At 37.5% G+C, this 113,434-nt stretch overlaps 4 protein-coding genes across 10 annotated transcripts in view; 3 read left to right on the forward strand and 1 right to left on the reverse strand.

The window, feature by feature from the left end:
• The window catches only part of mms22l (MMS22-like, DNA repair protein), a 62,863-nt gene extending 58,777 nt beyond the window's left edge, over positions 1-4,086 (forward strand). For 3 of the 4 annotated variants that reach the window (XM_015355475.2, XM_015355489.2, XM_015355478.2), the window contains exons 21-25: positions 1-17; positions 677-843; positions 1,478-1,574; positions 2,349-2,516; positions 3,447-4,086. The exon at positions 1-17 is cut by the window's left edge and continues 195 nt beyond it. In XM_015355475.2, coding sequence (XP_015210961.2) covers positions 1-17; positions 677-843; positions 1,478-1,574; positions 2,349-2,516; positions 3,447-3,522 — 525 coding nt within the window. In that variant the 3' untranslated portion in view covers positions 3,523-4,086. The remainder of the gene's footprint in view (positions 18-676; positions 844-1,477; positions 1,575-2,348; positions 2,517-3,446) is intronic. The other variant, XM_015355496.2, reaches the window with a different exon arrangement.
• Positions 4,087-14,669: 10,583 nt separating this feature from the next.
• Positions 14,670-93,313, reverse strand: klhl32 (kelch-like family member 32). Of its 3 annotated transcripts, XM_006626275.3 has the most exons (11): positions 93,116-93,313; positions 79,933-80,033; positions 76,736-76,916; positions 58,163-58,270; positions 49,640-49,738; positions 40,622-40,837; positions 27,861-28,587; positions 23,589-23,647; positions 19,654-19,846; positions 18,218-18,312; positions 14,670-16,274 (listed from the first exon to the last, which is right to left on the reverse strand). In XM_006626275.3, the coding sequence occupies exons 2-11, from the start codon at positions 79,953-79,955 to the stop codon at positions 16,113-16,115; spliced, it is 1,863 nt and encodes a 620-aa protein (XP_006626338.2). In that variant the 5' UTR covers positions 79,956-80,033; positions 93,116-93,313; the 3' UTR covers positions 14,670-16,112. The 3 variants fall into 3 exon arrangements, with proteins under 3 accessions (XP_006626338.2, XP_015210902.1, XP_015210906.2); XM_015355416.2 differs by lacking the exon at positions 76,736-76,916; XM_015355420.2 differs by lacking the exon at positions 18,218-18,312 and having other exon boundaries at positions 16,190-16,274.
• Positions 93,314-98,870: 5,557 nt separating this feature from the next.
• On the forward strand, positions 98,871-102,527 carry calhm6 (calcium homeostasis modulator family member 6). The gene is made up of 2 exons (XM_006626317.3): positions 98,871-99,494; positions 101,539-102,527. The coding sequence occupies exons 1-2, from the start codon at positions 98,955-98,957 to the stop codon at positions 101,956-101,958; spliced, it is 960 nt and encodes a 319-aa protein (XP_006626380.2). The 5' UTR covers positions 98,871-98,954; the 3' UTR covers positions 101,959-102,527.
• A 5,345-nt stretch (positions 102,528-107,872) lies between these two features.
• On the forward strand, positions 107,873-112,651 carry LOC102685173 (calcium homeostasis modulator protein 5-like). Of its 2 annotated transcripts, none has more exons than XM_015355444.2 (2): positions 107,873-108,640; positions 111,455-111,735. In XM_015355444.2, exons 1-2 carry the CDS (start codon positions 108,098-108,100, stop codon positions 111,668-111,670), a joined length of 759 nt encoding a protein of 252 aa, XP_015210930.1. In that variant the 5' UTR covers positions 107,873-108,097; the 3' UTR covers positions 111,671-111,735. The 2 variants fall into 2 exon arrangements, with proteins under 2 accessions (XP_015210930.1, XP_006626343.2); XM_006626280.3 differs by lacking the exon at positions 111,455-111,735 and adding an exon at positions 111,758-112,651 and having other exon boundaries at positions 107,900-108,640.
• Positions 112,652-113,434: the final 783 nt, after the last annotated feature.

Raw genomic sequence — 113,434 nt, forward strand, 5'->3', positions numbered from 1 at the left:
GTTCTCCAGGTTACAGTGTAAGAGCAAGTCTCTCAGGACTTTCCTAATCTACAGCATGAGATTGAATTCATTTCCCACATTTTCAACATATTCGGTTTGAGTGTGCCTGTGGGTGCCATTTGCAAAAGGGGTTAAGGGTTCAAAAGAGTAGAAATTGGATTTTTTTTATGTTTCAGAGTTTGAACAGCTTAGTTATGTAGTTATGTTTCTTCTTAAGAAATGTTGCAAAAGAGAAGAGGCCATTCAGCCCATCTAAGCCCTTTTTGGAGGTTAATTTAATACAAGGATCTCATCCCCCACCCCACCATTTCTTGAAAGATGTCAGGATATCAGCTTCATTAACATGGCTGGGTAGCTTGTTCCTGACTCCCACAACCCTTTGGTTAACGAAATGCCTTCTTTTTGGTTCAAGTTTCACTGTTCATCAAAAGAAATCTGTTGTGTTGACTTTGTCAGTGCCTTTGGGGATTCCCTTAAGCTCCAGAACGTACCTGGGTGCTCTTCTCTGGACTGGTAAGGGTTCAGAGGGAGCAACTAGGGGAGATATACAGTACATGGGCAAAAGCCGCTTTCCTGCACTTCAAAGCAGAAATACCTTTGATGTTATCAGAGAAACCTCTTTCTGTCTGTGGCCAGTGTTGTGGATTTGTCAGTAATTTGTTTTGGCACCTTTCAGTGACAGTTACATGCAGTTCAAAGGCCATGCACCCCCAACGCGTTTGGCGTCTGTGCTGTCGCTCCTCCACGAGGTGCTGAGAAGAGCCAAGGACAGCGACCCGGCTTTCTACACTGGCCCCCTGCCAGCAGTGCTCAAGTGCTTGGTTCTGGTGAATGAGCCCCAAGGTGAGAGTCCCTGTGAAGATTGCCATGTAGGATTCTGCTTCCATGTCAGGTGCGCTGGAAGCGGCACACCTCTGTTGCTGTGTGCAATTTATGCTGCTGTGGTCTTTAGGGGGGAGTCTTTAGTTAGTACTCTGAATAGGATCATTTTCATTCAATGCGGTTTCTATTTTTTAAAACCTAAAAAATGATTGTGGACAACAAAGCGTTTTCTTTCCAGATCTGTGCAGAAACTCATGCTGTCATAGAGCAGGCAGGAGCTGAATCCGTAGTTCCGTAAAAGATTGTAATTAACCGCCTGAAGAATAGATGCTCTTCTGTGCTCTGTAACATAAAAGTAGATTTGGCCAGTTTGTACTGAATTGCCCAGTCTTTCAACCATCCTAAAACCTGCCAATAATAGTTGTTATCCTAAATCGTAGCTTGTTTGTAGTTTAGATGCCAAACACGCATATCATAATGAATGTTAGGTTTGTGCTCTTTATATCTAGTCCAGTGCAAAATAAAAAATAAAGAACTGTAGTGCAGTAGAGTGATAGGAGGCCAATTGTTTTTTTTTTAAAGTGTTACACTGTCTCTACCAGTGTCTTCAGTACTGTGTGTAATCTTGCTGCCATTGTTTCCGTTCCATGTTCAGTGAAAAAGCTGAGCACAGACACACTGCAGCTTGTGGTTGAGAGTTGCCATGCAGCTGCAGCAGAGCGGCCCTGCTCCCAGCTGATTGCTGTTTTAAGGTAAGAACCATCAATTCTAGAGTAGTTCAAATGTATTCACCTACCTTGTCATTTGGAAAGGTACCTTGTTGAATTGAAATTGTTTGTTGTCTAGCAGTAATTCTCAAAATCATGACGTGCCATGGCATCGTCTTGGTCTCAGGGCTATATTCTACTTGGCTTGTGCTTAGTGTGACCTTTTCGTCCACAAGGAGCATGGCTCCATCATTCTTTGCTTTGAAGAGACGTGGAACAGGTCAGATGGACATGTTTTTGACATGGGTATTCCTGCAGTAATAACAATTATCGATATAAGGAAATATAAGGCAATTATACAACATTAGGAAAAAAGTTTTTCTTTTTGATTTTCAAGTCAAGGAAGCTTTGTTTTTTTTACACTTTTGATTAGATGACATTTTGCCTTCGAATTATAATGCATTTCAGTTCCATTTGTTATATGACTGGTGATTTCAGTTATAAACTGGACCTTTGCATTTTTATTCGGTTGAACAATTTGTGTTCATCAGGCTTTTACATTGCACATGGTATTGGTTCTTTTGTAGAAAATTGAACTTGGTTTAATTTTTTCATTGTTGTTTATTAAAATAAAAGTTTTGATTTGCTGTTCAGCTCTGTAGCAGTGTGAACCTCCTTTCTATCATGTTCAGAAATACCCATACCCTAATTAAGTGTTTATAATTAATCAATAGAAAAGGTTGTATGAGTAAAACATATGAATTGACTGGAGATCAATGCACAAAACCATAACTGATGGATGCAATCTTTGTTTTTCAGGCAATTTATTGAGGAGCATATGTGGGTGTATGACCAGCAAGTGTTCAGTATCCTAGAGACTGTGGCAGTTCTGGACCAGCCTGTGGTTGTCAGCCTTATACCTACCATGTCTCTCTGTCTCAGGAACTCAGAACATAAGAGAGGTCTGGGCAAGAACACTGCACAGAGGTAGGAGACCACATTCATTCTACTTACACCTTATCCATTAGCACTGCCTCATAAACTGCTCAGTTGAAACGTTATGCTAATCAAAGCTGTACAGGCGACTGGGATTCTAGTCCCCAGGGTTACCTGTCCAGTCTGTCATACCTGATTGTTAACAACAGTCCACTATCTGTCCCTCTGCTCCTCCACCGTGCTGGAAAAACAACTGGAAATCTTAAAGAAAATAAGTACACAGACCAGCAAATTGAATACAGTGGCTGGATGCATAGTGAATAGCTCACAAAATATAAAAACGACTACATGAGAATGCCCTGGAGGAAAAAGACAAGAAGTAATAATTGTGTCATTTGTGTGCTATTACTGTTAAGTGCTCTTTTTTCTCTTTAAATTATTTTTCTTGATGTTTCAGCTTAGATTTAACTCTTTAGGCTTCTCCTCTGATGTACTCTAGCATGCCCGTTAATATTAGCCTAAGCAAGAAGGTGGTTCTTTGTAATCCTTAAAAAAATCAAACAATTTCTAATAACTGATTAAAAAAAAGTTATCTTGCTATGATATGTTCTGAAAACAAGATATTGGTCATAGTGTGTAAGTTTAGAATCCAAGCTTCCATAGATATGTATGTATATCACTTTCGGAAGTGTTCGGTTTCATGCAGATCCCAAATGAGATTTCTGTTTTTTTTAAAACAATTTTCAGAATCGCAGCATTTATTCTTCAACATGGTTTGAAAAGTTCTGAACTTTTTAATATGTAAGTTCCTTTTAAACACATGAACACTAATCAGTATCACACAGTGTTTTCTGTGTATTTCCCAGGACTGCATCACATCTAGAATGTTAACTAATCCAAAGGTGGCCATTCCACTGTCTCACTTGCTTTTACCAGGATTCTGAAAAGCGTTCTGATTATTATTGTCTCGCTGTCTCCCAGAAGTGCCTACAGGAAGCTGCTGTCTCACCTTGGGGAAAGTGGTCAAGCCGAGATTGTCAGCTTTGATAATGACTGACAGCATCATCGATCATTTGAAGCCAACAGTACAAGACAGTCCAGGACCCATTCTTCTGACTTGCATTGTACATTTCTGTTTTGTTATTTAAAAAAAATCTCACTACGTTTTTAACAATAGGATTATGAAATATTAAGCACAATTGCAGCACTGGAAATTTCTAACCTGCAGGAAAGACTACAAAAATGTAGACTGTAGGTGGAATTTTAGGTCCAAAGGCATATGCATTATGTCCTTCTGAGACTTGCGCTGGTAAAATAAGTCATATTTTATATATTTCATTTAAAAGACCTCGAATTCCTTTCTTTGTGATTGTCAGATTGAGTTATTCTGGCATATATTGCATTGTTTGTGAATTAATGTTCATTTTGAATTAAGTTATTTTTCCTACTTAGATGTGTTGCCTAACTTGTCTATTTAAAACTAGGGCTGGATGGAGACAGACATTGTAAATACCGTATTCCGAAAACCAGCAAACAACAGTATGAGAAAAATATTAGATATGGATGAAGAATTGGAATGAGGTGTAAAAGCATAATAAAATTTCAAAACCCTGGGGCAAAATGGCATGCTCAGTCTCTACTGTTGGAAAGAAAAGGCTCAGAGGAGATACAGCTATGAACATATGCAAATGTTTAGACGTCCGCTAACACGGGGCCTTCCGTGTAAACAGGGAATACCCTGAGAATCTCAAATCAAGCTGCCTTATAAATTATGTATTCTCTGAGCCTGGTTTGATTCTTGTGAAATCTGATTACAGCAATTTCTTAGATTTATTGGAGAACACGGTAAGACTAAATTTAGAAGTGCAGTATAAATTTCTCTCTAACTAGCACAAAAGTGCTAGGACTTTACTGTTTGAATACATACTTTAGATGCACAATTAAAGGGTTTCATAATGCGAACAGGCCTTCTGAGTGGGAAGTATCCATGGGTTGCCTGCCTGTGACTGAAGCTGTAATGGCTCGTAACCATCTGTAACCAGGTGCCAGTCTGGCCTTTGTCTTGAGTGACAGAGGCTGAAATTCTTGAACTGGTGGAGTGCAGGGCGGCTCAGCTCCAGCAGGGTGGGTGGACTAAAGATGCAGTGTGGCCTCAACTTGCTGTACAACTGGGAGCTTGCTGTGTTGTTGGTGATCTTACCTGCAATCACTGGTTATTCTGCTGAAAACACTGCATGATCCCAGCATGAGGAATGATGGAAGGCTCTTCCAACCGTATTTGGACAGCAGTCTCTCTCACCCCCCACTGTGTGTACTGGGATGAGGTGTTGTAGTGGCAAAACTGATTCAGTTAAAATTTGCTAAAAGTGGTTAGACTGGTAAGCCTATTCAGCAGGCAGACATGCAAAGGAACAACAAGACGTCTGAACACTACATGGAAAAAAAAGGGCTGAAAAGGGCTCTGTAACCGACTGAAATGTTGTTGTTTTTTCCTTTTCAGGTAAAATTAGCAAATTTTAAAAGGGATAGGGCATAAAAATAAAAAAATGAATGCAGTTGGAAATGAGAGATTAAATGTTCCTCAAAATTCGTGCTACAGTAAACATCTGTTTCTATGACAAAAATGTGAAGGACCATGTGGTTACCACAGCTAATACACAGCGCCACCTAGTGGCACACAAGAGTTAGTCCTCCAATCTACATTTAATTTCCACATGATATCATGTTTTAACTATGCATTTCTTTAATGTATGTATCAACCACCCATAATTATTAGCTATTTATAGCATGTCATCATAATACATTATTGAAATACAAAAATCCTAAAAGTAATCATTACAGTTCTGCATGAATAAAGAGTAAATGTGTCCTCCTAAATTGCACGTGCAGCTATACAGTGCTGTTAGTGAGGGATGCTCCTCTCCTGCACTCAACACTGAGCCTCCAGCTCAGGCCAGTGTAGTCTGAGAGGGGTCTGCCCACACTTCCTCCTACTCCCGTGTGCAGATCCACACTTCGGAGCTCGATTGCGATTGAGAAATGAAAAACGCACATTTGGTTAATAAAAATAACTGATCATTCTAAACTTATACAAAAGAGAAAGATTAAAATTTATGGTTATGACATTTTATTTAGTAATTGTCAAAGCACACTCAAACTCACACATAGTGATGTGATGTCGTTTGTAATGTAATTTTTAATGTCTTCATTATGTCATCTGTTGTGCAATTTGTCATGTAAGGAACCATACAATAACCATTTTATTGTACACAGGTACATACGACAATAAACGTGGGCTTGAACCAATTTTCCTAAACTATCATAAAACATTTGCATCGATCTAGAGCATAAGCTGTAAACGGTTTAATTTTAAAATGTTATTTTTAGCACTTGTTGCCCTTCAAAGTAAAGGCTGTTCATGATACCCTACAGTGTCGGAAAAGAACATCCAGTTTACAGTACCTGGAAGCATAAATGCATTCACCTTAACCTGCCTGCTCTTTATAAAATGTTATTTAAATACAGTCAAAGCTGGTGTACTTCTGCTTGTGAATGAAGAGGGAGTGCACTGTTCAAAGACAAGAAGCACTTTTTTCACAAAATAGTGAATAGTACTTTGATAATATAAGTGATTTTTTATTGTTCTCATTTTTATGGATTTACTTTTGTAATTAGAGCCTTCTTTTGGACTAAAGAAAAGACATTGTTATTTAAATATTGGGTGAAGTGGAAAAATCATAATCACTTAGTATTCAAGAAAGTGAAGGGGTAATTAGTTCCTGTCTTTATTTGACAAGAAAGGAGTCGCAATTACATAAGTATGTTTTTTTTTTTTCAAAAAGCTCTCATGTTTACAGTTTCTGCCTGTTAGAGAGACAATATGGCACATGGACTCCAGTTGCTCGGGCTTTGTTTTCTCTCTTACTTCCTTCCTGGAAGCTGATGCCTTGGGTCAAATTGGCATTTCATGCACATAAAGGCTGTCTTTTATATTAACCCTTGAGTTCAATATGGATAATTTCTTATTCAATGTCCCGCAACACCTAGATCCGTGTTGAGAGTTTTATTGTTTTCCCATTTTTGATCTTTTAGGGTTAGTCATATCATAAGATATGAAAATAAAATGGCAACAGGAATCGCATGATATCACACTTTTGCTTTATTTCAAAGAGAATAATAACTGTGCAGCATTATGAAATTAGGAATATCATGAGATGGCAAGAGAGTTTTGTTTATATATTGCTATGTTGAGATGTTATGATAACTTGGAATTGCTGGACGTGTGCCTTAAATGGTTTGACTTTTATGTGCCATTCATGTTTTTTCTCTTTTTAAATGTATGGAGTGATTGTAAGAGCAATTAATTTATTTCAAGTCTTCAAGTTTATAACTTCTGTTAGCGGATGACGTTCGATGTTATTTAACATTCTGAGCAATGTCAAAGGGGTCATCTGTATAAGAAGGCATTCTAAAGCATGTACACCTGATTCCATTGTCCAATTTTGAAGTGGAAGTATTATGGAAAAATGTCATTCCTGAAAGAAGGAAAGACTTCTTTTCGCAAAGAGTTGTGGGGGTGTGGAGCTCCCTACAAAGTCCTATTTTTTTCTTGTTTCCAATTAAATAGCCATTAATGCATGTATAATGATTTCTGTCCAAAGGTTCCCATAATATATAAAATTTTATCGTGTGAATAAATTTAGCTGGTTAAATAATGCTGCATTATTTACCAGTTTTATGTAACTCTTTATCCCCTAAGCATAAATTTAGTCCTCCCTCAACTGACATGAATAAAATAATAATAAACAATAATAAAATTGAATGCATTTTTTAAATATAAATGAATTTTTCTTCACCCTGGAAGGTTAGGAACAATTTATTAGTCTTAAATTGGCATACCAATATTTTCCCCAAAGCTTAGAAAATAGAATTTAATCAAGATTAGTTTTAAAGTTTTATTTTTTTCAAGTTCTGTTTGTGATGTATTTTATAGGCCAGTTAAAATATTTTACATTGTACAGTTTCTTGAAATATATATAATGTTATACAAACCAATAGATCATGTATGTAACCTTGCAACTGTATTCAAACTCTTGCACAATTTTCCCATTTTGTTGCCTTAAAGCTTGCAGTTAGGACAATTTGAGGTAGCAATGAGTATGTTTTACAGACGCAGCCTACTCCATACATTGAGTGCAAAAAAGTACATACATGTTATGAACGAAAAATGAAAAAGTCATGACTACAGAAATATTCAATCCCTTTGCGGTGGCACACCTGAATCAATCTAGGCACACAAACAATTACCTAAATGAGCCGCACAGCAACTTCAATGCTCTTTGTCTGTGTGTAATAGTGGTTCACATGATTTCAGAATAAACAAACATGCCATAAAGACCAGGGAGCTTTCACAGCAACTCAGAGATAAAGTTGTATAAAGGCAGAAATTAGGAGATGGCTATAAAAAACATTTTAAAGACCCATAATATCTGGTTCTCTTGAGCATAATGAATTTGAATATAATGAACTGGAAGGCACCTAGACACTGCCATGAACAGGCCGTCTGTCCAAACTGAGCAGCTGGGCAAGGAGGAAAGTGGTTAGGGATGCTACAGTGAAGCCAACAGTGACTTTGCAATGGTTATAGTGTTCAGTGGCTAAGATGGTGGGGGGGGGGATTTCAAACAGTCAACAAGATCCAGGTTACTCCACAAAAGGAGCTTGTAAGAAACTGACAACAAAACATCTCAAATTCTCACAGGGTTTGCAAGAAAGCACTTACCAGATACTGCAAAATGTGACAAAAGGCTTTTTTTCAATTAAGACTTAAATTGGAGGTTGCTGGTAGTAAATTGGAAGTTGCTAAATGCAGATGCAGTGCAGTCGTTCATCACTCAGTCAACACCATCCCTGCTGTCTAGAATGGCAGTGTAATTCTGCTTTGCATCAAAAGGAAGCTGTTCAAGACTGATAGGAACGGAAGTATTGGCAAGTCATCGAGAAGAATCTGCTTCAGGCCTGAAACTGGGACAAAAATTCACCTTTCAAGAGCACAGTGATCGAAACTTAGAGTGGCTTAAGAATAAGAAACTGAATGTCTTTCAGTGGCCCAGTCAAGGTCCTTACTTGAAATCTGTTCAAGGACTTGAAAACTGCAGTTCCTCAAGAACCTTAATAGAGCTTGAGCAAATCTGCCAAGAAGAATGAGCAAGAATTTACACCAAGCCAAGGTACGAAGCTGGTAGAGACGTACTGTATGAGCAAAATGACTTGTGGCTGCAATTGCTGCCAAATGTGCTTCTACCAAACATTGAGTTCATGGATCTGAAAATTTATTCAATCAAGAGATTTCAGTTTTTTCTTTTTAGTGTTTGCTCACATTTTACTGCAACACGTCTTCAGTCTTCAGTTTGAGCACTCAGCTTTTCGAATAAAACAGTTTGATAAGATGTATTTTTGAACATCTTTTGGCGACTTCACAAAATCTGACACACGCAGGGAGCTGGCACAGTGATGCAGTGGTTAGCACTGCTGCCGCGCAGCGCTGGGGTCCTCAGTTTGATCCCTGGGGTGTTTTCTGTCTGGAGTTTGTATGTTTCTGTGTTTGCATGGGTTTCCTCCAGGTATTCCAGTTTCCTTCCGCAATCTAAACACATGCTGGTAGGTTAACTGACGTCTCTGAAATGGGCCTGGTGTGTGTGCATGTGGACTAGTATCCCATCCTGGGTGTATCCCACCTTGCCCCCAGTGTTTCCTGAGGCTCCAGACCACTGTGACACTGAATCACATCCGTGGTTATTGAAAGTGATGGGATGTTAAGGAAGCCTAAGAGAGGAAACCCATGCAAGTGGACTGCGTTGGAATTTTTACAGCTCTTGATTTAAATATACTCGCAATTCTTGAAAGCAACGCTGGTGAAGACCTTAAATGCTCTTTTATTACTGACAAATGGTTAGAATTGTTTAGAAAGGAATTTCTATTTTAAACACGCAGAGCAAACTTAGAAAAGCCTGTTTTTTCACAGATAATTCTCAGTAATATGCTTTTGGCTCACTGTTTGAAATAGTGTTAAATGTGTTTGGTATATATTAATGTTAAGAAACACCCAAAGTATAGGTTCACATTATAAATATTAATTTTGAAGTGGATTTCAAGATTATTTGCAGTGTAATTGCACTGACTTTTCTGAAGCAAAAGCTAATGCCTTCAACAAGAGCTTTTTATCTGATAAACATAAAATTTAGAATTAGTTTTTAAATGTAACAGACAATAGTTTTTTTCTGAAAAACTTAATACATTTTTTTTGCTTCAGTAAATGCTGAGTGTGAGTTCCTGATAATTATTACCAGTTAGAACAATCTCAACATTACTTAATACTCCTTGTGTAAAATATTAATCTATTCAATAAACCTAGCCATTATAACTGCACTTAATGCAGTCAGTGAAAGCCTCTTTAGGCCAGTTATTAACTGAGAACATGAATCTTTTCATTATGAAAGCAGTGTATTGAACCTAGAGAGCAACCACATGGCTTTGTAAGGCTCCAGCACCTGGGAGGCCTGTTCCTTGTCTCTGGAGAGAGACTGCATCTAAAGCCTTTTTTTCCGCAGTCTCCATAGTGGTAGGCGTATCTATGCAGTTCCAGCCTCTGTGATTACAATAGAGACATTATTTGTATCTCTTTGTTAATGATACCACCTTTTCAAATGAATTTCATCATAGTGCATCCATCTTTCCATGCTTCAGTGAAAGAAAGGTCTGTTTAAATACTGCTTTCAAGTTCTTTCTAAACAGGTTGTTGGTTAAAATAAGTATTCAAGGGCGAGGTCTGTACAACTAATTTGTCTAGTGTTTACTTGAGCTATTAAGAAATTTACCGGTTTTGTTACCAAACCAACTTCAAAACTCAATGTGCCTTATATGAAGGATGGGTCTGTGTGTGTCATGGATACAAAACTGAAACCAGTCTTTACCTTCCTGTTTTCCTTATATTCATTACTAAAATGTATGATTTCATTTTCTTCCATTTTCTTTTCAAACTAGTGCTTGTCCTGGCAAGCGACAGGCACAAGGCAGGTACTGGAGCAGAAGCCAGTCCATCGCAGGACACACTCACTCACATCAGGGCCATGATTCCTAGAAGCCAATTTATCTACCAGTATATCTTTTGACTGTGGGAAGAAACCTAGTTCCTGCCAACATCTGGAAAAAATATGCTTAGTTAATAAATCTTCTAGTAATTAAAATGTTTTGTTCCATTATCCATGTCGGTGTTACAGCAGTTTAATAGTGCCGAAAAATTTATCAAAATAATACAACTGGAACAACTTCATAAAGTTATTATCAGGATAGTACCATACTTATGTAGCAGGTGCACTGACATTTAAGCCAAAAGCTCTTGGTCAATTCATTATGCTGATTAACATTTGATTAACCGCTGTTAATTTAATAAACAAGGTACTTTAGAGATTATTTGGGACCAAAATCACAGGACCCTCTAGTCCTCACGGGCCAGAGTTCTCACTTGGTTAATTCATCATCAATTTACAGGTGTTCTCAGTCTTTAGAAACAGGTGACCTAGAAAACTGTACAGTGACTCTCCAGGACTAACATTAAAGTCACACCCACTGTACTCTGCCCATAAATGTTGTGCACAAGATATAGGTAAGTGAACGGTTCCCACTTCCCACCAAGTCCTGCATTTTTTATTATAATTATTAAACATTTGTTTCTGTACCTTTGTGTGCACAATTCACAGTGTTGAAATACTGTATATTAACTCACCAGATCCTCCAATCTCTGTGGTTAAGGCTCAGACCTGCTCTTTCCTTTTCTGGTGCTTCGTTTCAATTCTTCACTCTTGCTAGTGATATTATAATTTCATTTTAATTTTCCTAGATTTGCATTTTCTGAGTGTCCATGTCTCCCTCAGACTATTTCTAAGGGCCTTAATTTTGATAGAAGCCGAACGTGTCCAGAAGTATTGATGTGTTAATCAAGGAAGGCAACTTGCCATCCACTTCTTCAGAAATCCCTCCACATCTAGAGTACAGCACATTATCCACATAATGAGCCCCCTTCTGTAGGCTACATGGCCGATCTTCTAGCTCACAAGTTTGGGGAAGACGTCCCTGTGGTCACAACCTCTTGAAGTAATGGCTATTGTTCCCATATCTACTGGGAACATTAGGTTTCTATTTGTAGCACAAACCTCTTGAAGAGAACAGGGATTATGAGTTTGAATGTTGGAAACAAGAGCAGTCCGAAGTCTAGAAAATGGATATCGGTGCCACGTACCGATACTGCACATGCTAGACCAAGGCTATCACACAGAGCATTATTCATTGTTGTTGAGTTGTTATGGAATGTGTGTTATGCTGTTGTGGTTATTTGTTATTGCAGCTTTAATGAACTGAAATATAATGAAGCGTTTTTACCCACTGTCAATCATGTCACATGTTGCTGAATTCCAATTAACTTTTTTTTATACAAAACTCTAGCAAAACTTAATACTGTTGCTTTCTCCCAAGCTCTGTATGAGATTTAAGATGAGTCTTTTTCAGTGATGGTTTCTTCCTTGCCCCTTGTCCATACAGATTAGTTTTGTAGAGGGATTTGGTCAATGGTATAGTGTCAGTGTGTGAATTCAGACTCCAGCCTCAGACACGGAACTTAGCAAATCTTTCAATATTACTGACACATCTTTCAATGTGTCACTGCAGCTTCCCTAACCAATACCCTGCTTTCCTGGCTGGACACCATTAAGGTCATTCCCAGGCAGTGCCCCTACATGGCCCATTCCAGCTCACATTGATCAGCAGTGTCTCCTTCCCTGTGTTTCTCTGTCAAAGCTCCTGGTCATTCCTATGTAGTATAGCACGATGTGAGCTGTGCTTTGATGTTCAGTATCAAACTGAGGGAACTTTACAAAGATTGATGCATTCATTCTGAAATAAGGTTTGATTACACACAGCGACCATTTCACTAATTTTGTGATCTGTTAGACTAATCTTTTGAACTCATAAAGTGTACAGCCAAGGGGGTTGAATATTTGCGAATGATCTAATTTTCTGAATCATTTACATACAATACTGTCAGAATTGATTTAGCTTTATCAGAATTCATACTAAATATAAAGTCGTACTTGAAAATATCTTGATTGCAAGGTCATATATCAACAAAATATGGAAATTGCAGGGAGATGAATACTTTTTTAAGGTGCTATAAATTGTTTAGTATATGATGTATGTTTTAGCATTAGCGGTACTTCTTTCTCATTGATTTCCCCATGGAAATGCAGGGCAGATCGGGACTAGTGTTTCCCAGGATCAGGGACCCTGCTTTGTAATTGCATTAGCTGTTATGTGACTGGTTTTGAAATTGGAGAATCTGTTATTTCCATGCAGAAATGAAGCTGTGCAAACAATGGGAGAGAATGGTCATGATTCCCTCTCAAAATAAGTGCTTTTAATACAAAACAGTTATCCGCCAACTTACGAGTGACCATGTAAGCAAATGTTTTTTTTTTTATCAACAAGGCAGAATTTTGCCCTCTGAGGGGGGGGGGGGGGGAGTATTTCAGCTCTTGTAATTTACCCACCAAATCAGCAAGGATTCCAGATGGTCATGAAATTAAGTTTGAGTATTTCCATGATATCAAACCTTTGTATTTCTCTCCTTTGGAGAGACGGCTCCATGCCATGGCCCAAGTCTATTTTAGAAGGATGTTTCATCACTGAAAAGTTGTGGTGGTGCCTTAAATGTGCCAGTCTGTGCTATATATACAGCTAGATAAAATGGGTATCACAATATTAAATACTTGTTTCCATGTCAAAGAGTAGCCTAGCTCTTATTCTAAGTGCCTTGAAATCAGGTCAATATAAATAAAAGAAAAAACATTATTTTAACTTTTTCAAAATGACTGGATGTGAAGTAAACAGTGTTTAATAAAAAGTCATTTGATGTTTTCCTGTCGGAGAAAAGAGTATTGAAATACATCAATCAAAAATGGCACAAAGTGATGAAGTAGTGATGTAGTGGTGCAGCTGGTTCTGGCACGTACAGTGCCTGCATCATTCCTGCCACAGCCTTTATTCCCTTAGGGGACACATTTGGACACACACTATGCTTTGGAAAATTCACATGCCTGAAACAAATCTATATTGGAGTTTATGGAGGGCTTAAACAGGGGGCACTGATGGGGCCCCATCTCACAGAAGCATCCACCCATAACTGGACCTTGGAGTAAACAAAGAAACACTCAGGTCACCTTTATGCTTTGGGGTTTTTAATAAGGAATAGTCCTTAAGCACCTTTATGCTTTTCCTTACTTTCAATATGATTTCACTCTCTGTACATTTTACACTGCTGTTCCACCCAAAAGTAAACTTTTGTAAAAGCACTTACTGTTCAACTGTACATGTTATTGTACTACCAAAAACAAACACTGTAAACCTAGCTCTTCAAACCCCCTCCAGAATTAGCAGGTATCTGATAAGGAGTTTGTACATAAGGGTGCCTGGCTCTTGAAAGCTAAATTCTGTCATTTATAAAGTACCACTGGAGAGGAGAAGTGGGTCTCTTGTTGAAACACTGCCACCAGTGTGTCTAAAGAGTCTGTGCCTCTTTTATGCTGCACCATGTATCAGATAAACCACTCAGCTAGGGTTCTCATTACTTCACAGTCACGGTTACGAATCCAAGGTTATCTCTGTAATCATGATACTGATGTAATATTGTTTTAGAAAGAGCAAACTGAGGCTTAACTTGCTGGAGGAAAATGTTTATTTCTGAATGGATTCCTCTTGCCAAAACCATTTTGTTTTTTTATACGTTTTTGAAAATTTGTGTAGTATTTTGAATAGGATATAGGAACATGTTTGTTAACATTACCTGTATTTAATTGATATAAAACCACTACACATCAATCTCATTAAAAACCTTCCTTTCCCAGCTGGACTGCTTTGCACATGACACATACAAAAACAATTGCAGTGTTCTCAAATCTGCAGATATCCTTTTAACTAACTGAAATTTAATCCTATTCCCTTTGTATTGAATGTGACTTCATGTCTTTCCTTTTTCATACAGCTCTTGTCCTGGTCCATAATTCACTAATTCTAATTCATTCTTTCATTAAATTAAGTTTAGAACAGTTCACAAAAAAAAAGATTAGCCAATTGTAATATTACTACACAAAAGAGTTTGACAAAATTGCTTTTATTTCATATTTTCTCTGTAAAACTGCACACCTGATTGCTTCGGTTACATAAGGTTATGATTTTAGTCTTGTTATCCTTTACTTAGCTTTGTTGCAATTAGCAAACTCTCACTAAAGATTTTTTTTCTGCAATGGGTCATAAATGCCTAGTAGCAACAGCGATATTTGTTTTCTAGTATAACACACCTGACCAGAAAGTAATGAGCCCTTCAAAGGCAGTGCTTAGTGAAAAAAATAATTATTTCCATAACATTAACTGTAAACAAGCTGTTGGAGTTACAGAAGGGAACAACATACTTTTGGCCAAGATTTGTTTTGCCGTAGAAGCATGTAGAAACACAATTCCAGAAGTAAATGTATTGTCACACATGAAATAATGTCTCATTACAGGAGTTCTTTCTATTAGTATTCAATTTATAGGCAGAACTTGGCTGTTGTTACAGTAAGCATTTCTGTAATTACTTTTACAAATATCAATGGACCTCCTCAAAGAATACAATAAATATAAATATATTAACATAATGCATATTTGTCTACCTAAACTGCTTGGAAATTAAAACACCTTTTTTTTTTGCTTTGGTTAACAAAAGCATTCGTAAAACCATGATGTGGTGATGGGAAAACGTCACTCGGAAATGCATAGCCAACTATCTGAATTGGCTGTTTAATATGATTATGCAAATTTTCTGCAGATTTTAAGTATAACTGTTTTGATTCTTCTTGTGGAAACTAACTTAAATTTCTGAGGTGCAAAATTAGCGGAAACTACAATAGCAATCTGCCAAAATGATTGAAATAAGGAATCTGCAATTCATTTGGATTATTTTACATAAAATTCAAGAATTCAACTTTGCTCAAATTCTTCTTGGACTATTAAGAAGAGTAGTACTAAGTCAAAAATCCCAAGGAAACTGACGTTCACACTGAGAGCGTTCATGGCAGGAAAAGAAGACTATGGCAAAACTTCAGTGTTTTATAATCTCAGGTTACATAAAAAAAAATCAATTGCATAAAATCTGGCAGAGGCTATAAATCAACCCTAAAAATGCTATTCACAACTGAGAAGGAACTACACTTAACAAGCACTGAAATACCCCCCTATCCCAGTACAGTTAGAAACGTATTCTTTTTTGTCAGCCTTGATGAATGTAAATGACTTCATGGGAACAGTCAGATAAATTCATGTTGCACCACTCTTATCACAGAGCTATTTGGTCACACTGTATGTACTGCATGTTTGCAATATGAGCCAAGAGCATCGCCTTCTGCGGATCACACTCAATCGTAAACACCCCCCATTTAGTGCGTCTTTTAAAACCGCACCGGCCTTTGAAGAGGCGACATTCGGCTGTTGGGAGCTTTATTGTGCGTCGTTTCCATGAAGGATCTTGTGGGCTTCAGATGTTGCCATTGTCTATGGCCACAGCTATACAGTACCAATCCTGTGGTGAGGCACTTGTAGGGTCTGGAGGTTGGGGCATGTGAAGTATGGTGCTGGGAGGAAGCACGTGGCTATTCCATTGGAAGCAAATGGAAGAGTGGGTCCATAGAAAACTTCTTCTTTCCCTTCAGTACTGACATCAAGGACCTACAGAGTAAGAGATGCATTTAGGATGGTTTATCTGCCATATACTGTATATGCACAGGGGTAAATACCTGAGTGAAGCACAGATAAAGGAAGATGTACTGTAAAGTCAGTAACTTAAGTCTGTACAGCTGGCATTGCAGTGAAGGAGTTCATGCGGACAGGATGGTTTCTAAATGTTGCAGTCACAACATTATGAATTAAAGCCTTGTGATGAACATTCAAATCTAAGTGACTCATCATTTATAAAAGTAAAAAGATATGCATCTTTATATAAATATAAGATTGTATAATATACATACAGTATGCCTAAAAAGAGATCTAAAAAAATAGTATGTGTTTTTATGAGATAGAAGAATACATTTCTTTTTGTTTTTAATGTATTGCAGTGGAATACGTTTTGGCTAGTGTAACAGGGACTAAACTGACAGAAAATAAACAAACAGAAAATGCAGCGTGTGCAATAATTTAATAAATTTTACGAGCTTTCTTAATTTAAAAAACTTTCCATTGTGATTTATACACTTTAATTTAGTTTCTTACGGAATTATCTTTCAAATACATCAGCAAAATTGGTAAATAACAGAATATTTAAACAAAAAAATGCATAATTTGTTAAAAGGATCCAAGCTGCACAGAGATCTTTTTGTATGTTGGGTCAAATGTCTTCATAACATGGTTCGATTTATTTAGATGAAGGAATTTAATAATAAAAATAAATTGTTTTGCTGAAACATTACTTCTAGATAAGAGAAATAACGTTTTAAAATGGGAAAATGAAATAGTCATGAGATTAATCACAAATCTAAATCGACTGAACAATCATTTCTTTTACACACAAGACTTTCAAGAGCTGAATTACTTTCTTTCTCAGTTATTTAAATGATACACATATCATGTAATAGGGAAACTATTTCTAAAAAAAACAGTAAATATTTAAATAAATATTGTTCTATCTATACCTAAGCAAAGGTAATCTGGATAATTTCTGATAGAGGACCGAATAATCTAAATTGTTTGTTTTTGTTGACCAAATAAAAGATAAAACGTAAAATATATTTTAATGTTTTTTAACAGGCTTTGTCTTCTTAACAGTAAATAATTAGTGAAATTGAGGTGTTTTTTTCTTTGCTTTACAGATATGCACTGATACAACAGTTTAGATTTTGTGGTGGTACACCTGAGAATCAACCCTTCAGCACAAATGGACTGTACAGTATATACTACTTATGACACTGAAAAAAATATAACTGTATAAAAAATTTATTTGATTTTCAGCAGTTAATTTTATCTTAACTGCTCCATGTCAAGCACATTCTATACTGCAACATGCCACGGGGAAAACTGACACTAGCAAAAAAGACTGAGGAGAATATTAATTAATGTGTATGGACCGACTGACTAGTGCTAATTGGCAGTGGGGTTGTCATGGTGCTTTTAGATCTCTGGTAAATAGCCTCTCATATATGCAACGCATTAAATAATTCAAACCAAAGGTGTTATTCTTCTCTTTTGATTCCCCTGGGACGTAGCATGGCCCCACTTCAGGGCTGTTTACTTCTCCCCTTCTTGAAGGGTTTTTAAATTGCTGTGAACGTGGTGAGTCTTTTATCACAAGGCACCAATACACTCCTTTTTACATAAACTCCTTTTCGCCCATAAACACCACCTTGCTGTTTGTAAAAGCCACATCATGCACTGAATCCTGCCTAATAAACAGGTATTTTAAAATTTCAACATTTTTTCTTTTGGAAATATTGTCCTCCAAATAACACAAAATGACTCTTGTAACTACAGGATTGCTCTCCGCTAAATTATCATAATCTCCACATGCTGCACACCTATAATGTACAACCTTGAAACTCTAAAAGAAAAATGTCAGTGGATGTTCCTGAATTAAATGAGGCCTAATGTGTTTCTGACCTGGCATGTTGAGGTTTACTAACCTGGATACATGCTAATGGCTCATTTGTCCATATAGAATATCCTCCAACAAGATATATTCTTCCATAGTGGACTGCTACTCCAGACTCATTTTGCCCTTCAAAGTATAAAACACCAGGTGATAAATTCCACTTTAATGTGATAACACATTTCATACAAACATTTGTTGAGGATGTGTTCCTCCTAGTATAAAATGCATAACTGTGATGTATACTTGTGGAATATGTACCATCTATAATATTATTGATGTGAAAAGGCATAAAAGATTACTTTAGAATGAGATCGCAGGAACTGAGAAATCTAATGTACCGTATGTCACATTACATGCACAAATAGGATTCTGAAAGCAGTTAGTCTTTTCAGTCCCCTGTTTCAACTCTTAGTTGTTGAGTTGCATGAAACAGGTCTTTCATCAGCACAGTGAACAAAAAGGAAAAAACAGCTTTGGCAAGAAAGTCCTTCCAGAAGCCTGCAATTGTTCCCAGTCATTTTACCACAATCCAGATTCGTTTTTGTTGGTTCAGCTGGGAGAATACTATTGTAAAAGCATAAGAAGAATTTAAACTACCCCTCCTGAAATCCTGCAGGAACAATATTAAAGGATATTATAGCAGGTCTCCCTTTACAGTGTATACTGAACAAACAAATAAGTGCTGAGTGCTGAAGATCAATACATCGTATTCATCATACTGATCATAATTACACCCAACAAACTTAATCAGATTGTTTGACCAAACTGGGGAAAATGAGGTCTGCCCTTGCCAGACTTTCAGCAGGAGCCACTTTGTTAAAGAGGTAAATAAATCCATCATCATTGCTTCTCGATGATCTATGTCTGAAAAATAGTGCAAACTGACAACCTCGGGTAAGGGCTGCAGCTTGAAAATTTACTAGAAGACCTTCTGAGACTTTGTACTTCAAAAACTCTCATTTTCATACTTTGCAGTGTGTCTGACAGAAATTTATTGTATTTATTTTATACAAGTTGCAAATGTTCATGCAAATTATCATGCAGGCTTCCTCCCTGAATACTTGACCAATGAAACATTGGTGGTAAAAAAAAAATCTTTTAGGAAACCTCTGCTTCATCTGCTGCCACAGAAGCATCAGCTGTTGATTTTTATTAATGAAATCTGATAAGACCTCTGGGTGGTGATATGATGTGATGGGAATAAAGCACCACATAACAATAAAACTCGAATATCAAAAACCAAAGCCTCTGCTGCGAACATTGACGTGAAGCTCAAAGACAAAGAATCCATTTTAAAGCTTCAGAAATGTGTTTTGTATAACTGTTTGGAAATAGTACATTAATAATGACTTAGGGGTTCAGAGTTCATCGTAGGCTGTAGAGTTACAAACCTCCTGCTGTGCAGTACAGAACATTCCTTGGGTCGCATTCTCTCTTATTACATGTTACTGACAGTTTCAGACCTACCTGTAAGCAAACTAAAGGTGCAGCGCGTCCACTGATCCATGTCAATGTCATAACAGTCTATGTGTCGGACCAAAATCCGATCGTTATTGTAGTCTAAATCGTTTCCCCCAAGTACATACAGCTTCCTGTGGACAGCTGCCATGACATGGTACACTCTCCTCTGCAGCATGGGACTGCGCCCAATCCATTTGTTCTGCAGTTTAAGAAAAAAAAGGAAGAATTAAAAAGGACATCAATCCAGTTCTCACCTAGAGAGGCAGTGGAATACTGTAGGTAATAAAATAGGGAATGTTCCAGACAGCTGTCGCATTTAAAACTCCAAGCCACCTACCTGCAGCACATATGCAAATGATCAGTAACCCACATCACAAATACCGTGATCTTCTAGAGGGTAATGTGTACAGTATCCACTTTATTTTCTGTTAAAACAGGATCATTATAACGTTTCGACTGTTTAAAGAATGGTTAAAGAATTTAGAGATATTTTAAGGACATCTATAGCTATGTTTGAAGAAGTGTACAGTATTCTACAATAAATGGACGTTGGTTTAATAATTATAATATTGTTTCTTTAGACACATGTTGTTTATACCTTCGCTAGAATATCATAATTATCATTATTATGCCATATTAGGTATTTTTAAAAATGCGACTTGGGTTTGTAACACTTTAAGTGGAGACTCTAAATATTTTAGGATTTAGAAACTTGATTTTTTAATGAAAAACACTTGTTGTTTTAGAATTTTTATTAAAAAACTGGTCAAAACTTTAACAAAAACAAAAAGGTTGTGTTTGATTGTGTAGGAAAATCTCTAAATTTATTTTCTTGATCCATATACTGTACATCTCTGGCAAAGCATGGCTGGTGTTAATAATTTGCAGTTCTCCCATTCTTCACGTCTCCCTAACACAAGAGAGTAACTTTGCTGAAAATCAAAACCAGTGAATTCTCTTCTTGGGACATCCAAAACATGCGGCCTTGTTACTAGAATTGTTACGGTACTAGCCAGCACGTAGCGCACTGCCATGAATAAGATGAAAGTATTGTCCAATTATCTTCCCTGCACTATGCATGGTTCCAGAATTAGCAGGTGTTCTTTAAAATTCTGGGCATTTACATTATATACAGTATAGTTGCATTATAGTCTCTATCTTTTCTAGAGACTGAAAGATAACTTTCCAAATGTTTTGCATCAAGACAAGTTTTGCTCTACTATTTTTAATGAAAAAAAAACAATTCAAAGTGAAGACAACAAATTTGCACAAAGCTATTACTTTCCTATCTTCTTCACGTATCTCTCAGCTGTTTTCACATTCATCTAGAAAATATAAAAATGCATTTTGCACTGAAAGCAAATAGCTTTAAAAGCCAATGTATTCATTCTGTGCTACTGGCTTGATACAATTTTTTGTTCTGAATATTTTGTCTTGTTTTTTACACTGCACTTCAAAAATAAGATCAATCTAGGAAAATATTTGAAAACTTTCTGCAAGTTCCAGACAACAAAATTCACATGCTCTTTGAAAAGTCAAATGAAAGATCATCTGCTAAAACTGAGATAATCATTTTTCAGGGATATAATGTAAAGAGATTATGGATTGCTCCTTTGACTGCCAGCAAAGCCTTAAAAGTATTAATGTGGCAAATGATGTTCATGATCAACGTATTTAAATAAAATTACATTACAAAACAATACCTCAGTGCCGTAGTTTGTACATCACAACCTTATTCTAATAATTCTAAACGTTTTGAAATCACAAAAAAAATCTTTGAAATCTGTCTGTCTCTCGCTCTTCCAAAACGATTTAATTATTTATATCGCCATATTAAACTTTGTAATGTTTGTGTAGTAAGAATTAATTTCTGGGTTAGCTGCTAAGTCCCCTGACAGAAGCTAGTAGACACCATCTGCTTGTCGGCGCCTGAGATGGGTCCCCTGATTCTATCTCCACTTCCTGTCACTGCAAGGACTGCCAGGTGAGCCATCACGCGCCACATCGGCAATGAAACGCTGGGGCCTGGAGGGGTCACTCCTAATAAACCACTGTTTGAATACTAATCAGCCGCGGGGAAGCGGAGGTCACTGCTGCCTGCTTGTTAGCAGGTAGCTGTGTGCTCTGCAGCAGATGGCAGGCATTATCGGGGCTACACACACACACACACACACACACACACACACACACACACACACACACAGAGCAGGAAAAACAAAACAACGCAATCCAGGCTCAGCAGCGGCAGGCAAGTGATTGGGATTCTGCACCAGACCCGGCAGATGGAATGTTTGCCCGCTCGCTTGTTTAAACAGTGTAGGGTCTGCGCAGAGCACACAGCTTTCAGACAGAGAGAAGAGGGAGAGGAGAGCAGAGCGCTCCTTCGGGCTCTCCACACCTCCTTCAGATCACGGCCTGTCCCCTCCCTGCTCATCAGTTCAGATCTCTGAATTTAGCCACCTCTCTTTGACGGGTGTTTTGTCATTTCACAATTGATTACAGTTCACGAGACGCAGCACATGCGAAATTAAACAGCAGAAAAACGTGATGTACATATTGTACTATATACAATGTTTTTAAGGAAGGGTACTTGAGGCTGATAGGGTCTGCCATCTATTTTCAAGGAGCTGTACCAGCGTTAAAAATAATAATTTTTTGTACAGTACTGAATTCAGTGAATAAGATGGGACCCTACAACCCCCGTCTCCATCCCTATCAGCCTTGCCACTGAAATCACAGACACTGAGATCAGAGAAATTCACAGGACAAGGTGTTTATTGCAGTCAGCTTTACATGTGCTGCGGAGAACGCTTCAGTCAATCCAAACCATAAATGATGCTCACAAGCATCCTCGATTGCCAAAAAGATGCTTCCCAAATGACAATATTTAAGACTAAATATTTTTTTTAAATCATTTGGATGCGGTCAACTAGCTTATACAAAAATGGCAAATGTTAAAATAATGCAACCTAAGAATCTTCCAGCCACTGCCAGCCACTGTAGACCTAAACTCAAAAGATGCTGTACCTGAAGATTAATAGCAACCTGGGGTTGTCTTTGAAGTCAGAGGGACAGCAGGACAGTCAACACTCCTTTTGAAAGCATGTGGGTCATACAGTATATACCATAGTGTGCTCTAGGAGAGGTGTAGAAAAGGCACCAGGTACAGCATGAGAGCACCTATGACATGGCCAGACGTTACAGTAGCTTCATTTGGAACTGCCAGTATGTGGTTGCATGTATAATATTTGCAAAAATGTTTAGAGAACCCGAGCAACCATCCAGCTTGTCCAAATCTCTATCTAATATAAAGGGTAGCCCTATCATTTGGAACGACCAATAATTCGGTTTTAGTGCTACAGTACAACCCTTGTGCCAGGGTTAAGGGATGCAGACACAGAAGCTTTCCTTTGCTGGTGGCACTGTTTTGTGTCAAACCAAATATATTTTCTCAAGCCAAACCTTAAGCCTACCCAACTCCAGTGGCTCTTCAACAGCATTGCTACAATGTGTGGAATATTTATTTCACAGTGGGCTAATGATATGCTCACTGCCATAAGGTTATAGACCTCAGCCTTGGTGCCAAACATCTGTTGGAATGGGTTGAGCTACTTTGGAGCCTGAGGATCTGTTTTTATTCATAAACCTGTAAGTGTGTAGTAAGTATAAATCATTGGACCTAGCTCTGAAAATACTTTCAGTTATTTCCAAAGAGAATGAGAGGTGTTTTACAGTATGTAATATTTAGTCCTAAGAGGAGATGAAAAAATAGCATAATTCACATATTTACTGGTTTGTGTATACCTGTGTGTCTACAGTCTGTATGCAATTGCATGGCCTGTGTGGCTTCAAGATTTCAATAAAGAACTTCTGTAAAGAAAAAGGCTTTAAACTCAATAAGTTTCATGAAAAGACTATAATTGCTGGAGAGTAATACGCACCTGGACGGGGTCGTACACCATCAATCTGTTCTGGTATTGAGCTGTGTTTGTTACACCACCTGCAACCAAGGACAACTGCAATCAGAGCAACATACACAAGAGTGAGACCACTTAAGACAAATCATATTCCAAAACCTGCACTGCATTAGTGGCAGCTAACTCCAAATTTTCATCCAAATGGAAAAGCATATTCTTAAATTACAACTACATCGGCTTCATTTAAGAAATATTTTGTGCTGTTTTTATTTATTAATTAAAACATTACCATATGTTAAATGTTATTCAGAACTTCATGTAACATCTTATTCTGTTGAAATTTAAGACATCAAGTTGCCTTTGTTATACTATTGTAAGAAAGGACAATATTTACTATGAATTTAGAAAAAGTGTCGATTTTATGATTTAATGTTTTGCTGTGTAGATCAGTTAGAATACATAAACATGCAATAAAAAATTTTTTTCAGTCATGCAACATACAGAATATTGGCATATTTAGTCCATTTCATTGCTTTTTGTTACTACGATTTCACAGATGCCTAGCAAATAACATGCTTCTGATGAGGTCTTCTACTTAACATGTATTACGATATTGAATGTCATTATAAAAGGAATCATATTCGTAGAAAGGTGATTTATTTTTGTGACATACTATGAAAAAGCAGATCTTCTTCTGTTATTTTACATAAATAGGCCTACAGTTTTTGTTTGCTTATCTCATAATAAATACAGAGGGTGGCACTGGAGTCTTGAGACATGGATGAATTCTCCTGTATCTTGCAGTGCACTGCATGTTGTATGTACTCACTGTCCTTTAATGTTTCAAGTCTTACAGAATAAGAAGCTGGGGATTTGCATACAGATTTGACTGGTCTTAAACTGATAACATATTAATATTGATTACTGTATTCTTTAATTTCTGCAAGACCAAAGTACCCTTGCCTGTAGCGCTTCTTTCAGCTTTGAAAGTCATCAAGCTGATTTGTCTGCGTTTAGGTTATGATACCACATGCTGGCACACTGTCCCTTGCAATCAAAGCAACTGCTTAGATTTGGTGGCTTCTCTAACAAGTATATTATATAGATTGACAATTTTGATTCGCCACCCCAGGGAGCTAATCTGCATTTTAAGAGCTTTCTGTGCAAGCAACTGTCATTAAAGCACCCTATCCTTCCAAACACTTTCATTTTTCTACTTCGTTTTTTTCCACTTTAAAACTTCAGCTATGATTCATACAATGGTTTAAGGCTTATTTAGGGATATATCCTAAGTGAATACACAGTATATATTATCCATCCATCCATTTTCTAACCACTTTATCTAATAGAGGGTCAAGGGCGAGACCACAGCCTATCCCAGAGAGCAACTGGCAAAAGATGGGTACATACAGAAACAAACACCACACCAGGACCAATAGTTCCAGAAGGCAATTCCTCTACCAGTATGTGTCCATAGAATTACATTAATTAATTCAATTAAAGAACCAGGTGGGTGGGACCAAACTGAAGGAAAGTCCCAAGGTCCCATGCAAGAGGCAGGCTATTGTGAGTTCAATAATGAGGAAATTTGGTAATGTTGCAAAACAGGTACAAGGGAAGATACGGCCACACTCCAATACACCCTGCTGGCAAAAAGAAGGATTGCAAACAGCCAGTAATTATAGGAAATTAATCCATTACTTTTGGGCTGCTAACACGATGTTTTATTTATTCTTTTATAGTTGTTTTACTTAATTACAGTATTTCAATTTTTTGTTTTCTTATTAAGAATCAGTTATTCACTCTAATACCGAAGGTCAAAATGCCAACACAACTAAATATATGTGCTGTATACAATATGCGTGACTAATTATTTAATGATTTACATACAGTACAGTGCATATGGACATACACAGTCACGTGGCCTTCACATAACTAAATCCACAACATATTTAAAAATGATACTGTGCTCACTATAAATTAAATACAGTGAGACAGGATTTCCTAGACAGTATGTATTCTCATTTATTCTATATTCTGTTTTTTTGGCAGGTTGTTTACAAGCTCTGACTTCCTCTGGTCTGTATGCCTCTAATGCCTAACTAGCTATCTTTTGATTCTGGTTTATTTAAATATCTGGTGATGTCAAATCTCGATGTCTTTCAGAGTGTGGCAAAGTTTTTAAATTTGCAACTATCAACCTTGGTCTTTTTCTGTAAATGCTATTTTTCCTCCAAACCTACAATAAACATATAATTTTGCAAGAATTCTAGAGTGTTCACACTGAGTGCCAGTAGAAAAACACAGGGTGCAAGATCAGAACAGATCTATAAGAATGTTGCAATCAATCTGGGCAATCTATCTAATCAAACAGCATGTAATCTAAGACCTGCTTAGCTAAAAACTATTCCGAATAAATCCTTGGACAGCAACCCCTAACATTGAACAATACAGACAATTGTGTATTGCTCATGTCTTTCACTGGGATTTATTTAGAACTTACACACGATGTTTCAACTTTGTTTTATTTAACTTAAGGCTCATAACCGAAAAAATCACTCAATCAATCAATCAATCACGCTTTTGAAATGCTGTAAGTTTAAAATAAAGTCCACTGCTGAACTAATGTCACTGTAAGAAAACTATCAGGCATCTCCCTAGAAGCTAGAGTGGAAATCTAAAGTATGGAAAAAGATACACATTATCTGAAAATAATGACGGAGAAATTATCACCATTAACATAATCGTTATCACCACATTTTCTCTCTGAGAAATGAAGAGACACAATAAAACACAATCACATGATAAAAGGATGTTTTCTTGTTAAGGAGGAAAGATCACACACCACATTATTTAAAAATAATGGTGGTCAAACCGTTACCCCTGACTGTGGTACTCTATTAGATGATACACTACACTAAGTCTGTTTACGCAATGTTTAGGTACTATCAAACACAGGAAGCTCCAGTCCGAGCTACTGACTGGCTATGGGTTTACCAGAGATGTGAGAGATCTCCTCAAATCCTCCAAGTTCTCCAATTCTTTCAAGCTGTGCTGCCAATCTACTCCATATTTCTTCCACGTGTGAACTAAGCTTAATTTAGCGCCAGGACCCTGGAGATGAAGGCCATAGAAGGATCGAGTCACTTTTGTTTAGAAGGCGTATTTAATTCTGTATGCATGACGAGATCAAAAACAACATGTTGACGGAAGCCTACAAATGCAGCGTGTCTGTGGTACTACCATGCTTCATTTGTTATACTATACTAATTGATTTTAATTATATGACAGGTGTATCTTACTGCTTCATTTAATTCTATGGGGAGCGCCAACTGCTCCATTGATTTGCACTGGGATTTCAAATTATGTTATCCCACAATGACATAACCCAAGAGGGAAAAACAAGTAACTACTGTCAGACTTTAAGACTACTTTAAGTGAAAATAACATGCCTCTTTCTGCCTTTTTATTATTTAAATTTGAGCAGTGGCATATCTCATTTTTGATTGTATTATAAGTACAAATTAAAATGTGGTTCCAAGGTTAAAAAATATGGATAGTTGCTACAGTCCCAAAGCAAGACTAATTGCACAATACCTGTTCGGCATTTAACAAGAATCAGAACAGGCAGCACCCGGCTTCTTCTGTAAAGACCCAGAACAATATCACTTCCTTGTCCTTGCGCAGCAATATCATCATCTTAGACTACAGCACTAGATTATCACAAACAAAACCTTCCGATTTTTTATAGAAAATACATTTAACTGAACAAGAATTTCACATTTTCATTACAGCTAAACTGGTGAACGATAATACAAATGACTACAGTGCGAAATGTAGTGCAACGAAAGATGAAATAAAAAAACACCTTAAGAAGGAGCAAATGGCTGTTGAATATTTATTCGACATCACTTGTTGTCATGCGAAGAGTTTGGCTTTCAAAAACCACTATATTCTGTTGGATAATCACATAAGCTGAAACTTTAAAACAAATTTTAATGAATCATATTTGAACACCAGGGGAAAACAATTTTGGAGCGATTTGTGTTTTCTGTTCTTCCTGATTTTCATGCCAGTTATTTGTGAACATTTCAAATTTAAAACTTCACACATTCTGCCCAGTAACTCGCTGAGAATAAAATGGCAATCACATTGACTTGACTTTGTGAAATGTAAAACCTATTGGAAAGCCCATAGTGGAATTTGCAGACAGGAAAAGGATAACAGTATAGAAAAAAATGATCTTGGCAACAAACAGAAACTTGAATAGAACTGCAAAAAGTGGGGTTTTTTTACCTGATATCCAGAGCAAACCATCTGCTACACATCCCGCGTGACAAGACAGCGATCTGTCAAAGGACTGTACAAAAGTCCATTTGTTCCTTTTAGGGCAGTACCTCTCGACAGTGGGCAACACCTGTCTGAGTTCATTCCTGCCTCCTACTGCATAGAGGTATTGATCTAAAGCTCCCAGCACAAAGTGCTCGCGGCAGTTCTTCATGGGAGCGATCTCTGCCCACTTGTTGCCCCTGGGGTCGTAGCGGCAGGCAGTCCTGACGGCACAGGTGCGGCCTGTGGCATGCTCCACCTCTCCCCCTGCGACGAAGAGGAAGTCTCCCATGACCGCCACACAGTGGTGGCTCCTGCCCACTGGCATGGGGGCCAGCTCGCTCCAGTTCGACACGCCGGCGAGGTGAACGTGCTCCTGGTCTACGGGATTGAAAAACCGCAGCTCCTTGACCTTGCAGATCTCCCTCTTCTTCCCCCCCACGATGTAGAGTGTTTCCGACTGGAAGCGAGGTTTGGTTCGTAAAGTCTGCCAGATCGGCTGTGCATAGGTGCTTCGGTGGTACTCCAAGGCCTCATTGATCAGAGATGTGGCTGTTTCGCTGGCCTGGACCAGAGGGTGGGACTTGGCGACAGTGTGGAGGGAGTTCATGTCCATAAGGCCGTAACGTACATACTGTAAGAGCTCCTCCATGTACTGGTAACGGGAGTCGTGCTCCAGCCACCTCACCGCGAGCTGTACCAGAACATCAACAGTAAGAGTTACCATTCATTGCAATGGAACAAAATCACACTAACACAGGGCATCACTGGGCAAACATTTACAGGCATATTTAAAATAGAAGTATGGCTAAATCTACAAAATGTATTAAGATCAGTCGATCATTACATTGTTAATGGAAAATAAGAAACACCTTGAGAATATTGTGCTTCAGCTTCAAGAAAACTATCAAAATCTCAAAACAGTGTCAAATATTCCATTGTTGCCAGAAAATTGATTAGAAGTGTTTTAGTTTTATATTAGACAAAAACACCTATCATTATCGCCTGTTGTCGTATCAATTTAGGAGAGTTTCTTCTTCTATAGTTTATGAAGGGTCCTGGGTGACAGCAAATGAACTCCTAACACCTGCTAGCTTGAAATTTCTATTGATTCTCCTTGAGCCAGATCCGAACGGAACTTTCAATGGAATGAGTTAAAGTGACAAAGGAGAGAGGAACAAAGCGAAATTAATTGGACTTGAGAGCTATTTCAGGTTGTTTAGCTTGGGGAAACACTTGCACGGAAGACTGATCAATCTGTGCTAACATAGCTGAAAATAAATTATACTATTATCAGGGAAACAAAGTGAGTTTTAAAACATCCAACTCCAAAGCAAGGCTGATGTGGTGTGAACTTCTAAAATGACTTGATGGTCATGCAGGTTGGTTTAGACACTAAGGTACTGTATAAGTTAAAAGAACTTGCATAGTTAAAGAAGACATGTAAGAGGTTACAGTTTCTTGAAGTCAGCAATCCATGTTAAGAATTGAATGGTTAAAAGTATACACTTTTATAAAAAAAAAATGCAGGGATTTTTTTTTTCCAAGCATGGTTAACCATTTCTGTTACCATGTGAAATAACTAGGTTTTAATGAGGTTACTGGGATGCTGTGACATGAAATTCTGTAAAATGCCAGTGCCAGCATAAGTTATAAATATTTTTCCTCAGAATTATGCCTTTAAATGTACAGTAGTAAAATGTGTTCTTGCACATACAATATCCTGACTTCATAAAGCTGTATCTGAAAATTTAAATTTAATAAAGGTTAAATCAAGCAGGCTATGGTTCCTTTAAAGGTATTTTAGAGATAGACAGATTGATTGATATTAGCATGATAATTCACCTCAAACAGCCCAGTTCTGAGAGAGAAGATCACAAATCTGTTTCACTCTTTCACAAATCAAGCATAATAGTTTCCTTTACAGGACCCTGCAATTATTTCATATTATTGTAGAACAATACAACACCTTTAAAGCTAGAAACATTGAGGATGTGCCTGCCAGGATTAAAATGTAAGATGTGCTTTTTGAACATAATGCTTTTCCATTTTGAGTGTTTAACCAATTATATTGAAAATCACGTATGAACAACAGATAACAGTTAGGAATATATTTGAATGACTTTGCTGATGCTTCCAGTTCACACAGGTGGTTATCCAAATCTCTAGTTTTTCATTCTTTTAATTAATTCTGAATTCTGAATTCTGAATTCTGAATTCTGAATTCTGAATTCAGAATTAATTTATGAAGGAGGTAACCTTTTAAAGAAAATCCAAACTTCCATTGTAATTTTCCTTTTTTGAATATCTTAAACACTGTTTTATTTAAAATAAAATATAAAATAATCTGGAACATTTAAATTCCAGATTATTGGGATAATATTCTAAAAAAAGACCTAAGATTTTCACAGTTGTATTTATGTCCCCTTAATACTGTCAGGTTTAAATATTTAATTAACACTCATAGAAAAATCTGTAAATTATTTGTTTCTACTGTGTAGCTGTACAGTATGACATAATGTAATAACTGGTGATAACATACAGTGTACTGCTTTGGGTTTCAGGGGAATGCATGACAACAGATTGACAAAAAGAGTTAATGTGCTACTTTTTTTTTTTGCTGGCTACACTACAATTCCCAGAATTCTATATGTAAGAGAAGAAGCCAGAGAGTCTAAGCCATTTAGCCACCTTTTTTATTATACATTATTACTGAATGTATATTTCATATAGGGTTATTTGAACCAAATGGTACTATGAGAGTATCACAGATTGACTTTCAAAAAATTCAAAGACAAAAAGACAAAACAACATTAAAATGCATTATTTCCATCTGTCCGTTTATTTCTGTGCTATTTTACTCATTTGAGACTCAGATGTACAAGTACATCTTATTGTAGCTGCAATATACAAGCAGCTTCACTATCAAAATACAACTTTTATTTTAAAATACCCTGAGAACTGTCCTCTAGCTTTTGTTTTCTATTTTCTGTTTCTGGCCATTTTTTTCTTCTTTAGTTTACACTCAACTTCGTTCAATTTTTTTTAACATCAGTAGCAACTACAAAAGGAAGATTTAAAAAAGCTACCAAGAACCACAGCATCGGTAGGAGCTTTCAGAATAATTACATCACGTGTGATTTGCAAAAACCTGTGCTGAGAGATAAAGACCCTGTACCACATTATTTCAGATGGCTTTGTATTCACTCCAACCCCCACTCCCCAAAAAAGAAAAAAAAATCCACTTTTGGAATACAGTGTGATTAAGAGGAAAAAAGGCTGAGAATGCTACTTTGTTAGTTGGCTGTGAAGGTCACATAGCATAAAAGAACTTCCTCAGGGCAGAGAATAAATTAAATCCCAAAGAAAAAAAGAAAATGTGATTTCCAGAGTGTGAGTCTCAAACTCTAAATGACAATGATTGACAGCTAAACTATATCCGTGCAATATCGGAGACCGCACGTTCTCATTTACCTCAGCATTGCCAGCTAGCGCCCATTAAACATCCGTCTGATGCCCAAATTAACCTTCTCTGCAAACTGAAGGAGGCACAAACTATCATAATCAACCTTTCATTATCACAGCAGCGTCTAGTTAAAGGGTCAGAATAATTGTGCCATCAGAGCCCTGATTGTTTTCAATCAACAGACGGCCAGAGTGACAGCTTGGTGATTGAACAGTTTGATGAAACCACACTAGGCCTAATCAGGGGAGATGAAAGGGAGGCATGATTGGTGCAAATGAACAGTCATGCCTCTCCTCTTCTTTCACAATCTGAAATTACCCTTAAATTTTGCTTTCTTCCCTTACGAGTGCATTTGGAGAGAAGGTTTGATTTGTTATGAGTTATGACAGCACTGTGTTAGGAAACACAGGTAGGATGACTTCAGTGTGGGCATGTGAGAGAACAAAATAACTGGGAGGGTATACAGAAATGTATTGCAGGAAGAAAAATCACAAAATGTTCTTTTTGTAACCTTCTAAACACCAAGAGAATGCAGGGGTATACTTCTTTAGGACTATCTTTTGCAAATCGTTGTTCAAGACGACTCATATCAACTAGTAAATATATATACTGTATACTGTATATGATTTAAAATATTTTCTATACTTCTTTCAAATTCAATCCATAAATTCTGAAATCCTTTTACATTTCTGAAATTACAGAAGCACTCAATTTGGAATAGATAAAAAAACAAAGAAAATAGATGTACAAAACATGTACTAAAAATCAATCCAAAGCAAAAAAAAAAAACATAGTAGGATTCAGCTGTGTATTTTAATTGTTTTATTTTTTACTTTTAGATACTTAAATACTTAAAATACTTTTTTATTGCTTTTGAAGAGCTCTTTTTCATATCTTTGGTATTATTTTTCTTTCTTTTTTTATACTAACAATTTTAGTATAAAATGTATTTTGGTAAATGTTCTACTCTTCAGCTGGGTGTTCATTAGAATATATTATTTTGTAGCAGCCTTTTAGTTTTTGCTACAAAAATAGATCTGCAAACAGATTGGCATCAGGGAACATCTTGGGTGGTGTACAAATAGTAAACAATAAAAATGACAATTGAAACAGTCTACAGTACAAATATATATAATTTCTTACATCAATTATACATCCATATCTTTTTTGTGTAACATTGATTCAGTAGTTTTCTTTTTAAATTTCAACTTTGCAAAGTAATGCATACATACTGTACTATTCATATTTTTCTTCTTTTTTCTTGACATTTTTTTATAATGGGTTTCTGTGGAAAACATACATATTTTTTCTGCAGCTTGTTCAAACCTCAATGTACAGCAGTGTGTAAAAGAGAAGTGCTTATTTGTAAAGACTAATTATTTTTAATTATAAAAAACAAGTACAAAACAGAAACTGGGTCTTGGCCTGTAGAAATTAAACAAAACAACCCTTCACCACTGAGTCACTCAGCTTCCCACTAAACCCATTCTGAAATAACAAGAAGTGTTTCATATGACTTAAAATATACTTCTTCAATACAGCTTCAAGCACTAATGAATTGCTGTGTAAAATCGCATTTTCAACCATTCAGTGTCATATATTATACCCCCTAAAGCAAATCTTATTTAACTTTCTAATTAATGCAAGCTATTTTAATAGAAGTAGGGTAATCCATTCTGAGCCTTGCTTAATGTGTGGATACATCAGCTTGTAACAACAAGCCAGGTCACTAGAGCTATTTATACTCTTTCACTGTGCATTTCAAGGAAGCAGCACAAGAGAGAAAAAGGCATGACTCCTGATGATGTGAATTCTCCTTTGTGCATTGGTGAGAGAACACTATAAGAAAGACCAGACTCACCAGCCTCATGAAATCAGAGACAAAAAAACCTTACTTTGCCCAATACTTTAAAGGTATTTATCTGGCCACATACTGTAAATATAGCATAGTTACTAGATTAAAGATACATTTTTATTAAAATATGCTAATTTATAGTTTAAGGGAACGGGGTGATCTTTGTTAGTTTTAATAGAATTATAAAACGTGTTTTATCACAACATTAGAAAACCAAAATTTATAAAAAGGCTATACAGTTCACTGTTCCACTCTCCTGCTACACTGCTTTCTCTATTATGAAGCAATGACCCAGACAATCACTTCACAATTAAGACGACACTAACACACAGAATTCTACTGATGTTTTACACTGGCACCCCAGACTACACTTTATTATTTTTGTTGTTAAGTTAAATCATTTACATCTTAATAGATATGGAAATATAATTCCAACAAGGGTGATGTCAGATACTCCGCCGAATCAGGAAAACAATTACAAATAACAAAAAATAATCAAATTTTGTCAATCAGAATGTCTCTGCATACTTTCTGCAGTCTAAAGGATCCCAGTAAAACAGCATACTATTTCAAAGTCTGGCAGAGCTCAAAATATCAATGCTGTGTCCCATATACTAAATTAAATAATTCAAGGCAGTATGTTGGGAAAATAACAAATAAAAACACACACTTTGCTTTTAAAGATGAGCCGGGTCCACACTTCCGAACCATCCTCATTCGTGGCAATCACCTGCACCAGAACACACATTGAGACTCGCTACTATTTCTGAAGTCTCTGCCTTGTGCTCAAGTGAGTCGTATAGTCTTATTTAATAGAAGTTCATGAGGAGGTCTCACTCTAATCTTGTACTTCCGCTCATTCATTTAATGGATGGAGTCATTTCTGTGAATCCAACTCAGCACAATTAGTTTGGCATTTGTTTGTGATTCAAGCCTTTGATTACAAACATAGAAAATGTTAAATGTCTTGAAAAGGACCTTAAAATGTTAATGGTTTAAAATTCTGTAGTCATGACACTGTTATTCCTAACTGAGCATTGTATTTATTAATTTGTATTTATTTTTTAAAATGTATTATGTGGACATCTTGAGACTTTTTCATTCGTACACACACAAAGGAAACTCTTAGTTTCCAGTGTAATCTGTCATTCAGCCCTGACAGTCCATCTACAGTAAAACCTGACATGAGCATCTTCATACATTCACTTAAGGGACCCTCCTGCTGCCAAACTGAAACGCTTTCACATGTGAGCCAGTTCTTTTGACTATTTTGAACACAGAACCCGTGCAATGGACAGATACTGGGCACGAAACAACAAGCCCACCCTCTTCAGCAGAGAGCTCCAATCGGGGTGCAGCAGAGCCGGGCTCCTTTGTGTCAGCAGCTGCAGCACCCATCTGTCAGAGCACAGACGATGATGCACTTCCCAGCAATATACAGTACCACTTAAAGCGTCTATGTTACTTAGTCCTTCCCAGTTCTTAGCTTCTGTGAAAGAACATCACGGTCATAAACTGACAGGAAAGACTTGTCCTGCTGTAGTGTGGGTGGTAGTAATCAGACAGTTGTAATATACAGTATGTTTGCTCTTTGCAAAGTATAGAGTAAATTAAAGGAGTAAAATCATCTTTCATGCACACTAAAGGGCTGCCTTCCCCACTTTCAATGAATGTTTAATTGTGAACTGTAGCATTGAAAATAAAATCAAGACATCAAAACAAACAAAATAGTAATCTGTCCTCCTAGTCTGAACTAAAGCCAAACTGTTCTTTATCCAGATATCCTCATTTTTTGTTGAGAGCAGGGGCTTTTGCTCATGAGCCTTGCTCCAAATACAAAGGGGAACTTGCCACAGGAATTGATTTTGTTCTTTTTTCATACCGGTAAGCTTTACATATTCTCAAGAAGGGTCACTTTTTATCTCTCTATTTTTTAAACTCCTGTTGTGTGTGTGTGTGTGTGTTGTTTTTTTTTTTGTAGGGATGAGGACTGGGCAAAGTCAATGAGCACTTTATTAAAGAGAGGCAGGCTTGGTAATGAGCAATTCAGGAGTTTAATGAGATTTTGTAGATCTGTCTCTAGCCTGTCCATCAAGTTTCTGTTCTGTAAAGCGCCCCGACACTAATCCTCCACCCGCCCAATCTTCACCTAGAGCTGGATATTAGATTTTTTCATGGTATATTGCATTAACAGTATAACCTCAGCAGAAATCCAGGCAACTTAACTGCACTCGAGGCATTACAGGCAGGATGATTTGATTTCTTCAGCACTGTAGTACAAGCATAAAGGCATTTTCTCAACTAGCGAAAGAAGATCCTTGTAGCTCTAAAACATCTACTCATGGGCCTTTATTAAATATTTGTCTCATATCTCTAAATCTTAGGGTTAACTATTTGAGAAAAATAATTTTAGAAGCTTTCAAATAACAAGGTTTTCCCACTGTAATCGAGGGCTTATAACCATTAACTTCTTGAAGATAAAATACTTCATCTAATTCTTTTCATGTCAACACAGTAAAAACATATAGATATCGTGTGTTTATTTGCTGAGGGTAGTTAAAGATGTATAACCTAATACTTAATGAACTAAATCAATTAAAAATACTGATCATAATAATAATCTATGTTTTATTTATATATTATTATATATAAATAATTTAATAAAATACACCTAATAAATCCACAAAAAAGGGTGTTTTATTCTACCCTGCAATCCCCCATCCCTTATTCTTCGAATGAATAAATCATTCGGGTGGGGGAGGTGTATACAGCACAGTGGTAATGAATGGTTTCAACGTGCTTGGCTACAATAGGGTTGTATTCAACACCTATCTTGAAAACACCTTACTACAGCCAAAATTAAGACATTATTAAGTATTACCACTATCACTGCTGTTATAGGCTATGTCATCTATAGTCTTTTAGAAAATTAACAGTCTCAGGGAAAAAGGAAAGTCATTAGACGCATTTAAATCATCAGCAATTTATTTTGCAGTTAGAATTCTAAATTATGGCGTTGCGTAAGTGTATATTAAATCCTGGTTGCTGCTCTGAAATGTAAAATTGTGAAACAATCAGCATTTTTTCTCCTCTGATAAATTGTGTTAAAAGTAATTTCTAAATACATATGGAACATTACACAAATGTAACACTGTAAATATAATAATCTGCCTTCTGAGGTCTAGCAAGTGTAACTCTCCCTTCCTTTGAGCTCTGGCTCAATTAATTTACCGACCCCTGGGAGAATTCTCCTTCCAACCAGAGCACAAAACAGTCTTAATGCTCCTGTTCCATTGTGCATTTTAAATGCAGCAGGTTGCTGTGACTGATGATGGAATAAAACTACCAGTCAAGTAAGTGTAATGAGTGGTCCCACCAGTGAAGGGAACAATTGCTACCTTTATTTATTTATTTTTTTACTGGCTGAAATAGTACTGTGTTTTTTATAGAGTCTATTTTATCCAAGCCAAAGAAAATAGCACAGGATAGGAAAATTCCCTTAATATCCTAACTGATCCCAGTTTCAATACTGAGTGACTTGCACAGCATCCTGCCTGCCGTCAGAAAGCACTGCTCTAGTGTCAAAGCAAGCCCCGACAGATGGAAGCCCAGATTCAAACATCCTCCCCAACCACAAGAAATTCCCAACGCATCAATTGATGGTGTCTTTCTATTTGCCAGAGGCTTCTGGCAACATCAAAGTATTGGTTTTAGGAAATTATGATTGGCAAGTGGATCGAAGTCTTGACTTCAGCTGGGTCTGGGTCTGCTGACGTGTCTCAGGTGTTTGATAATACAAAGTAGCACACTGCAACACAAAATGAGCTGTAGCCTTGAACTAGGCTATATACAGTTTACGTATAATCTCGTCATTGATTTTTTATTACCATCAAAATAACATAAACTTTCATCTACAAAATGCTAAAACCTTTAGAGGGACAAAAAATGCATTCATGTTCTGCATATTTTCTAACACTACCAATCATTATAACTATTAAGATGAGAGCTACAAAAGTACCAGGATGCAAACTCAAATTTACAAAATTAAAAAAAAAATCTAAGAAAGTCTGGGGATGTGTTTGCCAACAAGCCGTACAGAGCTCATATAAAACTCCTATTAAGCATATAAAATCAACTATATATGAGACGATAATCCTTTGTGTGAATAATCTGTCTTTATTTTACACAGTTAAACTAACATATTTTAGTAAGAAAGAATAACCATCTCTTTACTCCTAAACACCTAATAAATGCTTTCATGAATGAGCTGAAAACCCTGAACAAGTGCAGAGGACTACTGTAATATAACTCAGCCTTGGAAAAAAGCCTGCTTTTCACCTTGTCAGGTAATCCTGCTTAAAGCCACAATGACCCCAGTAAAAATATTGGTATGGGTCACGTGACTGTTCACCATAGACCCTACAAAGAGAATTTCAAAATGCCACCCCTTACATAGCAGTAGAAGGCGTTAAAGCTTTGAAGAAAATGAATTGACCTGAAGGGACCAGTCGATAAGTAATTAGTAATGAACAAGGCTCAGATGCTATCTGTACCTCTTGCGGGAACTTAACAGCTTCACTTTATGCTGGAGCCATTCTCCTGAACATAGTAATCCTGTAAAGGGGGGTACCCATTCTATCTACTCTGAAAAAAAGCATTCTTAGCAACAGCCTCAGACCCCTGCCCAGTCAATTAGGGACAGAAACCTCACACCGAGCAGTGCGGACCTGTCATGAGTTTGCCTAAAACAGGCATTAAACTGACCAAATTGCTTAGCGGCTAGTGGATTGAGAGGTCATGCCTCTGATCCCCAGATGGGGCTGCCCCAGTCTAGACTTTCGACTGACACAAAAGGCCTCCAGGGACTGTTTGCCCTTCTGTCTGACGCACAGATAAATTTCAAAACGATTACAAAGAGAAAATGCCCCGAGGATCTCAGTCAGCTGTTCAGTGTCTGATCTCTTGCAGAAGGGACGATACATGCTGCCAGCGATAAAAATGGCTCAAAGTATGCATACATTAGGCTTTCTCTGTGGGCCCCCTTTGCCACTACACGTACGGTGTGTTATTGTGTGATTAAGACGTCTACAGGGACTCATAGACATTGCATTTGTTGTACATTCTTGATACCTAAAGATAAAGCAAATACAACTTCATGACCCAGCAGAAAAATCAATGAGAACTGCTGCCTGAAAGGTGTAGAAAATTATTGTAATTAGGAACATTACCGTAAGAAGGATATGCTTACACAAGAATGAGATACCCAAGGATGGATACTTTAGGTTCTATATACAGGAGAAGGTAAAAGTATATTTTATTGTAAATTATTTCAAGTACTGGGTTCTAATTTATAAAATGAAAGAAAAATGAAATCTTGCTTTTAGTCAAGATGCTTTGGGGCTGTAAGTGCAATCGGTGTTAGCTTCAAACTGAGTTAACAAGTAAATGTGCTTAAATAAAAAAAATCCCTACAACTGTTTGTTCTTAAATTATGATGAATGACAATTAATGATCCTTCACCATGAGATCTATCTTTATTCACATCACTTGGCTATCCGTGCACTGCATCCCATCATATCTCATATTAATGTGCTTCATCGTGCAGGATGTTTAGAAGGGAGGTGAAAAAAACATGTTTTGATCATTGGACATATGCCGTGCTGTTGATGAATCTGAAACCAAGGTTATGCCTCTTTCTAGTACCTTTTAACTACAGCGCATACGCATATTCAAAACAACAATGCTATCTGAACAGTCGGAATAAAGAAACTGTCTTTAAGCTGTGTGTAGGAAATAAAAAGAAAGAGAACAGTTCATGCTAGATGGCTCCCTATTAGCACATCAATGGTGTCAGTTCAGGGCTCGATGGGCTTCTGCGCTTTGCCACACTTATTTACATCCTTTTGTCTTCCTCTGCCTGCACTTTGAAAGGATCTCTCCGGCGGATCAGTCACACACCGGGGCACACAACGGCTGAGGCTGGGCGTGCCGAGGCTCCCCTTCCTGAGCGGCCGGTGGGAAAGGAGCCAGCTCGGGCCGCCTGGCGGGACCGGGCTGTCGGAGAACCCCTCCGCCGGCTCCGGCCCCTGACCTGAACCTGGCTTTGTCGGGCACTGATCTCCGCAGCGCAGGGTCAGAACCTTCAGAGGTTGGCGTGTTGAACCACAGCGGGCGTCTTTGTTCTGCATTTTGTTTCATATGCTAATGAGGGCCTGCTCAGCAGAGAACTGGGAAGCATGAAAAGCAGCTCTGCAAATATAGCTGCCGAAAGATAAAGTGAGGGGAAAGCCCCACTTTGCATTCCATGGCTGACTATAGCTTTAAAGGCACTGTCCAGGCACCCCGACTTGAGAAGAAACTAGGTGTCAAGGGATTGGGGATCCAGAGTAAATATCAGGTTTAGGGTAGCACACAATCTGTGATTCATCTATGAAAATAAAACACATTTCACACAATAGTAAGAAACTATAAAGCCTGAACATTCAATTCAATTTCCTAGGTATAATTTGCATTAGTATCATGAAAAATATTCTCATTGTACTGTATATTAGACCAATATTTGCTTTACAGAGAAATCTAAACCAGAATTTCTTTTAACTATAATATTTGACATGGGACATGTATAAGCTAATATTGTTGCAATGTGTTGGCTTTGTTTTACATACTAACATGTACCTACATATAATACAATTTGTCACATATGATCAAATTGAATCATGTAATTTGTCATATCTTCCCAGCACAGCTCTAAGGTTGGGGTGAAAAGAAAGAAACGGTCATGTCATCTGTGCTGGTATGCACAGAGATGGTCACATTCATGAGCCCAGACCCTGGCCTGTTTGACATTTTAGGGTAGGTGATACTGAGTGAGGGTCTGCTCAGCTGCACTGTGACCTAATGACATGTCACACTCAATCTGCCATCAAATGTTTTACACGAAAGGGCATAGAATTATGTATACATTTAAACATTAAATGAAGACTTGTACATACACTGATGCAAGCAACCAAAAGGGTCATATCAACTAGGTTCCATATGTTTTCTACAGGAGGTCTGGATAAGTGATATACTAGGAGCACATATCACATGAGAAAACCTCACAGTGCTGTCAGTGGTCAAATGTAGACCAAAGGGGAGAATGTCCAAACAAATATTCCTTTCAAGGAGCACAGTCTTCATCCGAGGAGAAAGAAATCAGGGGACAAAGAAAGACCAGAATGCTGGAGTGTCAGATAGTGTCAAGAGCAGCATAATCAACACATGAGAAACCATGGATGGATTAATAAACAAACACACCGCTAGATACATGCTGATATGAAAAAATCCATCAAACGGCCAAAAAGACATGGTTTCGATACAGCAGAACTCGGCAGCAGACATCTGGTAGCACTGACATCTGCTCGTTACCTGCCAGATCTGCTCCTCGCTGAGCGAGGTGAGTCGGTCACTCTTCAGAACCTCCCGCAGGAGCTTGTAGGGAAGCAGCAGGACCTCCTCCTCATGGGACCTCAGCAGCTCGGACAGGTGCCTCACCAGGAAGCCCACCACCGCCTCCTCCAGTGGCGTCAGGTTGAACAGGTCGGCCAGCTTGTACAGGTCCAGGTAATTGAAACTGTTCAGCTCCTGGAGCCAAACACAAAGCACATCGGCCAGCAGGGTTACCAGCAGGTATAGAGAGAGACGGTGCTATACAAGGCAGGCGCTGGGGAAAGGAAGGCATTAATACAAACAGTCAAGACCCACTTTGTATTCAAACTGACAATAAATACACATAGAGGCTTGCTAGTAAATTTTTAACTCTAGGGACAAATACTGTAATTATACATTCCTTTGTATAAAATATATTTAGTAAATACCAAGTACAGTATACTAAAATACTGTATATGCAAGTCCTAAAAATATGAGTAATTGCATCAGCATCTACATCTAAAACAAAATGCATTGCAAGGTTCAGTGAACATTTGAAAGAACAAAGGTCGTTTTTTTGCGTCGTTTCTGTAGATACTGGAGATTTAAAAAGAGAATGCAAAACACCCAGACAAGTAAAGTTAACAACAAAAATAATGCCTGTGGTTTTATTAGGCATTACTATATACTATATACAAGGAACAAAAAACAAATGTTTTGTTAAAAACCCTCTTCACTTAACAGAACTGATTGTAAATGTAATGAAGAAAATGTTTCAGGCTGCATTGAACAGAAAGTTCTTTTAGAGGAAGGCAAGTACAATTTAAATTGAATAGCAAAAAACTGATCTTACCTCGTATTTTACGATTACAAACCAATGATTACCATGTCATGTAACTGCATGCATGAAAAGGTAGAAATTATGTTAGGCAGCAGAATGATTTTAAAGCACAACAGTGCCAAGTTGTATCTTACAGTGATGTATTATTAGAAAAATAAATCAAGATTCAAGCCATCTATTTTTTCTACACTGAACCTTAACCTTCAAAATTTAATAAGATTTTTTCTCAGGTATTTTTTTCTTCGTAGTATATTTTAATGTTCAAAGCCATCTCTTTAATACTCTTTTTTAGTTTTGCATTCGACATATAAATATGCCCATTTCTTTGACCCTGCTTAAGTAAAAAAAGGACAGATATCTGAATAGCACAAAATTGGATTATATTGAAAGATTAACAGCAATTCTGTTATTAAGTAGGATTTGTTATTCTATGTATTTTACTGTTGATATTTTTAAAAGTGAATGTTTACTCCAATCCATTCATGAGAGGCAGAGCACAACAGCAACAGCAATCAATGAAAAATAAAAAATAATCAGTAAAGAAAAGCCCCTAGTCTGTTTGGGAGCTTCTCTTAGCTCAGACCCATAGCTCTGAAGAGGAAGCAATTACATGACCTCCTATTCCACCCTTTGTTTCAATATGAAACACTCTTGATATCAAAATTGCCCAGACTAGAAATACTGAGATATTTGACTGCTGTTCTATATCACTTCATCTACACAAATATCAGTTTACAATGACAATAGTATCCAAACTTCAGTAAATTAAGGGGCAGGAAGACTTCTGTATGCTTCATGTTATTTAGTTTTCATTCTTTTCTTTCAGTATTGAGTTTCTACAGAAAATACAGAAAGTAAATACAATGGATGTGCACTACAGAATTACATAGTGTAATGAATAGCATTTTCTGCTTAGCTGTTTGTATTTTTTAACTTCAAATGACTGGGTTTCCAAATAAACAGGATAAAGCACAAGCTAATAAGAACAAAGAAAAATGCCACAGAACGGAATAAAAAAGATAACTATCCTGTTAGTCAGGCAGAGGATTTTGTTTAGGAAGTGACACTGATAAGCCTTGAATTAAAATATTGCCACAGTTAAACTGGAGCTGTTCACTGTATGTTAACCCGCCATCTTTTAGGATGCATTCCTCATGCACAGGAAAGTGCTGAACTAATGCTGTTTAAGAACAAATTAATGTGCACAGATAAAATACACCTCCAGCAGTGAGATAATAATTTCCCTTTACAGTATCATTATTGGACATGCTCCTTGTTTAATAAGATGTATTTAATTCATAACCTAATGAGTGATACATAAAGAAATGGAGATGAACCCTGCAATTACTTTCATGTGAGTGTGTCACCTTATTTGTGAAACCTGGGTGTAATCTGCATTCAATAAGAACAAATGACCAATTTTGCAATGCAGAGTGATAAATGGCCTTCACCACTACCAGCAAAGCTAAGAATCAGCTGCCAGTGAATGCTTTTTTTTGTAATCTGCTTTAAAATTACACCATACATTAGATAGTGTTAGGCAAATAAAGGTAATTTACAGCTGATTAAACCAGCGGTCTCTATTATTAAACCAAATTTATCATCTGAGCTAGAGGAGCGACCTGAGGTATTGAATGAAAACAGTGGAATGCTGCCATCTGCTGTTGATGTGTGCTCATTGTTTTATTTTAGGGTAATAAAACAGCTACTGTACAGTACGTGCTCTTTTAACTTGTGACTTACATTAAGTTACCACTATGTTTACAGTTTTCTTATCTGTTATCTGTGCTTTATATACTTTATATTAAATTTTGGACCTGTCTTAAAATAGAAACCAGCTGCTTAACAAATGCTTCTTATTGCTTTCCCTGTTGTCAAGAACTGGATTTGCTATTTGTAATTGACAGCTGGATCAAATTTTACAGTTAAGTAAAATGTACTTTCAGTCCTAACAGCGATTGAAATTATCAAATATCTAATGCTGTTGCATTACTCTCCTGTGGATAGTAAGATACAGAGATTTATGTACTTCACCAGAATTGTCTTTTTGTTCATTCTAGTCAATAAGCGAAATTACGTTTTTACGTCTTTAATTTATAATAATTAATAATAATTGCTTACACTTATATAGCGCTTTTCTGGACACTCCACTCAAAGCGCTTTACAGGTAATGGGGACTCCCCTCCACCACCACCAATGTGCAGCATCCACCTGGATGATGCGACGGCAGCCATAGTGCGCCAGAACGCTCACCACACATCAGCTATCAGTGGGGAGGAGAGCAGAGTAATGAAGCCAATTCATAGAGGGGGATTATTAGGAGGCCATGATTAGTAAGGGCCAATTGGAAATTTGGCCAGGACACCGGGGTACACCCCTACTCTTTTCGAGAAGAGCCCTGGGATTTTTAATGACCACAGAGAGTCAGGACCTCGGTTTTACGTCTCATCCGAAGGACGGCGCCTGTTTACAGTATAGTGTCCCCATCACTATACTGGGGCATTAGGACCCACATGGACCACAGGGTGAGCGCCCCCTGCTGGCCCCACTAACACCTCTTCCAGCAGCAACCTTAGTTTTTCCCAGGAGGTCTCCCATCCAGGTACTGACCAGGCTCACACCTGCTTAGCTTCAGTGGGTTGCCAGTTGTGAGTTGCAGGGTGATATGGCTGCTGGCTGCTGGCTGCTGGCTGTCTTTAACACCGTTAACGCGCTTTGTTTAACTTTTTAAAAGGCGTATGCCCAAGTGCATATTTTCAATGCTTCAGATTCAGGTCTATTTTTTTTAATTTCGAAAATTTTAGAATTTTGTTACAAAAATGGATCCGCCTGATTTGAAACGGATAAGTTGTCTTTCACACCATAGCGCGCAGCAGGGAAGGGACGAGGAAGTGTAGGCAGACACGCCTACCTTCAAGACACTCCCGTTTCACATCTCCCAGGAAGCACAGCCCCGCAGGGGTGCCTCCGCACACACGGGAGGAGGGGCGTATCCTTCACAAACAGCGCCGCAGGTCCGTACGTGCCTTGGAGGATAGGGCGAGTAAGCCCTCCTCAGCCAATACAGCACTGCTGCTCTGGGAATCCAGGTCATAGTCGGTTAGTGACATGATCTAGGATCGAAACCGTGGTTATGGCTCAGGCGAGAGCCGTAGACCACGGTTGATCAGTTGAGCCACACGGAAGGTTTTATGTTTTAACATAAACTGCACAATGGATATTAGACATTTAGGACAGAGAATAGAAAACTATACTCGGGGTTCATTCACGAAACAGGTTGACAGAGTTTTGGTATCACAATAAGTACCAAACAAGCAAGATATGCCAAATCATTTTACGATACAGTTCATAGCATTTATGTTTACTATACAAATAAGGTAAATGTTGTAATATGCAGTATGGAGCATGTAAAAATTGTGAACAACTAAAATAATTTTTGTACGTTTTTTACAAGACGACTGAATGCACAGAAGCAAAAAATCACAGTTTTGTGTACTGGATTAATGAGAATGATGCACTTTATGATTCAAATTGACTTGAGATGACTGCCTCACAACAAAAGATTCATTTTTAAGACTTTTTTCGTGGTTGGTTATCCATTATTTTCAAAATTGTTCCACAACGTTTTTTTCTAAAAACAATATACGTTTTTAATTAATTATATGAGTGTTATCTACTTCTCTTTAGACTACAGAGACAGCATCATGTGTTATCAGTGCTAAAAACTCATACCATATCCAATTTGTGCAGAGAACTGACTTCAGATCAAACAGCACTAGGTATTGGCAAAAACCGACACAGAAAGTACATTGAGGCGCTCGCTCTATTGGTCAGGGGTCCTGGTGTTATGTTAGTACAGTGCAATTGTATAATATATTACTTGCACCGTGATGACATTTTTCCCCAAATGTATTTTATTTTCCTTTCAGGATTAAACTTTAAACTTCAGATGTACAGTACACTACTTCACTCAATCATTTTAGCAATGGTGAAAGGAAATGGAAAAAAAATCCACCAATTTCTGTTTCTTCCAGTGCCAAAGAAGCATGTTATAGAGGCTGCTTCGAATTAGGATTAGGATTTAGAAAACACAAATGACACAAATGAACTGACTTCTTATCTACTAAATTAATTAAATGATGTCATCAAAGTCTGAGATGTATATAATATAAGAAGTAAATTATATGATGAAGGAAACAGATAGGATCACCCAAGAGGAATATTTTAGTCTCAATAGTGAAACACAGGCACAGGGTCTATGGAGGTGAAATTTAAGTGAATTAATAATGCAATTTAATAATTTCTGTGAACCTGTGGAAAAAGTGTAATTTTAAGGAAAAGTGGACTTAACTGATAATGATCAGGCACATGTAAGAAGCTATGTCCAGTTTTCATGAGAAGAGAATAAAAATATGTTGTGTTATTTGTTTATGTTTACTGTTTGTACTGTATATTTATTGCTCCTGTAGGGGTTTGATCACGGATGCTTACAGACTCCAAGCACACAAAGCACCACTCCCTGGACAGCCAATACCATATCCCCACCTCACCTTAAGGCTGGTTGACTGCACAGCAGAGTTTTACACCTCCCTGTTTCATAATGTATATTCCTGTTCCACATCCTTCCTCTAGAGGGCGCTCCTACCCTTTTCTGTTATGATTAGGATCTATTATTTCCTGGTGTGTCTTGTTCGTATTTTGGTTAAAAGCATAGCGTCTCCGCAGTTCCGGGCTCAGCACTGGAAGACGTCTGAAGGCCCGCCTATCCATGGTGCTCAGGAGAAGCCTGAGGGCAAGGCCTTTTCCCCAGGCGTCCTGACCTTCTGAGGCCGGGGCTCGGAGTGCTTGGTCCCGTTAAGGTTTTGTGATCCCAGTCTCAGTTCCCCTTCCCGGGGATTTTAATGGTCCTCGTCCCAGAATGATCTCCCGGCCTCTGGACAACGGACTGCACCCTGATAACCCCTTTTTGGACCCCTCTGGACTTGATTGCCTCCCCCCTGTCTGTCAACCCATCCTGACCCTGCAGTATCTTCCCCTGATGTCCTTCTCCAGACCCTTCCGGATTATACCGTCACACATAGGGTCTTTAACTACGCACTACACGGGAGTCAGAACCGGCTCCCGTAACAATTCCTACGTAACTGAAATTTTAGTTAAAGCTATTAATCACAAATGGTTGTTATCAGATTGTCTGTGAAGTACTTTAACATTCATTCTTCAACTGGATTAATGACCTAAAAAAAGATAATTCAGGATTTCCTGTTGTAATTATGATAAGTATGTGTCATGGAATATAAAAGGTAATATGTGTTTAGCAATATAAATGTGAGTACTGTACATATGTACACAGTGTGTTGTTTTATATGAGGCATTTTAAAGTGTACGTTATCACCAGTGTAATTGAAGGAACCAATGTGTTAGATTGTTTTTGCATTGCTCAACAAAAGCTCTCAGGGCTCCACAAAAGCTTTCATTGCTCAGAGAAGCTGATAGGTAAGTCTGTATAACAATATGAAACTGTTAAGGTCTGTTTAAATTGAAGCTACTGTTTTGTTTTTGGTGATCACAATTTTATGCACGATTTTCAGAAATTGCATTCTAACATCAAATATTTGATATTTACGAATAACATTTATTCATAAAGTGCCTTTCCAAAACCAAGGATTATACAGTTATAAAAATACATTAAAAAGTAAAAGAAACAAAGAAATGAGAACATACAGCATAAACTTTAAGACAGTCAAACATAGGACCTAGTAAAAAGGTCAGTTTGAAGTTTAGATCTGAAAAGAGTCAAAGAATATCTCAAAGAGTCAAAGGAAGGGCATTCCATAACAATGGAGCAGTGGCAGGAAAAGAACAGTCTCAGAAAGTCCAAGATTAGTCCGGGGTACAGTAAGCAAAGGACCAGCCTCAACTGAATGGAGCCTATGGGAGGGAATGTAAACATGAGTTATCTATAGTTATAAACAGTTTAGATATGTATGATGGAGCCAGATGATTTAACGCCTTAAAAGTCAGTTACAAGATCTTACACTGAATATGTGACTTTATAGGCATCCAATGTAGTGATTGAAGTGTAGGAGTGATGTGCTTCCAGTGTCTGGTGGGAGTTAGAAGTCTAGCTGCAGATTCTTGAACATTTGCAACTTACTGAGAAGAGTGTTTGGGAGCCCATAGAGGAAAGAGTAGGAGAAATGAAGCCTTGATGTTATAAACGTGCGAATCAAGACCTCGGCATCGGACATAAATAGAAATTGCCTAATGTGGGCAATATTTCCCAGGTGTAAAAAGATGTCAAATTTTTCACATGGGGCTCAAAAGACAGGGGAAGTTCAAGTGTGACTCCCATATTTCTGACTATGGCTGAAGTGTGAATGGGAAGCATTCAACTACTGTATTACTGTGAAGCTCTCCAGCTTTTCCAGCTGACATTTGTTACCAATCAGTAAAAGTTCTTGTCACTATTTAGCTTTAGGAAGTTTTATGTCAACCAGAGCTTCATGTCACACAGAGAAGACATAAGTGACAGAGGAGGAAGATCAGAGGGGGGAAAAGGTATTAGCCTACATCTGAGTATCATCTGCATAACAATGAAACTGAAGAGTTTGTATACAAGTTTGTATATAATCTGACCGAGACAAAGCATATAAATAATAAAAAGCAATGGGCCCAAGACTGAAGCATGAGGCACACCTTGATTGACTGGGGCCATGGGGGATTTTTGAAGACCAAGGAAAAACATCATGCTGCCTGCCAGTCAGATATGAGTAGAAAAAGCTAAAAAAAAACGTACCATTGACAGACAATAATGTTTGCAAGCATTTGAGTAACAATGAATGTTTTACTGTATCAAAAACCATACTAGGATCAGGGAGCATAAGAACACTTACAGCCCCAGTGTCTGACACAATAAATAAATCTTTCATAACCCTGACAAGAACAGTCTCAGTTATGATTAGAGTGAAAAGCAGAGTTTATAATTCTCCATATTTTCACTGTTCTCAGTGTTCTCCCAAAAACTATTTTCTTGATTGTGTATTGTTCATTTTTGTTGTTTTGCAACCTCCTTTCAAATGCAATTAGCATTTTGTCTTCACTAAATTTAAATGCAGTTAATATTTCTCATTATCCTCTAACATTGGGATGTTGTTGGCATTAACTCTACTAATACAGTATATAACATCATATTCCGGTTACTGTACACTATTTAGGTCCCAGTTCTGTTAAAAAGAATATTGTTGGAGCATCTCGTTCAACAAGCATAAAAAAAATGCGCAAAGATATACACCGACCCCTTGCTACATGAATGCTCAATTCAAGAATTTTTGCTATAATAAAACTTGTATTTTTAAAATCTGTTTATCACCGTATGAAGCCATTTTTGCTCGTCATAGGTCTTTCCCTGGTTATCTCACTGTGATTTTAAGATTTGTATTATATTCCACATATAATGGCAAGTGCTTTTGTCAGGGTTTGGTGTGCTTTTTTCTCCACTTTGTGTCTATGTTCTTCCTTTAATCAAGGTCTCCAAGCTTTCCATGTGCAAGCAGTATGGCAGGTGACAATCAATGAATGACATAGTTCATCAATTACCACATAGTTAGTGGTGACACATTAGACTGTGTGGGGGTACTGAACAGGCTGATCTGGACCTGAAACAAGGGTGTCAAGGATGTCGGAAAGGACGAACTGTGGAATGACAGGAGAGCGAAAAGACCCTACGCGTAGCGGCGAGACGGGGGTTAGCCGGGCTCAGCTGTTCAGGAAATGCCGTATAGAAACCTATCCCCTCAGGTAGCGGACGTGGGGCGACCTGGTGCTAGGCGGGTCTCAGGACAGCCGAACGTCAATGCTGAGCCAGTAGCAGAGCAGAAGCAGGAAATAAATAGGCTACACAACAAGACGCACCAGAAAGACAAGAATAATCACAGGGAACTAGGAACAGGAGGAAAGTAGAGTGCTCTCTAGGTGTACTGGGCATGACAAAGGGGAAAGAGAAGAAGCACAGGGTACAAAGGAAGAAGGGATAATGCTCTGTGACACATGGACAACTGCATGCAGTCACTTCCTTAACTAAGACCCAATTTAGGTTTACCTATCTCCCATGATCACCTGGACACTCCTGTCCCTCATTCAAGCCCTGGAGTAGCTATAAGAACATGCCTTTTGCCTACCTGAATGAGATACTGAGAGCACAGGCTGAGGAGCTCCAGCAGCTGAAGATGACTTCCTGCTGCCAGTACATCTTGAATGATACCTGGCTCCAACAATATCTAAAAAAGAAGAAAAAAGAAATTGATATTTATAGTGGCATACTGTAGTAATTATATTGATATTCATAGTACTTGGTTTGTACTTTATACTTGGACCCTAACTAATAATAATTTGGTTAGGTAAGATGTTTACCAGCTTCTATACAAAGAGCTCCATATTCAGGAGCATTTATCACAGCACAGAGTCTTCTATCTCAGCACAGCATCTGCAGGATCCCGTCTTCACGATATGTGTCACTTGTTCTTGTGTTCTCTTCCTAGTTCAGCGATCGACTTGTATAGGCTGGAGCAGGGGGCACAGGTGTTATGTGCTCTAGTGAATGCCAGTATCAAACATTGTTTGGCTGGCACTTCGAGAAAAGTAAAGAATCATCTTGCAAGAGTAATCTTGCACAGACTCTGTCTTCGTGGCATCACAAGATATTGATTTTGAAATAAGGTGCAAAATTGGTTGTATTTTATAAATATCCATCAAGTTTTCAAAAAAAATATATCAGACTTTTAATATAATATAATTTTTATATCAGACTTCTAATTCCTAAATTTGGAAGTAATGCTAACACAATAATGAGATCTATTCCTGCCTCATATTTTTTATTGTTGTGACAGACAATAGTTTATTAAACAAGTGACCAAATGGCCACAATTTTGCAACACATCACAGCATTGATTTCATTACATTTTCACTGATATGCTTGGAGATATCGGAACATTTAGTGAACACCAATTCACCAATTCACTGATTTCCATGAGACATAAATAGGCAGACATTCAGTGGGTTTTTCAGCCTCATCTGTGCTACATGCACAAAAAAGTGTTTTATCCACCAACCATTACCTCTAAACCCTTGTCTCAATTGGCACATTAACCACATTTGATGCACATGCACCAACAATCCTATCTCTTGTGAGGTCACATTCAGCCTTCTTTCCCATAGAATATCACAGGGATCTATATTTACACAATGATAAATATTCTGATATACAGTAGTTCTATTTTAGACTAATGTGCAGATGATACCAAGACAAGAGGATCAGCAAAGTGTAGAAGTGACAAAGGGGATTCAAAAGAGATTAAATTGAAGAGTAGGCACACAGTTGGCAGAGGACATTGCATATTACCGTACATTAAGTAACCTTTAAAGGTGACCTTAAGTAACATTTATCCAGAAAAGACAAAATAACCATTAGGGCCACACAAGACCTCTCTGAAGTGGCCACACTACGTTTGGAGATCTTTGCAGTTGTAAAGTCCCGAGTTGCAGAGTTTCAGAAAGTGCAAGTCCAGTTGCATGATTTAGAGTGCTTCCAACTATCCACCAGTGGGAGGTCTGTTTCTTAGGCAGAACTGGGCTTCGGAAAGACTAATAGGTGACTGGTCCAGGAAGACCATCTTAATATAATAAGGCATAGATTCAAGTCAGTTAGTGGCAATGTACTGTAATTAATTGCAATCAAAGTTGATGTCCAGGGTAGTTTCCTTTAAATAATTATATCTGACATTCAGGAACTTTGTGTTGGTGAGGAGATCCCAGAGATTTATGTTACAATTGATTACACTAATAGCGATTCTCGCTGCAGTAAAATCTCCAGTCCAGAATTAGAACAAACTCCTGTAACAGCATCACAAGCAGCAGATAAGCCTGTAACACATGGTGATATAAATACTCTTACCCTTTTATTGAAATGAGGAACAGAGCATGTAGCCTGAAAAGTAGCCTGCCAAGACTGCGTAACAACATGGAGAGTACTCAGAGTAAGTAGTATGACGGAAAGAATAGAGGAGAGTCCGGTACTGTAGCTTTCATAGATGTGAGGGTACTGTCTAACAGATAGGACTGAAAGTGGACTTGAAAGTCTGAGATGGATTTTCAGACTTTTCTGTAAAGCAAAAAATAGATGTGTGAAACCAACTAGAAAACCAGATAGATGTAGTGGTGAGAGAACTGAAGTATAGCTTCTGCTGGCGCAGAGTTAAGGACTACAGCATTCTTTTTTTGGAGGAGCAATGGCCCTGTCTGTGAAGTTGGCTCCCCTACAAATAGTGTCTCACAAATCTTTTGTGTGTGCCAGTTTCTGCTATAGACACCAGCAATTGGGGGTTCTTTGGTTTCTCATATTTTAAGTATTGTTTTTTCTTGGAAAGTTTATTCCCATTGTTTTGTATTGTACTCAATGTCTCTGAGTCATTCACTTACTCTTATTCAAGTCAATAATACTTCACTCAACAAATCAAACTCATTTCAGTAATTCTGTGATGCTGTTTCCTTCAGGTGAATTGCTGATCTGAACAAATCTTTCGAATAGATTCAATAAACAACATCCAAGCTCTAGTAGGCTGATTTTTTTCACTTTCAAAAAATCATGTTCAAGGCACCAATAACCAACTCTTTGACCGGATACAGAAAAATACTTTTCTAGTTCCACCAATCAAAATACAGTATATTATAATATGAAGCTTTAAAACAAGAACAGGCAAACTACGAGTCTAGGGGCACAGTCTAGCTGCTTGTGAGATATTTTCAGCCATCCCATGCCAGCTATTTTGAGTTTTAACAGTTTTTCAAATACATCATTGCTAAAAACAGAAAATAGCATCTGTCAGTTCAGTTTAAGAAAGTCGTTACTGCAAGAATTGAAACTGAGAACAATTTTTTCTGGAACTGCAAAGCAAACTGTGCATGTGATTTAACTGTGGAAATCTTAGCATGTCTGAATGAACTAACAATGTTAATTGAATGAACATCTATAACGTTATTTTTTTGAGTCTGTGAAGTCAAATTAGTGCAGTTTTCAAATAAAATGTAGGATAAAGTGTTTGCTCATTTTCCAAGATGCAGATACAGACCTTTGGAAAAGTATTCAGATCCTTGTACAGGTTTCACATTTTCTTGCTTTAAAGCTTGCAGTCATGAGACAATGAAGTAAAAATAAATATTTTTCTATACTGTATACTGTACAACATACTCCACACATTTAAAAAAAGTAAATAGTCAAAGCACAGTGTCAAAGCAATACTAGAGTGGCTTAAGAATAAGAAAGATAATGTTCTTAAATAAACCTGAGAGAGCCTGAGCGAATCTGCCTAGATACAGTACATGGGCACAGATTGCACCAGCTGTTAATATACAATACTTTTAGCCTTAGAAATCTTCAATCATTCAAATGTTTAACGGTAAGAATGGCTTTAATACAGTATTTTAGTACACTGTTATAATACAATATTTATAATAAAAAATATATATTAGCATATTTTAATCTCTTATTTTCTAAATTGATTAATGTTTCTATTCTAAATCTGCTCATCCTATTGAGGGTTGCAGCGAGAGTGAAATTAACCATGAGATTGCTTGTACATGAGGCTGCTGTACAATTTCCATGTCCACATTTGGCCCACTGGCCTAAAGGTTTTCCTTCCCCAGCTCTACATAACAGTGAAAATCATACGTATCGAGTCACTGAAGTAAAATTTCTGTATATTGAACATTTTATTTGTTGAAAAAGAAAATAAGTCATAGGAACACCCCCAAACTACCACTTGTGATTACAGTTTTAACTTGGCAAAGCATCTCCAAGGAATATTTCAATAGTCTGGTGATGTTGATGGGTTGCAGACTTGAAGCAGATTGCATGTAACCAAATATGAACTTAATGTTAATTTAATTTGTTCCAATACTTATCCTCCCCTGAAATAGGGGGTCGGCTGGCAACAAATGACAATGTTTTAACATGGCTTAACACGTATGCAAAATAATACCCAGAAACAAAAGCTGAAATTCTGTACCTGTTCTATCCTTGATATTTGATTTATTTGAAATGCATGCAACTTTCATGAGAACACAGCTAAAATACCTTTCACAGTATAGTGTCAGAAGCAACCCCCACACAGCCACTTCTTGTAACTATAGCAAAAGTTACTACACAGCTGTTCACTCCATAGATGCACAGTCTGGCAATACAGTATCGTAATGGTACCCAGCCTTATGCACAAGGATGTTAATGCCCCTTTGTTTAAATATCTGTATTGAAAATACCTATTTATTGAAAAGAAATATTAATTTTACATTATTTAATATGCAAGACCAAGTGATAAAAGTAAAAATGCTTCTGTTAAAACTTTACAATTGTGCATTATTGAATCACAATGTTAAATGGCAATGGCATGAATATGAGTTGGCAGTGGAAAAACTAAAGGATCTGATGTATAAAACACCACCACAGTATTTGTAAGTTACAAACACGCCACTAGGTGTCACGCACGTTTCAAACCAAATGAAACCCTTTCTTTATAAATTTTCCCACAGTGTTTATTAAGTAAATACAATTCTATACCTTACAGTCCACTGAAGAATCATTTTTTCCTGCATTATAATGTAATGTCATGTACAGTATGTCATTGGCAAGGAAATCTTCACTGACAATTAACAGGACTGGTAGATATTGAAACGTTTAAAATGAGGGACAGAATATTAATCAATTTATCTCCAAGAATTTTTTCAGACAAAACTAATTTAAAATAAAGGTTTTAAAAATGCCAAAGTTCAACTCCTAATAAAGATGATCATTAAACCAATTAATCTTAACTTTCATCATTTCAATCAAATCTTTGCACTCTGGAGCCACTGAAGTACAATGCCCATGTTGCGCATTGACGTGTGACGGCTCTTCTGAGCCAGCAACAGTTCATATGGAGAAGTGAGAAATGACTTCATCAACTGAATTAAAGAGGAAAATTAGGGAGAAGCAATTGTGTAAACCCAGAGCATAATTTAGCCAGAAACTGAAGTTATCACCCCTACTCTTGAGTACAGTGCCATGTTTAGTGGCCAAGCAATGAGGGCCTCTTTTTAACATCTCAGTCAGAGGATGGATGGGATGTTTCACCTAGCAGTCTTCATATGGTCCTTGCTTATATATTTTTTGTATCTGAGATTCTCATATTGTCTTTTTTAATGCAATAACTGTTGTTATAAAAATGCTAATTTATCTTGAATGTATACCCATGCTTAAGATATTTGGTAAAAAAAAACATTTGTTTTGACAGTTACTGACTATCATTTGAAGATGTATTTCCAATGAGTATAGGGACAATTATTGTATATGACGCATGCACAGATTTTCCTACTACATATATATAGATTGTTGGCTCAATCTTTATGATCAATCCCTATGTCAAAGTATATAAATATTTGTGTTACTGAAACCTAATTGAAATTTCCTGGTAACAGTTATGGTAAAGAAAAACATAATTTATTCATAAACACTACACAACGTGATAAAACTACATGCATGAAAACCATATACCAAAATAAAATTTTACAGACCAGGTCCACTGTTATATAGTAGCAGCAGAAGAGTAGCAGAAAGTCCTTGTCAATTCTAGTCCTTCCAATTTTCACCATTATTCTCTCAGCCTGGAGATCTGCTCTTATCTGCTCTTTAGACTAAATGTAAATCTTATTATATTGCCAGTGATGTCATTTATTCAAATAATCATAATTGTAGATAATGCATGCTGTTATATAGTGTTGTACAGTGTTTATGAACCACTCTACAACACAAGATAACAACATGGTAACAATGAGTTACCATGTTGTTTTTTAGCCTACCTTTTTTTAGCCTACCTAAAGTAAAGTGTTTCTAGGTGAGATAAAAAATGTTTTTTGTATTCAATTGTTACAAACGAGAGGGGTAATGTGTGATTAGTCAAAGTCATGCACTAATTGTCATAATTAAGGGGTGTAAATACATTTAAAATAAGGTGAAAAGTAAAAAATCATATCCCGACACCAGCTGCCTAGCAAGTAGTTTTCTAAAAGTTAAATAATAAAATACCTCACTAGTTAGGGACAGCTGGTTATGGGCATGGGTCTTCTTTGGTCCTCGGACAGAAAAAGAACAGCCAATAACTTAGAAGCCACAAATATATTTTTCTTTACAAAGAGTGATAAAGACAAACACATTAACTATTGTTTACAAAAATTTCCAAGTACCAGGGCCCTCTGCCCTCATCAGAACCAAAACTTGGTCACCTGGGTCTCTCAATCATAACAGATTCCAAAAGAGTCCGTAAGAGACAAATTCAGTATTAGGGAGTTCAAGCCATTATAATACAAAAGGAACCACTCTGGACAAATTTGCTCCCTAAACTAAAGCCAGACTGGAAGGAAACCTATACTCAATAAATGTATCAAAATAAAGCAAAGAGGGGTTTCTCTTGCCTGGTGGTTACCACAAAGAGGAAATAAACATTTACACAATTCTAAGAATACTGTCCATTTACGTCGCATTAGAATTCTATTACCTGGTTAGTTTTTGTCCTCCTGGGATATGCATCAGATTGCTGGAAGTCTGGTTCTTAAAAGGTAGTGCCCATTCACACAGTGAAGCAGCTTTTTATTGGTTAAAAGAGAGAGTTAAAATGGCTAAATGTCTGGTTTGCTGAGTTAGTCTCCTGCTGTAGTTTGGTCACTATTTTGTATGAGATTTCTTTCCATTACTAGGGAATTTCTCTAGAATGTAAATCTCTAAGATTATTGATACTTTTTACTTATCACTACTTCACAGGTTTCCCTATTGAACTAAGTGGTCACGAGAATGCTTAGCCACTATATAATAATCGAAATTGGTATTATTATTATTATTATTATTATTATTATTATTATTATTATTATTATTATTATTCTTATTATTATTATCTCCGTGACACATTATAATGTTTTTAAGTGTTTATCCAATAATAAAATACCAGTAAACACCTAAAATGCCTCTCATATTAACTTGATGTTACCGAATTCTCAGCAGATAAAACCTTGACAATGTCACAGTATCGGGATATGTAAAGGTTCGATACTGAAGAGCAGAGAAGTATTTTGTTACCATGGCAGAACGTAATCTCACTACTCTACTGTTTGAGATCACATCAATGAAAGGATAAAGGAAAAGCAAACATAGAAAAGTGAAACCCCTTGCCTCCAGGCTATGACGTACAGTATAATGCAAGAGGAGTGGTCCACTGTAATGTAATTGACAGGCCTGTGAATGTGCTGGGACAAAAGCATGTGTTGCAAAGGAATCAGATTTGTCAGCTAACAGATACAGATCCTCAAACCCAAGATGTCTGATTGTCAAGTGCAGGCATAGAATGTCTTTCTCAGTCAAGAAGGGAGGTGTAAAGGTCAGAACAGTCAGGCAGAAGGAAGGCATCAATTACTTCTAACAAGTAAGGACTAGCAGTTCAGGGTTTGTTTTGCCAGACAGATTGTAACACAGTATACACAGACAGACAAATTGCTCATTTTGTGGAAAACACAAATGGACTCGCAGCTCAATGCTGACCTAGATAAGACTCTGCCTTTGTCTATATTCTGTTAGGAATAACTTTATGGACAAAAAAATGGTCATTTATTTGCAACACTGGCACATCTTCCCATAACCCGCTGAAACTGCAAGCAGGGACAAGGGAAAGGTCTTCTTATTTAAAGCCATTAGCTACAAGGGCGAAGAGGGTTGAAAAACATCAGTATTTTTAAATAAACTTACAATGTAGCACTTAACATGATCAAGAGTGTACAGCATGAATGTACCGCTCTTGCTTGCAATCATTTCAACTGCTCCCTTTGTGTCTAATCTTAATTCTTACACTTTATACTTATTCTCTGGACACTCCACTCAAAGCACTTTACAGGTAATGGGGACTCCCTGCCACCACTACCAATGTGTGCCAGTATGCTCATTACACATCAGCCTTAGTGGGGGAGAACAGTGTGATGAAGCCACTTTATAGATGGGGATTATTAGGAGGCCATGATTGGTAAAGGCCAATGGGAAATTTGGCCAGGACGCTGGGGCAACACACTGTTTTCGAGAACACCCTGGGATTTTTATTGACCGCAAAGAGTCAGGACCTCGGTTTAACATTTCATCCAAAGGACAGCGCCTTTTTACAGTATAGCGTCTCTGTCACTATACTGGGGCATTAGGACCCATACAGACCATAGGGTGAGCATCCCCTACTGGTCACACTAACACCTCTTCCAGAAGCAACCTGTTTTTCCCAGGAGGTCTCGCATCCAGGTACTGGCCAGGCTCACACCTGCTTAACTTCAGTGGGTTACCAATCGTAAGTTGCAGGGTGATATAGTTGTAAAACACTCAAAGTCAGCAGTCTTTCTTCTACTAAGAAAGGAGATAAACAAATAAAAATATAAAAGAAAGACCTCCCTTCCAATGAGCTTTTAGAAGTGACTTAGTTCTGTTATGTTCTGCATTTCTGCTTAGTTTGTGACATCGACTCAGAAAAACTATGAAATTGCACATAGCATAGAAAACCTTTCACACACATTTATGTTACCAGAACAGTTGCATGATGTTACAACAGTATTGTTTTAGACAGTAGTTTCCCATGTAAGGAAATCCTACTTACCTGTCCTGTATATGCAAAATCCAGGGCCTGCTTCAGTCCTACACTAGTAACACCGTGCAGATTCACTTCATCAGCTTCACTCTCCACCATACACAGACTGAACATCGCCTAAAAGAATTAAAAAGGGCATTTATGGTTCAAGTACATGTTTGTTATGTTTTTCAAAACAAATACTTATTAAACATGACATAAAAACACCAAAACATTTTAGTGAAATGAACAGATTGCTCCAGGAATCTGTGCTTAAATCAAACTTTGTTTAGCATACTCAACACAACACAGCCTTATGTGTATACTAAAACAAACATGTACACAGTATATACTAAGCATCAAAAGAAACAATCATTCTATTTTATATAGCATTTTGGATCTTGGTTAAAGTGTTTTTGAGATTATTTTGTATTTATACATGACTGACTGTGGAAAACTCAGTTTTGCTGTACTGCAAGCAATGAATCATCTCATTAGGGAGACAGTTGATTGGGCATTGGTGACTAGGTGATTTACCTTAATGATGGTCACATCTGGTGAAATTCAAGCAAAAGAAATACAGAAAAGAACCTTCTTATCAGTAGAACAAAACCTTCAAGCCATCATCAGTATGTTAGAGCAGAACCTGAGGTGGATTCACCAGCAGTACAGCGAAGTCCTGTTTATTGATGAAGCAAGGTTTCATGCAGACCACCCTGATGAATGTCAGCAGTGGTGCAGATGTGTAGAACAATATGTTAACCGGTAAGCACAACGGACTACTTGATGTTAAGGTCCCATTGTGATTGGACAAGCAAGAGTTACTATTCCCTCCAGAAGTCCAATTGTAATGATTGATTAAGTCCTTACTTGTTGCCCTTCCTTGTTGCCCTGAACTGATAACATTTCAGCTGGACAATGCAAGTCTTGTCATGTAAAAACAGCTTTCTTACAAGATTAGAACATGACTTTTTATGCACAGCAGACTTGAGCTCCATTTAACATTTGTGGGATGAGCTAGGATGAATTGAGGACTAAAGTGCGATGAAGCAGAACGCAAACACAAGTGAACAGACACATGCTTGTTGTAAAAGCTCCTTCTGTATAAGTGGAACGGGGCAGAATCCATAATACAGCACCTTCAACCTAGTCCAAAGTATATACTGTAGACATACAATCTGTATTATTTCAAATGGTGTCCACACACATTGCTAGCCTACAGTGGAGAGAAAAAGTTTGTGAATCTCCTAGGTTGATCTGTATTTTTGTACATTTTAGTCCTAAATATAATTCAATTTTTATTGAAGTCTTAATAAAATCTTAGGATACATAATTAAATGTGTAATTTAAAGATATAAGACATACATGGATTATCTAATGAACAAAATGATCTAACAGTAAAATATTTACATGTGAAAAAGTCTCTGAACCCTTAGATTCAGTAACTTGTGGCACCTCCTTCAGCAGCAATGACTTCAACTAGATGTGTTTTCCTGCAAATGTTTTAGGCATTTGTTCCATTATTCCTTACAGTGCTGTGACATTTGAGGATTTCCTTGCATGAACAGCTCGTTTCAGATCATGCCAAAACATTTCAATGGGATTAAGGTCTGGGCTTTGACTTGGCCAATCATAAATGTGAAACTTCCTTCTTCAGCCATTCTGTTGTAGATTTGCTTGTGTCTTTAGGGTCATTGTCTTGGTGCATGACCTACTTTGGCCTCAGCTTCTGCTGATGAATAGACGGTCTGACATTCTTCTCCAAAATTTTGCTGATGTAACCCTGACTTCATGGCTCTATTAATGCTAGCAAGCTGTCTAGATCCCGAGGTACCAGAGCAGCCCCAAACTACAGTACTCCCACCACCAGGTTTGATGGTCGTGATGGGTTTTTCTGATTGAAGACAGTGATTGGATTCAAATTTGTTGGAGTTATATTATTTATTTCATCTGTCTATCACAATTGTGTGTTTTTAATGCAAACAGAACTTAATGTAATTACTACAGTAGTTGCGTAACAAATTTATAGTCACTTCAGCATAAATAAAAGTGGCCGATCTCCCGCTGGGATCATTTTGAATAAAACCATGTGCACAAATAGTTTTTCTGATTAACCCACACAGCACATTTCTGTCTCTCCGACACTTTACTTCATTCTCTTCTGTTCAGATACTGTGGCAATGTTGAAAACAATATATATTTTTAAAAATTATTCTGACTTCCATGACAGTTTTCTTTACTTAGTCTTGGTCCTTGCGGTATCTTATCTTAAAATTCACTGAAGTCCTTTTTAACCGGTTCTTGTCCCTTTTAATCATCTTATAAAGTCCATCCTTTTTCGTCAAAGATTTTTTAGAATTTTTATAAAGTGTAAAATGTTTTATTATACTGTACAGTATATGCAGTATAATATCCATCCATCCATTTTCTTACTGCTTTATCCAATCTGGGGTCACGGGAGAGCCGGAGCTTATTCTTGCAAACAATGGGTACAAGGCAGGATACACCTTGGTCTAATGCCCTGTTAGACCATTACAGGCCAAACAGAGACACAGACACATGCAACACCAGGGCCAGTTTTGCCAGAAGCCAATTAACCTACCAGCATGTCTTTGGACTGTGGGAGGAAACTGAAGCACCGAGAGGAACATGAACATGACAACAAAGATAACACCCCAGGAATTCAACCCTTTGCCACAGCACCGTGAGGCACCAATGTTTGTTTTGGATTCTATTTGAACAATTTCAAAATATACCTCTAAAAAAGCCGAATTGCGTTATGATCACATTATAATTGCAGTAAAGCATAAAATATAGACATTTAGTTCAAATATTTATAAGATATCGTTGATAGCACTGGTGACAAGGGAAAGCTTAAGATATTAATATTATTTTATACAAGTTAGTCAGAAACATACACCTCCTACCTTTATTAAAACGCTTAGGTTATATCAAACTGAATGTTACTAAATGAACTATTATATTGATAGAAAGTAATTGTACATGTACGGTACATTTGCTATTCACTTAACTGCATATATAAGGTTGGGATTCAAAGCCAACAAACTCTTATGGTATTCAGCAGGCAATTTCTTTGCAGTGGTCATAATTAAAACAGTTATGGCTGAATGAACTGAGACTAAATCTTCACGTTGAAGCACCAGTACTTACCGTATCTGACAGAGTTAAGAAGTCAGTAAAAAAAGGATTTCTTGGTAAGAAGGTTCAGTCACATGCTTTTTGAGACAACACTTGGATAGATTAAAAGTGATTAAATCTGACAGCAAATCTCCCGTGGTTTAATAGGATGTTTAATTTAAAAAACAACAACGTTAATGTCAACTGTTTATTCCTGCGGCTAATTAAGCAATGCAAGTACTGGCTGCCTAATCTAGCATGCAATCATAATTGGAACTTGGTTTATCATGATAACATGACAGTGGGTGCCTTTTTTGTGCACTTTGGAATCGCTGTAGTCATGTGTTTTCAAGTCTCGGTTCAGATCCAGCCGACACAAGAGGAGAATGAGACACGGGCAGGCTCTTCCAAGGCACCCGCCTAGGAGTCACTTGCAGTTTAGCATGACACAGTCTGCACAGCTTCACACAGGAGGGCCAGGAGTGTCCCGCACTGACATCGCTGTGAACCTCCAGGGGTTCACCCACCCCAATCAGCACAATTGTAGCCAGCTGCTTGGAGAACCCGAGTCACGGTTGACTAGTGCGCAGTGACCAAGGTTCGAATCCACAGCTCCTGCACGACAGAGCTCAATCTGCACTCCGCCCAGCACCTTCATTGGCTGAGTTCAGCCTTCTGCAATGGCATGAGTGACAGAAAGCACAGTACCATCTAGCTGCTTTTAACAAGCCTCCAGACAAAGTAACAACTGTTAGATTGAATTAGTGTTAACAAAGGAGCTGTTTACAGGAGGTTGTTCAGTTTTAGATGGCTAAGACGTTTTGTGGCACACTGAATTTGATATGCAACCTCATTTATTCACACAAACTCAAATGCCCATCCTATTCATATTACAGTTAGTACCTAAGTGTCGTGTTTCAAAAATACACATATGAAGTGTCACAGTAAATGCAGTAAAAAGGATTATATCTTTTGACAACAACATGTTTTATCTCAATTGGAACTATGGGAAACCTTAACCCAAGACAGCACTCTGATCTGAACTCTGACAGACATACTGTATGTCACACAACAAAAAAAAACCTTGGAGATCAGATTTACTTGTCGTGGATAACAAAATGTTTTTTCTGTAAGCCGTGTGACTTCCCTATTTTGTCAGTCAAATCGTTTTTGTATTGAAGACAGAAGCTAGAAGGCAAGGGGATAGAACCTAAATAGTTAAAAAGTAAAATAGCAAAAAAGTAAATAATAAGTTAAATAGCATTTCGGATGGACATCCATTACAGAGTAATGCAGAGTAAAATTAAAATTCATAATACTTAAGGACTTATACTTCAACTCACTTTGCCTTTTAAGCAATATGCTCACTGTAAAACAATGAATTACATGTATGATATAGGAGTTCCATGTACAGCATTGTGCCTTGCAATATAAAACATCCAGAAAATTAAAAGGGTCTGTATTAAATATATATGTGTGCATCAAAGGGATCTAAAACCATTCAAGCATGCTACTTTTTTGCACAAAAAGAATTATACAGACAGGGGGAATTCCAAAAGGATAAAAGGCTTATGTCACATTCAGTTTAATTTTTTAGAAGCTAAAAAAACCTTTTTACTGTCTGAGAATTTTTTTCAGCCCAAGTTAACAACAGGTGGCTTCATGGGATTTTTCTTTCTTACAACAATTTTGAATTATTCGGGATTCCTTTTTTGCTCCTTTTACTGTACTTAAAATTAAATAAGCAGATTCTTTTCAAAACAAAACTTTATCTCAAGAAGCAGATCATTAAACTATTTGTAAAATTTTCTGTAACAATTTGAGATCTCCAAATAATTATTAGATGTCAATTTATTTAAAAACTACAACTTATTTATTAAGAGATTTAAGGGTGTGCTTCTTTCTCCCTGTCATCTTGAATTGCAGAACTGATCTAAAGGGCTGATTATTCAGACAGAAAGGAATGATCAATTCACATGTAATAACCAGAAAAGTCATTTTTAACCTCAGGGTCATCTGTCTGCCTCTAACTAGATGCAAGTTACATTCTATACCAGAACAGAATCTAAACCAATTATCACCAATCGTGCCAATTTTTTTACAGCCCACAGTGACATTTGCTTTGCTTGCCACATATGATTAATTCCTGATCAACCCATGAAATGACAGCATTTATATACTGTATAAGATACTGTACATACAGAATTGGCTTCAAATTCTTCAAGAAAACACAATAGAAATGTTTTACTGTCATCTTACTGCAAACAACACTCTTGTAACACTTGTTTTATGTTTTGAGCTTCTTGCCAGTTTGAGAAGTCGAGGTTTATATCTGACTGAGTGTTTATTATTGTTATAATGTTTAAAATGTAATCTTTTTATTTACAAGTTTACATCAGGCTCTACATGAACATGACTAATATTAAATTTACATTTCTAAAACTGTACCATTTGCTTTTCTTGTATACATGTTAAAGCAATCAAAACCTTCTCATTAACCTTCTCATTAACACCTCAATGGTATAACAAGCAATTCAGAAGATCAAAAGAAAAAAATCTGATACGTAAGCATGCATTATTGTTTTGCAACAACATGTGATCCATGAGTGCAATTGTATGAAAAGTCAGTGTTTTGTATATAGAAGAATATCACTGTATACAATGAATAGTGTAAACCAAAGGGTGAATAATTTATATTCCAACATAATAATTACACATAGCAACGCTAATTTTCAGTGAGCTTTTTTAGTATGACCAGCTCATTTTGAGAAGATCAATACATTTTCAAAGAAATAATTAATGCTAATGCTGATATTCCTCATCTTATATTCTTAGCAACCCCTTGAATTGCACTTCCACTGTGGTGTCATATGAAATGCTGAATGTATGTAACCATGCTTGAAATGGAAATAAATGCCACCCTACTTGGTTTTCAACAAGGTAAAGTAAATTTCTCTCATGGAAATATTCATCTTGTCTGCTTTGTGGAAAAAATACAGTGGCAGCTATCTAGTCTATCTAAGTCTATCTCCAAAAAAGGAGATTAAACAAGTGTGTTAATCTAACTAAGTGTTAATCTAACTAAGCCTCTTCCTACAGTATGTGGTTAAGTACAAAAATTACTTTGTCAGCAAATTACATTAGAATTATCCTGCATTTTCTGACTACAACACATTTAACTCTTCCCTATATGGTTGTGAAAAATAGATGTATTGGCAATCAAAATTAAACCCAGGAAATCTTATCAATTTAATCAAATAAAGGGAGAAAAAGGAGACATACAGTTTTCCAATAAGAGGCCATTGGGCTCTACTACAGTAGCTTGTTTGGTTTTAAGTAGCTAAGAAGATCTTACACTGTTGTAGCAGCAATGCTTATTATTAAGACCGAATTAAGTGTTGCTGTGCTTTTCCCAGTATGGCCCATCTCTCTCATTTCTGTGGTCCAAGCCATAGAGGAGCTATTCATGTTTGTACACCGTTTTAGGGATGTTTGTCCTCCTGATAAGGAACAGTTCCCACGATCGGGATGCCACCAGCTACAGTATCATGATAGATGCCCACTCTTCGTCCTGGTTTCTAGTGAGACCCTAAGCACATCTGGATTGTGGTCCTACAGTCAGAGGTCATGGTCAGTCATTCCTCAAATTGACCAACCAATCAGGAACCTGCAGGATATGGGGACCCCAACTGTTTGGCAACCTTTTGACCAATCACCAACAATACCGTATGTCCTCCAGTTAAAAGGCATTGCACAGAGCTCTGAGATTCCTCCTCCGTTCACTCTCGCGCTCCATCAGACTTGCTTGAACAACTTGGCTGTCTGACAATCACGTGACTGCCAGTGCTGTTGTCTGAGTGTTGGTAACTTTTTTCCAAGTTCCGAGTCAGAGAGAGACCGTACGTATAGACAGAATTCTGCCCGGGGTCAAGCCTGCAGCAAGACTGCGTGAACTGCTAGCAACCACCGTTGTATCCATTTGATCACCGGAGCAATACGGTTGGACTTTTGTCGACATACGAATACTGTTATTCGTAGAGGTAGCCGCTACGCCGGGAGCAAACCAAGTTTCTCCCCCCAAAGAGTGACTTGCTCTGACTACGCAGTCACCTCTGTGCACAGACTTCTACTCGCCCAGCTCGACACTAACTAGCAGGTCCCTGGAGAGTAACAACGGTCCAGCATGAAGCTGACAGAGGAACACTCTCTCTCCTTCTCCCCACGACTCCGAACTGCACCAGGGCTGGTGGGACATCGAGCCAGAAGACCACTGAGTGGATACCGCTTCGACAGAGCCTGTCAGCTGTTTCTTCACTGTCCTTGCCGGGAGATACGAAGCCATATACTGTATGAATATAAATTCAATATAAGATAAGATCACTTTATTGGCCATATACAATTTCTTGAATTAGAAACTGGTCTTTTTGCATACCCCAACTTGCTCTCCATGAGACACACAGACAGGGAGAGAAGCTTGGGGTCGGAACACCCTGGAGTAGTTGGGGTTAAGGGGGTTGCTCAGGGGCCCAGCGTAGTAGGATTCCTCTGTCGGCCGGGGGATACAAACTCATCCACAGAGCCACCGCACCACCCCCAATTCTACATTACCGACCTTGAGAATTCATTTGCTATTTCAACACAGGTTGATATCAATTTAATTCATATAAGTTATGTATTTACCTATAAGTATCTAATGTAGAATCTGTATTAATGAGACTGATTAATGAGATAGTATAGCCGAATGGTATACGAAATGCATATTCCTTGCCTTGTACTGTATCTCTTCGTGATTGTGATATATTCTGTATCTTGGTAACTCTCACAATAAGATCTTCTGTCTGTATCCAGGCAGACTGTCATATGTTTTATATGCACAATCTTATGTATTAATTAGTGTATTTTGTGTATTTGAACCCATGTGGGTATTGCTGATTATTCTGACGATTGAATCCTAATAGCCAAAGAACCACCACATGAATTACTGTTACAATTAGTAAATTTTCCCAGTAAATTCACCAAACTACACATGATGGTACAATATATGCCTCAATAAAGTGGTTAGGTAGCGTAATCCAGACTCCCAGAATGCTTGTGTAAATACAGATGTTTCCTGTTCTAAGTTTTAAACACCTTTGTTTCTACATGGGTGCTCTGGTCTGTTTGCACTGACGATTCTGAGTACATCCCCTACCTTAACCTTGTGAGTGGTTTTGAGAATTGTGAATACCTGAAGCACAGTAATCATGCTATCAACCCTCCTTCTTGCCGTGTACTTAATCGGCTCACCGGGAGTGTTTATTAATAGTTGCAAACCCCTGTCTTCATGGCAACTAGGGAACTGGATAAACACAAAGAAAGGAATCCTCTGAGGTCATACTTATTGAGCTTGATTTATTTGAGTTAGTCAGTCTCACAGACTGTGACTGGCTAAGTTATGTTTACGAAAAGGAATATTATTGGATTATTTATGGATATAGCCAGCTATCAACAGGAAACTAAAAATGTCAAATGAGCCAAATTTTCAATATTTTTACAGAACAAAACGTAAATTTCTGTTCTATGAGTCTCCTTCTAGGAGGAAAGATATAATAAGAAAAATTGTGTAACATCAGAGTTTTATTTATATATGAAAACGTTGTGAGGTTTGTTTGACAAAGTGTGCTAAAATATGCCCATCAAAACTCTTTTATAAAACATTACAAACGTGTTCCATGCTCACCCATTTCACCCAGAATATAGATTATTATGCTTGTCATTAACTTAATTGATATAGTGTAGTAGGGAAAATTTTAATGTGTACTTGTGCTTTTAAATTGTAGAAATTGAACGTGAAAATATGCTTAATTAACTGATTCCACACTAGTTTATGCACTTAGTTCATGCATACTGTACTAGTGTAGCAGAGTGCAGCAGCTGCAGCAGGGTCTCATAACTTTCAGTCAAAAAAAAACTCTCCGTACCACATGGTACACCGACATGTCTGCTACTGTAGATCCAGCTTGATCCTTCTCCCCTATCATTGAGAATAACCTAAACAATCCTAGATACCTGTTCTCCACCATCGCTCAAATTCTAAGGCTTAACTGCGCCACTACATTACCTGCCTCATTCCAACTTTGCTTAACACTTTTTTAGAGTTGTTTACAACCAAGATTGATCAGAATAGGCATCACATTTTTTCCACCATGCTTACTACTACCACACCTTCTCCCTGCATGCCTGTTTTTAGCAGTTCTCCTCTTTCTTGTTTCTCTTAACTTGAAACTGTGTGCCTTAATAAATTGGTATCGCGTATTATTCTCATCACCTGTGTATCACCTGATCCCATTCTTTCTGTTTTATTTCGATCTTGTTTTCCAGCCCTCTGCCCTACTGTCCTCCGCATAATAAATGAGTCCTTGATTACTGGAGCAACATCCTTTAAAATGGCTTCAGTTACACCTGTGCCTAAAAAAACAAACATGGCTTTGGACAACCTAAAACATGTCTGTCCTATAGCTAACTTGCCTTTTTTTGTGGAAATTTTAGAACATGTTGTTGTAATATAATTAAACAATTACCTCAGACAATTACATAGCACAGAACTGCCCTAGTTAAGTTACTATCTTCTTATGTCAGCTAATTCCAGTTATCTATCTATCCTTATTGTCTAAGACCTACTGCTGCTTTTGACACTGTTAATGATTACATTTTACTCTCCCATCTCAAAACTGTATTTGGGGTTTCTGACATGCTTTTAAATGGTTCAGCCCTTATCGAACTCATTGCTGACACTTTGTTTCTCTTGAGGGTTTTTACTTCTAAAGTTGGGTTTGTTAAGTCTGGTGCTTCCATTATACGTGTTCCTACTTCAGATGCTGTATGTCCACGCTAAACCTGATACAGAAGTAGTTGTCTCTGTACACTCTAATTGCATCTATGGCATAACCTGGGGGACACAAAATGTCCTTTAATGAAACTGCGACAAGACTGAGGTCATGCTATTTGGCACCTCCCATCGACTATGTAAAGCCAATGCAGTAACCCTATCTGTGGATGGCAGTGTGCTTGAATTTCAATCAAAACTGAAGAACGTGGGGGTCATATTCGATCCTGACTTGACATTTAACCCTCATGTGTAGTATAGTCTAAAAAACATCATTCTTCCATTTCAAGGCTCGCCCTGTGTTGTCTATGACTGTCACATAAACTGTTACATTCAAGAAATTAATATTAGCTTTTATGATATTAAAATGAATGATAAGTGCAATATTCTATTTTATTAACAGTCATAATTTGGGTAATTTCATCCACGTATAATGTAACAAAATTATAATCATATAGTAACTTCTTGAGAGGAAAGAAAGCCAGCTTCTGAACAATACCTTTCTTTAGAAACCGTGATCCAGACTATCCAGTTCTACTGTAACTTCTGAAAAAACAATGAAATCACTGTCTGAAACTCTTGTGACTCAGTTTAATTACACATGGTTGATCGCTTTTTCTTTTTATAGCACAGACAGGATTATAAACTAAAAAACTATCAGGCAGTTAATTAATATAACACCAAAGGTCACACTCAGCAGACCCCATCACCTGCAATAACCAAAACAACAGAAATACTAGAAACCACGGAGCACTAAATGATCCAATTTGATTAAGAAATAGTTGTCTGTCTAACTTAAACATAAATGCATATAAGTACAGTATGTTACTCTATGGCCTTATCAATGTGTCACAGAAAACTGTGTGTTTTAACAACACAAAGAAGCTTTACAGCTCCAAAGTTCCCTACATGGCACTACAGTAGCACTGCACACTCAGACAGATTTCTGGTCAATGACTTTCTCTCTGCTATGGTAGATGTCACAAAAAGACAGAGTAAAATGAGGGCCCCCACCACTTAAAGTGTGAATCTAGAAGTTCAGGTATGACACTGCTACAACAACCATAATAAAAAGGAAGTGTACTGTACATCATTGGCAAGGAATGATGTTCATTTTTATTTTAAAAGTAAAGCAAGCAAAACTGTTTGGCGTAATGTGTGAATCTGCCTTCTCTCACATTAACTTAATTTTACAATGTACATGTACAGTAGATAGCAAGGCATCATGGTAGTGCAGTGGTTAGCACTGCTGCCTCACAGCACTGGGGCTGTGGGTTCAGTTCCTGGGGCAGTTTGTATGTTCTACCCCTATTTGTATGGGTTTCCTCTAAGTGCTCTGGTTTTCTCCCACAGTCCAAAGACACTGGTAGCTTATGCACAAATTCGCCCTGGTGTGTGTTTGCACGTCTGTGTCTGCGTGAGGCCAGCGATGGACAGGAGTTCCGTCAAGGGTGTATCCTGCCTTTGCTCATCGTGTGCCAGGATGGGCTCCAGCTCCCCCATGATCCCGTATTGGCACTGGATTAAGCAGTTAGAAAATGGATGGATGGACGGATGTAAGTAAAAATTCCTGCCCAGACTTCCTGCTTTAAGTTACATGGCTGAATCAAATTCACTGAACCTCTTTGTTCTCCTTTATTCTCCTTTGCTTCATATCCCAGCACCTTTTCTATCTCCTTCACACGGAAAGAAGGCTCATCATCTGAAACTTGTTCTTTAGGTCTATCTTTCGGTATGAAATCAAACATTCTTTGTTGCATTGCAGTCTGAGACAGCTCACCTCTTGAATCTCTATAACAGTGCTGCCTGCTAAGGACTTGGAATTGTCCGTCAGAATGATCCGTGCTCTCTCAATGATTGTGAAATACAGCTCTGCACTCAGTTGGTGTGACAGCTAAAGTAAATTCCAATGCTCCAGTCTGTCTAATAAACTCAATCTCAGATGTAAAACACTGTACATTACAAACGAAAAGTGTCAGCCTCCTTTGGAAGAAGGATTTTATGACCTTACAGTAAGTGGCAGGTTTAGAAATGGTGCTTTTCTCTGAATATTAGGATAAAGTCTGAGAAAAACCCCGTGGACTGAAGCATTCTTGCCAATGACACAGGGGGAGATTAAAGTTGCCCTTTAAGCACCTTCATAAGCAACGTTTAAAACCTTTAGGACTAAAATGTGAAAGACTTGTCGTCGGATGTATAACTGCACTGTAAAAGCGGGAAAGGCACTTTTTTCATAATGAACAAACATTCAAGTACTTGACCCTTGAAACATATCATATGACCCTAATCTAAGCAAAATGATAATCTTGTTGGTCTCATGGTGTTTATAAAAATTAGGAAAAAATAAACCCACTATTTGTTTTATTTTGTTAAAACGTTTGTTAATTGTGCATTGTTTTCCAAGCTGAGTTTTAAATCTTCATAATTTAAGTTTTGATGGTATTTCCAGCAGGGCCACCATGTCGTTTCAGGGTGTCACTGGAGGGCAAGGACCTGCCACCAACCGGTCGCTATCCACGTGTTAATAAGGAGATCACACCGTGAATCTGACAAAACCCCTGATATTATGTTATCCAAGTTGTGTAAATTATTTCCACTGGACACCATCATAAACTGTTCTCACTCAAATTAAAAGCATTACCGTGAACAAACTCTGGTTAACCGTAACTGCTTGAAATAACAGAATTAAAAACCTGCCAATTCCAATTAACGAGGTTAAAGTTAGACCTTTGAGAAACAGCTGTGTCATAGGAATTCAGAAATGCTGAATGCCATCTGTTAGCTGGACTATGAGGGTCAAGGGTATATTTTGCGTTGTGCCCAATTTGTGCTCCAACTTCCCCAGCGGCACTATACTGGATAAAGTACTTTAGAAAATGGGTGGTAGATAGCAAACTATTTCAAGATCGTTGAAATAAAGGTACTGTATACATATGTTTTTTTAAGGATTAGAAAATATCTATAAGTACAAAAGTACCCTTGTATACCTTTATAAAACTACAGGCTAGATGTAGCCTGGAATGTTTTTCATTACATAGAAGTGGCTGTCAACAAAGAAATTGTTGGCCACCCCTGGGTTAAGGGAATACTGTTTGTAAAAATTGTTTTCTTACTGAATAAGCTGTAGTTTGGCATACTGTAAGTATCTTCATATATGGTAAAATAAAATAAAAAAGATATTCATAAGAAGGTGCCATAATTCTGTCAAAGTAGACAGGCCAGCACTGCCCATCTAGTTATTGAACATATTGTAATGTAAAATATTACAGCTATATATAGTCAGGTTACAACTTACACTGTAATATACAGTAGATCTAACATATGGAATAAATAGAAATAAATCAAATCTTTCCAGACTAACCACACGATTATTAAATTACACATTTTTTATTGCTGTTGTTCTGGTTTTGCATGCGGGGAACAAACAAATCCTTTTATTCTGCTTATGCGAAGACCAATGTTTTTAGAAATGGAATTTACTCATGCCTAAAACACAATCAATCAAATCTGTTTTCACAAAGCAGCACAGTGTCCCATTACTTTTTTAAACATCCAGCTGCTTGTTATTCAAATTGCTTCAGTAACTTAATAGGCTGGTCTGTTTCCAGTTTGGATTGCAAAATCAAATTATAAACAATCTGTCACTGGCAAAGAAGCCATGAAGTCTGCAACAATTTTGTTTCGTGACAGTCGTTTTACAAACTGTTGCTTTTTAACTAGTTCAGCATCACAATGCGCTGGGCAGGACCCTACTGTATGCAGATGTATAATCCTGAAGTAGTGAAACGGACACGGGGAGGAGATGACTAGGAACTGGGAAGGTTGACAAACAGGGGGGCGTGACGACTGAGCACTGGTGCCCGGGAGGGACGTGGCCCAGGTGTACAAGTCCAAGGGAGTCCAAAGGGAAATCCAGGGTGTAGTCCAGAGCCAGGTAATCCAAACGAGACAAGACAAGACAAGGTTTATGTAACGAACAGTTCTTTCCGGACCCTATGCGGACGACACAATCCGAAGAAGTGGGGAAACACTGGGAAAACGTCATGCAGGAATACGGGGCTGAAAACAGGGGGGCGTGTCCAAAGTGCGCTGGTGCATGGGGAAGGTGTGGCCGAGGCAAACAATCCAAGAGAGTAATCCTTAGAGGGTATCAAAAAACACAAGAGTAAGTCCAAAGCCAGGAGATCCATCAAAACAAGGAATTAAAAACCATGAACCGGGTCCTAACCGGCGGACTAGGAACAGGAACAGGAACAGGAACAGGAACAGGAACAGGAACAGGAACAGGAACAGGAACAGGAACAGGAACAGGAACAGAGGTTAAACCATTTACGGGACCAGGCGCTTCAGGTCCCGGACTCGCATGGTGCGGAAACCAGATGCAGAGCCAGGATGAGCGTCAGCGCCTGGCTTTTAAGGTGGGCTGGGAATAGGGATCAGGTGCACAGAATTAAATCTAAAGTGAAAGGGCTGGAGCACCCTTAAGGAGGGGGGACTATAATCGTGACAGTTTAAAAACCAGAACGGGATCCGGTGCAGAGACAGGGAATAAAAATGGGTTAACAGGGCCAGGCACTCCGAGCCCCGGACCCAGATGGTCAGGACGCCGTGGTGAAGCCTATGCCGTCGGGTCACTCCAGGCCCCGCTGCTAGGCGGGCTTCCGGGTGTCCATCTTCCACTGCTGAGCCCAGAATAGTAAGAGCGTCTGGCTCAAATAAGGAGGGGAAAGATAGGAGGCAGGTGCACAAAATCAACAACAAAGTGAAAGAGCCGGAGCGCCCTTAAGAGGAGGGATTACGATCGTGACAGTTCAGGACCCCCACACAATGAGCATTTTATGTTTCGTGTATTTTATAAAAACATTCTGGCTTTCAGAAGAGCCTTAAAATAAAATGTAACACAATGCTCCTCACACATACAGTAGCATCCCTGAGTGTTTTTATAATGATAATATAGCAGGATCAACAAATTTATACAAGAGTTTTTGAACAGTTAACTTAAATCTAGGGCTTAAATGACACGCCCCTACCAGGAAGGATGTTTTGGACCTCAGGGACATAACAGCAGAAAACTCTAGAGCTGCAGATTTACTAAGCTCTTCCAACATTCTTCTGTGGCGAGCTAGATTTAGCAGGAAACGTGGGATAGTTTAGAAATGAATTACAATACTGCATCAGACGAAGACCAGTATGAGGAGAAAGGATGAGGATTTAATGTCCATCAGCACCCTGTCTGTCATTAAGTTCTGAGAAAACGATTTGCAGAAATCAAGGCTGCAAATAAGGAAACAATGAGCTAATATGGCCCATAGCAAATATTAGAGAAGTGCACCTTGTATAGTACTTTAAACCAAGTAATTCAATAGTTTTAAACACGACTTACAAAGATGCTTTAAAGGATTTTAAACTGTTATACTATAAGAGAAATAAAAGAAAGAAAGAAATACAATAATTTACCGAATACAAATAATTTGCATATAGGGTGGTAGTATACTTGTTTTGAACTGTACTTATACAGTATACTGTGCATGCTGTATGCAAAAAGCAAAGATCTGGCACTCCAAGTCATGTTTCCATATTGTGATGAAGGTCAGAGATGGTATGATTGTTCATGGGAATCTGCCTCCGGTATTAAATTATCACAGCACCAAGGATCATGTCAAACTTTCGGAGTTTCAGGCACTGCATTGTGACACATGCCTAATGCTTCAATAAATATGATTTTGAAAAAGAAGTGATAAAATGAAAAGATGGTACTTTTATTGTATTTTAACCTTTTAATGAAATACTCTATCCTGTATGGTGTCAGACCTGCGCTTAATAACATGGATCAATTAGTACATTCCAGCGGCCACAGTTCTGCTAGACATGCGAAAATCTCATGTTCACTTTTTTGTGTTAATCAGTACTTCTGAAAAAAATTAAAAACACACCGTTTTTGGCTAAAATGGAAATATTCTGCACAGCAGTAGCAAGACCAGCCCACAGCACCCAAACAATCAGTATGGATGATTTTACAAAAACATTTAGCTGATAAATGACAAATAAAGACATACAGTAGCAGAAATGTCTTATACCATTTACAAATAACAGTTTACTACAGCAAACTAGAATTTTAAAGCAGTTTATTAAGTCATATTGTCTTGTATGGAACGAATCTGGCGGTGAATATGCACTATGAGAGCAGGCAGTGTCATGGTAATGTGTGCAGTGTACAGTAAACGTGTGGATATTGTAATTGTTGTCATGATTGTAGTCCCTCCCCCTTAAGGGCGCTCCGGCCTTTTCACTTCCGTGTTGATTTCATGCACCTGCTCCCTGTTCCTGCCTCCCTATAAGAGCCAGACGCCCACTCTGTTCCGGGCTCTGCATTGGTTCCCGTACCAAGCGAGTCCGGGATCTGGAGCGTCCGGTCCTGTTCCCCCCCTTTTCCCCCCGACCCTCTACCGGATCCCGCTCTGGTTTTTAATCCTGTTTGTCTTCGTCTAGGATGGACCGCCCGGCTTTGGACTTTTTGCCTCCTCTTGGATTTCCCATTGAACACTGTTTTGGATTGTTTGCCTCGGACTCACCCCCCTGAACACCTGTGCACCATGGACACTTTCATTCTGACTCCTGCATGCCTTTTTCCCATTGTTTTCCTCACTCATCCCCGGATTGTGTTGTCTGCATAGGGTCCGGAAAGAACGCTTTTATGTAAAAAGGCAGACAGATGTGATTCTTGTCAGTTACACTTAAGTAGAAGCAAGCATTCTCATTGATTCACATTATTTCTCTGAAGACACTGTAGCTTTAAATACATTAATGCCTCTATCTTTAGAGACTTAACCATCATTTTTACCTGTTTAATAGTCTTGAATATGAACCTTTTTGAATGAAAGTTTGCAGAAGTCCTAACGATCATTACACAGCATAAGTATTTGCAGAGTTTAGTATTTAAGTGTGTCTAAAATTCTGATCAGTTGTTTCCTGACATCCACACTTTGCATCCTTAATACCAACTAGCTGGAATGTCTGGTCAAGACAGCCCTAACTCTTTGCTTAAACAACTATTTCTGATTGTCCTAAACAATTCCTTTTTAGTTCTCAATTATGAGCGTGAAATAGTCCCCAAGGTGGACCCTATTTACTGTATGTGCCTTAGGATTTCATATATCTGGGCAAAATCTCCTCTCAGTCTCTTTCATTTAAAACTGGTTTAGTTCCCTTACCTGAGACCTGAGACCTGAGACCAGGAATTGTTCTTGTTGCTCCTCTTTGAGCTCTTTCTAAGGTTACAATATCATTTTTGTAGTATGGTGACCAAAACGAAACTTTTTTAATCGAGTTCTTACTAAGGCATTGTTAAGTTTTCCTGGATTTAAACTCCACATGTTTTGCTATAAGCCCAGGCATTTACAGAAATTTGCTTTCTTCTTGTTTCTTCACATTGCCTTGTTTAGTACATAAAGGAATTTGCAAAAACAACCAAATCCCATTCATGTATTCATTCATACTTTCCAGACTCCTGGAAGTCATCCCACCCATTTTCCTCCATTTCTGCCACCAGTAAAGTCTGGCAGTGTCATGATTTCCAAACCTATCTTCCAAACCCACAGTTTCCAATTTCACCTCTAATGGCCATGATCATGCTGATCTCTCTGTCTGCATTCTCACTGAGGGGTTTCGGAACTCCTAGTGCAGAAAAACATCCGAAATCTAAATTATCCTTAAACTAGGATCACACCTTTCCCCTTCTCTCAACAACATTTCCATGTAATCCTCTGTATTCATTTGCAGGTTTTGACTTCCCACCTCTCTTCACCTGCCTTGACTTCACATCACCTGAGTGTCGATACTACTTCTTTCCTGCTCCTGCTTCCTCTCCACTCCCATCTTTTGTTCTCCCATGCTTTATCAACTGCCAGTTTTCCTCTCTCCCTCACACCCAAAGAAGGCTCCACAGAAGTCTCTTTTCATTTCTTTTCAGCATGGAATAAACCTTTAGTTGTTCCTGCACATGCTGACACAGCTACCCAGTTGAAGTGTCAAGATTCTGGGGCACAGGCAAACTCTGGGGATGCCACACCTGTGCAATGGTGACACTTCCTATAACAGCAGTCCTCGGTCACCCTGTTCTCATTCCACTCTGGTCTGAAGCCACCTGCGCACCTGCTCAAGGTGGGCACAGGCAGACGACAAAAAGAGCATGTGCTTGTACAATAATCAGCCTTTACAAGTAAAATAAAAGCAAAACACCCTTAAGCTTTCAACAGCTTCAGGATTCCTGCCACAGGAATTAAAAATGTCTACTTCTGACAGCAAACCTGAGTAAAAATAATCTTTGGCCCCTAGTGCCGTCAAGAAACAGGTTCAAGGAGGAAAGCCAAAAATCACTGAACAGGTTAAACAATGATAAAAAGAGAACCAACCATGTTCTCGGGTTTACTAAGCTAGTTCCAGGTTAATAGTGACATAATAGTACAGTATACAGTTATGTGATTGGAGACTGGTAAGAACTGATCACCACTGAGGTCCAAACAAAAGGTCTGACACTTCACTGACATTTACTGTACCCCTACGCATCTCATCTGGAGAGTGAAGGAAGCCCGCAGACTTACTCTGAAATAGTCACTGCAGGCAGCGAGAACTGCCTTGTGGGCATGAAATTTCTGTTCCCCGGCAACCAAAGTGACATCACACAGTATTCCATCATTTCTCTGCTGGTTCAGGGCAGCGAGAACTGCATCCTGGTGAGACTTGGATAGACATAGCCTTTGACCTGTCAGCATCTCTTGAATGCTGGATGAAAAGAGAAAGAAAGAAAGGTTTACTTAAAGAGCATTTTAAATAGGTGAAGCTACAAGATGAAATAAGGAAGGTAGCAAAAATGTGTATCTCACTGACGACAGGTTAAAATACTATGTAACCCCCTGGCTTCTGTCTCTGATGTGTCCATTCTTCCCATATTTACAGACCACCTGGCTCTGACAACCCACATGCCAGATTAAGAACGAAGCTATGGAAATCTCCACACTACATGTATCACAGCTAAATCCTCCTAACTAAGGTGAAAAGAGAATGGGCATACTGAGGACTGAAACAGCAGTTTTGTCTGCTGCATTGGACATTCTTTCCAAACCCATTCATGCTGAATGAACAAATCCTCTCGTGGAAGACAATCTGCGTTTAATACAAGTATTGAGAAAAAGTAGCATTTTTACAATTTTTTGAAGAATTACGAAGAATATAAGTATAAGGCCCTAAAATAAATGTATCTTTATACTATAGCTATGTACAGACAGACGTCTTTTAATATATAGTCAAAATTGTTCATAATTTCCTATTTAATTATTACTTCAAATAATTACTCATAATTACTCCAATTATTACACACCAGGAGATTTCATGTTATATAAGATGCTGAGAAAATGATTGTCAACCACCAGTGTAATTATGGGAATTACAAAATTTTAGCACAAGAGAAAAGATATCCTTTTCTTTGATAACCAGAAAGGTTTATTCTGTTTACCAATTCAATGTTTCTTGAAATTCAATTGTTAATGAATTAGAAAAAATAATAATTAAGAATCAGTATATATGAAATAATAAGTTCAGGTGAGTAGCTGCGTAGGCTGCAACGGAACAAGTAATAGGTTTATTCCATGCCGATAAGAGAAGAAAGAAAACACAACGTTTCGGCCGTGGAGCCTTCTTCAGGTGTTGAACACCTAAAAAAGGACTGGGTTTGGCCAGCTCTGTCCAATATAATCGTCAAAAGTTTTGTGAGTTTAATTCTCAACCATGCAGATCAGTGGAAATACATCATGCCACAATCCAAAGAGATATCAGAGGACCTTTGAAAAAAGAGTAATTGATGCTCATCAGTCTGGAGAGACTTGCAAAACCATTTATAAACATTTTGGCCTTCATCCATTCATTGTCAAAAACTCTACAAACAGAAAGGGAAAATAGTCAAGACCACAGTGGCTCTATGCAGGGCTAGTTGTCCTGTCAATGTCTTGAAGAGCAACACAGAAAAAAAATCAGGAAGTCATTAAGAAATATAGAATAACTTCTAATGATCTGCAAGCTTCTCTCTCAGCAGCCAATGTCAGTGCCCGTGCCTCAGTCATCAGGAAATGTCTGAAAGGAATGGTTTTCATTGGAGGATAGCCAGAAAGAAATCATTACTCTCTAAAAAGGACATTCCTGCCTGTCTCAACCTCATCAACAAGCACCTGGATGATCCACAGGAACACTGGGAGAATGTTTTTTCTGGACAGGTGCATCAAAAGTTGAACATTTTGGCCATAATGAGAAACACTGTATGGCAAAACCTAATCACTGTCTTCCAACAGAAGAAAATCATCCTGAACATCAAGCACAGTGATAGGTATTGTATGGTTTGGAGCTGCTTTGCTGCTTCAGGACCCGAATGGCTTGTCATCAATGCAGAACTATGAATTCAGTGTTTTATCAGCAAATTCTGAAGGAGAATGTCAGGCCATTTATTTGTCAACTTTAGCTGAGCCGAAAGTAGGTCATGCAGCAAGACATTAATCCTAAACATACAACCAGATCTACAAAAAAATGTCTGAAGAAATTCTGTATTTTGGATTGGCCAAGGCAATGTCTGGACATAATAAATATCCTTTGGAATGTTATGGCAGGAACGGATGTGAGCTGCTCATGTAAGGAAACCCTTAAAAAGCACTGACATGAATTGATTCTGGAATTAATTAAGGAAAGAAAAATGGGTCAAAGTGTCTAAACAACAATGTGAGAGACTTGTAAACAGTTACAGGAAATATCTAATTGAAAGCATTGCTGCTCAAACACGTACCACCAGTTCCTGAATCTAAGGATTCACATACCTAGATACATGAGGATGATTACTGTTGAACTGATTTAATACTGTATTTCAAATTCATTTTATGCCTTTGTGATCTATAAACCCGTACATTTTAAACATATAAGAGAACATGGACCAACCTAGGGGATTCACAAACTTTTTCTCAGCATAGTATATTGTATTCAGATATCTTTTTTTCTTTTTTTCTTGCCGTTCAGTTTTATGTGAACTACAACAACGTAAAAGATATTCAAACTTTTAACAAATGTAAGATTAAAGATTTAAGCCAGTATTACATTCTGTTGGCTTACCGTGCCTGTTCAGAACCTGACAACACAGATTTTTATATAATTAGTTTCCAAAAAACGAGATACAAGTCCTCTGAAGTTACATGTTCTTTTTAAGCACAGCTGCTTTTTTATTTTATGTGACATAATTGTCTCCAGGTCAGGTGAAATGCATTTTGTAGCAGCTCATTCTGCAACATGGCCTGCATATTTCCATCTGAGCAGATTGTACTGTAAAACTGATCTAATCGCTCACAACACAAAGGTACTGCACAAAACAGCCACTGCACACAGGGGAACAAAGAGAAAAAATGTATTCACATAATGAAATAATAACAAAATTCTAACATTACATTGCATTCAAAACCACACCTTCAATTACACTACCTTATTACCGAAAAAAAATATGATCAGCTTCAAACATAAGTAATCTGGAAAACAACAGATTTGCAGATAAATAACCAAAAAGGCAAATAACTTACTGTTACCTCCTACATCTACTTATGTGCAGTGCAGCAAATCCTACAATGCATCTTTACCATTCAGGGTCACAGAAGGGAGATCTATTTGCAGCAAAACCTTCCACCTCCTATCTCACTGCCTGCTTGACTAATGGTTTAATTAGATACAAGATGAATGAGGATTACATCACTCATGCAGGTCCATGCTACAGTACCTAAGACAGATTTCAGACGGCATGTTCCTGTCTGATGTCAGCAGAGGAGGGATTCAGAATCCTTTTCGTGGACGACGTCCTTGCTTAGTGAGTATAGCAGCCTGTGAAAGAGATAGGTGAATAAATGAGCATTGTTGAAATCTCTTCATGAGAGCACAGTTACTCTTGTCTTGTTGTATATACCGCAAGCTGTTTGTTCACCAAGATACTACTGTTTTCTTTAACCTTTACAGGCTTCTGTTTTTTTTTAATTCATTAATAAAGAGTATACATCTACGTTTAGTTATTTTTTTAGAAAGATTAATGCACAGGATATCTTGTTAATCATGTATAGCTTCTAGTTATTGTTCAATCAGAATTAGCCTGGAACAGGATATCGAGCAGTATTGCAGAAGCTTATATTTATATTCTTTACAATATAACAGGTTTATTTTGTTCACACTGGCTTACCGAATTTACAACAAAGACAGTATGACTACGATCAATTACATCTGTAAATAGGCATGAGCTAGTAAATTTCAAATCACATTTCTCCGAGAGTCACCTATACCTTTGTCTAGAAAATAAAGGAGTAAAATATATTAATCCATCATAAATCATTTTAAAATAATGTAAGTGTAGTAACTATAAATTGTGTCTACTACTCAGAGCTATCGGTGTGCATACTGAATTAACACTGTAATTATTTTGGAAACTAAGATTTTTCTCAAGTACTATGTCAAACATTGCAAACAACAATGCATCTCACTCAGTGGTACCCTAAAAATAAGAAAACTATAAATGTTTCGTAAACATTATTTAATTCACTGACAAACACAAACAAATAGTGTATTAGATGTTACAATTGCAAAAACCTTTCTTTTTTATCATCTGAAATTTAAAAAACATGTTTTGGAAACTGAAAAGAATCACTTTTTGTGCATGACCATTTAGAAGTGTGAGACATTTTGCAGTTCATTTCGCACAAGCAATCTGAGAATGAGTATTTAAGTTATCCATTTGTTAGACTTTGTTTGGAACTAGAAACTTACTTACAGTACATGCTTTATTATTAAGACAGAAAATGTTTCACTGCAATATAAATCAGGGAGAACAGCTTATTGTAACACAGTGATACTCCTGACCTTTCTATAAACAAATAGGATGATATTGAACAAAAATGTTTAACTGCATCCTAATAAACAGGTTCAGAACAAAGATTGATTAATTTTGTTAGAGTATAAAAATGCAAAAATCATGAATACTTTAATGTACTGTAATTTCACACAATAACAACTGTGATGTAGGACTAGGCTTTAACTCTTTGAACTGTTTTTCACTGGTCACATTGCCAAGACTGAGAACACAGATGCACAACGGGGCAAAAGAAAATTCTTTAACCCTGTGATTAGATACACACTCAAGCCATTCCAACAGCACTGTTTCATTTATCTCAGCAAGGCCACTTTCATGGTGTTGTTTTCAGCACACAGAGGAGGGGTTATGCAACCTAGAAGTCTTAAATTCTTTGTCTATTTCCCTACGGGTTAACTAGTATCATAAAAGGCAGACTAGATACTAGACCACACCAGCTAAATAAACAACAGTGGGTGCTCTGCAGATATCAGGCATCCTTAAATATTAACAATGTTGTTCATATAACAACATGAATATTCAGTAGTCAGCATGGTATCACAACCCTGGAAATCCACATATTGTACATCCAGTGTTCCAGCCTTGTTCTTACTCTTGTGATTGGATATATTTGATTCATTCTGACATTTGTATTTTGAAAATGGGAATTACAAAGTGCTATACTATGTTAATTCACTGTATAATTTATGGGATCTGTAGAGTACAATCTACACTGTACAACTGCTAGAACATCTGGTTGTATTTTCACTACTTTTTTCTTACAAAAGGTTCACCGCTGCACTCAGTTTTAATCTGTTTAAAACTTATATACTATATCAACCACCATAAAATTACAAAGAATACCCTTCACAAACAATAAACCTTGCACTCAAGCTTATGGTTCCCTATGGTTTCTGAAAACATTTTTCAAAGTTTATTTATAGAGAAATTAAACGTATATTTATATTTATCGAGAAAATTTGATTAAAGATCCCTTGGTATTATTAAACCTGGTGTCCTGGTTATATTTCATTCTGGGCTTTAACAGTTTGACCTACTGTATTTAAATTTCAGTGTGTTAAGTTATTTCTCTTTACCACCTACTGTTGTTTGCTGTGCAGTTTGGTTTCTTGTGCAGAATGGCTGCCATACTGTATGTCACCCAGGTGGAAGGTGGTTACTTCAGTTTTAGGTGAAGTGGGTCACCTTGTATACTGTATGTATAATTTGGGATGTTACGTGTACAAATGTAAGGTGTTATTCTTATATTATCCATACATTTTCTAACTGCTTTTTCCAATTCAGAGTTGAAGGGAAGCTGGAGCCCATTGCGGCAAGTAAGGGACAACTGGGAAAGGTACATCCTGGATGGGACGTCCGTCCACCGCAGGGCACAGACACTCACACCAGGGCCAGTTTTCCCAGTAGCCAATTAACCCACTAGTATGTCTTTGGACTATAAGAGGAAACCAGAGGTGTAATATTATTACAATGCAAAATGCATCTAATACTGTATGTACTTGTAGTCAAAACATTTATAATTGCATAATCCTTAGCACGCAACACATTATGCAGTTTGCTCACCATCATGGTGGCAGTGTGATTCCAAATTGAACAATCCAGACTCCCCAGACACGTCATTGATATATACAGAAGGAATATTCTCGCACTACCTTGGCCACAATTCCTCAGGACTTATCACCACTAGGACACATTTGACACATGCTTGGCAGACATCATTGATGGCCAAAACAGAAAGCACAGATCACAACTCTCTCAAAGGAACAGCATGGCATTCCTAACAGAAGCTGCATGAAGTCATTCAAGCCATGAATCACTGCTGCCTTTCTAACTGTGGACTAACCCATTACTGATGTGATGTGAAAAATGTCTCCCCACAGGAATCCTGTGTTACCCATGTCACTGGTACTGTGCTTGTATATGGTTTAAGGCTTCAAAATACTATTTGTAATGAAGTCTACAACAAGTTAATGAGGTGGAAATATCTTTCCTCATTCTACTGACTACGAAAGGAAGAAAATAGTAGTCAGTGTGGCACTCTCACCAAGCAAAGCTGTTTTCTGCAAAATCATTGGTGCTTTGTGCCATATGAACTGTAAATAAAAAAGAACATTAGTTTACTTGTGCACACATTCTTTTGTTCCTCTGAAAGTGAAAAATAGCATCAGGACCTGATTATTATTGGTCTTAAGTATTTTATATCCCTGGAAAACACTGAAGGGTTCAACTTCAGTCTGATACATGTTATTAGTTTCTTCATTAGACAATTCCTGAACAAATTATTCAACATACTTCCTTTTCATTCCCTAAAATTAATTATTATTTTTAAAATATAGTTTAAACTAAACATTTCTCTTTACATTCCTTTTGGCTTGTGTATTTCTAAGTGAGCATCTTCATATTTATGGCTCACACTTGCAACTTTTTAATTTCATTTGTTTCTGTTTGTTCCTGTTACATGAAAATATTTTACTTTCTTCACTTTTTTCCTTAATATCCCATTACAATATTTGCAACACTGTTTCTGAGACCAATTTTCTTAATTTTCTCCATATCTGTATCAAAATTCTCTATTAGTTTTACTTCATTTTACTTAAACCTGATTATGTTCTGTAATGGACTGCTCTTCTAATGTGTAAGATGAGCTATAGGCTGTCCTTGTAGAAGTCATTACTCTCTTATAACTAGTATGCTATGTGTCCAGCCAAATTACTGTAGCAGGTAGCTGACCTACAACCTTAGTGAGGTAGCCTATGCCCCAATGTAGCACTAGCTCTAGTGGCTACAGCTCTACTGAGCTATAAAAAAGGGGCAGACTTTGAAATTCCAAAAGGTTCAAACACCTCATAAAAGGGAAATATGCACTTTCCTACAAACAGATCTACAAAGATGTTCTATACCAGATTAAATAAGTCACTGTGCTTTCTGAAATAGCTCTTAATGTTTATCCTGTTTTATGAAATCACAGCACTCTGTGTAGGATGTTTCAGAGGATTATGATTTTGTATCTTGTCAGATTCTATGCATTAAAGAGCTAATCTAGTTTTTCATCAGTTGTTTTCCAAAAAATGTGTTTTATAACATTGGAAATCTATATCCTTAAGTAATTAAAAAGGTGACAATATTAAAACTCTTGATGTTTAAGTGTGCCTGTCCACAGTGTCAGAAAACAGAAACAGCATTTTAATGAAATCTCACTAGTGCACTGTACAATTCTAATACCCATTGTTTTATTTTTGTAACCATCTTAATAATGTGATTTGATTTTATACCTCTTTAATTGGACACATTGTCCTTCTCATAAGTTACTTTCTCATCTTCAAGCTCATATCCTATGTTGTATTTATGGTTAATGGTTTTGCTAACTGCATGTAATACACTGCACTTGTGTATATTAAGTCATCTGCCAGGTGTTTGCCTAACCCAGTCTTCAGGTTTATCTTAATCTTTTTCAATTTTGATCCTTCTACCATGTTTAGTAATCCTCCTATTTTGATATTGTGTGTGAACTAGTTTACAAACTATACCAGAATCTAGATCACTGATCTCAAATCGACATTTCATACAAGATAAATCTAAAAAGAAAGAAATCAATAAAAAATGACAGTACATGATGTGGCAGTGTTCACAAGTACATGCAATATGTCACTAAGCAAAGATTTAATCATACTGTATAACTGAAAATCCCCTCAATTACAGTGAATATTAAAGTCAATAGTTTCAGCCTACTCTGTATATTTTTTACCATATTTTTGTCTTTGTTTTTTTTTCACTTTTTGGTGGCATTTAACTTGTTTAACCCTTAAAAAACATTCAGTGGAAAATTCAACTTTGCATTAAAAATATTCAACTAAAAATGTGCATACATCACTTGTAATTAAAAGAAATGGACATCATTGAAATATGGTGAATACTTTTTCAAGACAATGTACTGTACTTACAGACCTTAACTTGTTCCCACTTTCTTTTGTTCAGTAGGTGTTGTAGGTTTCCGCAGGAGACGCAGTTAACAGAAAGCCTGATATATATAAAAACGGAGTAGGGCCAAGGACAGAACTTTGAGAGGTTACCTCTCAGCAACTGTCAAATGTTACACACTGTATACGTTTTTATAAAGGATAAGAGATCACTTCGTTGGCCATATGCAATTTCTAGTATTTGGAATTTGTCTTTTCGCATACCCCAACTTGTTCTCCATGAGACACACAGACAGGGAGAGAAGCATGGGGTCAGAGTGCAGGGTCAGCCATTTTACGGCACCCCTGGAGCAGCTTGGGTTAAGGGCCTTGCTCAGGGGCCCAACAGAGTAGGATTCCCCTGCCGGCCGCAGGATACAAACTGGCAAGCTTCTAGTCACAGGCACAGATCCTTAGCCACAGAGCCACCGCAACACCCCAAAGTCTCCTGGTCACCCACTTTTCACGGCTGGCTCTATGGTCACCCCCCAGTGTCGCCTGGTCCCCCGCCGGGGAGCGGTACCCCGGGCCTCGCTCCCTCGCTGTGGGTAGGGTGGGGCATACCCCACTCCCGTGGGTCACCAGGAGCGAGCGGGGCATCCGGGCCACCACCGGACCTCACTAGGTCGGAAAGCACAACAAAAGATTGGATCGAGGGGTGACTTTCAATAGATTCCAGCGAGGTGGCTGTCTCACGACAGTTTTGTATTTCTCTGGGTGCTCTGGTTTCTTCCCACCCCCAAAGACAAGCTAGTTAGTTTCATTAGTGTCCCTCTGTGCATGATGTGCAGTATGTATGTAACTTGTGATGGACTGGTGTCCTGTCCAGAACGCAGTCCTGTCCCCTATATTTCCAGGACGGGTTCTCTGCTCCTACTATACTTAGTACAACCATCCACAGTCTTCTCTGTGTATTGTATATGTGTTTTATCCTGTGTATTTTTTATTTATTGTTGTTGTCATTCTGTACGGGGCTTTGAGAAGCCACCTTTAAAGGTGCTATATAAAATAAAGTTTATTATTATTATTATTATTATTATTATTATTATTATTATTATTATTATTATTATTATCATGGCCTTTACCGAAAACAAGCAGATGTCTGATGACAAACGGATTAATGGATGGTTATCATGTGGCTAATACGTCATTTCTTTTTATGTTGCTGTGGAACTCTGTAGCATAGACTTTATCACCCTCAGAAGGTGCTGTGGGAGACACTGAATTATGATGATGTCACAGTATTTAGAAGATTTCTACACTGTAATTATTGCCCTTTTGTTGGGAGTTACCTTCCCAAATCAAACTTTTCTCACTGTGCACTGGATAAATCTTTGTTTTGTCCAACGGGGAGGTTTAACCTTCTGTGATTTTATTATTGACCTGACCCACCCTGTGGAAATCAGTAACCTTCTGCCTGAGACATTTTGCAGTTCACTGACTCTACTGATGATGATATTGACTACATCGCTTATCTATGCAGCCTCCTTTCACACTAAGCAGATGTCAAGGTGACACCCCAAAATGTCTAAAATCTTCCAGAAGTTTTTAATAACTCCCAAATTACCACAAAGCTGCACAGTAGTACATTTACAGCATTTATTTTCAACATTTTTAAGACATGAATAAATTTGAAAATCATGTGTTGAATGCAAATTTGTTAAAAATTAATCATCAAACGTTTTGTGGTCTCAGGATTGCTATGATGCACCTTCTCTGAAGAAGCATCTTGATTTTATTTCAACTTCATGTAGCAGTTTTCATCACTGCCAAGAATCCTCTTTATCTTAATCTGAATCTCAGTCTGCTTGATTTATAGTTGCCTATACTGAGACTGGGAAGCTACATGTGTGAGCTGCTGAGGAATAATAAAGGTTATCTATCTGCAATTTCTACAGTTAACTGTGCTCCTTTTAAAATACAGAAGTATTGTCACAAGAAACACCAAAAGTCCTGAAGAACACAATGTGAATTTCTAGCAAATAGTCTTAGATTCTACAGGATAGAACAACCTCCCTTCTGTCATGCCTCTTTATAGTAATGTTAAACTGAAAATGAAATGTTTCATAATTACCTTCTGCAACTTGGATTTCCTGCACTATTCAGTGGAATAAATTACTTTCAGACATGATTCCCATATATTGTCTCCTCTGTCCACATGACAAATAATTTTAAGGTGTAGTAGTATTCAGAATGAAAAAGAAGTCTTAATCAGAAGCAAAGCTGATTTTATGGTACGAGGAGTAAGGTATTACTAAACATTTTTGTTCAAGTGTTGATCAAAGTGTTTTTGTATAAAAGAGCTGGGGGCATTTCTGAACTGAATCAAAATGTGGAGGTCAGTTCCAGTTTGGTGAAGTGTGAAATCTGTAATGAAATGGAATTCAGAACACTCTCAAAAGTCTTGAATTGGTTATTGAACTGCCCTTGTTTTGGTTCACAACTATCAATTCCACTTCAATTCACTAAACAACTCACATTTTCCGCTAAACTGTTGCTTTAATAAATCTGAGGAATAATCACAAGAGCCCAATGTTCAAAATTATAAAATTGGGGCCCTCGTCTTTAACATTTCTTCACAGTAACAAAGCCTTTCTCATCCCCATTACCTTCATTAACAGTGTGGAACATTAAAAAGAACTGGTAAGAAACAGGAAGTGAGTGACAAGTGTAAGGCCAAGAGGAACAGGAAGAATTGTCCCTCTGTGCAAGGTACTTATCTCCAGATTACAAGCAGACAGGCAGGTGTGCTGAGCCAGGGCCCAGCTTGTAGTGGAAACTAAGAATTCTTATGGGCAGGTGGACATGACTGATGACACATCAGTCTCCCGCCTCAACAGCAGGCATACCTGTAGTTCTCAGCTCTCCTGATATGCGTGAGGGGGGATTCCTGCTTACTGCACAGAGTTGGTCTTTCCATCCCGATGAGCTGGCAGATGCTACCTCTCAAGTACAGCAGGAGAGACCTGAGAGGGAGGAGGATGGTGGAGGTGGTGCATTTCAAATGGGTGTCACCGTGAAGTGCAGGAGGAGCGATGGTGGCAGCTAAATGTGCACATGGACTCTAATCTCGGCTCTTTTCCACAGCTGATTCTTTGAAGAGTGTGTGATTTGTTTAGGGAAAAAAGGGAACACTCTTTTACGTCTACTTGCCTTGGATGTTTTTACAAGCATGAGGTTCTTTTTTTTCTTCTATGGGGGATTCTGATTTTGTATTTACCACTTTTTAATGTTAGAGGCCTGCCGAATATAACTAAATGTATTTCTGTTCCTTTATACATAAAACTTTTCTCTTTGTTTTTAAAATGACAAGTTTACAATTGAATGGACCAGTAATGGTCTTTATGCAGGGGAGTACGTTCTTAAGAAGTACAGTAGCATTATTGTTGGGAAACAAGAAGACTGCAGCATAGGCAGTGCAGAGAATGGTAATTTTTACAGATCTTGATTATTTATACAGTATACTGTATGTGTACATGTAACCCTTCTCCTGGACAGGTGGGATTCAGGCATTGGGATTCATCTACATTGACTAAAGGAAGAAAGCATGGGAAACTGAAGAAACTCCGACTTTAGGAGATGTATATTTAACTACCCCTGACTTGACTATTAGCAGTGAACTGCAGTAATGCTAGGAGGATAAGATTTGTGTTTACAATTAAGAGCGAAGCTCACAGATAAATGATACCATCTGTTTATTCAGGTGCAGAGGAAATCATGTTTTTTATGGATGAGGAGAAAGGATGGTGAGGTGGTTAGTGATGAGCAGGGTATGTTGGACATTTTCTCAGAATAGGAGGACTTGTTTTATGCAAGGGTGATAGATGAAGATCTAAGCAACATTGCTTAACTTTAGGAAGGATTTGGAGACAAATCCATCTACAGTATCAGTGTTGTTAACTGACTTAGAGTTTTTGGGTTTTTTGGTTTGGAAATTGCCAGGGATGGATGGCCTGCATACAGAATTTTCTGTAGAATATTCTGGGACCTCCTGTCAGAAACTGGGCTAGGTGGTATAGGTATAATGAGAGATATTAAGGTATTAAGGTCTAAAGGTATTATAACATCTTCAATGTGAAAAATGGTTCTTTCCCTCTTATATAAAAATGGGAAGCATCTGAACTGAGGAATTAGAGGTATTTAACTTTTCTGTGATTAATTTTAAATTATTATTAAATATATTACTCAGGATATCACCAATAGGTTGATCCTGATCAGTTGTCTGGAGTTTCTCATCTATAGTTATACTGGAATCTCCTGTATACTTGACTATAAGTTAAAAGTGTCATCTTAGCAAAATCGTGATGTTAGCAGAAAGTTGTCCTTGCAACTTCTAATAACTGCTCATAACGGACACAAGCAGCAATTATGCAACAGTACTGGAGAAGGCAAATTAGATATTACAGTCAACCAGTTATGGATATAACGTCCATAATGACAGAGGCATTGCTTTTGCATAGTGCTTTATCCCAGAGGATCACAAAATATTTATATAAAGGTGGGAATCCACTTCATTCTCCACTAAAATGCTGCAACAACCTGCTGAGAAATCCACAGAATCCACGCTCGGTAATTTCCGTCAGCGGTTTTATTTTTTCGATTTTAACAAAGATTTTGAACTGTTTATATTCATAAAATCTAATTTGATTCAAAGAACGAAATGACCGTGATAAAAAAGTCGTTAACTGTAAAAGAGTGAGTACTAAAGGTATTTCCCGCATATCATTGACTAGTAAATTTAGAAATATTACGTTTTTTCGGAAGTCACGCGGAAATAATCGCAGCTGATTGGTTCAGAACTAGTGTACCTTGACTTTCATCGATACGGGTATTCCCAATGACCCATTGAACATGTGCTGTTTTTTCTAGTTTTTCTGATTCTACTGTAACTCTAGTAGGGAAGAACTTCTAGTCTTGTTTTTAAATGTTTTTATTTCCATTACTACCATGAGACATGCTTTGATTTTTTTTATTTTTTGCAAGCAAGATTGTCTTAAGCCGTTTAAGTCAATATACTGACAATATACAAAGGCAATATATGTCTTATCTCAGCAATGTTTTAAACAGGTATTGAGGATTCTTTGAAGTTTAAGATGAAATAGCCAAGGGAAATCGAACATGCTAAATATGTTTCATAAGGTTTACTCATTGTTAACTTTAGTAATTGTAAAGAAAAAATGTTACAACTTACAAGCACCTGTCATATTTTGAATTTTACATTGTTATATTGCTAAGCAAAGTTAACCTCCAATACCTTGTGAAAAAAAATTAATCATTTATTTATGATTGACAAAAATCTGCATGTTGTTAAGTTGTTCTGTTACACTATTCAGTGTTATTTCTAGTTCTTTGGTTCCAATAAAACAACAAAACAACATCATTTTCATTACTTTATTTTCTATACAACTCAATATGCTTTACTAATCATGAAATCAAACTATGAGAGAGTCTCCATATATAAACATGAAAAATAGTTTGTGGTATACCACAGTATGTATCGCAGTACATTTTCCAGAGGGTTACCCAACCCTAATCAGCACCACTGCTCTCCAAACAAAATATCTCCAAGAGTCAAGCTTGGTTTAATGTCTCTTCCAGAACAGCCCACTCAGCCAACTTTGTGTTCTACATCCTTAATTTAAAGGCTTTGGTGCAATCCCAAAGTGAACAGTTGCTGCCATTATACATGTGATGGATACACCTTTGGTTGCAATGGTTGAAGCTCTGCACAAAGTAGATTAATGGCATAGGCCCTGCTGTGCAATCACATGAATTTCCTCAGTAGAAACAGCATAGATTATACCACATACAGAAGGCTGTCCACAAAAGCAAGGTTTTTACAGCATATAAAATACACTTTTCAAAAATCATATGCATTCAGACAAAGGTAACATGGTAATGTTCTAAAAATGGCAGTAGGAAACATTTTGATTATTGTTTTTAACAATTTCAAAGCTATGAAATTGCAAACTCCATCGAATACAGTAGTTGCAAAAACAATGCCAAGCTTGATTTTTGTAGCCTGAAAACATGTACAGTACATAAGCATTGCTGTTCTGTTGATACCTTAAAAATATATTTTATATATAGATTTGGAAAACAATAGATTAAAAGCTCTAGTCAAGTTAAAAAAACTGCCCACAACAATTCCATGTAACAAATATAAGAATTCAAGCATTATGTACAACAGAAATTACTATCTCTGAACACAGCATACCTGTTTCTACAACCGGAATGTGCCCAGAGCTGTGGTCTTTGACCTTTGGTATCATTTTATTTGATTTTTGAGGGGCAGTCACTGTACCAGCCTGCAGTATGTTTAGTGTCATCAGACAGCAGACTGCTGTCAGCCCATGTTTGCTTACTCTAAGTATTCGAGTGAACTAGAACAACAACACAAACAAACACTGACAAACCGCCTCCTTTCAACAGATTCTGAAAGAACAAAAAATAATAAGGTAGCAAACAAGCCAAAAAAAAACAGCATATGTTAAATCATTTACAACTATGGTATTTCAAAATGTACAGCTGCACAAGATCAATCACCTGCTAATAATCTAATGAACTGTTTCCTACAGTGGAAACACCAACTGACTGAAAACCTGAACCAAAGTGAAACTACTGAATGACACTCTCTTTGCAAAAACAGATTTAGAGTGAAACATCTGGATAAATTGGATTTATAATAAAACACAAAATACACAGTTCAGAACAATGCCAAGCATACTGTACACCTAGATCTTATTATTTCAGAAGCTTGTTGCAATACAATGTAGTTCTTTTTACAGTACAAGTGTTATTGTTCAATTAATATATGGTTTTCAGACTGCTGATTTTTGAAATACTGATAGTGTTAATATAGTTTAGCGTGTGGCATAACAAAATCAGGTTATACATTTATACACCTGAAGAAGGCTCCACAGCCAAAATGTGTTTTCTTTCTTCACTTTTCAGCATGGAATAAACCTTTTACTTGTTCCTATACATTTCTAAATGATGGCAATGCAAATATCAATATAAAAACTACAGAACACTATAGCACTCTGCCCAGAACAAGCCAATCACAGCAACTGCGGGACACCCTTATCGCAGGAGTATTCAGCTCACTCCTGTAACAGGCATTGTCTCCTGTAAACTCGGATGGTACTGATCATGGTCAGACATAACAAAACATTAAAATACTTAATCTTTCCATAAAACATTGTAAAGGTGAGTGCAGGGGTGCTTTTTGCTATTAGTAGAGTTATTGTTAGTCAAAATATAGAACATGCTAAAAAACGTAGTATAAACTGCACAGAATGAAAATCAGAATCCCAAGCACAAAGTGAATAGAACGTCTATGTATATACATCTGTATATACAGTAGTATGGAAAGAGTTATTCATCTGTCGATCATCGATTCTTTTATCAAATTTTATTCACGATCATAAATCACTGTAATTAACGTCGTTAAGTACATTATACCAGCATTTGCGAGGAAAAGGTCACCAAATTGCCACTAAATAATATTTTGCTGGAAACAATCTTTTTAAAAACCTGATTTTATATTTCAGCGTGATTTCAGCGCGTGATTTAAAGACCAAAATAATGTAGACTATCACGTTTTTTTAAAATAATCTAAAAGGTACAGTACGTTCCGTTCTTGAATAATATTTCCTTATTAGAATAAATAAAATACTTCTGTCCTTTTGATTAGCGCATCGCTGATTATAAATAGAATGCACATTTATCAATAAGCGTATTTCACACTGATAACATGGTATTGCCTAGGTTACGGTCTTCTGCAGCGAGCTGTACGGCTCAAAATGATTCGACTGCGTGTTCCCTACACTTCTGAACCTAAGGTGCTGTCCAAGGTTTCTTAGCAACAGGGCAGCTCAGACACGGATAAGGCAGCTAAAAATGTATTCTAAAATAATTCAAGTTCAGCCCTTCGCTAACTACATTTTTACTAAACTTGACTGCATCTTCTAGATGTCTCTCTGACCTTGAATGCCTTATACTGCCTGAGTCAATAACAGCAACTGTATCTTACTCACATTCACCTTCTCATATTCACGCCAGCAGCAAACTGTCCTGCAGGATTTACCTACCTCATAAAGGTTGTTGAATTGTCCTTAATGTTTTCGTTCCTTTCTAAAGAAAATGACTCTTGTCATTTGATCGTCTGCATTTCTTCCGGTAATGATACTCATAAGCAAGGCAGAAGGTACCGGGCAAAGCGTTATTTCTATGACAGTGGTGTCTAATCCAGTTTACGTTTACATTGTATTGATTACTGTCAGATCCAAACTCCGCCTCCATGCTTTGGTCACGTGCAAGTCTCCAAGTAGGATACAGCTCCATCTAACGTTGACTCTTTGAAAACATACAGTACATGGACATGTCGAAGTTGCTGTGCGATATACAGTACAAGTATACTCTACTAAAGATAAATATTTTGAGCGGGTAGTTAAGTGGCTTTGTCTGGAGTGAAGTCGGTAGGTTGTCAATGGCTTCATCTTAATCCACGTTAACTTCCACCTTTAATTTTAAAGGACACCAAATTCCCTATACAAAATATTATCTTTATTAGCATTCTGCGTAGCATATATTTGAAGTACAGTACATAACAGTGTCCTTTGGACTACATCTAGATGTATTTACAACCACGTAATGTTAAGACTTTAATTTTGACTTCAATGAGTTTTGTTTCTTTTATTAATCTTTCTTCATGTCCTGCCTAGTTAATTTCAGTTCTCAAGTTTTATTCCCGTTGAGCATATACAAGAGAACCCAGTAAATCCATGTTTCAGATTCTGCTGCTCAAGGTCTTTTTTATCGAATTCCCGTGAAAACAGCATTTACTTTATATATGGTACTTCCTTACTTCATTCCTTTTCATCCGCTTTCCCATAGTATCATCGTTACCCGTGTGTCATTGTATCAAATAATAATTATAGCGTGAAAAACACTGAATCGTGCAGGACATGTAGTAGAATAAACAAGAAAGGAGGGTTAAAAGGAAACATGGGGATGATTTAAACATATTCCATAATGCCGTCTCGTATTCCCTTCTCTTTTGATCAAACTCCAGTTGTCTGGTGATTGCACTCAGGCCTGAGTTTGCTGGAAACACTTAAGATTTGACTTGATCTGAAGGAGAAAGTTTGGAAGTACGAGGATACATACTGTACGAGCCTCCGCTACATAATGTTCATTCGATTATTAAATTATAATGATGATTAGATTGGATAAAAAATGATGACTATTTGAAAATACCTAAACTGTTTGCACCAATAACCCCACTGTAAAACTCTTGGGTTTTACTATAACAGATACAGTTTTTGGACTCCAAAATCACAAAAAGAGTCAAAGTAGTCAATGACAATTATCAATATGAATAGCAGTCAGAGATTTACAATGACAATCTTATAGCAGCAGATTTCCAATGTCCTTTTGTATTTGTTGAAGTCACAGAAATAAATAGAATCATAAAAAGATTCAGAATTAAATTACCTCTAAAAGCAGTCATTTGTCCCGGTAATACAGTATTGACCTGGCAGACACACAAACATGAATTAGCATTCTGGTGACTAAACATGAATCTGACATTTCAAAAACTATTAACCTGTAGTAAAAAATAGCAGGGAATACTGTGACAAAGTAACTATTATATCTATAAATTGTTAAGGGGTTATCTAACATTCCATATATGGATTTTTATTGATCTTTTAAATTGTTCAAATATTGCTTGCTTAATAGTCCAAGGAATCTTACATGTACAGTATTTGTTATGTCCCAATGAGCTCCAGCACTGCTGCATTAGCTCCACCAATTGCCAATGCGCATTCTGCACATGCTGGAGACTCACTGGGGCCATCCTCAACAAGATCAGGCTGGGCCTATCAGGCCAATTAGGGAACATCGCACAGTATTTAAGCCATGAGGAATCATTCCTCAGGGCCTAGACATTGAGTCACTAACCTTTGTGTCTCAGTGTGTCTCCATCTTGTTGGGCCTGGTGCAACAGTATTTGGAAAATATGGTTTAGTATAGGAAGTAATATATGTGGCAGTGAAAACTAATTTTGAGGGCTTCATTCAATACCAAACTATTACAAGGAGGTAACAAACATATTCTATAATTAGAAAATGGGGAAACATTGGGCTTGAAGAGGCTTCTTAAGGAGAAGACTTAGATGCTTATTTTAATGCAACTTTCACATTATAAATATAATTCCCAGTCTTGTGCATGGATTAAAACTGAGCTAGAGAATTGAAGACCAATCAGTCTTATCTCTGTTATATCTACTATAATTATATTGAAAACCTGGCAAATATAAATGGCAGTTGAATAAGTGCAAGGTATTACAGTACATGTAAGAAATTAAATGGATGGTCTTACTTTAACTAGACATAAAACAATCCAACAAAATGTGTGTATGTATTGTTAAAGTTAAATTTAAAATTTAAATCAACAGACTGTCTTATTAAAAATAATAGTATATTAGTTGGACTTCACTTGGAATATTTCGTTCGGTGCTCTTCGCCACATTAAGAGATGGGCAATGCAAATTTTGAAGCAATACAAAGGACAGCAGTCAGGCTAATTTCAGATCTGAAGGGAGACTAACAAGACTAAGGAACAGACTAAGACTGAACCTTTTTAGACTGGAACAGAGACAATTATGTTGTGGCTTCATTCAGATATTCAAAGTCCTAGAAGGCTTTGGCCAGGTGCCCCCAGGGGACATCAAGATCAGCTACAACACAAGAACCCAAGTGGAAGTTAAGTTTATGGCCGTATGACCTCTGTTTAAATTGCAGGGGCTTTACAAACAATTACAGAGGCTACAGGCAGCAGACTTGCCCTCCAATGGATCTTCGTTAAGGGATTTAAAGTGCAGCCATCCCAATTGCAAGGCCTCAGAAGAATCCTGCATTCTTTATTTTTCATCAGTACCTTACTGTTTCAAAGTAATCACTTTGAACCTCATGGGACTCTCAGCTAATAGCATCCAGGGGTCAGAGACTGGGATAGACAGTAGGGCTGCTAGCTCAAACCTAGGAACTAACTACATGCTGAAAAGATAAAAAAATTGTAAACAATTATTTTCATAGATGGTTCTTAAACTATTTCCCAAGTCATGTGGTTGAAGCTGATTCTGTGCTACTCTATAAGATCTAATAAAAATAGTTCTTTGACCATTATTCTAATGGGAATTTGGAGAGGTCCTAAATTTAAAACCATCAATATACAGTACATGATCAGTGCATGTTTTATTTCTTCTTGTACAGTATATTTACATATATATTTTTAAAATATTCACCCACAATTCATTTGAAGGGCAAAAGAACATAAGACAGGTTATGAAAGGGAGGAGCCATTTGGTAGCTACTGTAGTAGTTAATTGATCCCAGCATCTCATCCAGCTGTTTCTTGAAAGAAACCAAGGAATCAGCTGCAATGTTCAAGCATGATAAATATCAATAAATATTAACTCAGTTGGAGTTTACTTGGTAAGTGTCATTCTAACAGAATAATTGTATTCCTGTTTGATTTACTATCGTCCTACTCCCCTCCTGCTGCATGGATTGTTAATCTCAAACCTCTGCAGTAGGTGGCACTGCATACAATGACACTGTCAAAGATGAAAACAAAAGCCTGCAGAAAGTTAACAATTTAACCAGTTAATTAAATATGTTGATCTGTGTTGATGATAACTAGTAAATTAGTTATAGAGAAATAGATCAAAGACTTCTCTGAGCTACAGTAGATTGCACAAATGAACAATAGCTGTGAGCAGAATTGTCACAACAATGTTTAAATTCTATGTTGTCACACAACTGATGACTGATTCCAGCAATGTGTGTTGTGAAGAATGTATCAAATAAAGTAAATGAGAAAATAATGCAGTGCATGAGTTGGTTTCACAGTTCATTTTTTGTAGGTGTACAGATGATTCTTGCAAACACAACAAATGTATGTCTCAAAGTACAGTATGTCTCAAAGACTACCATATCCCAGAAGTTCAATTTGGGTTTTTGCTATTATGCAATTATCACAATGTCCTGTTTTGATCAAGATTTGCTTGATGACTTACTCATATTGTAATCACACTCTGTACTACACTGATGACTTGACAAAGGTTAATTATAGTTTGTTGAAATGATTTTTGTGTGTTATTCTACAATGGGATATGATCTAGTAGGTTGGGATTTAGGAGACACATCTTTAGGATCAAAGAGTTGTGGGAGTATGGAGCAAGGTTCCCTCTCGTAGTTGAAGCCAATACTTTGGATTCCTTCAAGGGCAGCTGGATGAGGTCCTTGGAATAATAAACTACTCAGTACAAACTAGCCATATGGGCCAAATGGCCTCCTCTCATTTGTAACTTTTCTTATGTTCTAATGTGCAGAACCCACAGAGAAAACAGTGAAAGTTTGATTGAGAGGAAAAAGGTTTAAACTGTCTCAATGCTTTAAACAGTATATGTACTGTGAAATGTATGCAAAGCTTGCATTATGCATACTAATTTATACCTGAGATTGAAAAATTATCATTCTTAATATGTTCACTGATTACAAGTATTATATAACATACAGTATGTGCTCATATTTCAATTTATATTTCTAGCTACTGTAACTACTGACAACCAGCTACGTAGTAGCTTTTATTCCTATATGGAACATTCTTACTGTATTAAAAGATATGAGAGACAATAAAGGTGCAGTTTGTACTCATCTGTGTGCTGCTGACCATAGACAATGGGCTCTACCAGTGTGGTCGTCAATGCTTCAAGGCTAATATGCTATTGCTATAAACCTGTTGCCGTGCAAATTGATTTCTTATCTTTATAAACTTCACTGCCATGTTTGTATGTATTTCATCACTTGTACAATGTAATTGGTTACTATCATGTAATAAGCAAAATATACTGTTCTTTGCGCTAAAGACTCTTGACCTGACACTTCAATTTGCATATGAGATCTTCTCTGAACTGAAACTGAACCAGAGTTTTTTCTCACAGATTGAAGTTTCAGGTAGTTGTTATATTGTGGCTACACACAGAAAATCTGATTAGCAAAGAAAATGTGGTTGGGCTGACCCCTGTTGAATATGATGGAAAGTGACCAGTGTTTTTATGCAGATAGTGTACTTGTTTTAGAATGTACTAAATTGATATATATAGTCTGGTATAATTGTGGTATTCTCAAATAAAGCCTGAATTTTCGAAAAATTCCAAAACAAATGGTATGACAAACACAAAATATTGACTGATAATGGAAAAAAAATGAAAATAGTTTCACAGCATCAAAAACACATGGCTAGTCATTAGCTCCTCGCAATTAAAGGAGCTAGTTAAGTGGTATGTCGTACTGTGGTTTGTAACTCTCTGTTTATGTTTGTTCTTATGAACTTTCCTCATAAACCCTTTAAAGTTGAATATAAAACCCATGTAATTTACTTCCTACAGTACGTAGAAATACCAACCCATGTAATTTACTTCCTATGTAGAAATACCACGAGGATATCTCGAATTTAAAGTACAGTATCTCTTAATAGGCCTGCCTAGTAAATCCTTGCTGGTGATAATCTACCAGAATTAGTTCTTCTTCTGATGTTTTGTTGTTGTTGTTGTTGGTGGTGGTGGTGGTGGGAAGATGTCTTCGTTTTCATTAGTTGCAAATTATTTGAAAACATAAAACATGAATAGTAAACATAAAATGTAAACGTTTGCAAATTTACAGAACCATTTTGGAGAGGGAAAAAAACACATTTTGCAATCAATTCATATTTAGATGTTGCTTCGTGGTTGGGCTAAATTTCAACTGTGATTCAGGAAGTGAAAGTTGACTAGTAAAAGCAAAAGGGAAAGGATTACCACCATGATTAGTAAGACATGAGTGAATTTGCACCTTATTTTTGACGTGTACGTGCGTGTGGAAGATGGATAAATTTAAAACGGTTCTGAATATTTTCCAAAAACAGCAAGCGACCTTCAGTTTTGGGGCAGTTGCTTTACTGACAGCAGGTGGGGAGCAGATATTTTCGACTGTTGTTTTCAGATGCCCGTGCAGTTCAATGAACTTCACCTACGGCAATGTATTTCTTACAGTTCCCGCTCTCGTTTTGCTCTTATTGGGATACATCCTAAGTAACAAGACTTGGAAATTGTTTACTGGAGCCTGTACCAATAATTCCAAAGTATGTCGAAAAGAAAAACTGTGCTCCTTTATTAAAGTGATCACACAAATAACTTTAAATGCAGTGGTAGCGCCTGCCAGCTGGATTGCGGTTGCTCTTCTAAACGGCAGCTACTATGAGTGTGCAATGACAGGCTTCAATAGTACATCATACAAAAAGCAAGTCTGTGTCGGAAAATCGGAGGTTTGTCTTAAGGATCTCCACAAGCTTCCTTGCGGAAAATCTTCAATGTCGCCGTCTGACAGTGAAGATGTATTATTGATCATACGAGCTCAGTCACAGGTAGGAAACTCTCTTTCCAAGTTTACCATGTAAATAAATAACTTTTTAAATTAAATGCGAAGCAGAACCAAGTGACTTCCTCTGTACCTGACGAAATACTTTCATGAACTTCCATTGTACGGTTCAATGTAACTTCCTCTAGCGCCAGGGTTATTACTGTCTACTGTACATATTACACATATTAATTATTACTGTCCCAGAATAGTTATAGATGGTTTTCATTTTGTTTATTTGGTTGCTTTATAGTGCTAAACTGCTACTTTTTTCAGTAATAATGTATTAATATGTATTTCGAGATATTAACAACATTATTTGTGTTAGTTGTCATTTTTTCTCTGCAAATTATACTGTATTCTGCTTTTGTGAAAAAGTATCAATTTGTGAAAAGGTTTATGCATTCTTTCTTCTGAGTTAGAGCTGCATCATTTTGGAATTACCAAACTAGTATGGAAGTTCCAAACTTTCACAATTTAATGGAAATGAGTGTTAAAATACAGAAGTAAAACTGGGATATACCATACTGTAAATGTGTGATACAGAAGGTGAAAGTAGGTTGTGGTATGAACTTCCCAGAACGTTCCAGAAACTACAGAAATATATTTTAAAAAACTATTAAAAACCCTTTACAAGAACACAAAAACTTAAAACAGTGAATCAGATGATACTGTAGTTCTGTGCGACATTAATAGTTTTGATGACTACATGTTTTAATGCTAATCATTATTAAAACTGAGTGTCTCACCATCTCTTTATCAAACGTGATTCCATACAAAATGCCACATGCCCATTGTTGGGTTTTATTGAATGTTAAAACAGCAAAGGAGGAGACAATGCCCCCACAAGAGTAATTAAGATCACCTGGTTGTTCCTGGCATTTTTGAACTGTCTGTGAGAGAAAATGCGCAGATAATGAGATTTATTATCTGAACTATCTGAACTGAACTAGTTCAGGTAACCAAGGGTACCAGTTCTGGGAGGAACAGGAACAGATCCATTATATTCAGACTGTAGGGGCTACAGCATGATCAGTTCCAGGATTCTTCCAGTTCCAGGATGGCCCACATGTCAACATGAAATCGATAAGCATGTTTGGTGTCTTTTCAGGGGTAAAATGACTGATGAAAGGTAAAATTACCATGTTCTTGTTGTCATGTAGCATCTGGAATGGGGGCAGAGAAAGTGGTGGAATATTATTTTCACCGATGAATGTTGTTTTGCCCTTTACAGACGTGACAGAAGACAGTGTGTTTGGGGACATGGTTGTGGGCACTAAGCTAACAATTGGATTGGTGAATCCAGCTTGTGGGTTGGTGGAAGTGCGAAGACGTGGGGTGAATCTCCTTTAACATAAAAATGATTGTTATGCAGATTGAAGGCAACATTACTGAGTAATCAGTGATACAGTGACAAAGTCATTGATACAAGAGCAAGCTATCCGGCCAAATCTTGAGGTTTCAGTTTTCAGACAGGACAATGCACAGTGCACAGTGCACAGTGCTGGGATTACACCTGCATGATTTCACGAAAACAATGTGGAGGTATTGCAGTGGCCAGCTCTCTTGTCTGACCTGATTCCAGTGAACATCCAAGGGACCGGCTTACCAATATCATCAGCTGGATCCAGCCTTTGCCATCTGATTGCAACTGCAGAGAACATCCCACAGCAGTCTGTCCAGAGGGGGATCAGGTCTTTGCGTCAGTGTTGACAGGAATTGTTAATGCTCAGAGGGGCCATACTGATTCAGACCTGTCATGATGTTTTGACCTGTATGTTTTAATTATTTGTACAAACATTTTCTGTGGACTGGTTTTATGTCCATGTTTAAAATGTTGTTTTCTTTCGACCAGAGAATTGCATTTCTTTTGTCCATTTGTACTTAATAAGTTTGCAGTTATCAGGGCTTTTTTCATTGATGTCAAACTTAGTCAGTGAATGTTTTATTGTGGGAATGTGTTTGGGGTTCCTACAGTATTTAAAAAAGAAACAAAGTCAACTGCATCTCACAAAATCCTAGCTAATATATGAACTTGTGATTTGTTGTAGATGCTGGGTTGGCTGGTGATAACCTCCATCGCTGCCTTGGCGCTTTTGCTGTCGTGTGTGGCCCGGTGCAGATCTCCTGTCAGCTACCTGCAGTTAATGTTCTGGAGGGCATATACAAAAAGCGAGAATGACCTGTTTGAGAGCGCTACCAACGAACACGCAAAGAAGCTAGCCGAACGAAATCTGAGCAGCTTTTTTGAATTAAAGCAACCCACTCCGATTGTGACACCTGACAACAAGGCCTGGGAAAAAGTCTCAGGCCTTTATAAATTTAGCAATACTGATCACTACTACAGTATCCTACATAAATATGTAGAAACTTGTAAAGATGTTAACAGAGTATCAGTGAAATCTGAGAGTGGAGGTTTTGGAAATCCTTCAGTTCTCAGCTTTGTGGACGATGGAAAAGCCATGTTTTAAAAATGCAATTAATTATGATCCTGTGAAGTTTTGTATCAGAAGCTGCAGCTTTCAAGAATCTAATTTTGTTTTACTGAAGGATCTTGTAAAAAACAACTTAGATAAAAACACAATGTGTGCCTTGTTGTATGTTGTATGTTCATCTTATATTTTTTTACAATAACAATCCATAACCCAGAAAAAAATATACTTAAAGCAATATATAGGAATGAAGGAGTGAACGAAGTGGTCACTTACATTTTAATCCAAATACTACTGTATATAGATGTAAGTTTGTGATTTTACTGATGTGAGTGATCCATTGATTGTCTGTAGAACTATGCAAGCTAGAGAGTCCCATGTCAGGTTGTGAGGTTATTTAGAGTGTTTTCTGAAGTTACCCATGAATCAGAAGCCTTTCACTGAGACAGACCTACTGTAGAACTTAGGATTGCCCGAGAGAGTTGTAATGGTTGCATTCATATCTGAGCCACAGTGAACGAACCTCTTCCCATGGAGTGAAAGGTACAGTTAGGTACAATTTTATTAGCATAATTAAAATAAAATAATAAACAAAATGGCTTATGTCATTGAGTGAGCTTTTCATTTAAGGTAATTGTCAGAGTTTCCACGTATCCACTTGCCGCCGCATTCCAACGCGCTCTCTCCACTCCAATTAACCTATTATCCAACCACTGTTCCCCTTATGTTCTACTTAAACCTTTCCACCTCACCTCTCCGTGCTCACTATTGAGTTCTACTCACCCGAGCTGTCCCTTTCGTCGCCTGCTTGTCTTGCTAACTTTTGGATAACGAATACTGCCTTCCCGCCGACTATGGACCTGCCTTATGAATTGGACTTGGAAATCTCTCCCAACTCTTGGTTAACGAATACTGCCTTCCCACCGACTATGGACCTGCCTCTCCGATTGGATTTGGTTTTCGGACTCAGCCCTCTGGATAACGGATCTTGGCCCTCCTTCCTGACCACGGTACTGCTATACGATTTGGACTTCGGTAACTCTCACTCCTGCCCCACACAGAGTCCTACACTACACATCGTGACAGTAATAAGGTAATAAGAGCTGTCCTGCTTGAAAATAAATTATCCTGATGGAATTTTATATAGTACAGTAACGCCTTACTTACCTAAATTGTATAGTTTATTGGTAAACTCTATTGTAATAACACAAAGTATTACTTTACATATAAATGACCATGTGCAAATGTGGTTAAACACTGAGGTGTCCAGCATGATCCATCCACGTTTCTGAGTGAAAGAGTGTTTTGCCAACTCAGGAAGGTGCCTAGCCCCTTGTCACACAACATGGTGGGTTGTGAAACAATGCCTTTGCTAACAGTGAGATGTTATTAAATAATCAGAGACCAGGACATTCAAATACCTCCTTCACAGATGAGAACATGTGCCACACTGAAGACATAAGTAGGGAAGACAGATTCCTTCATTGTACATGGATAGTGCAAGCCTTTTGGGGACTGAAGCAACTCAAAGATGTGCACACATCCGTCTGTTGGCTACACTAGCCGGCAGAAAGCCACAAGCTCCTAACCGCACACATGAGCATTTACAGTGCTCGATAAAGAAGGTGCTGAAACACTGGCGGCATCAGCTGTAGTGAAGTGATGAAGAAGCCTTGGATTCAGGAGTTAAACATGAATAAATAGGTGCTGTGCTGCCAACAGATGCCTGAACTGGTATGTACGGGATATCAAAGACGATGTCACTCGCCTTGTGCCTCAAACTGATCAGATGTTTGGTTGCAATTTTACACATTTTCAAAACAAAATCTCTTTTGCCTTTATACAGTAGTATGGCACTCACACATTAGCTTATTCAATATTCAGTCTGGTATACAGGGTCTTGGGTGAAAAAAGAGCAGAGCAGGATGAAATCGAGCAAATTACTTGTCAATAATAAATAATCATATATATTTAAATTAATTGTAATTATAGAGATTGTGATCATACATTGGAAAATGAATGACATGAGCACAATCAGAATGATTTATATGGTTGAAGGCATACAGCTGCTGGCTTTGCTTCTATGAATACACTATCATGCCTAATCTCCATTATTAATAAACAACAAATATTGGGGACTGAAGAAATAGAATTTCAGTGGAAGAAATCATTGATAAGTTAGAGACCAAAGGTACAGTATGATATGAGTTTACATACAGTAAACACGTAAAAGTATCTGTGTACAGTATGTATTTGGTGTAATCCCATTTTTGCTACAGATAGATCTGTATCATGAGTGTGGGCAATGTCTCATGATTACTACAGTATGTAATAATAATAATTATTATTATTTACACTTACGCTTATATAGCACTTTTCTGGACACTCCACTCAAAGCGCTTTACAGGTAATGGGGACTCCCCTCCACCACCACCAATGTGCAGCATCCACCTGGATGATGCGACGGCAGCCATAGTGCGCCAGAACACTCTCAGTAGGGAGGAGAGCAGAGTAATGTAGCCAATTTATAGAGGGAGATTATTAGGAGGCCATGATTGGTAAGGGCCAATGGGAAATTTGGCCAGGACACCGGGGTCACACCCCTACGCTTTTCGAGAAGCGCCCTGGGATTTTTAATGACCACAGAGAGTCAGGACCTCGGTTTTATGTCTCATCCGAAGAATGGCGTTTACAGTATAGTGTCCCGGTCACTATACTGGGGCATAAGGACCCACATGGACCGCAGGGTGACTGCCCCCTGCTGGCCCCACTAACACCTCTTCCAGCAGCAACCTTAGTTTTTCCCAGGAGGTGTCCCATCCAGGTACTGACCAGGCTCACACCTGCTTAGCTTCAGTTAAGCCAGTTGTGTTGCAGGGTGATATGGCTGCTGGCTAAGGGATTGTAAGGGATTAAAGTTTTTGAGCTGTCAGAAATAGGATGTTTTGAAATTATTGTGTTAATTTAGGGAAGTCTGGTGTAAGAAGCCATAGGCACAGAATATTGGAGGAAAATTGCTTTTGGTTATAAAACTAACATACTGATCTAGACTGAGACTGAATACATACAAGGAGAGAGAAGAGAGTTCTAGAACAAGCACTCACAATATCATCCTTCTGTAACCTGGAAAACCACTTAATATCCATGTCTGCTTTTTAATGTACTGAAAAATATCCTAACATGCGGTATATTTAATGAACAATACAAAAATATGGAATGGGTTGAGTCCACCTATGGCTTTCTAATACACAATGTAATTGATTTACACTGTATACTAAGAAATAATACCATACCATTTCAGTCCAATGTGAATGCTCTAATACAATCTTTTACAAAATCTAGAAAATCCAGCCATATTGTTCTAACAGTGTATAAGCTATTTGCAGCCTTTAATGATACGAATAATGTTACTGTTAAACAATATTATACTGTTACTCAGCATGGAAAATCATAAAAAACCTCTCATGTTTCTTCAGAGTTGCATTTCTATGCATTAGGAAAAGTCAAATTGAATCAAGATCAATAGCAAAGGAGAGGCAGACATGAGCGCATTAATGTTTCTCATGCAAGATGGTAGGATGACTTTACACACTAGGAAATATACTTATTAAATCATCTGCATGAGTAAAAAATACAGACTTTTACAAACATAGATTAATGTAAAACAAAAACCTACCATCAGTAGATACTGTACATAATGTACGGCACAGCAACTCTAGATTCTGTCCTATGTTTCAAGTGTCTCTGTGAGTTCAATGAGGAATTAAAATTGGCAACAAGTTTTGGTAATCAGGAAACAGCTAGTTGGCTTGGATGGCGAACAATAACTCTGTCTTCTCTTTTAAGTGTTTTACAAGCTGTGCATCAGTTTACATTCCACAGGACACGAGGCACAAGGCGGAACTAATACAACTCATATTCTCATAGATAACAATGTTTTCCACGATGCTATGAGCTCCGTTGTATCAAACCAACTACAGAAGCAATCACATCTGCAACAAATTACAGTCATGATCCTACTGGATGCTCACAGGTGCCCTCGGAGATGTGGGATAACAGCCAACAGCTGCTAGACCAGCTCTGCATGGCATGAAATGTGGATCTGGATAGCAGTTCTTTTGGCCTGAATTGTCCTACCTACTGGTATCTTTCATTAACAGCCTGTAAACATTCCTGAAGTTGTATGAATTGAGACATTAGCCCAATTAAGGATGAAGCTGTCTGAATAGACCCATTAGCTAGGTTTGCTGCTGCCTTCACCAACGAATCAGAGGCAAATGCATCAGTCATGCCTCATGTGAGATCACTTAAGTGAGCATTTTTCCCATCAGACAGAACACTAAAGATGGCAACTGGTCTGCTACTGCTTTAGTGCTCAGGAACTAGAAGGAGTCACTCCTTTGAAACATATGACTATGTAATAAACAGTATTTTTCTATGTATAGCATTGGAAGTTGCATAGGAAAATACATCTCCTGTCATGTTCTCTGAGAGTGTTATTTTCTGGTGTCTGCAGTTTTTGCGAAAAGAGGAATTTAAAAAAAATCATAATAGTAGCAATCCCATGGCATGATTAATTAAATGTGGCAAAACAATTGCAATCTTAACGTGCTTTAGAGGAACCAATCTGAAACATGACTCTGTGTCATCCTGGGATGGCACTGCACGCCCTGTCTAAGAGAGTCCATCTGCAAAGGAATAAAGCCTACTGTACCTCCATATGTTATAGTCAGATGTGTTGTAGCTTAATCATCTATTAATCGTAATAGTTTGCTGAAGAGGACATTGAGATGTTTTGTGGGTATTTTGCCAAGGTGAAGCTCTTTCTGGTAAAGACTGTTCTGTTTCTTCATGTGAGTTTTTTTTTCTCTAAACCCAAAACCAGCTGGGTTTTGCAATGCACAGATGTTGTTGATAAAATTGTTTTTCTAAAGACATAAAAAGGAATGATTAAATTAGTCATATATTAGGTATGTGCCATATTAACATTTTGCACATACTGTACACCGTATGTATCCTGTAATTTTCTATTGCGCTGTTGAGATTTGCATTTAGTAATGGAACAAAGTTACATGTTTGATAACGTAAGCAAAGGTTTTGCTTCACTTTTTGCATAGAAACTGAAACTGGTCAGAGGTCTTGTTATGGCAACTGTTCTTCTTACACGTGGTTAGCAGTGGTTGTGATGTAAGATTAACTCCAATAGTCAGAGGCTTTAGTGCCAGATTTAAGTTCCCCCTGAGCATTAAGCTACGTATAGTATGCGCCACATTTGACAAGATGGAAGTATTTGTTTGAAAAATTCACCCAGTTTAGATTTGGGCCTTAAGGATGAAAGATGTGCACCAGTGGTTTAGCTAATCACTTTGGTAAAGTTATCCACTTGAAAATGCCCACAAAAATCACTACTGGTTATCAGTTCACATAATTGACCACCTGTTAAAGATTATTAATTCACTTAGCCTGTTGAAGCAACTTGCATTTGTATTGTATGTTTTCTTCTATTTATTCCTCAGCTAGGAAATGCCTTTTTACATCAGTGGGATCCAATATATTTTAAGCTTGGGCAACATTAAGCACTATAATATCTAAAAAACATACGTAAAGTAGTCTGCCGTCTTGTACTGAGTTATATCTTCAAAATGGTACAAAAATAATTTGGTACAAAATTATAATTAAACATCTGGTAACATTCAATAATAATAATCAAGTTTGAGCTATTTTTATAAAGCCTTGTTGTGTCAGAAAAATGTTTATTTAAACCTTTTACATACTGTATGTGGGTAAAATAAACTGTATGAAAAATAGTTTTCTGCTCAAGTAGCAAAATACTTGACATTATTATACTTTCATTAGAGAAAAACTACTGTAACTTACAGCTTCTAGCAGTTAAACTTGATTTTCCGGTTTCAGGTCTGATTAATCACAGACCATTTGTCTAAAATATGTATGTGCAGCCAGTGTCTAGTTCTCACTTTGAGAGAGAGGAAGAATGGGAGGAGCAATGAAAAAAACAGAAGCAGAGCACAAAGAAAAACATTCAGTGAAGCAGCTGCACAGTTTGGGTGTCTGATAAAGGAAGTACACAGAGTTGTTGCATTTTGTGTGTGGAGTGGGCTTCTGTGCATTTTGATTTACTTTTGAACAGTGTGCGAACCTTAATATTATTATCTTCAACATGGATGCCTTTCAATCTGTGCTGCGGTTTGTAATGAATCAGAAATCTACAATAGGATACAGTTTCATGGCTATCTTGACAATTGGGGGTGAGCGTATCTTTTCTATGGTTTCCTTCCAGTGTCCGTGCAACAGAAGCCAAAATTTTTTCTATGGCCTGACTTTCCTTCTAAGCCCAGCTTTTGTTTTATTAGTTCTTGGGTACTTTTTCAGTACGAGAATGTGGAGACTCTTCACTGGGTGTTGCCTCAACCCTCTGAAACTGTGTCCCAGAGGCAACTGCTTGGGCTGTGTGAAAGTCTTCATCCGAATCTCCGTGGGGGCTTGTGTGGCTCCTGTGATGTGGCTTTCCGTGGCTCTGCTGAACGGGACATTCTATGAATGTGCGGTGAGTGGTCTGGAATCCAATGAAGTAGTCAACCTTTTCTGTAAGAATAAAACGTACAAATGCAAGATGGAGTTGCCGCGAGTACCCTGTGGGAAATCTAACCTGCCCAAAGAAGACAATCAGGAGCTTTTGCTGATGCTGCGTGCACAATCTCAGGTAAGGGGGTGGGGGAGAATAAAAAGTACAAACGAGAAAACAAAGCTGTGCTGGTTTTCAATGAATGAAGAATATTTGTCTATGATTATAGCAATTTTCTTAAATACAGTAAATTCAGATTCACAGCAATATTGGCATGCTTTGATAAAATGGTCAAGAGATGTTGGTCCTGGGAGCCAATGCGTCTTGTAAATTCCATTGCAGCTGAAAATATGACTTAATTATATCAATTATTTCTTTAATGAGTACAAACAACAGCCTTTCTATGTCTCTGATTGCTAATGGTCTCCTCCCCATAAAAGTTTAAGAAGACCACTGTCTTTTCTTGTTATCCAGAAAGTGTCAGGCCTACTGTATATTAGAAACAAGATCATAAAGATAAGCAGTGTGTTGACAGAACTTGCATATGCAGTAAGATGTATTTCATTTATTATTTAGATGAAACTGTGTGTGTGGGGGGGAGGAGTTAGTAAATGCTTGTGAAGTGCTTATAAAGTGCAAATGCTCCAATGGTGTTTCTGTTATCAGTGTAGACTTCTCATGTTCTTAATTGCCTTTATTTCTTTGGTCAGTTAATTAAAAAGATATTTTAATTAATAATATTTTAAGATAAGCATTTAAAAGGTCATGTGAATGATTTTCATGGAAATGTGGAGAATTAGGCAGAATCTAGTCAGTGTGCTGTAGGATGTGTCTTTGAGCCCTGCTTGGCAGCTGGTCAATATTCTTTCCACTGATTCCAGCACAGCAAAGTCCTTTTGTCCTGTGGTTACTAAAATCAATGCAAAATTCATGTTGTGTTTAAGGTCTTACTAATACTTTGTATAATTATACTATAACATCTTTTGATTAAAATTTTCACAACAGCTTAATGTTTTAGAGGAAGAACCTATTGAGAACCTTACATTTACATTACATAACCATTCATAGTCCATTATATCTAAAAGACGCTTCATTCCTTACTGTTGGTTTACAGCCATTTGATCTCTCTCTTAGCCTTTCTAACATCTTGTGCTTGCAGTTCATCATGCATTTAACCTGGCTTTTGGCCTTTGTCCCGTATAGTGCTTGTTTTCTCCTGATATATGCTGTATATTTATGAATTACTCTATGTAATCATTTAGGCCTCTGCGTGTTGCTTTACTTTTGTAATGAATTTTAATCTATGCCTCAAGCAAATTATTTTTTAATGCTGTTATTCATTCCCATTTATTCAATTTTATCCCCTAATCAATCTGGGAATTATGTCTTATCCCTTTACTGCTGTTTCAATTAACTGTTTCAATTTACTCCATAGTTGCCTGCTAGTATAACTGCAAGGGATTGTAGCCTTTTTTTTTGCTTTTACCTGTGAGAAATGAATGACTTGGCCCTATGATGGATATATTGTTTTGTGTATTTATTCTTTTTGCATCTACTTGGGAACATTTTCTCTCCCAATTCTCCTCCCTTTCATTTCAGATTAAATGGTTCTGAGTTTCTTGGTTAATCTTTGCCATCTTCATGTCTCTGAAGATAAGCCTTATCAAAGAAGGATTGGGGAGCATTATGAACAGTTACAGGAGTTACTATGGCACAGTGGTTAGCATGGCTGCCTCACAGCGCTGGGACTCTGGGCCCAGTTCCAGATTTGGGATGCTAACTGTGTGGAGTTTGTTCCCTCTTCCTCTGTTTGCATGGGTTTCTTCTGGGTGCTCTGGTTTCTATCCACCGGCAGGTTAATTGTCTTCTGGGAAAAGAGGCCCTGGTGTGAGTGTGTTTGTGTCCGTCTCTGCCCTGCGACGGACTGGTGTGTTGTCCTGGAAAGAGCATACCCTTTCTTCTACCTTGCTGGGACAGGCTCCAGCTCCCCTATAACCCCAAACTGAAATACGTGGTTAGATAATGAATGGAAAAAAGTAGCAGTCTGCTTTAAACTTCAGGCATCTCATTTAATAAATCTTTTTTTTTCATTTAAATTTTCTACTGTTTTAGATATGGCTATTGTACAAACACATTAGTGTTGTTTCTATTGATACAGTATATAAAATAAATGAGGCATTCAAGTTTTTAAAATAATTAGGATTTGTGGAATTAAATTCTACATCCTTTCATTCCAATTTAAATTCCAATCTTTATCGTTGAGACTATTTTAGTTTTGTGGTTTATCAGCAATTGTCAATTTAATTCAAAATTGACCCCTACACTGCTTTTAAAGATAAGGTTAAGTCACGCATAAAGACCAATATCAATATCAGCTGCTAGGTTATTACCGCCCTTGACTGAACCAGATGGAACAAGACTATCTGAGAAGCTAGTCCATTACTTTGAGACACAAAGTTGTCAGAATAAAGAAGCAAAGTGAAAACATTGAGCAGAGCTCTTCTTGACTAGGCACCATAAGATAGCTAATAAAGGCAAACTGAATTCAATTGAAAGCTCTTTGGAGTACTAATAGTTTCTCTGCCCCAAATAACTTATCCTGTCTTTTAAAATATAATTGTCTCTTATGTGTGAAGGCAAGAAATGCCCCGTCCTTACACGAGGAGAACCAATCACTTGGACAGATTATGCGTGTGGTCTAATTATGTTATGCGTACATACAATTTGAAATCCTAGGCTCAATATCTGATATCTGTAGATGATTAAAAAAGAGGAGGCCATTATCCTGGATTCAAAGGTAAAAGCAAATTTTGAGACATAGCAAAGAAGAATCCTCCATATGCTCTCTGCACATGGTGTTCCAAATGTGTAAACAGTATCATCCTAAAAAAGCTCTTGATGTACAGTGCAGAAATATTATATAGCACATTCATTTGTACCTACTTTTTTCAGGGATCTTGTACCAGGGGGCAAGGGGGAGCAGGAGCCTATGCTGCAAGCAACGGCTGCATGGCAGGTTACACATTGGACAGGCCGCAAGTCCATCACAGGGCACACAAACAAACACGAAACACACAGAGAACACACAAACTCCACACAGAGAGCGCCCCAAGTTCAGAATTGAAAGAATTGAACCCAGGGCCTCTGCAACAAAATGGACAATGCTAAACACAGCGTCACTCTGCCACCAATAATAAGAATAATTACAATAATAATAACAATAATAATAATAATAAACTATTGTTGTGTTGTCAGATTCTAGGGTGGTGTATCATTATTTGTGCTGCAACGGCCGGATTGATTGGTATCTGCTGTAATAACTGTCGATCTCAAGTGAGCTACTTACAGCTCACCTTCTGGAGAAGGTACATTGAGAAGGAAAAGGAACAGTTTGAACACTATGCCGAAGATTACGCAACCAAGCTGGCCAACAGAAATCTGAAGAGCTTCTTTGAAAACCGAGATCCTGAGGCATTCCCTTTCCCAGATCACACTGCCTGGGAAGAAATTTCAAAACTGTACACCTTCTCTACAAGTGAGCAGTACTACAGCACCTTGCAGAGGTATGTAGATCGTGCAGAGAGGGACCATACAGATGAAAGAAAACCAGTTTTGGCTTTTGAAGAAGGAATAGAAATGTCCTAAGGAGATGGAAGTTCCCTCTCCATAAAGCATCGTAAGGCTTTTTTTATTCATTGAATGTACAGTCATTGTTAAAGACTACAGAACACAAACTCTGTTATAAAGTTCCATTATTTACAATTCAGAACTGTAATAGTATGAATTCCTGCTCTCAAAAAATATTTTTTATTTCAATTTTCTTTGTGTATTTTATTTTATTTTTTATTATTTCAATTTTATTTCTAAATTGAATTGAAGGACTGTGTTGTTTTTGTAACACCCCATACTAATCCGAATAATAACAATCCATGTTAAGCCAAGCTAGTGTGCACCACATCTGTAGCGCAAATGGTAATGGCAAAGGCTGTGGATTTTTTTTCACAAGATATCAAAGTCAGTCCCGTACGAACTATGTATTATTGCTTTTGAATTGTCAATGTAGAGATTATTCTTTCTTAAGTTTTGTCAATGCAATTCTGTTTTTGACCAGAATTATTAACAAACTCTAAAATATATTTTTGTCAAACATGTATTGCCTTTCATTTTAAAAATATACTACATTTTTACAACAATTAATGCTTCAAAATATTTCCAGTGCAATTTTCACTAATAGCCTGGTTAAAAAAAATACTAATTTAAATGTCTTTGCACAAATACAAGCTTATAACAATTAACTGTTATAATAACAATATGCCTTAACTAACATTTCATTTTTTTACTCAAAGACATTTTTAAACATTTTAATACAAGACCCTAGGTACTCTTAATAACATGGTACACAAAATAATACCACTCACAGTGCGTTAAAATTTATTGTGTTTCTTGTCTGGATACCCTCCAGTTGTAAAACATAAATTTAGGAAAATGAAGTCTTGTCTTTGACACATAGGATTATCCAAGTCTTGACAATAGCCAAAGTAGTTTAAGTTAGGACAACTCTTAGTGTATTCTGAGAAACAATCAATTAACATAACACAAATCATATTGTATTCCCTTACAGTTAGCACAACTCATGTGTCTCCGTTCAAGGTGTATTTATTTACTTCCAAAATCACTCTGCTTGGGCAATTACTTTTAATGGAGTCCTACCGTATATTAAGAAGTAAATGGATTTGTATACCATCCATTCCATTAGCTAGATATTATTGGTAATACGTTATTGTCCTGAAATTGTCTTGAGCCTGAATTTTAATAGTGGGTCTGCAGTTTCCTTTTATCTTTGGTATTGTATTTTACTGTTTGTAAAAAGAGAATGCTGGGATAAATGTAGAGAGCTTGCGAGGTACAGTATAGCTGTCAGCAGCACAAAGG

This window comes from Lepisosteus oculatus, chromosome 2 (genome assembly GCF_040954835.1).
Source record: "Lepisosteus oculatus isolate fLepOcu1 chromosome 2, fLepOcu1.hap2, whole genome shotgun sequence".
Lineage (NCBI taxonomy): Eukaryota > Metazoa > Chordata > Actinopteri > Semionotiformes > Lepisosteidae > Lepisosteus > Lepisosteus oculatus.

Bases quoted from the DNA above. Each gene is read 5' to 3' on its own strand.
- klhl32 (XM_006626275.3), bottom strand. From the start codon at position 79,955: ATGCCGTCTGAAATCTGTCTTAG. The intron at 76,917-79,932 runs GTACTGTAGCAT...CTTTTCATCCAG, and splicing joins CCGTCTGAAATCTGTCTTAG to CATTCAAGAGATGCTGACAG. The intron at 18,313-19,653 runs GTAGGTCTGAAA...TATACTTTGAAG, and splicing joins CACCTTTAGTTTGCTTACAG to GGCAAAATGAGTCTGGAGTA.
- calhm6 (XM_006626317.3), top strand. From the start codon at position 98,955: ATGGATAAATTTAAAACGGTTCTGAATATTTTCCAAAAACAGCAAGCG. The intron at 99,495-101,538 runs GTAGGAAACTCT...GATTTGTTGTAG, and splicing joins TCATACGAGCTCAGTCACAG to ATGCTGGGTTGGCTGGTGAT.
- LOC102685173 (XM_006626280.3), top strand. From the start codon at position 108,098: ATGGATGCCTTTCAATCTGTGCTGCGGTTTGTAATGAATCAGAAATCT. The intron at 108,641-111,757 runs GTAAGGGGGTGG...TTGTGTTGTCAG, and splicing joins TGCTGCGTGCACAATCTCAG to ATTCTAGGGTGGTGTATCAT.